This window comes from Chiloscyllium punctatum, chromosome 43 (genome assembly GCF_047496795.1).
Source record: "Chiloscyllium punctatum isolate Juve2018m chromosome 43, sChiPun1.3, whole genome shotgun sequence".
NCBI classification, from domain to species: Eukaryota; Metazoa; Chordata; class Chondrichthyes; order Orectolobiformes; family Hemiscylliidae; genus Chiloscyllium; species Chiloscyllium punctatum.
In genome coordinates this window covers 9479538-9623716 of record NC_092781.1, presented here as the reverse complement: position 1 = coordinate 9623716, position 144179 = coordinate 9479538, and positions in this window count along the sequence as shown.

The window sequence follows — 144179 nt, the reverse complement described above, 5'->3', positions numbered from 1 at the left end:
TAGGACGATCCCTGTATGCATGGAATCATTTTCTGCTGTTTCAATTGCCCGCGGATTACCGTGCCTGAACATATTATTTTGAACCACGAGCCTTCCGGGAAGGAACGTTTCCCAATGAAATGAATGGCTTTCCTCGTATCCAAGGTTTTGGGTTTCTGCTGTGAGTCCTGGAACTTATCCCTGAGGGTACGGGTGTTCAATGTATAGTTGGATTATCAGTCTGGAAGTCATTACATATACCATGTCAGCACTGAAGTAAAACATAAATTACAGGTGTTCTGTGCTTCGAGAAATTCGAAAGCAATTGTCATTATCAATCTATCACTTAAAATATAATAAATTTGATTTTCTAAAAATGTTTTCGCATTATTAAGAAAATTAGCCTAAGCAATACATGGGTTGTAAATATATTTATTCAAAATAATGCACACATTTATTCCAGGTATGTAGGACAGGAACCAATTATACATACATTGCTCATAAACGCTTGAAAACTACTTAGAAACAGTGACCAAACAATTTAGAATGACTCGATAGCTACAGGTTAACAGACTTACTCTGTTGGCAGAAGACATAGATCCCCAGAGGGGACCTCGGCTTCGAGATCTGTCAAAAGAATCAACGGAATGCGGTATATACAAAGCAAGATTATCTGTTTAATAAAACGAGGCAACCCGACGCATGCTGTCCAGCAGCACAGGTACTAAAGCTTCTTTGCTCCATGGCGAAATTGTGCAATGACAATTGGACAATAAGAATTTTAATTTTTTTTAAGAAACAGTACAACTTTTCCACAAGAAAAAAACAATCAACTGTAATATTGTAACATGATTGACAGCAGGCTAATACAACGATATTTCCTGAGGAACGGTTCTTGTTTTACTTAAATCACCATCTTAAGCTAGCAGATCGAGGTGAATTTGAACGTTTGACAAGGGAAAATGATTATTTTGTGAAACACTGATATTTTGTCCTCTTCCTCTTGCCAGGGTTGGAGGATTCGTGTTATCAAAAGGTTTACTACAAGTGTCAGAGGAGTTCTGAAGGTAATTTTCACGCAATCTTCCTTGGTTCCACTGTGTGGCCCCTCGAGGGCAATTAATTGTCTAATGTCGGGGACCGCGTCACTCGCCCAGTGATATAGGCCGGGGACGGACGTCTCGGGGAGTCCCTCTGCCAAACTCACAATCGTGGACTCGAATGGGTGCAGGGCCACGACTATGATACACGGGTAATTGTTGAGATGCCTCCTCTTGGACTACGAATTCCAAACATATACGGATTAGTGGTATGTCTTCAATCTGCTGTTTCATCAAGGCCTTATTATTCTGATGGAGTTGATCAGCGGTGGCTTCAACACAGTCCAAATTGATTGTTTTGACTGCTGTCACCTCAGAGGGTGGCAGGCAGCTCAATTGCATAGAATTATATTGAGCATGAACAGCCTTTAAATTCCAAGCTCCATCCCGAAATAGGGCTCATAACATTCTTGAAAACGTTCAAGGAAATCTTCAGCAGACTCCTTATTTTTGGGGTGATGTTCAAGGATGCATGTAAAATCAATAAGTTTTTCTCATGTGCCAGATGCAAAAGAAAGGATATCATCATCTCGTTGCTGACCTTGGACGACAGTATTAGAGAGGGCAGAAATGTTATTGTGACCAATACATTCATTTAAACGGACACATTCAGAGCAGATAAGGACTTGCTGAAGAAGAGCCCAAAGATCCGGGGCAATGTCATCATAACCTTTAAATGAAGTGTTTAGAAAATCAACGAACTGCTGTGGAGTCTTGTGGCGGTCTGGTGCATGACTGAGGATGGACAAAATCTCAATTGATTTCCAGGGACAGTGAAAATGCATAGTGTCATTTTGACAAGGAGTGCCAGCCTGAGTGTTTGGCAGTTCTCTCATAGGGAACATATATAATGTGGGTGCTTCGTCTTTCGAATCATCATAAGAGGTATTTAAATACGTTTCTAATTGCTGAGTGAGTTGTTTATTAGACGATCTGTGCTGTTTCATTCTTTGCTAACTGCGAGTGTTATAAACAACAGTGTCAGTGATCTGGGGACGGGGTGGGGGAATAGGAGATTGTTTGAAAGTCACTGGTGACTTCTCCTTTTGTTTCTGTTGACGGTTTGCGCGAGCACATTCATCTTTGAGGACCTCAATAGATTTCGTGGCACCATCAGCAGTTAATTCAATTCCCAATTTAGTGGCATTGTCCTGCCATGAGCACAAAACTGATTCTTTATGAGATTCATCACAATATTGTCTCCACCGTCCAATTAGTCCCTTTATCTTGTAATTCACGTTCCTTTGCCAAATCATTTGCTTGGCTGACTTGATCAATTGAATACTGTCAAGGCCACCTATCAGCCACTTCTCATCCACCAATTCTTTGTGTAATGTGCCAGAAAGTTTTCGAATGGTTTGGATTTTTCGGCTATCTTCTCAAATATTTTTACGAACGGTGAAGCTAGATCTTCCGACTTATCTACAGATTACCCATCTTTAAAAATCTTAATTTCATAGTTACGACTCAAAAACCTTTATTATCCAACGGCCCGTCGCACACAATGGTTTAAGTGCCGATTTAAATAATGTTCGTCCAACCGAAATAGATATATCACCTCCAAAAGGTTCTCAACACGCTCTCTCTTTGTTTTCAGATCCGTGTCTTGACTCTGTCCTTAGATGTCACTCTCCCCGCCGCCGTTATTTGTTCCTGCCTATAATCTCTCTCTCTCTCTTCTTTTTTGTATGTCTCTCTTTTTTGTGGAGTTCTCAACTCCTTAATGGTCTTCGACCTTTTTCCTCTTTCTCTCTCTCCCTCTCTTTCTCTCACTCTCACTCACTCACGCACGCACTCTCTCGTAAACTTTACATTACTCAAGAGATGAAATAAGGTGCAGTAACTGGAAGAATACAGTACTGTCAGGAATGATCGCAGTAAAATAAAATCATGCTGCGGACGTTAGAAATTTGAAACAAAACAGAAAATGCTCCAGAAAGCTCGCCAGTCTGGCCGCATCTGTGTGGAGAGAAACAGAGTTTATCCTTGGAATCTGATGTTATTCTTAAACAGAACAATGCATAATTATCTGCAGTAAATCCAAGGGGAGTGTGTTAGCATTTGCAGGAGATACAGAAACGGTCCATAAGTGTTTGAACTGTGGCTCCAGATGCAGTGTGTCAGTACAGGGATTTGAAGGCTGCCCCAATTTAGTGTGTCAGTATTTAGTGGGAAATTCCAAAAAAGTAGTTTCTTTTTAAGAAGACCTCTCATGGAAATTGTATGGTTTATTTGGACGTGCCTTGGGGAGCATTTAACAGGAAGCTGCCTAGAGTGTGTCATCATTCAGCCTAGGTCCTGGGTCTGTGTATTGTGTCAGTGTGCAACAAAACTACACAGATCGAGCATCGTGAATCTCCAATGAGTATGTCCATGTGAACATCGGTCAGGGGGTGGTGCGTCACTGCGTTAGAGACGTACACAAAGAGACACAGGGAGTCTCCAGTGACTGTATTACAATTTGAAACAGTGCCAAGACAACATCACGACTTAGCAACTCTGAAGAGAATGTTGATATTTACAGGTAGTGTAACAGAATTTCCAGGGTATCTTTGGGTATGAGTCAGTATTAATAGAAGCCCCTGTAACTGTGACAGTATTTGCTACAGGTTCCCTGGAGTTGTGTACATCTTTCGACAGTGTGAACATGAATGCAGTGTTATTTACAAGGTGATTACCAGGATTATCCAAGGTCTCTCTCTCACACACACGCACTGTGTCTCTCACCACGCTCTTTGTTTCAAAGACACAACTCAGTCTCTTTCTTCACATACACACTATCACGGTCTTCCTTACACACTGTCTCTCTCTCTCACACACACACGCTGTGTCACATGGATTCAGTCCCTCTGTCTCAAACATACACACAATCACACGCAAATACACACACAAACTCACTCACTCTCTCATAAACACGCTCGCTCTCTCCCTCCCGCACGCACTCCACAACATACTCTTTCCCACGCACACGCCCTCCGGCGCAGCCACTCCACTCCCGCATGCATCTAGGCTCCCGTGCAACCTCTTCCCCCACGCAGCCAATTTCCTGTCTCGCCTCTCTCATGCACAGAATCTCTCCTGCACAGTTCTAAATCCATACAGAAACAAAGCTGCAATTTCAAACCATCAACAACACTTTTAATTCAGAAGAGGGAGCACTTTTTTTTCTGGAGCTGCACACATTATTTTCACACTAATCAATACAAGATGTAAGTGGGACTGAAATTAACAAGCAAAATTGGCGAGATTACTTTTAATGGGTTTTTGAGAACGGATATTAATCAATTTCACAGATATTCTTCACCGGATTACATGCACCTGTTTGTATGACTGAACGTTTGTGAATTGCACAAAAGACCATGGGTATATTAAACAAATTGCTTCCTCTGTCCCAATTGAGCGAGGGAGGTAACATCACTGCCCAATTGTCCCATTGATATTTCATCAGCAAAAGCTGGGAAGCATCTGATTAAAATAAACTGTGCTAAATATTAAACTTGTGGATGCCATTTAATGCGCACATGGTCTGTCTGTGTCTGTGCTCTTTCTTCTGTGTGTCTATGTCGATGAATGTGTGTCTCTGTAACTTTGTGTTTATATAATTGTGTCGAATTATCGGTTTCATCATCGCTATGTATGTGTATCAGTGTATCCGAGTGTGTGTATTAGTGTGTTTCTCTTTGTATGAATACTGTACCTGTGTCTTTGTACAGTGTGCTCTCTGTTATTTTGCACGTGAATCTTATGTAATAGAATCAAACCATTCCGCCTCTTTCTTTCTTCCTACTCCTCTTGTGCTTAAAGTGATGGAATAGTCACGTTGATGTGAAATTCCATTTCTGTGCTTCTGTATCTCTGTGTCTGTGCGTCTATCTCTGTTCGCAATTGGACTAACTGAGGGAAGTTTGAGTGAATGAGTGAGTGAGTGAAGGAAGGAAGAAAGAATGTACCAAGTTTCTTTCCCTCCCTATTGTGTCTATGGTTATTCAATGCCAGAGTCTGTTGGCTCCCATACGTCCTAACAATATCTACGGAATTTTTGTTTGGCATAAGGATCACAGCCCGTGAATCTCTCCAGTTGCATCATGTTGTTCTTCAAACAATGTCTTTGAAGACATAGACCAGTTTTGTCCCTTCGATATTGCCTCTCAGATATAAAAGGGAAATGAATAAACTCATTCCTGGTACCAAACGTCTCTACTTTTGATGAGTTTTTGCACTTACAAACTGACAGTTACAAATTGCAAAACGAAGCGTTACAAATTGCAAAACGTGCAATGCAGTTCATCATGTCTCACGACAAAACTGTTCATTCGAAGATGCCTAGACAGAATTGGAATGAAAATACATCATTAAATTTGTATTATATCGGGAAAACTGCGGTAAGTCACATCATTTCTACATTACAGAAGGAAACTTTACATTTCTGAACATAATCATGTTTTACTATGAGAAACCTCAGTACAATTCCAATCCTCACCATACCAACACCCTGTATGTATGTCTGTGCATGTGTGTCTGAGCATGTGTGTGTACCTGAATGTATGTCTCTGTCTCTTGATTCTGATCTGAGCTTCAATGTCTCTGAACGCCTTACCGTTTATTCCCTTGTGAGTTGTGTGTGGAGGCCAGAGGAGTATGGCATGTATCACTTTAAACACAAAGTAGCAACGAGAGAGAGAACCATCAAATTTATGTCTTAACTTTCGTTACATTTTCCTTTCTCCCTCACTTTCTCACGCCTTGCTTCCTTTTCCGTTTCTATGCCTCTTCCAATTTCTATCCTTCTACGTCCCCTCTCTCTGTCTCTCCAAATCTCTTCCATTAACTGTTAATCAGTCTTTCATCTCTCTCACTCCCTCTCTCCCTCTCTCCCTCTCTCCCACTTTCTCTAACTCTCTCCTTATCTTTCCCTTCCTCTCTCTCCCTGTCCCTTTGTCCCACAATGTGTCTCTCTCCTTCCCTCTCGCATTTTCTCTCTCTCCCGAGGCTGGTGCACTATTTCGAAAGGTCATGTCAGATGTTTTTTTCTCGTGGATCCCGACCTTTCTGGCCCGGTGTTTCAGCATGGAAGTGAGAAAGGAAATACAAAAAGTGAAGTGGGACTATGATCAAGATTTGGCTGCTAACACTAAAAGATATTGGCATTTGTGAGCAGGTCATTGTTGTGAATGTGTTGAAAGAGTGTACTATCGAGTTACCTTACATAATTTCACTGACACTTCAAGTATATCTGACAAGATGCAAATGGTATTGAATGGACCTTTGCTGCCTTTTGTGCTCAGAGCATTGCTGGGAAATTGGACACCTTTCTGGGAAAATTCCAGGGCTGTAGATAGCCTGTCAAGGCTGGGATTCTTGCATAGTTAGCACTGGAACACGAACCTTCATTTTTGTTTGCCTGAATTCACAGGGCCTACACCATTTGCAACATTCAGTTCATTCAACCGTTTCTTCATTTTACTGGAAGTGAAGCAATTCGTTTAAGACTGCCATCATGATGCTGCCGTTCTCAGAAAGAGACACGAAGGGAACATGCAAAATGTACACCTGTGTTATCGACCTGTCCTGCACGCCGGTCACTGCACCTAGGTAACTGCAACAACAATAAATCAAAATAACAAGATGGTTCATTAACGTGATACGTTTTCTTGAGGATGCATACAAGTACTTCTGCCCGTGGAATAGAGTCCTTTGGTCGCCTAACATCGCGTTTGGGAATATTTATGGAGCTGACTCCTACTGTTTTTGCTTCAGTTGTCTATGTCCATTCAAAACTCCCCTGGCAGGAAGGCAGACCTCAGACATGGTCTGCTGCATGGGTGATACCTCAGCTCTAACAATTACAATCTTTTTCAATGCTTTGTCCTTCAGTTTTTCTTACGTTTAACACGACCAGATTTATACACACAATTCTTTCTGGAGCAATGGCCTGTGTGTTTATATCTACACATTTCCCATTTCGTGGTCTGTAATTTCATCCAGCACTGTTCCAAAGGCAGTGAGTGGCCTTCAGACCTACAACCAAACTGTTCCACTGACAAAGGCCATCATACACTCTCTTTCCTTCCTCTAACATTGGCCTGCTGCATCAAAACTGCAGTGCTCCCTGGACAACAGGCGTTGTCCTCACACACAGTATGATCTCTCGCAGTGTCCTTTATCCCCAGACAAAACAATCCACTAGCAAAGAAAAGTGAGAGAAGATTGCTGGAAAATCTTCAGAAAATGAGAGTTAGAGACGGTGGGAGGGCGAAAGAGTGCACGAACATACGGCAGTTCATAAGAATTGTTGTCAATACTCCAAATGTGGCCTTACCAGTGTCTATTTCAGCCATAGTATGAGGTCCCACCTCCTGTACTCAGTGCTCTTACCTTTGAAGACAAGCATGATTATTGCCTTCTACACTGCTCTGTCGAGCTGCGATTCCACTTGGAAGGAACTATGCACTTTTAACCCATACGTCTCTCTATTTGATAATGCCCTCCAGGGCCCTACCGTTTATAACGTAAATCCTGCCCTGTGTTTGTCGAACAAAATGAATCAACTGACATTTATCTGCATGAAGCTTCATCTGCCATTTCTCAGCCCACTGTCCCTGTTGATGAAGATCTTGTCCTCTTAGATAATCTTCTTCACTGTCTACAATATCACCAATTTTAGTGTCATCTAAATCTTAATATCCATGCTTGCTATAATTCCCGTCCAAATCATTTATAAAAACAACAAACAGCAGTGGACCTAGCACAACAAATCTCTATCCCCACGCTCTGCTGCCTATAGTTAAGCCAATTTTGTCTTTAATTGACCAGCTCCTCATGACCTCCTGTGACCTAGCCTTATGAAACAGTCTGCCATGTGGACCGCTGTTGGGCCTGAATCATGTTTTTCGGAATTAACATATGCTACTTTACCTTCATCTATCGTCTTCATCAACTCTTGAAAATCTTTCATAACGGTTGTGAAACAACGTCTCGCACACACAAACGGTCCTTAATATCCCTAAACAGTCTTTGAGTTTCCAAATGCATTTAAATCCTGTCTCTCAAAATGTCCTCCAACCCACTGAGCTAACACTGACATCAGTCTCGTCGGTATGTAGTTCAATGGCTTTTCCTTGCTGCTTGTATAAAACTAATGTCACAACATTAGCTGCCTTCCAGTTCTCCATCACCTCACCCGTGACTGTCAATGATACAAATAAAAATGGAAAATCTGCAGATTCTGTAAATCAGTATCAAAAACAGAAATTGCTGGGAAAGCTGAGTAGGTTGGGCAGCATCTGTGCAGAAAAATCAGAATAAATGACTCGGGTCCAGTGACCCTCCCTGAGGAATCTGAGGAATGATCCTAATATGTCAGCGAGTGGCACCGCAATTTCTTCCCCAGCTTCCCACAATGACCTGGAATACACTTAAACAAGTCCTGGCTGTTTTGCTATGGTTAGACTTTTTAAGACCTCGACCACTTCCTCTTTCGTAATGTGACCTCGTTTCAAATCATCACTGCATGTATTTAGTTCCACGTGTCCCATGTCATTCCATGTCTTTCTACACAGTATTTACTGACACGTTATGTTCGTGTAGGATTTCCCATCGAATAGCAACAGGCTGGAAGGGAGCGGAGTGGAGAATGTTGAGTCCTTCTGAAGAGTGAAACCAGAATGATCAGGCGCTTATGGACTGTGTTGTTGAACTGTTAACTTTGTTTCTTGATTTGTACTGTATATTTTTCAGAAGGACGAAACTGTTTTTCATTTTAATTTTGTTTCTTTAGTCTTATTCTGTACCTGGCCGGGAGACGGGGTCGGCAGTTGGAGGGGAATGGTACCGTTGTACATAAGATTGCGCCACATTTGGCTACTTATACAATTTTCACTGTCCTCATATGAATATATGTGACAAAACAATTGATAAATCCACTTGATCTCCTGTGCTTCCCCACAGAGGTAGCCCTTTTGTTTTTAGAGGATTTTATTCTCTCCCTAGTTTCTCTTTTGCCCTTGGTGCACTTGTAGAATCTCTTTCGATTCCTCTTATCCCGACTTGCCAAATAGATCTCATGTCTCCATTTTATCCTCCTGATTTCTTTCAGAAGTGTACACCTACATCCCATATGCTCCTCAAGGGATTCACTTGATCCCGGTTGCTGAGACATTCCATTTTCTTGACCAGAGCCTCACCATATATTGTCATGTCCTGTTCCTGCTCCTGCTAGCATTCTCTTCACACGAACAGGAACATGCTATCTTTAAAGTCTCGTTATCTCGCTTTTGAAAGACGATCACTTACAATATGTACTTTGTACTTCAAACAGTTTCTCCCACTCATCTTTTGAAAGTTCCTGCCTAATACCATCAAAATTGACCTTGCCCCAATTTATAACTTTAAGTTGTGGACCACGCCTACCCTCTTCAATAAATATTTTCAACTAAGGAAATTATTGTAATTGAACCCGAAGTGCTCCCATTCGAAAAGCTCAGTCACTTGCCCTGCCTTATTTCCCAAGAGGAGAAACATTTGCGGTCGACATCAGATCAACCATGATTTTATTGAATGGCAAGGCAGGCTTGAATGTCGAATGTCTGCATATGTCTACATGTTGTTCTTCTGTGCACATTTCTTTAACAATGTGTTTGTATGTGTGCTTTTGTGCATTTATGTACGTATGTCGGCATCTGCATCTCTTAGCATTTGGTTTTATGCATCTCTAAATATTTGGTCTGCACTGTGTTCTAGTCTGGAGCGATTGCTGTGTTGGACTGAGTAGAGATTGCTTTAAACAGAGCTCTGTTCTTAGTGGTTATCACCTCTGGGTTTAGGGCGTCTGGCTGTTTCTGTCAGGTGAATTGAAAATATGACATAACTACACATTCCAGCTGATCTGACAATGCCTTTAATTTATGTTTTTATCCTGTGATTGGATCCACCGTCTTTCACTCCATTAAAGTTGAAGTGCGACCATGCACAGTACATCGTGTTGGTGAATACCCACTGTCCTGGCAGCAGCCACAGTACGGTCATTCAGAAGCAGTCAGTTATTTCCATCGTCTTCGGGTCTCCACGTTGAATGAAAGGATGTCTTCTCAGATACAGACCGCTGCTTTGAAAGACGGCTCAAAATACCCTCCCTCTCACCACTCTCCACTGCCAGCTAACAACACCAATATATCCCGTGTGTTGTGAGAGCCTTGGGGCAACTGGGAAAGTCAGGACGATGAAGCATTACTTCTGAAGTCTGAACAGGTAAGAGTGACCCCTTCAGTACACATTATATCACGAAGTCCTGTCATGTCTCTTCATTTATGTAATATATGCCATTTTATTCTTCCCGAAAACAACAAAGGTTCACAACAACTCACGTTAAACTTCCATCTGCCAAGTTGTTGTGCATTTCTTATCGACGACATACTCTCTATATCCTCTTGATAACTTATCTTCCTGCCCGTTTAAGTGTCATTCACAAATTTAGTCAGATTAAGTGCTCAAAGAGCTGAGAACCCAGCGCTGGTCACTGTGTCACAACATTTAATAATTCCTATTGAACGAAAAGAGACTAATTTAACCCTGCGTCCGGCTCAGTAACCATTCCTCCCCATTTTCTTGTGCAGCAGCTTTGAAATATTAAATGTTCCAGTCCATTTCCGGTGTAACAAACATCAGAGCTTTAAAGATCTGTTTTAACTGCAGAGTAACTGCCTTGAATGGCTGAACAGTCTCATTTAATTACTGCTCAACTGAATGGGATGGGCTGAATAGACTGCTGCAGCATATGTGTAGTTGTGAATAGTGCTGAACATTTTGGAACCATTAGTGCACAGCCCCCTTCTAACTTTATGATGGAGGGAAGGCCATGGATGCTGCAGCTGCTCATAGTCCACAGTGACGCATGAATACCCAACTTTCATTTTCGTGGACCTTTACAAGTATGACTTACTTCGCGGGATGTAGTGCCACATAGCATAATGGGCAGTATCTTCAATATGAGGGTGAGACTTTCCCTCCGCCAGAACTGTATGCTGCGTGCTCCTACAGACATTGTTCGAGACAGGTACACCTGAGACAAGTCATTTAATGAGCATGTTTTCCTCTTGTTGTTTCTCATTTCACTGCCCACTGACTGGGTGCTGTATGTCTGAGGCCTCTCCCTGCTGCGTCAATGGTAGGCCTGTAGAGATACTCCTGATGATGGATAACGAACTTCCACACCAAGAATACGTTCTGTGTCTTTGTCACCTGCAGTCCTTCCTCTGATTTATTTTCAATATCGATGGGAACTGACTTATCACCGAGGGGTAATGTAGAGGGCAGTAGGTGGAAATCATCAGGCGATTTCCCTGAGATTCTTTCACGTGTTACTATGAGATTTCCTGGGTTCTGGATTCAAAGTTTGGGAATTTCAGGATCACTTATTGCCTGACATTATTCCATGGTGCCCCCACCACTGGTTGTTCGGTCCTGCCGGTGTGACAAGATATACCCTGGGATGATTGTCGGGGCTTCATTCAACATTTCACATGACGTCTGATTCTGTCTGTGTGACGGTGACAGACTGTTTCCTGACAACCGATATGAGGAATAAAGTTCACAATGGAGCAGGGAATAATGGATTTAAAAAGCTGAATGAAAGGAACTCTATCTCAATGTGTGATGTATTCTCAAAACAGTTTGAGGAATTCATTGCATGCGTTGAGGGAAATGGATATGATTTAATTCTCTCTGAAATACATTCCTGCACGCTGACCTGTGTTAGGAACTGAATAGCCAGAGTATTTGAAAGCTGAGAGGGTTATAAAAAAGTGAAGGAAAACACAATCAATAGACAGGAGTGCTCCCTCCCTGTAGGAGAACACTTCAGCAGTCCGGGTCATTCCAAATTGGGCCATTAGGTAATCATCCTCCAAGGTGGACGCCGGGACAGTGAACAACGTAAAGTTGCTGAGCAGAGGCTGATAGACATGTTCAGTGCCCATGGGTATGGCCTCAACCGGGACTTTAGGTTCATGTCACACTGCAGCTGACCCCATTGCATTATATGCAGACACAGACAGACTGATACACACAGACAGACACAAAGACACAGATACTCCTGCACAGACAGACAGACACATTCCTACAAATGCACACTCACACAGACGTTTTCTTAAACCCTCACACATCCTCTCCCACACACACGCTCGCACAGACATATATCCCTTTATACTTACACTCACACACATACACACATACATTCGCAGTCACTTATAAGCCCCATCCTCACATGCATGCCCACATGTACACTACACGTGTAAGTTTGTGTGGGGTGAATTTGTACTTGCAGAATTACATGTTATTTTGCTCAAATACTGCATGAATCCATGTAGGATTCTTTAAATCCGTGATTTAGATTAAAATCAGCTTGACAATTGTGGCACAGACAGCGTCACACAGGGAGTCGAGCACCTTCAATGCATTCTCTGAGCAGATGGCATAATTGTTCAAGTATATTTGAGAAAGCAACATTTAAAAAAAAAGACTTGCGAATTAAATATAAACGAACTGAAACCAAAATAGTCATTCTAAAAGTCAAGAGACTTAACGAACAATGCAGGTCTTTTTCAATATGTAATTTTAGTTACATCACACTGTTAACTTTTGGTACAAATTCTGTCTTACAATCTCATTCTCCACAACCACCTGATGACAGATCAGCGCTCTGAAAGTTAGTGCGTCAAACAAACCTGTTGGACTATAACATAGTCTAAATTTCATGCATAGTCCTTCACACACAATCTCACTCTCTCTCACGCAGTTTCACTCTCACACAAGGTGTGACTCTCACTCTAGCTACAATCTCATCTGACTTCACACGGTCTCACTCACATACATCTCTCACTCACAGTCTCAGTCACACAGTCTCACAGAATCTCAGACACGTACAGCCTCTCTGACTTCACGCAGTTTCACTGAGACTCACGTTCTGACTATCAGTCTCAGTCACACGCATGGTCGGACTCACATTGTCTCACAGAAGCTCAGACACGTACAGCCTCTGAGTTCAAGCAGTTTCACTCATACACACGATCTGACTCTCAGTCTCAGTCAAACGCATGGTCTGACTCTCAGTCAGTCTCAATCACACGCACGGTCAGACTTGACACTGTCTCAGTCATGCACATGGCCTCACTTTACATATTCTCAGTCACATGCATAGTCTTGACACTAAGTCGCAGTCCCACTTATATTCATGGCCTGACTCAATCTGAGTCACACGCATGGGCTGACTTGACACAGTCGTAGTCCCCTGCATGGTCTTACTCTTTTCATCACATACACGGTGTGGCCTGACACAGTTTCTGTCACACGTATGGTCTGACTCTCCGACTTGGTGAGACTGAGAGTTTGATGCGTTAGACCTTTATAGTGACTGAGTTTAAACGGGAAAAGTAACCATATTCAATGCGGGAATGGTGTTCTGAAACGTTTAATGGCCAAGCCAAAAGCGCCAGTTGAAGTATTCACCACCCCACCAACGATTGCACAAATGCTGCGTTCACAGAATCCTGACAGAATGCAAGCATGCCATATGGCCCATGCTGACCGTCCAAAGATCATCTCGCCACACCCACCACCTTCATTCCACATGGTCATTAATATTGCATGGCCAATTCACCTAACTTGCATGTTTTTGTACTGTGGGAGGAAATTGGAACATCTGTTTTTACCGCACACAGGCAGTGAACCGTTGCTGGAACTGAACCCAGGACCCTGGACTTGAGGAATTAGTGCTAACCACTGATTAAGAGCTCTGCCCTAGTTTGTCTCCAATGAGCTATGGTGGGAACCAGGGAAATTCAATTGTAATTGAATTGAGACATAAATGATACGTTTTTCCAACTAATTAAAACATATTTTTGATGTTCATGAAAGACCATAAGACCATAAGACATAGGAGCGGAAGTATGGCCATTCGGCCCATCGAGTCCTCTCTGCCATTTGATCATGGCTGATGGGCATTTCAACTCCACTTACCCGCATTCTCCCCGTAGTCCTTAATTCCTTGTGATATCAAGAATTTATCAATTTCTGCGTTGAAGGCATTTAGCGTCCCATCCTCCACTGCACTCTGCGGCAATGAATTCCACAGACCCACCAGTCTCTGGCTGAAGAAATGTCTCTGCATTTCTTTCTGAATTGACCCACTCTAATTCTAAGGCTGTGTCCACGGGTCCTGGTCTCCTCACCAAACGGAACCAATTTCCTCTCGTCCACCCTCTCCAAGCCATGTTGTACCTTGTAAGTTTCTATTACATCTCCCCTTAATCTTCCAAATTCCAATGAAAACAATCCCAGGATCCTCAGCCGTTCCTCGTATGTTAGACCTACCATTCCAGGGATCATTCGTGTGAATCTCCGCTGGACATGCTCCATCGCCAGTATGTCCTTCCTGAGGTGTGGGGACCACAACTGGACACAGTACTCCAAATGGGGCCTAACCAGAGCTTTATAAAGTCTCAGTAGCACAACTGTGATTTTATATTCTCTTGAGATAAATGACAACATTGCATTCGCCTTCTTAATCACGGACTCAACCTGCATGTTTACCTTTCGAGAATCCTCAGCTAGCACTCCCAGATCTCTCTGTACTTTGGCTTTACGAATTTTCTCACCTTTTAGAAAGTAGTTCATGCTTGTATTCTTTTTTCCAAAGTGCAAGACCTCGTATTTGCTCATATTGAATTCCATCAGCCATTTCCTGGACCACTCTTCCAAACTGTCTCCTTCTGCAGCCTCCCCACTTGCTCAGTACTACCTGCCTGTCCGCCTAACTTTGTATCATTGCAAACTTTGCTAGAATGCCCCCTGTCCCTTCATCCAGATCATTAATATATAATGTGAACAACTGCAGCCCCAACACTGAACTCTGCGGTACACCGCTTGTCACCAGCTGCCATTCTGAAAAAGAACCTTTTATCCCAACTCTCTGCCTTCTGTCAGGCAGCCAATCCTTAATCCATACAAGTAGCTCGCCTCGAATACCATGGGCCCTCACCTTGCTCAGCAGCCTCCCGTGTGGCACCTGATCAAAGGCCTTTTGAAAGTCTAGGTAGATTACATCCACTGGGTTTTTCCGATCTAACCCACTTGTTACCTGTTCAAAGAACTCCAACAGGTTTGTCAGGCACGACATCCCCTTCCTAAATCCATGTTGACTTGTTCAATTCCGACCCTGCTCTTCCAAGAATTTAGAAAGCTCATCTTCAATGATGGATTGTAGAATTTGAACACCAACCGAGGTTTGGCTAATTGGCCTACAAGTTTCCATCTTTTGTATTGCTCCTTTCTTGAACAAAGGGGTTACAGCAGCGATCTTCCAATCATCTGGCACTTTCCCTGACTCCAGTGACTTTTGAAAGATCTCAACCAGTGCCTCCGCTATTTCCCCAGAACTCTAGGATCGGGCCCAGGAGGTTTATCAATTTTAGGACCGTTTAGCTTTTCTACCACTTTCTATTTTGTAATGGCAGCCATACTCTACTCAGCACCCTGACTCCCTTTAATTGTTGGGATATTACTCACGTCTTCCACTGTGAAGACTGATGCAAAGTACTTATTAAGTTCTCCTGCTATTTCTTTATCTCCCATTACTCGGTTTCAAGCATCAGTTTGAAGTGGCACAATGTCGACTTTTGCCTGTCGTTTATTTCTTATGTATTGAAAGAAACTGTTACTATCATTTCTAATATAACTGGCTAGCCGACCTCCGTATTTGATCCTCTGCTTCCTTATTTCTCTCTTTGTTATCCTCCGTTTGTTTTTGTAGCCTTCCCAATCTTCAGATTTCCCAGTGCTCTTGGCCACTTTATCGGATCTCTTTTCCTTGGATAGAATTCCTGACTTCCTTTGTCAACCACTGATAAAACTACAGAGTGACAGCAACAAGTTTCATCCCACCATCAAACTCACCATCGACTACTCTCGACTGTGTGTCTCGTTCTTGGACACGTGCGCCTCCATCAAGGACGGACACCGCAGCACCACACTCTACCACAAACCCACAGACAACCTCACAATGCTGCACCTCTCCAGCTTCCACACAAAACATATTAAAACAGCGATCCCCTATGGACAAGCCCAACACATACACCGGATCTGCTCAGATGAGGAGGCACGTGACGGACACATGGAAGTACTCAAGGACGCCATCACAAGACCGGGTTATGATGCTCAACTCATCGACCGCCAGTTCCGACGTGCCACAGCAAGGAACTGTGATGACCTCCTCAGGAGACAGTGACGTGCTGCAATTGAGAGGGTACCCTTCGTGGTTCAGTACTTCACAGGGGCTGAAAAATTACGACATGTTCTTCGTGACCTGCAACACATTATCAATGAGATTTCGTACCTCACCAAGACCTTCCCCACACCTCCACTACTTGCCTTTAAACAAGCGCCAAACCTCAAACCGATCATTGTTCATAGCAAACTGCCCGGCTCCCAGGACAACTCCAAACAACCCTGTCACGGTGGACGCTGCAATACATGTCAGAGCGTGGACATAGCTACCACTATTTCGCGTGGGAACACCTCCCACCTTGTACATGGCAGGCACTCATGTGACTCAGCCAACGCTGTCTAATTTATACGTTGCAGGCAAGGGTGTCCAGAGGCATGGTACATTGGGGTAAACGAGCAAAGGCACCGCACAACAATCAACACACAGGAGGGTTCCCTCCCAATTGGGGAAGGCTTCAGTGGTCCAGGACATGCAGTCTTGGACCATCGGGTGACCATCCTCCAAGGTGGACTTCGGGACAGACAGCAGAGGAAAGTTGCCGAGCAGAGGCTGATAGCTAAGTTCGGTACCCATAGGGAGGGCCTCAACCAGGACTTTGGGTTCATGTCACATTTCAGGTGATCACCATTGCACTACACACACACACACACGCATATTCCTACACGCACACACTCTCACATAAACACGGACACAGGCTCACACAGACGCGCAAAGACACCCATACACACCCTTATAAATACACACACTCCCACACATGCAGCCCCGCACAGACTTAAGACACTCTGCACTCACTACACACTCAGACACACATACTTTCTCACACTCACAACCCCCACCCCAGACTGACACACAGACAGACAGACAAAAACCCACATGCACGCATATATTTTGTGTGGTGAATTTGTACCTGCAGAGTTACATTGCACTTTGCTCAAAAACTGCATACATTCATGTAGAACTCTGAGCTCAAAAACTGCATGAATTTATGTAAAACTCTGTTATCGTACTTTTTAGATGAGAATCAATCGAAACATCAGGTCATAGACAGAGCACACATGGGGCTAACACCTTCAACATATTGTCTAGCTATAACCATTGTTAACAGCTCACCCAAGAATGCAACTTTTAAAAAAGGTTTTTGTGATTTACACATGAAAGAAGTGAAACTATCACTGTATTCTAACAGATGAAAGGCTTTACAGACAATCAATTTTTCTATGTATAATTTCAGTTACACCACACTGCAAATTTTTGCTTTTCATTCTGTGTTATGATCGAGCCCTCCACAATCACCTGATGAAGGAGAGTCTCTCCGAAAGGTCGTGTGTTTCCAATTAAACCTGCTGGACTATAATCTGGTGTGTGATTTTTAACTTTGTACACCCCAGTCCAACACCGGCATCTCCAAATTTTGTCAGCCATGGTTGTCTAATCCCTCGCCGGATAATCTCTCTTCTTGGGGATGAACCTCTGTACAGTGTCCTCAATTTTACCCACAAACTCCTGCTATTTTTGCTCTACTGTCTTCCCTGCTAGGCTCTGCTTCCAGTCTATTTTCGTCAGTTCCTCTCTCATGCCCTCATGATTACCTTTATTTAACTGTAACACCATTACATCCGATTTTGTCTTGTCTCTTTCAAACTGCAGACTGAACTCTACAATATTATGATCGCTGCTCCTAAGTGTTCCCTTACTTTAAGATTTTTTATAAAGTCTAGTTCATTACAAAGCACTAGGTCCAGAATAGCCTGCTCCCTTGTGGGCTTCATGACAAGCTGTTCCAAAGAGCCATCCTGTAAGCATTCCATGAATTCCCTTTCTTTGGATCCACTGGCAACATTATTTACCCAGTCCACCTGCATATTGAAGTCTCCCATGATCACTGTAACCTTGCCTTTCTGACATGCCTTCTCTATTTCCCGGTACATGTTGCGCCCGTGGTCCTGTCCACAGTTAGGAGGTCGGTACATAACTCCCACTATGTTTTTTTTTGCCTTTGATGTTCCTCAATTCCACCCACACAGACTCCACATCATCCGACGCTATATCGTTCAGTTCATAGATTTAATTTTGTTCTAAACGAACAAGGCAACTCCGCCCCCTCTGCCCACCTCCCTGTCGTTTCGATAAGTTTAAAATCCTTGAATGTTTAACTGCCAGTCCTGACCCCCCTGTAACCAAGTCTCTGTGATGCCGACCACACCATAATCATTCAGGATGATCTGTGCCATTAGTTCATCTGCTTTGTTACGAATGCTACGAGCATTCAGGTAAAGTGCTTTCATGCTAACTTTACATTAGAGATATTTGAAGTCATAAGATGTCCTAAGATATCCGTCCTTTTTGCTGCATTCCCAGTCTGTCTCAAGTTTAAATCTGCCTGCACATATACTATCCTGCCGCTTATCCTTCCATTTAACTCCATACTCCATGTCGCTTTCACTTTCCCTTCCCTACAACTCAGAAGTTTAAAGTCCTACTGACCACCCTATTTATCCGCTTCGCTAGAATATTGGTACCTGATCGGTTCAGGTGGAGACCATCCCAACGGTACAGATCGCCCCGTTTCCAAAACTGATGCCAAAGCCCCATGAAGAGGGATCACTCTTTCCCACACCAATCCCTTAGCTACGTGTTTACTTCCCTAATTTTCTTATCCCTGTTCCAATTGGCACGTGGGTCGGGCAGTAATCCGGAAATTTTGACCCTTGAGGACCTGTACTTCAATTTCCTTCCTCGTGGTCGATAATCCCCAAACATGTCCTCCACTCTAGCTTTGCCTATGTTGTTAGTCCCAACGTGGACCACAACAACTGGATCCTCCCCCTCCCGGGATATCCTTTCAAGGTCAGAGATGCCCCACACGTGGCACCGGATAGGCAACACACCATGCGAGACTCCCAATCTGGCTTGCAAAGGATACTATCTGTCCCCCTAATTATAGAATCCCCTATAACAAATACTTGTCTTTTTGCTCCCCCCTCTTGAATGGCCTTCTGCACCATGGTGCCGTGGTTATCTGGCTCATCCTGTCCAGAGCCCTTTTCCTCATCCGTACAGGGAGCAAGGATCTCATACCTGTTGGACAAGGTCAAGGGCTGAGGCTCCTGCACTCCTGAACTCAGATTCCCACTACCTGCCTCACTTACAGTCACATTCTGATGCCCCTGATAACTAATTGAATGTGAATTACTTAATCTCCCAGGTGTGACTGCCTCCTGAAACACAGTGTACAGGTAACGCTCCCCTTCCCGGATGTGCCGCAGTGTTTGAAGCTCAGATTCCAGATCATCAACTCTGATCCGGAATTCTTTCAGCAACCAACACTTGCTGCAGATGTTGTCACTGCCATTCACAAAGGGATCAGCCAGCTCCCACATCATACATCTACAGCACACCACCTGCCCAGCCATCTCTGCTTAGGTAATTACTTTATTACTTTGTACAGGTTTGAGTGAAAAAAACTTTCTGATACTGCTCTGCTATAGTCTTTTTTCTAAAAACCAATTAATAGATAAACAAGAAAAGTATTTTTTAACCAGTCACTGATAATGAAATAGAAAATCTTTACCTTAAAAAACAGAGTACTTAATAAGGGAGTTAGAGGAGGAGGGCGGGTGGGAGACACTACAGTTGTAGAGTCTCGGGTTTAGCCATCTTCCTGATTTAAATACTCACTGCTTTCCTTCCCGGCTGCCCCTCTGGTCATCGTCACTTCGCCCTACTGCCCCCGCTCTTTCTGTGAAGAAAAAAAAACATCGCTGCCCGCTACCAATAAGTAATTTTAAAACAAACTGTCTTACCTTAGCTGTAGCCTTCCGGGTTAGTTTAAACTCAGCTGCTGTTCGCACTCAAAATGGAAAGAGTAGTGAATGATGTCAATTCTCCAGCCTTCCATAAAAAAAATCACTTACGTGCAAGATGTTTCAAAAGCAGAAATAAACACCACTCAAACGAAAAAAAATGATACACAACTTGTCTCAAGTAAAATTACTGTTATGCAAATAGTCCCACAACTTAAATAGAATGCTGCTGAGGTCATTTATTCATATATTGCATGCTTTTCAATACTGAGCGGTGGTTTTGCATCCAATATAGCTACTCATTACAATTTAAACTTACATAGAAGTGGAGATCCTCATTTCTCGAATATGAGCATTTTTTTTTATCGGTTACGACACGGCAGTGAACAGTTCTGCTAATTAAATCAAAAACCCAGAAAAGCTGACTTCCCATCGTAATCTGTTCAAGGAGGAGTGACAGAGAACTCCCAAATTCCACGATTTAAAGGAAATAATTTCACTTTATTCTTTGACTGTGAAAACGAACGTTGAGCAACTGCTATTTTTAAAAAAAACTATTTCAAATGTAGTACTTGTTATCTGCCTTCTCCTTTAATACAATATAGTATTTCAATTAACTCATGTTAAAATTTCATCCACTTAAATCCAAAATTGGACAGCCGCTGTTGTCATCGGTGTCTGCCTTCCTCTAATTGAAGATTTACCTGTTCGTCTTTACATGAAAACATACCTTTTGCAGAGAGTGTTTGGAATGGAAGTTTCTCTCGGTGCCAGTTAGTATCTGTCTAAATTTCAAAATTTTTTTTTACAACACAAACTTCAGATCATCTCATTGATTCGTGGTTGGCAAAACAATAAATTCAAACTTGATTGTTTTTTCGTATCCTGGGACATAATGTAAACTGCTTGGCTAATTTCGATTTGGTTTCAACCAAAACTCGGATATCCATTTGAAAGATAAATGCTACATATTTTCAGTGTTTCAGTGCACTCTGTCACTGCTCGCTAACCATAAGACGGGTGCTTGAAAGTGCTCAGTGCAAAACAGTGTTTTACTCTATTTTAAATCTGTGCACACGCCTTTCAGCTTCATAATATCCTCACACTCACTCTGTAAGTGACACACAGATCCCCTCACACTCAGGCAGTAACTGGCACCCTGTTCCCTTCACAGTCATTCTGTCACAGTCATCTTTAATCACCCCCACTCACCCTGTCAGTTTCATCCTGACCCAGTCATGGTAATTCCATCACCATCACCCTGACCCACCCACACACACTCGTTCACCATGACCCTGACTCCTCCCATTCAAAGCATCAGTAGCACTAAGACCCCATCACATTCACTCCCTCACCCCCACCCTGACTCCCTCACACTCACTCACTCAGCGTCACTCAGACCCACACACCTTTAGACAACTTCTGTCCCAATCCTGAGCTCACTGTCACCGTTCTTCCCTCACCTGTACTCCCCCCGCGCTCTCACACAACCTTCCAACTGACCCTCTCACTCCTGCACTGACACACTCACTCCCCCACGCACTCCCTCACCATTGCACGAATTCACCTGCACTGGCCTGCACCACTACGCTTACTTCATGCACACCTCCCCACTGTCACAAACATTCCCCTTGCACGCACTCCCGCTGTCCCACACTTTCCCCTGAAACTTCGGCAATGGCATGCTCATTCCCCCAATGTCACAATTACGCTGACACACAGTCACCGACCGAGACACTCACTCCCACGTACACTGTCCAGCATCACGCTAACTTGCCCATACATTTCCCACTATTTCCCTCAATGCCTCATATACTTTCTCACCATCACATTGACTCCCCCGCACACTTCCACGCCATAAAGCTCACACCCACACCCACCTCCTCACCGTCACGCTCACTCCCCCGCTCACTTGCCCACCACCATCCACACTTCCGCCCACACCCGCCCACTGTCCCACATATCCCCAACCATATCTCTTATTCTGCTGCATCTTCCCCAACCTCACACTGACTCCTCCGCACAGTCATACACCGTCGTGTTCAATCACATGCCCTCTGCCAAACCGTCATGTTCACTCCACCGAACACTACCACACCAACACGCTAGCTGCCTTGCACACACCTGCACTCCCATGAGTACACTGCTGCAGCCTCCGCCAAGACCACAGTCACTCTCCTGCACAATCCCCCGCTGTCACAATCAATCCCCTGAACACTCCCCACCATCACAGTCCTTCCCCTGCACACTTGCTCACCGTCACCTTTACTCACCCGCTAACAAACCCACCATCAAGCTCACTCCCCGTCACACACACACAACACCAGGCTCACTCCCAAACACACTTACCCAAAATCATTCTCATGCCCGTACACAGACCCCACCATCACGCTCACTCACCCGTGCACTCCCTCACTGTCATATTTGCTTCCCCCACACTTCTCCCCTGTCACAAAATCTTCCCATCTCGCTCACTAACTGTTGCACTCACTCCACGGCTCATACACCCACAATCATTTTCACTCTGCCACACAATTCCTCACTATTATTCTCACTCGTCCGTACATGCCTCACAATTAGACTTAATCCTGTTCACTCCCTCACCATCATGCAAAACTGCCCTTTACACTACCCCACCATCACGCACTCTCTCCACTATCACACGTACTCCTGTGCCCACACTCATCCTCACACTCACTTTCTGCAAATTCCGCCACCATCAGGCACAATTCCCTGCACACTCCAACACCATCATATTCACTCATCGGGACGCTCCCCGACATTCACATTCACACCCCTGCTAATGTCTAGTGACATTCACGAGCTCACACATTCCTCCACCATCACTCTCATTTAGCCGCACACTGACCCGTCACGCTCACTCTCTTGATCACACTCTACTTCCGTCAATCTCACTCCCCCGCAGACTCTTACACCGTCACATTCATGTCCCCGCACAACCCCCACCGCCACGCTCATTCATGCAGGTGCTTCCCACCATTACGCTCACTCCTTTGCACTCTTCCACAGCATCATGCTCACTGCCCCGCCCTCTCCAACAACATCACAGTCAGTCCCCTGCATACTCATGCACCATCACACTCACTCTTCTGCACACTTCCCCACCGTCACAATCACTCCATCTGGCACTCTCTCACCGTCACGCTCCCTCCACCGTGCACACACACACTATCACATTTCCCCACCCGCACACTCCATAAACGTCGCCATCTATCCCCTGCACACCCTCGCACTGTCATGCTCACTCACCTTCTCATTCTCCCATCGTCACTCTCACTACTCCGCAAACACAACCACTACCACTCCCCCGTGCACACCTGCACCATTACACACACGGCCCTGGGCTCTTCCTCACCGCCACGCTCATTCTCCCGGACACTTGCTCACCGTTACGCTCACATCCCCGCACACTCGTCCACTATCACGCTCACTGACCTGCACATAACCCTGCTCACTTCCCTACCATCTCAATCCATCTGTCACACACTTCCCCACCCTCCAGCTCACTCTCCAACACATTAGCACAATTTCATGCGTACTTCAGTGCGCACACCCCAGCATCACGCTCCATCCCACTCACACTTTTCGCACCATCCACTCGCTCGCCAACAATTTCCCCCACTAATATGCTCACTCGCCTGCGCACTCCCACAGCGTCACATTTACTGCTCCATACATGCACAGCACCATGACGCTCACTTCCCCATACACTCCACCAACATCCTCCATACTATGCTGCACACTCCCCCACTGTCACACTCAACCCCACGCTCTCCCCCACACACTCACTTCACGGTCATGCTCACATGCCTTCACACTCCACCACTGTCCCACGCAATCTGCCGCACTGTCCACCAGTATCAGTGCCATTCCTCACACACTCCTCTGCGTATTCCCCATCCGTCACCATCACTCCCTCACACACCCATTGTGCACTCTGCACCACGATTTGACTGTCTCTACCACACGCTGTCCAACTAACGTATGCAATCTCCCACACATACCCCACCTTCACATTTACTCCCCCTACACATCCCAATTGTTAATATGAATTGTGGCGCACTCCTCCCCACTCATACTGAATTCTCAACACACTCTTATATCGTCATGTTCACTCACCGTCAAGCTTACTCCCCCAGACACTCCCCGACCATCCATCTGACTGCCCCACACACTCCAACACTCTCAGCCACACTCCACTACACACTCCTCCACCATGAAACACACTTCCCTATACAGGTATCCACCATCATGTACACGACCTCGTATACGCTCACCCCTTCCTGCTCAATTACCAGACGCTCTCCAACCATCACACGGAACCCCCACATACTCCCTTAACGTCACCATTTCTTCCCTGTGTACTCCATGATGGTTGCACTCACTCTCTCGCACACTCACACGCCATCATTCACTCGTCCGCATACTAGCCGACCGTCACATTCAATCCCCTGCACACATCATTACTGTCATGCTCAATTCCCTGCACATGTTCACTTTGTCCCCGCACATCCTCACCATCAATTTCACTCACCCGCACGCGCTCACTGTCATATTGACAACCGCACACACTTCCCCAATGTCAACTTCAATCTCCTGCACCCTCTTACCCTGTCACAGTCATTCATCCACATGCTCACCATAATAACATTCGCTCACCCGCCCACTCGCCCATCATGACGCACACTAAACTGCGTGCTGCTGACCATCACGCTCACTCTCTGCACACATCTCCAGTGTCACACTCACTCCCCTCTTCAAACTCCCACGATCCCAATCAATCCTCCATTCACTCCACACTACACAAACCACCACTAACCCATCATGCAAGCTCCTCTGCTCGATCCTCCACCATCACGTTCACTCCCCTGCTTACTCCCCTAAAATCGTGCACACTCCTTACTCACTCAACCACTAAGACGCACACACTTTTGCACAGCAGCCCGCTATCACGTTCCCTCTCCCATACTCTCCCACAAAATTGCGCACATTGCCCGCACACGCTCCCACCATCACACTCACTCGCCTGCACACATTCCCACCTTCCTGGTTACTCCACCACACAGTACCCATTGTCACGCACACTCCATCATAGTCAACCTCATTCCAATGCACCTTCCTTCACCACAACACACATACCCATGATTAGAATCAGGCCACCACACGCTTTCCCAGTGTCACATGCACTACCGACCACTCCAACACTGCCGTGTTCACTCCCTCGTACAATGCCACACTATCATATTCACGCCCCCATACCTCCCCATAGCCTTGCTCACTTCCTCACCCACATACCCACCATACACTCACTCCGCCGCATTCCCCCCTCCAGCATCATGTTCGGTGCCTCATACACACCCGCACTATCATGATCTGTTCCCTAACGACAGCCCCACTCCCTCCTCCACCATCACACTCACTTGCTCACACTACTCCTATGCCATGCTCACTTCCCTGCTCTCTCGTCTACAAACTCTGCTCACTAATTCTCCCACTATCACACTCACACTGTCGCGCACACCCACACCATCTTTGTCACTCCACCATTGCGGTAGACTACCATTACGGTCTCTCTACTGCATTCTCCCCCAGAGTTCCATACGCAATACTGTATAATTCCCCAATGCCATACTCACTCCACTGCACACTCCGACAATGTTATGCTCACTACTTCGCACAACCTGCTACAATGACACTCAAGACCCCCGCACACTTGCACAGCATTTCGCTCTTTCCCTGTGAACCATCTCACAAAATTACAGTCAGTGTCCTGCGCACTCTCCCCATTGCGCTCACACCTACACAAAACCGCGCACACTAAACCAAAGTCTCAAGCACTGCACCATGATCTCCCCCAGAGTGATGGTCTCTCCCCCAGACACGCCTACAACGTCTTGTTCACTTTCCTGCAGTTTCCCACCATCCAGCTCACTCGCCCGCAAAGTCTTGCAATGTGACACTCCATACCCTGCACATTTCCCCCGCGGTCACACTCACTCCCCCTCACACTCCATTAACGTCATGATCACTTTGCTATATACCCTCCCACATCACCTTCACTCACTCACACACTCTCCCACACACGCCCACAGCGTCAGCCTCACATTCACTTCACAATCCCCCTCTTAATCCCCCATCATAACGGTCTCTCCCACACGCTGTCACACCATCACACTCAATCGCTCACACACTCATCCACTTTTGCACTTCCTCTGTTGCAACCTCCACTACTGTTAAATTCAATCCTAGGCGCACTTATCCGACATGAAGCTCATTCACCCATTCACGCCTCCACAATCACATTAACTACTCCACACACTCCCACAACATCATGCTTACTGCAATGCACACTCACCCACAGTCATAGTCAGTACCCGGACAGTCCCTACCATCCATCTCACTCAGGTGCACAACACTCCATCGTCACGTTCGCTCCCACATACCATCATAAACAATACCTCGCACACTCCCCCATCATCATGCTCACTCGTGCACACACGCCCCCACCTTTTGAATCACTCACCACAAACTGCACGAACATCATGCTCGCTCCCTCGCACACTCCCCCAGCTTCTTGGTCACTCACAGTAAACCCCACCACCATCACACGGACTCCCCGTGCACTTCCCGTCATCACACTCACTGCCGTGTACACTACCTCACTGTTACATTCACTCCCCCACATACTGCCACACCCTGAAGTTCAATCTCTGGTCATCGACACTCACGTTCACTCCCCCACACAATCCGCCATGGGCACGATCATTCCCGCACACACTTCCCAAGCATCACGCCAACTCCCTCACAGATTCCCCTCCATCTCCCTCACTGCCCCAGACACTCCACCAGCATCGCTCTCACTGCCCGAGCACACCCACACATTCATACTAACTCCCCTATACACTCACCCACAGGCACTGCAATTCCCGCGCGTACTCCCCAACTATCCCGCTCAGTGACCCCCTCACACCCCCAACGTCCCAATCACTCCCCACACTCCTCGACCATAATACTTGCTCGCCTTAACACTGCCTCAACGTTACACTCACTCCAGCGATCATTCCTACACCATCATTTCCACTGCTTTGTTGACTACACCACAATTATGCCCTCTCCCCACGATCATGAACACTCCACCACTCGTCCCTTACCGTCACACTCACCTCCTGCACATTCACCCACTCCTCGCACACGCCTCCACTGCCACTGTAATTCCCTCACACAGACCCGCACCATCGTACTCACACTCATGCAATGGCCCCAACAGCCACACGTACACCCCCACAAACACCTACACTGTTACTCTCAGTCACCGCACATACCCGCGCCATTAAGGTTCATTCCCCTGCACATACCTTCTTCGTCACGCTCACATACCTGTAACAATCCCCCAGCGTCACAAACACTTCACTGCACACTGACGCACCGACAAACTCATTAACTTGCACACATCCCCACTGCCATTGTCACTTCCCTACACACTCCTGCACTGTTGCTCTCACTCCTCTGCACTCACCGAGCATGATGATCACTGCATTGTACATTTTCCAACCGTCATGCTCACTACCCAGCAAAGAAGACTGCATACGCCCCCACCATCACGCTTACTCCCCCACATACTCACAAACTGTTATGCTCACTCTCCCACACGCTCACTCTTTTTGTCATTTAATTCCCCTCACAACCCAACCATGCCGTTCACACCCTGTACTCTCCACCACCGCCATTCTCACTCCAATTACCACTTCTGACCATCACAGTCATGTCTCCACATATTCCCCCAGAGCCACATTTACTCCCCAACACACTTCCCCGTCGTTATGCTCACTATGCATCATTCTTCTCCAGAATCAAGGTCACACACCCTCTTCCTCCTCTACCATCACACTCACTCTCCTGCACATCCCCTCACTGTCACACTCGTTCCCCCACACACTGACACATTTTCACTTATTCCTCCACATATACCCGCACTATCTCACTCAAACACCTGCAAAAAGCACTCTATCATGCTCATTTCCGTGCAGAACTCCACCAACTGTTTTACCCCTTGCACACTTCCTCACCAACATGCTCATTCCCCTGCTCTCTCCACACCGATAGCCAAAACTACAGTTCACTCAACCATCCTCACACTCACTGTCCCCCAAACATTCCCACCGCCCTGCTTACACCACTGCACAGTACCCACCACCAACACAAACTCCCCACATTCCCCCAACATCCCATTCTCACTGCCGGACCCTCCCCCACCTTCAGTCTCACTCCCACAGACACAGCCACGCACATTCCCTCACTGTCACGCTCACTCGAGCGCAAACTCAGCCCGGTGCACTGACTCCTTCCGCACAGTCCCACACCATCACACTCATTCCCCCACAAATTCCCAAACCATCATGCTCACTCCCCACACATCCCCCTATGGTCATACTAACTCCCACCACAATCCCACACTATCATGCTTGTTCACCTATGTCCTCATCCATAGTTACACACACTCCACCGCATACTCGTCCACCATCATGCACCTTCTCCAACTCACTGCTCCATTATCACGCTCAGTTCCATGTACAGTCCCCTACATTCACACTCACTCAGCACACACTTCACCAACGTCACGCTCACTCGCTCGCGCACATCCCCACGTTCTCGCTCACTGGCCAGACACTGCCCCAACATGACGCTCACTTCCGCATACACAACCTCAGACCACACTCAATCCTGCATACACTGCCTCACCATCATGTTCACTCCACAACACAATTCCCCCTCGACACGCTCATTCCAGCGCAGAGACACCCACCATAGTTCTGTCCACCCCACACATTCCCCACTGTTGCCTTCACTACCACATACACTCCCTCACCACCACGCTCACTACCAAGCACATTTCCACTCCATCATGCTCCCTACCACCCACTTACCCCACCATTACCCACTTTCCCATGCACACTTCCCTGTGCACTCCCACTCAACCTCCACAACCGTCACACTCATTCCCTCTCACATGACTACACAGTGACGCTTATTCACCTGCACACTCCACCACTGTGATGCTGACTCCTCGGGCCTTCTAAGCCATCATCACACACACTTCTGCGCTCATTCCCCACCATCACACTTAGCTCTGAACACCTCCCCACCATCACGCTCACTCCCCCGCTCACTCCACCACCACCAAGCTCACACCCCCAAACACACGCACACATTCATGCTCACTCTCCTGCACACTTCCCCGCCAACATTCTCACTCGCACGTACTCTCCCTACCCATCATGCTCAACAAATGCACAAGCCCATCCACTGTCATAAACATTCCCCAGCATACTGCAAGACCATCGCACTCAGTCACGCATACATTCCCCCACTGTCCCATTCACTTGCCCACAACACTGCCTCACTGAAATCCTCCTCCACCGTCATGCACACTCCTCTTTCATCACAACCACACCCCCACGTACTCCCCCACTGTCATATACACTCCCTTTACATGCTACACTACCACTGTCATTCCCTCAAACAGATCCGCACCATCACATTTATGCTCCTGCAATGGCCCCCACAACCACGCGTAAACCCCACACACTCCCACACTGTCATTCTCGGTCCCATCACATCCCCCCACTGTTAGGTTCAGTTGCCTGCACGCTCTCAAACCAAGCTCTCAACCTCTCACACACCTTCACCACCAGTTTCACTCTCCTGAACACTTCTGCACTGTTATACTCACTCCTCTGCACACAACAACACAAACACCGCCACCATTACACTCACGTTGCTGCACCTTCCCACACAGTCGTGCTCATCCCACGTAAACTCCTCCAACATCAGGCTGACTACCCCTGACATTCCCCCACCATCACGCTGACTCCCCTGCCCTCAAAAATGCACAATCCCTCACTGTCACTCTCACACCGATTAACACGCCCACCCCATCACACTAAATGCCCTGCACACTGCCGTGCCATCACGCTCACAGCCCCACAATCAACTGCACGCAATCCACCAGCGTCATTCTCACTCGCCCGCACTCTCCCAAATTATTACACTCGCTCCTCCAAACAGTCCTCAAACATCACGATCACTCACTTGCACAGTCCCCGACAGTCACCTTCGATCCCCCGTACATCATTCCAGTCAGTCCCTGCTCATTCCCACTCCATCATGCACACTGACCTGCACACTCGTTAATCATCACACTCGCTCGCCACCATCGCGCACCCATAAATGTACATGCCTCCAGAGTCATTATCACTCCATCACACACTGCTTCACAGACACACTCACACCTCCACACACTCCACTCTGTCACGTTCCCTCCACTGCACGCTCCCAAACCAACATGCTACCTCACTCAAATACTCCTCCAACATCTCAGTCACTCCACTACACACTCACCCGCTGACATGCTCACAATTCTGCACACTCTCCCATCATCACGTTCACTACCACTCATTACACCCACCACCACTCTCACTCTGTGGCATACTCCACCACCATCAAGCTCACACTCACATACCCAACTCAATGTCATATGTACAATACCACACAGTCCGCCACTGTCAGGCTCAGTCTTCTGCACATTTCCACACTGTAATGCCCACTTGCCACGCACTCCACCATCGTCACCCTCACTCCCACCACCCTTAGATACCAACATACTGACTCGCCACGCAGTGCACCACCATCATGCTCACTCCCCAGCACAAATCACCACCGTCACACTAACTAACCTGCACACTCCCCACCATCACGCTGACTCTGCTGGATACCACCCCACCGACATGCTAACTCCTCTGCACAATCACCAACCGTTACACTCACATCCTCGCACACTGCTCCACCAGCACTCTCACTACCCCGCACTGTTCCCCACCAAAATACTCACTCCCCTGTGCACTCGACCACCGTCTCACTGACACATGCGCACACACCTTCACCAACATGCTCACTCCCCTGCAACTCCCCTTTCATCAAGCTCACTGCACATTGCACTTGTCCACCTTCATGCTCACACCCCTGCACACTATGCCACCCTCATTCTCACTTCTATGAAGACGTCCACACAACCACAATCACTTCCCCAAATAATCCCCAACTGCAGCCCTTACTCTCCTGAACACTCTACCTCCATCACACTGACTCCTCCACACACTCACACACCATCTGCTCACTCCCCTGCATATTTCGACACCGTCATGCAACATTCTGAACACAGCCACATCATCCTGCTCACTCACCTCATACTCTCACCTATGGAATAATAGAGTGCAGAACAGTCCCTTTGGCCCTCGATGTTGCGCCGTCCTATGAACTAATTTCAGCTCATCCTCCTACAGGATCCCATCATCTTCCATGTACTTTTCCGAGGATTGTTTAAATCTCCCTAATGAGGTTGAGTTAAGTACATTCGCAGGCAGGGCAGTCCATGTCCTTACCACTCTCTGAGGAAAGAACCTGCCTCTGACATCTGTCTAAAATCTATTACACCTCAATTTGTAGTTATGCCCCCTCGTACAAACTGACCTCAGGATCCGAGGAAAAAGACTTCCACGGTCTACCCTATCCAATCCTCTGATCATCTTGTATGTCTCTATCAAGTTCCCTCTTGCCTTTTCCTTTCCAACGCGAATAGACCCAGGTATCTCAGCCTTTTCGCATAAGAGCTTCTCTCCAGACAAGGCAACATCCTGGCAAATCTTCACTGCACCTTTTCCAAGTCTTCCACAATCTTCCTGTAATGGGGCGACGCGAACTGTACATAATCTTCCAAATGAGGCCACACTAGCGCTTGTTTAGTTACAGCATGACATAGGGCTCTGTAATTCATTCCCTCTACCAATAAAACCTAACAAACCGTATGCCTTCTTAATAGCACTACCAACTGGAGTGGTAACTTTCACGGATCTATATACATCTACACTATCAAGAATCTTTCCATTGACCCAGTAAGTTGCCTTGCTGTTATCCTTATCAAAGTGAATCACCTCACAGTTAGGTGCTTTGTATTCCGTTTGCCATGTCTCAGTCCAATTCCTCAGTTTATCCGGGTCCCGCTGCAACTTGCAACATTCTTCTACACTGTGCACTACTCCACCGACTTTACTGTCATCTGCAAACGTACTAACGCATCCACATATGGCTGCCTCAAAGTCATTTATAAAAGTGACAAATAGCAGTGGTCCCAAAACAGATCCTTGTGGCAAACCAGGAGTAACCGGATTTGAGGCTGAATATTTTCCATCAACTCCCACTCGCTGCCTTCTTTCAGAAAGCCAGTTTCTAATTCAAACTGCTTAATCCCCCTCAATCCCATGTCTCTCCATTTTCTACAACAGTCTACCATGTGGAAACTTATCAAAGGCTTTACTGAATCCATGTACACCACATCAACTGCTCTACCCTAATCTCTCTGCTTGGTCACCTTCTCAAAATAACTCAAGGAATTTTGTGAGATTTGACCTTGCTTTGGCGAAACCATATCTGAAATCAAATTGTTGCTTGCTAGATACTTATAAACCTATCTCTTATAATACTATGCAAAAATTTTCCTACAACAGAAGTGAGACTCACTGGTCTATAATTTCCTGCATCATCTCTACTGCCCTTCTTGAACAAGTGCACAACATTTGCCATCCTCCAATCCTCTGGTACTAAACCTGTAGATAATGTTGACTCAAAAATCAAAGCAAAAGTCTGCGCAATTTCAGCCTTATTTATCCTCGGATAAATACCATCTGGCCCAGTGGACTTGTCTACTTTCTCTCCTTCTCGAATTCATAACACCTCTTCCTTACTGACCTCGATCCTTTCTAGTCTAACATCTCGTATTTCATTCATCTCATGTACAATATTGTCCTTTTCCAGGCTGAAAACCGATGAGACATATTCGTTAAGCACCTCTCCGATCTCCACAGAGTCCACACACAACTTCCGACTTCTGTCTTCGAGTCGCCCTATTCCTACCCTCGTCATCTTTTTATTCCTATGGATAGCTTTAAGGTTCTCATTTATCCGCTGCCCTGTTGAAGACTGCTCATGTCCTTGGTTTGCTCTTCTTAACTCTTTCTTTAAATGCATCCTAGTTCATCAGTAACTCTCCATCGCCTCATCTGAGCCATCTTGTATCATCGTCGCGCAAGCCTCCTTCTTCCACTTAGAAACAGATGCACTTTCTGTAGTAAACCACGGTTCCCTTACCTTATCACTTCCTCCCTGCCTGACAGGGACATACCTATCAAGGAAACGAAATATCTGCTCGTCAAACAAGCTCCACATTTCGACTGTCCCCATCCCCTGCATTTTGCTCCCACATTCTATGCATCCTATTTCTTACCACCATCACAATGCCTCCCCACTCATGATCCCACCGTCACGCTCACTCCTTCACACACAGTCCACTTCCATCACCCTCACGCCCCCGCACTGACACGCACAATGTACCTCACCGCCCCGCACAAACCATCACTGCTGGACTGTCTCCACTGCACAGTTCTGCATGGTTCGACTGACTTCCATGCACACTGCTCCACTGTCCAGCTCACTCTCCGCATACCAACCCACCTGCATATTCCCCCGCTGTCTCAATCACTCCTCCACATACTCCCCCACTGTCACATTCATTTCCAGGCACACTTCACCAATATCACCCCTGACACTCACATCACTGGCATACTTACACTGCTCCACATTCCGCCACCATTAGGGTCACTACCCTGTGCATTTCCACACTTTTATGCACACTTGCCAATCTGTCCTCCACCAGCAGCCTCACTCCTTCGAACACTCCCCCACCATCACGCTCACTCTCCCCTCACACTATTCCAGCAACACACTGACTCGCCACACAGTTCACCACCATCACACTCACTCACCCGCACACTCTCCCATGATCACGCTCACTGCTCCGCACACTCGCCCACAGTCACGCTCACTTCACAGCACACTGCTCCACCGTCACGCTCATTTCCCCACACACTCCCTCATTGTCATGCTCACTTCCAACAACACTCCCACACTGTCACATTCACTCTTGCCCACAGTACCATACCGTCATGCTCACTCCTGCATACATTCCCACAATTTCACACTCACATCCCTGCACAGTTCCCACCATCACTCTCACTCTCCCACATACTCATTCACTGTAATGATGAATCTCCCACATACACCCCACCATAATGCTGGCTCACCCACACGCTACTCAACCATCATGGTCATATCCCGCACAATATGCTACTGTCAGAATCACTGGACCGCACACTACCCGATCATCACACTAACTGCCCACCGTCACACTCACTACACCCTGCCCTCTGCTTTACCATCACTCTCTATTTCCCGGACACTCTTTCATTGTTAGGCTCACTCCCACAAACACACTGCCAATCTCACACTCACTCCTCTGCAAACCCCGTCACTGTAATGACCACTCCCCACACACACAGCTACCGTCATGTTGACTCACACTCACGCATCCTAACCATTATGCTTACTACAACGCACAATCCTCCACCATCACGCTCACAATTTCTGCAGACTGCGCCACCGTCACAATCACTCCACTAATCACTCCCCCACTGTCAAACTCATTCCCCTGATCACCTCCCCACCATCTGTCACAATTCCCCCCTCAGTCATCAATCATCAAGCTCACTGCTCAGCACACTAACCCATCGTCATGGTCACTCCGTGAAACTCAGCCATAATGCCCCAACATCACGCTGACACCACTGCACCCTCCGGCACCATCAGGTTCACTCCCCTGCACGCTGTAACACCCTCATGCACACTTGCCACACACTCAGCAACATCGTTCTCATTCGCCCCACACTCCCTTACCATCCTGTTCACTCCCCCTCCCACTCGCCGTCCGTCACACTGACTCACAGCACATATCCTATCATTGCGCTCACTCTCCCCACTCTCTACTACACCGTCACACTATGCACCTAAAAACTTTCTCGTCGTCTCAACCACTGCACTGCACATGCGCCCAACATCACGCTCACTTAGCCCCACACTCCGCCACTGCCAAGCTCCCTGTCTGCGTACAATTTCTCACCATTAGGCTTACTTCACTGTGCACTTCCACACCATCACGCACACTCGCTACACACTCCTCCAACGATACACTCACTCCCCCACAGTCATGCTCACTCTCCCTGCACAATAACCTACAAATGCTATCACTCCCTGCACACTACCCATTTGGAATACAAACTCCCCCACACAATTCTCCACCGTTGTGCACACTCCCCAGTGCAAACCCTCACCATCATGCTCTTTCCCTGTACGCGCTTCCAGCATCACTCACCCACACGTTCCCATAAAATCAAGCTCACTCCCCTGCAAACTCCATCACCGTCATGGTCACTTCCCCATACTCTATTCCATCGTCATACTCACTCCTCTGCGCTCTCCCCCCACCGTCACACTCACTTCCATGCACACTCCTCCCCTGTCCCACTCACACCCTGCACACTACTTCAACATCACGATCACTTCCCTGAACTCCCACCTACCGTTTCACTCACTCACCCAGTCACACCTCCACTGTAATCTTCACTCTCCCGCACACTACACCACCATCTTGCTCACTCCCCCGCACAAACCACGACTGTCACTCTCACCTTCCTGCACTTTGCTCCATTCTCACGCTTAATCCCAGGCAAACCCTCACGCCATCACTCTCACTCTGCTGCATACCATCAAAAAATCATGACACTAACCTACCCTGAGGCTCACTCTCCTGTACACTTCCACTGTCATGCACACTCACCATACTTTCCACAATGGTAACACTTTCCACTTTCACAAAGCCCCACCCATATGCCCTCTCCCCCACTCTTTACCCACAGTCACGCTTATTCACCCAGCACACTGACCTACCACGATGCTCACTTTGCGAGACAATTCCCCACTTTCGTGCATACTCTGTGCACAATGCCCCACTATCACACTCACTCGCTGTACATATCCCTTGCTGTCACACAAACCGCTGTGCTCACAAACCCAACTTCGCACTCACACCCCGACTCACACTCCCCCAGCACTAACACTACCCTAAAGACACCACGTCCATCAGACTCCCATTCTTACCATCGCACTCACTCCCTTGCAAACTCAGCCATCGTCACTCTTATTCCCCCGCACACTCACACACTGCCATGGTCACTGTCCACACATACAATTCCATCGTCACACTATCTGCCAAGGATACTCCTCTACTGCCATGCTCAGAGTCCCCGCATTCTCTCCCACCATCACAGTCACTCTCCCACACTCTCCCCACCATCTCGCTCTCTCTGCTGCACACTCTGTCACCATTAGGTGCACTCTCCTACACGGTTCCACACCATCATGCACAGTTACCTCACACTCCACCACCATTACCATCCGTCTGCCGCTCACTCTCCTCCCTTTATGGTCACTCTCCCTGCACGATAACGCCCATCACACTCACTTCCCTGGACGCGCCTCGACCATTACGCTCAGGATTGTGCATACGTCCTCACCGTCATGCTCGTCCCCACGAACACACGCCCACATCTCGCTCGCACTTCGTACACACCCTCTGCAGTCAAACTCACTCCCCCGCACAGTCCCCCATAATCACACCCCCTCTCCTGCACACTCACTCACTGCAATGTTCACTCTGCCATGCACACCCCACCGTCATGCTGAGTCACGCACACACAACCCCACGGTCATGCTCACTCCCACACATACTCCCCTCTGTCACCCTCACTCCCCGACACACGTCCCCATTACATGTACACTCCCCGCACACTGCCCCACATTGACACTCACTCAGCTGCAGGCACCCCCCTCCATCACCATCACTCATCCAAACACTCCCTCACCATCAAGCTCACGTCCCTGCAAACTCCCCTACTGTCGCACTCAGTACCCTACTCACTGTGCACCAATAGACACACTTACCCGCTCAATCCCCCACCATCATGCTCACTCCTTCTATCACTCGCACGGTCGCAGTCTCTACCCCGCTCACTGTACCTCGATCACACACACTCCCCGCTCACTCTTCCACGGTCGCAAACACTCCCTGCTCACCCCCTCCCTATCAGTGACGGTTGCTCATAATCTCTTTCAGCATCATGCTCACTCCCTCCCCCGTGATCAGGCCGACTCTGCTGCTCCCGTCCCCAACATTATGCACAATCCTCTGCACACTCATCCACCTGCACGCACACTCCCGCACTCACTCCCAGACCATCACACGCATCGCCCTGCTCACTTCCTCATCACCATGCGCAATCTCCCGCTCAATCCTCCACCTTCATGCTTCTTCCTCTTCACTCTCCACCACTGTCATCCTTACTCACACACACATTATCCTATGATCACGCACACTCCCCTGTTTACTGCCACACCGTCATGCTTACTCCCCTGCACAATCCCCGAGTGTCACACACACTCCCACATTCACTCCCAGACCTTCACACTCATTCCCCTGCTATCATCCCCACAATTATTCACATGCCGCTGCTCAATCATCCGTGATCGCACCCACTTCACTGCACTCTTCACCACTGTCACACTCCCTCCATCACGAACCCCCTATGATAGCGCACACTTCCCTCTCATTTCCACACCATCACACTCACTAACCCGCACACTCCCCCAGCATCACACATTCTCCACTGCCCAACCCTCTAAGTTAGTCACACTCCCAGGATCACATCCACACCATCTCTCACACTCCCCCGCACACTACCCTTCTGTTACAATGATTAACCTACACACTGCCCCACCATAATTCTCACTCGCCCACAAACTCTGCCATAATTATGCTGACTCCCTTGCACACTCCCTCACTGTCATGCTGACTGTCCCAGAACATCAGGCTCACTCACGTGCATGCTTCCACATCATTATGCACAGTGACTGCACTCTCCCCCACCGTCACTCTCACTCCCACATTCACTTGCCCAGTATCATGCTCACTCCCCTGCACAATTCATCATTGTCACGCTCACTCCCGGGCACTCTCTGGTACTGTTTTGCTCACTCCCTCGCACACTCCGCCAACATCAAGGTGATTTACCCACACACTCCATCACTCACATGCTCACTCTCCCACATACTGCCACACCGTCTTTCTCAATTACACACACTCGCACACTCTTAGATTCCCTTCCCTACCCACTACCCCACCATCACTCTCACCACCCCATTCTCACCCCTCCATCATACTCACCCCCTCCCACAGTCACTGCCCTAACCTCTGGCCTGCGAAACACTCAAGTGAATCCTCTAAAAATGGCTTTTGGCCCGATGCCCACACAATCTGTGCCACGTGTAATATCCTGTTGGTCCACCCCCACTCTTTAGCACCAGGCACAGCCTATGGTGCCATCGCCACATTTTCCCCAGATTAATAGGATGTGTTCTCACACGAACTGAGCCCTCTAAGAACGGTATTTGGGCCAATCCTCAGACATTTATCCAAGCAACTGCCTGATGCTCCACAACACTCCCTCTGCTCCCCAATCAACGGTCGAAGGTCCACACCACCACCAGCCCCCGACTCTATTTCTTCGCACTGGATGGTGAGAGAGGATTTGAGGCATGGAAGTGGGGAGAGATGGAGATTAGGATGTAAAGATTACAATGCAGATAAAGCGTGAAGGATTATGGTGAAGCCGGAGAAAGTGAAATTGAATGTGCGAACGGAAATAGGAGAGAGAGAGACATACGGAATGTGTGAGCATGGGAGGAAGCCATGGAGGGGGACGTACAAAGGGCGAGAGCTGAATTTAGACGAAGGTTATGTCGGGGTGGGTGACCCAGAGGTGAAGGTAAGCATAGAGTGACTAACACTAATCACCTGAGATCTGCCCCTGTCCCTTCCCCTTCCCTGAGGACCAGGACATGAGGCGGAGTCCGTTTTCTCCAGCTCAGCTCCTTCTACACAAACGTAAACAATATCATCCACACTGCTGCTTGACCCTTTTTAGAGAATAGTTTTATTGTTTACAAAATGAAGTGATCCAAACAGTCAGTTGGATGGTGCTTTTTCTCACTTGTCCCTGATTTGTGAGAAGCATTAAATATGTCACTGTATTTCCCTATGGCATAAGATTGTACAAAAAAGCACGACTCTCAGTCTGTTACCACAGTAACAGGCTATTTCATTGCTGAAAAGTCAACTGAAATGAGAAAACGATTAATGTATTCATTTTCGAGTGAATGTAACTGATTTTTGAAATTGGTTAAAGGGATGTTTCAGCACATTCTTCAGCTGCCTTTTGAACTTTGTCTGTGTCACAGCATAAATCGCGGTATTTGTGCAGCAACTGAGGAGTTGCAGTTTGAAGCCCAATTCCCTCACAAAAGCATGTAGAAACATAGATGTAGTCCCAATATGATCCATGCGGTACCATATGGAATACAACATGAACGTTGCCCATAACAGTATGAAATTGACTGAGATCGCAAAGAGTAAAATGACAGATTTTTTTCGGTTTCTCATTTCTGTGTCACATTGAGCGTTTACTTTGTTGTGAGTGCGGAGTCTCCTGCGGGCTCTGCTTGTCACTAAAATGTGTCTGACGGTGAGAACATTGAACATCAGAATCAGGAAAAATGGGAGGGCCGGGGTTAGAATGTGGTGGACGAACTCGATTGTGATCCAGACAGGGGAGTAGCGAACATCCTTTGTTACATCACAAAACCAGGGGGCGTTTCCCAGCCAATACCGATCTCTGAGCATAAAATACCAGAAAATGTTCTTTAAACAGCTCAGCAGAGTCACTGCTCCAAGAACCATAGCCGCCGTTTTCTCACTGCAATATTTACTTTTCAGCTTCTGGCAACAAATGGCCACAAACCGATCAAAGGTGAAAATGACGGTGAACCAGACAGAACAGTCAGTGGCTGCATAAAGCAGGACAGCGTGGATATTACACACAGGGATGGAATATAGGAAATAAAACTGTTCATAATAAACAATTGGGATGTGTCTCAATATCAGGTCTAAAATAATGACCAATAGATCCGCCAATACCATGGCCACCAGGTAACGTCTGACACACGGGGACAATCCACAATCTTTATAAAGGAGGAGGTAGATCGTCACTACGTTAACTGTGAGGGAGGAAACAAACAAATTATATATTAGCCTTGACACCAAGTTTGTGTGACGATCCAGTGACATTTTCAAACGTGTCACTGCATTTATTAAAAGGATTGGAACAGAAATAACAAATGGGAACGTCTGACTTTGTGACAAAGTTGTGTCATAAAACACAAGAAGCCCTCTCTCCCCAAACACACAGGGACACACTCATAATAACATATGCTTTGTGGAACATTTCCTCGCACTCGATCACTCGAGAGTGGACAGAGATAATATATTCACAGTTCCTAATACGGAGGATGAAAACCTTGCCGTCCTGTAGGGTTCCCTCCCTGTTCATAGAGGACAGGTAGGGATTCGAAATTTCCGACTTTTAGTCTAAAATGTGCTCGGCCCTCTGTCGTGAAGAAACTCAAACGCAGGAAAACATATTCAACCATTTAACTGCCTCAGGGGACTTCCAAACAGTATCTGCTCCTCCCTGGAACCGGATCTCTTCCCTCAGGATCTTAACTTTTGTTCAAATCAATGACGTCCGCCCGTTTATAATTACTCTCAGTGAAAGAATATTCCAAGTGTCACAAATGCAAAAAGCTGTTCCTTCTTTCATGGTTACGCTGTCATGATTTTTTTTTAAAGGGGTAATTAACTAGGCCAGGCTCTGACCAGAATGTTTTTCAACAGAGATGAAAAGGATTTTGAGAGAACTGTTGTTTATATGCAAACAGATGAAATTGAGTGGGAGCAGCAGCCGAGTAAAAGCGAACCCGGGAGACTACAGCTAAGGTAAGACAGTTTGTTTTAAAATTACTTTCCTGAAGCGGGCAGCGGTGTATTTTTTCTCTCTCTCTTCACAGAAAGAGCGGGAGCAGCAGAGGAAGTGACGGCAAGCAGAGAGGCTGCCGGGAAGGAGAACAGTGATTATAAATACTCACCCTTTAGCACCAACGGTCATTTGCGAGGGAGCAGCGGCCGAGTAAAAGCGAACCCGGGAGACTTTTCACCGCAGAGAGCGGCGCGAGCTGGGCGGAAGTGAGGTTGGAGCGCAGAGGTGGTTGGGAAGGTAAGTGATTAGTATTTGAGTGGATGTGTTCAAGCAGGCAGTGCAGGATTCCCCAGTGGTCGTTCCCCTAAATAATGAGTATACAGCTTTGGAAGCTGTTGGGGGGGAACAGCCTTGCAGGTGTAAGCTGCAGTGAAGTGGTATTTGGCATGAGGTCTGGCTCTGAGACTCAGAAGGGAAAGGGGGAGAGGAGGAGAGCGCTGGTTATAGGAGACTCTCTAGTTAGAGGGACGGACAGGCGGTTCTGTGGACATGGGCGAGACTCTCGGATGGTTTGTTGCCTCCCGGGTGCCACAGTCCGAGACGTCTCTGACTGTGGCTTCAGAATCCTGAAGGGGAGGGTGTGCAGCCAGAAGTCGTGGTACACATTGGCACCAACGACATAGGTAGGAAGAGGGGTGGGGAGGTCATTCAAGGTCTCAAGGAGTTAGGCTGGAAGCTAAAAGCTCGGACAGACAGAGTCGTCATCTCTGGGTTGTTGCCGGTGCCAGGTGACAGTGAGGCAAGGAAGAGGGAGAGAGTGCAGTTGAACACGTGGCTGCCAAGGATGGTGTAGGAGGGGGGCCTTCAGGTATTTGGACAATTGGACTGCATTCTGGGGAAGGTGGGACCTTTACAAACAGGACGGGTTGCACCTGAAACAGAAGGGCAACAATGTCCTGGGGGGTAGGTTTGCTCGCACTCTTCAGGGGGGTTTAAACTAATTTGGCAGGGGGATCGGATCCGGAATTGTAGTCTAGCAAGTAAGCTAGCTCTGTGTCAGGATGTCCAAGACTGTAGGGAGGCTGTGGAGAAGGTAGCACTGACAAGGAATACTTGCGGACACAGAGATGGGCTAAAGTGGGTATACCTCAACGCAAGGAGTATCAGAAATAAGGTGGGTGAACTTAAGGCGTGGATCGGTACCTGGGGCGACGACGTTGTGGCCATCACGGAAACGTGGATAGGTGAGGGACAGGAATGGCTGTTGGAGGTTCCTGGTTACAGATGTTTCAGTAAGATTAGGGAGGGTGGTAAAAAAGGAGGGGGGGGGGGTGGCATTATGAATTAGAAATGGTATAACGGCAGCAGAAAGGAAGTTTGAGGGGGATCTGCCCTTGGAGGTAGTATGGGCTGAAGTCAGAAAGAGGAAAGGTGCAGTCACCTTGTTGGGTGTTTACTATAGGCCTCCAAATAGCAGCAGAGATGTGGCGAAACAGATTGGGAAACAGATTTTGGGGAGGTGCAGAAGCCACAGGGTCGTAGTCAAGGGTGACTTCAACTTCAAAAAATATTGAATGGAAGCTCTTTAGATCAAGTAGATTGGATGGGGCGGTGTTTGTGCAGTGTGTCCAGGAAGCTTTTCTAACGCAGTATGTAGATTGTCCAACCAGAGGGGAGGCCATATTGGATTTGGTACTCGGTAATGAACCGGGACAAGTGATGGGCTTGTTAGTGGGTGACCATTTTGGTGATGGTGACCACAAATCTGTGACTTGCACCTTGGTTATGGAGAGAGATAGGTGCGCACAACAAGGTAGATTTTACAATTGGGGGAAGGAAAATTACGATGCTGTAAGACAGGATTTGAGGAGCATAAGTTGGGAGAATAGGCTGTCAGGGAAGGATGTGGTGGAAATGTGGAACTTTTTCAAGGAGCAGATACGACGTGTCCTTGATATGTATGTACCTATCAGGCAGGAAAGAAATGGTCGTGTGAGGGAGCCTTGGTTGACGAGGGAGGTTGAATGTCTAGTAAAGAGGAAGAAGGAGGCAGACATAAGGTTGAGGAAACAGGGTTCAGACAGAGCAGTGGAGGGATACAGGATAGCCAGAAGGGACCTGAAGAAAGGGATTAGGAGAGCTAAGAGAGGGCATGAAAAATCCTTGGCGGATAGGATCAAGGATAACCCCAAGGCATTTTATGCGTATGTGAGAAACCTGAGAATGACGAGAACGAGGGTAGGTCCGATCAAGGACAGTAGTGGGAGACTGTGTATTGAGTCGGAAGAGATGGGAGAGGTCTTGAACAAGTACTTCTCTTCAGTATTTAGGAACGAGATGGAACGTATTGTTGAAGAGGAGAGTGTGAAACGGACTGGTAAGCTCGAAGAGATACTTGTTAGGAAGGAAGATGTGTTGGACATTTTGAACAACGTGAGGATAGACAAGTCCCCCGGGCCTGACGGGATATATCCTAGAATTACGTGGGAAGCAAGAGAGGAAATTGCAGTACCATTCGCAATGATCTTCTCGTCTTCACTGTCAACGGGGTGGTACCAGGGGACTGGAGAGTAGCAAATGTTGTGCCCCTGTTCAAAAAAGGGAATAGGGATAACCCCGGGAATTACAAGCCAGTTAGTCTTACTTCTGTGGTAAGCAAAGTAGTGGAAAGGGTACTGAGGGATAGGATTTACGAGTATCTGGAAAGACACTGAATGATTAGGGACAGCCAGCACGGATTTGTGAAGGGTAGGTCTTGCCTTACAAGTCTTATTGAATTCTTCGAGGAGGTGACCAAGCATGTGGATGAGGGTAGAGCAGTGGATGTAGTCTACATGGATTTTAGTAAGGCACTTGATAAGGTTTCCCATGGTAGGCTTATGCGGAATGTCAGGAGGCATGGGATAGAGGGAAATTTAGCCAATTGGATAGAAAACTGGCTAACCGGTCGAAGTCAGAGGGTGGTGGTAGATGGTAAATATTCAGCCTGGAGCCCAGTTACAAGTGGAGTTCCGCAGGGATCAGTTCTGGGTCCTCTGCTGTTTGTAATTTTTATTAATGACTTAGATGAGGGAGTCGAAGGGTGGGTCAGTAAATTTGCAGATGATACGAAGATAGGTGGAGTTGTGGACAGTGAGGAGGGCATTTGTCGTTTGCAAAGGGACTTAGATATGATGCAGACCTGGGCTGAGGAGTGGCCGATAGAGTTTAACCCTGCCAAGTGATTTTGTCCATTTTTGAAGAACAAATAAGAATGCGGAATACAGGGTTCATGGTAGAGTTCTTAGTCAGGTGGAGGAACAGAGGGATCTTGTGGTCAATGTACACAGATCTTTGAAAGTTGCCACTGAGGTGGATAGAGTTTGTAAGAAGGCCTATGGAGTATTATCGTTCATTAGCAGAGGGATTGAATTCAAGAGTCGTGAAGTGATGCTGCAGCTGTACAGGACTTTGGTTAGGCCACATTTGGAGTACTGTGTGCAGTTCTGGTCGCCTCACTTTAGGAAAGATGTGGAAGCTTTGGAGAGGGTGCAGAAAAGATTTACCAGGATGTTGCCTGGAATGGAGAGTAGGTCGTACGTGGATAGGTTGAGAGTTCTCGGCCTTTTCTCGTTGGAACGGCGAAGGATGATGGGTGACTTGATAGAGGTTTATAAGATGGTCAGGGGAATAGATAGAGTAGACAGTCAGAAACTATTTCCCCGGGTACAACAGTGTTACAAGGGGACATAAATTTAATGTGAAGGGTGGAAGATTTCGCGGAGATGTCAGGGGTAGGTTCTTTTCCCAGAGAGTGGTGGGGGCATGGAATGCGCTGCCCGTGGGAGTGGTAGAGTCAGAATCATTGGCGACCTTTAAGCGGCATTTGGATAGGTACATGGATGGGTGCTTAATCTAGGATAGAAGTTCGGCACAACATCGTGGGCCGAAGGGCCTGTTCTGTGCTGTATTGTTCTATGTTCTATATTCTATGTTCTTTGAAACCTCAGGCCAAAGTGATCATGTTTTAGAAGTGAACTGTAGAATGAAAGGGGAGTGGTCAGCTCCCCAACTGAGGAGTTTAGTTCAGTTCAGTACTGGTTTCGAGTTCAATAGTGAGTTGTTGGAACCATCCCCGCCCCCCTTCTAACTTCAACCTGCAAATATTTATACTGCTTTTCAGAGGGGTTTGCTTATTGGGACTGTTTGTAAATTTGAAACAGCATACTTTATATCTAGTTTGCATCTACTGAGTTTTGTGGTGCTTCTTTATTCTGTTCTTCAGTTTCTGTTCCAGTGCATAATTTTGTCAATGCATTTTTTGTGGTTCAAAACTGGTAGTCAACCTCGCTAACTTAATCCGGGTAATTTTCACTGAATATTTAACGAAACAGATTGCAAATTATTGTCTGTGCTGCCGACTGAAGAATGTTTTGAGTGGTTTGGCCTCGTCCATAAAAGGTTGGGGGTTCTTTGCGGGATTTCAAATAGCGAGTGGCAGGTGCGAGTGTCTTTATTTCTGAGGTTGGTTTGGTTGGGTGGACAAAGCTTGGGATAGTAATCACTCTTTCGATCGCCAATTATTTTCTGGATGTGGATGCGTTGACTTTGGACGATTTGCAAGAAGTGAATAAGACAAAGATGCAGGATTTTGCAGAGAAGCAGGAATTGGAATTGCCTGCTTCTCTGAAAAAAGTAGCGTTAATTGCAGCAGAAGGTCAGCTTTTAGACGTGCTGGAAAATCCATCGGAACCCACAGAGATGACAGGAGTTCGATTACAAATGAAGCAGCTTGAATTTGAGGCGAGAGCGAAGAAATGAACAGCAGAAATGATGTAGTTTGATTTCCGGTTAAATACAGAAGACAGCGAAAAAAACACTGCAGCAGAAGAGAGGCAAAAAGAAATAGCAGAGGAAGAAAAAGAGACAGCCTTTGAACTTCAACAACCAACACTTGAAAAGGAAATCCAGCTTAAAAGATTGGACTTAAAGGCTGAGGTGAGTTTTAGAGAGGATGAGCAGCCCAATGGTCGTCATAAACCGAGAGAAAAACTGTTTAAGTATATTCAAACATTGCCTGAATTTGACGAGAAGGATGTGGATGACGTTTTCATCTCGTTGGAAAAAGTGGCTAAACAAATGCAGTGACCAGTGGCAATGTGGGTTTTGTTGATCAAAACGAAACTTGCAGGTTGGGCTGGTAATATATTAGCATCACTTCCAGAGGAGACATTTGGGGAATATGAGGAATTGGTAAAATCCATTTTAAGTGCATATGACCTTGTACCAGAAACCTTAAGACAAAGTTGTCGGAATCTAAGGAGGGATGCTGGTCAAATCTATACTGAGTTTGAAAGGGTCAACGAGACGTTTCGCCAGAGGGATAAGAGCTTTCCAAATCGACCAACCCTATGATGGCCTTGGAGAGGTAATTACTTTGGAGGAAGTCAGAAAATCACTGTCTGATGTCGTCAAACTCATGAGGAAGTGCTGAGAGTAAAAGCAGCAAAATTAGCTGAAGGGGCTGATGATTCTGAGCTGGTCCATAAAACAGGGCGAGGCTTCGAGAATGAATTTCAGAACATTACGGAGAGAAATTGGGGCAAAGAGAGATTTTCACGTGGAAAGGGAAAGGTAGATCTCAGTGAAGATCATACGGATAACTTACCACAGGGTAAGAAAAGAAACCTTTGAGGAAGACAAGGGCGTTAAAAAGATCCGTTGATTTCATTGTATTAAAGTGGGAAACACGAAATTGGTGGTGCACTAGGAGAAAGCCAGATGTACAAAAGCCTGGAATTTTTCTTGGGATTATTAACATAAAGCACAAGTTTAGTCAGACAATTGCCTCAAAGTGTACAGGATTTGCAGACGTTGATGAAGGAGAAAATGCCAGGTTTGTTGAAAACAAATACATGCAAGAGCAAAGTTTACTCACATAGGCCAGCAGCAGCAGGTAAAGAGGTTACAATATTAGGGGACACAGGAATCTCTCGGTCTTTAATGCTCAAGGATGGGGAGATATGTACTCCTGAGGGACCTTTGACCAAGAAGGTGCTTGGGACAGGAATTCATCGTGAGACAAACTGTATTCTATTTTGTAAAGTGAAGCTGGAGATTTCAGAGAAGAGTCGAGTACTGGACAAAGTCTCAGTTCCAGTAACATGATTTGTCCTTTGAAATGATAAAGCTGATTCGCCGGTAGGCATGCTGACTACTCTAGTTGAAAAGCCAGTCGAGACGTAGGGATCTGAAGACATGAAGAATGTTTATCCAGGAAATTTGCCTGATTTTATGATCACAAGTTCACACAGGCACAAGCTGATGCAGAAGGGATCAAAAGACGTAAATAAAGAAGCTGACAAGGTGTTATCCGAGAATTGTTTTGATCAGATAAATGGAACAGAACAGGAGCAAATAGATCCAACGTGCCAGTGTCCTTAGCTTTGCTCTGCTTATTGAAATACAGCAGAAAGATAAGTAGTTCATACAGTTATATGAAAAGTAATTTACAGAGAAGAAAAGTGAATGTATTCCTGTCTGCTATTTACTTAACAAATTATGTCTTAATGAGGAAGTGAATATTATTATACATGCAAGCAGATGAGAAATGGACAAAAACTAATCAAATTATTTTGCTGGCAGGGTATTGAACGGATGCGCTGCCAATGGCTCATGAGCTACCACTTGGAGGTCATTCAGGGGTGAGGAAAACAAAAGCTAATATATGACACATGTTTACTTGCCGAGACTGCACAACAATGTTTTTGATTTTTGTCAGACGTGCCATACATGCCAGTTAATCGGAAAACCGGAGGCAGTAATAAAATCTGCACCTTAAACACATATTTCAGAATCTGAGGAACCTTTCGCAAGTGTCTTGATTAATTGTGAAGTTTCCCCGACTTCAAAATCAAAAAATAGGAATTTGTCTTTTTTTAACAATAATGGCTGCGTTGACTAGATTTTCCGAGTCAATCCTAAAATGCAACATCACGGCAAAAAGGTTTGTAGAAGAATTATTTACATTTTTTACTTGATATGGACTGTCAATAGAGATTCAGACAAATCAAGGATCAAAGTTCACATCCAAACTATTCAAGGAGGCTATGATTAAATTGGGAATAAAGCAATTCAAATCTATTGCGCTTCATCCAGAATCGCAGGGAGGGCTAGAGAGATGGCATCAAACATGAAAGACCATGTTAAGGGCTTATGGTCAGAATTAACCAGCGGATTAGGATAAGGGAGCTACGTTTGTACTTTTGCAATCAGAGACATACCGAATAAATCGACCAAATTCAATCCATTTGATTGAATGTTTGGGTATAAAGTAATAGGATAGTTAAAATAGATTAAGGACAAATTACCCAGTCAGAAATTAGAGACTACCCATTTGGACTATGTATCAAATTTTGGTGAACTATGAAATAGAGGTGACGAGTTGTCTGGACAACATTGAAAAGTATCACAGCACACTATGAAACAGGAAGCGGATAAGAAATCACAAATTCGCAATTTTGCAATTGCGGATAAAGTATTGTTATCTCTTCCAGTAACAACTGAGCTGTTGAAAGCAAGGTTTAGTGGATCGTACCAAATCGAGAAGAAATTGCGTGAGGCAAAATACTTGGTAACAACACCAGATAGGAAAAAAATCTCACAGACTGTATTTTGAAAGGGAAGGAAAGCATGTTAAGAAGGTTTCAGCACAGAAGGAAGAACCACGTTCAGACGATTCTGAATTGGACATTCCTCAAATCAAATTGAATAATGAGGAATTTGTCAAAAAGTCTGATAAATTATTGACTTACCTTCCTCAAGGAAATCGAAATGACCCGAAAGCGTTACTCCTATTACGTGGGGAGATATTCGGAAATAAACTGAGAAGTACGAACCTAATTGTGCATCATGTGGAGATAGGAGATGGTGCACCGCTTAAGAAACATCTTTATAGGCATAACCCTATAGGCACAGGTTCAGAAGGAGATAGAGTGCATGCTCCAAGATGGCATAATTGAAGTGAGCTCCAGTGACTAGAGCTCACCCATTGTCATCGTGCCAAAACCAGATCGTACCCTACAATTATTTATGGACTAACACAATGTCAAAGACTGCTGCAAAGACTGAAGCATATCTAATTCCACTGTTGTGGGACTGTGTCGAAAATGTGGGACAAGCAACTTGCATTTCTAAGTTGGATTGGCCCAGATGCTGCTGGCAAGTACTTCTGTCAGAGAGAGCAAATGCGATTTAAGCTTTCGTAGCGTCAAATGATTATATCAGTTCAAAGTCATGCCTTTTTGTATGAAAAGCGCTCCAGCCATATTTCAGAGACTGACTAATACGTTTCTTGCTGGATTGCCAAACTGTGCGGTGTGTATTGATGATCTCGTGATTTTTAGTTACTCATGGAAGGAATGTTTACAGCATTTATTGGATTTGTTCAAACGACTTCAGAAGGCAGACTTGATGGTAAGGCGAGCTAAAAGCGAATTTGCCAAAGCCCAGGTCGCATTACTAGGCCACATTATTGGAGAAGTGGCCCCACCAGGCACGAAAATGAAAGTAATTGGTGAACTTCCCACAGCGTAGACGAAAAGAGCTAAACAATGGTTCCCGGGGTTTAGTGAATTTTACCAAACGTTTGTGCTGAATCGTAAGCAGTGTGACTGCTCCACTCACTGGATTGATTAAAAAATGGGCAAACCTTTTCAGCGGACAGAGGACTGTAAAACGGCATTTGACAGCCTAATAACTCTGTCAACCACTGCCCCAGTATTAACCACCCGGATTACCCAAAGCCTTTAAAGGTGGCGATCGATGTCAGTGATGCGGGTGTCAGTGTGGTGCTCCTGCAGGAGGATGTATAAGCGAAAGAAAGGCCCATCGTGTATTTTTCCAGGAATTTGAGAGCTCATCAACAGAAATATTCAACAGTGGAGAAAAGATGTTAAGCTTGGTCGTGGAAATGCATCATTTCAGTGTTTGTATTTCCAACAATGTACCTGAGACAATCGTATGCACTGATCATAACCCATTGACGTTTGTGGAAAATTTTAAGAACAAAAACGCCAGGCTGCTCAGATGGAACTTATTGCAGTTATTCAATTTGACAATAGTGCATGTGGCAGGTCGCAAAAACTGACTTCCAATGCCTTATCGATATTTAAATGACATCCGGAGGCATTTGCTATTGGCTGTACCATTGCCTTAATTTGCATGTGGTTGTGCATGTTTGCATGGTTATAGTTAGTATGGTGCAGATGCCTGTTAGACGACTAACCGGTGTTTGAAAGGTTAAACATGAGGACATCTTTTTGTATTGATCGTTCTTTTTTTAAGGGGACTGGTGTCACAAAGTTAATTCGTATTTTTCGAAATGACATTCCTGGGCTCAAAGATATTCTGTCCTTGATTTCTTTCAGTGGCGTAATAAACCAAGCCGTGCTCTGATTTTTACTGTTTTGATACAGAGATGAAAAGGAGTCTGAAAGGCCTGTTGCTTTTATGTATTCAGATTAAACTTCGAGCCAAAGTGGTCATGATTTAGAAGTGACCTCTGGCATGAAAGTAGAGTGTTCAGTTCTCCCGCTGAGTACTTTAATTTTGTCCAGTACTGCTGGGGAGTTCAATAGTGAGCTGCGTGGAAAATCTCTCTCTCTCGCTCTGTCTTCTAACTTCAACCTGTTACATTTGTACTGGTTTTTACAATCGTTTACTTATTGTGACTGACGTGTATATTCGGAACATCATACCTACGTCTAGATTGGGTAGATTGTTTGATTTCTGGAGGGGTTCTTAAATTCTTTTCTATGTGTTTCGTTGTGTAATTTTGTCTGTTTTAAACCTGATCGGAAACACGTTAACATCATCCATGTAATTTTCACTGCACACTTACCAAAACTAATTGCGCAGTTATGGTATGGAATGCCTACTGAAGAATGTTTTGAGTTTTCTGGCCTAGTCCACAACACAGGAAATGTCAATTACCGAAAGTTCTGGATAATGTCTGTGATAGAAACTTTCAGAGAATACCAGATATACAATATTCTGGGGAATGTCAGTTTCAGAGTGTTCCGGGAAGTATGGATGATAGAATGTTTCGGTGAATATCAGTTATAGAATGTTCCAGGGAATGTCAAGTACAGAATGTGACAGTGTCATGGAGATCCACATCACAAAGGCCTTTTTGCCCATGAAGTTTATTAAGAACCACTCAGCCGCACTGTGGGAATCTCTCCCAAAACTCAACTGGTGATTTGCAAGAAAAAAACATTATGGTTTAGACAATATCTCGATAAATCGTTCTTTAATCCGCTTTTACAATCATACAGATGGCATCCCTTATTCCAAGATTTCTCCCCACCTACTTTTCATTTGTTTTATAACACTCAAAAATATAAAATGTTCTGGATATTCGGTTCCCAATATTAGTCCCTCTGTAGCAATGTCTGTCTAATTCCATTAAATCATATACATTTCCCCTCAAAGTATGCAGTGAATTCCTTAATCTGTTTTGAGAATACAAAATGCATTTCGATATAGTAGTTTCATTCAGCTTTATAAACCATTTCCCCCTGCTCCAATGCTCCGTTGACTCGTCACATTCACCTGTCAGGAAACAGTCTGAGATTGTCTTACTCAAATAATTACATCTGATGTGCAATGTTTCATGAAGCGTAGGCAGTTCCTGTCCCACCGGTAGGAGAGTCCGACCTGTGATGAGTGCAAAATAGTTTACATTCAAGGAGGTACTCCGAAGTTCCCCAACATTGATTCCAGAAACGGGGAAATCTAATGGTAACAGGTCAGGGATGGTCTACGAAATCTCCTGATGTTGGACATCCCCTGCCCTCCACACGATTCCACCTTGATGAATCAGTCCTGGTCGAGTTTGAAAACAAATCAGCGGAAACTTTGAGGGTGACAAAGACACAGAAAGTACTCAGGGTGTTGCACACCAAGAGTGTCTCCACAGGCACACCATTGAATGAGTAGAGCAAGGCCTAAAATACAGCGCAGCCAGACTGCGGGAAGTGATGAGTTATACACGAGCGAAGCATTCTCATTAAGATGTTTCATTCCCAAACAGTATCTGTAGTAGCACCCAGCATGCAGTCCTGGTTAACGGAAAGTCTCTGCTTCACATTCAAGATAAATCCTACTGTGTTATGTGGCCCTAACTCCTGCGCAATAGGGCATATTTCCAAAGGACCGTGCAAGTGAGACACTGTGGGCTATCAAAAGCTGCAATATCAATGGCCTTCCCGCCATCATAAAGTCAGAAGTGAACTGTTCACTGATGTTTCTAAGATGTTTTGAAACATTTGCAGTTACACCGCTACTGAAAAAAGGCTATTCAGCCCATCAATAATTTTAAAGTAAGAACACAATGAGGACATTCAGCCTTTGAAGGATGTTACTCAGCGGTTGGAGCAGATCTTTTAATCTTTCATGAATGTTATACAGGAAATGGAAGGGAATATTGAGCCTTTCAAAGCTGCTACATCAGTATGCGGGTGGATAGGTTCCGGAGCCAGAAGCTGGTATAAATTAGTGATGTATTAGTATCTATCAGTTCCACAGAAATTACTAAATACAGTGACACAGTGATCAGTGCTGAGTCCACAACTATTTCCTCATTTTCTAAATGGTTTTTAATTAATGGAACAATACGTTCGAATTAAATTCGTCAATCACGCTACATTAGGTAGAAAGCGAAGTTTGCAACAGGACAAACAGAGTTCGGAATTCGATAGGCAATGGGCAGCAACTTGGCAGATGGGATATAACGTCGGTAACTGTAAACCTGTGAATTCTTCAGGACAAAAAATAGGCCTGTGCATTATATCAACGGAGAAATTCTGGGATTGATTGATACAGTGTACACTGAAACTTTCACTCTGATGTTCAAACATCGGAAGTGCTGCTCCAACTGCCTGAGAGGTCGTTCCCTGATGTTCCCAGTGACCCCATTGCTCTGAGTGCACACGGGATATTTGCTGTGTCTCGTTGGCCTTGGAGAAAGGCGTGGAGGAGGATGTATTGAACCGTGTATCAAGGTTGGGGCTTCAGTCTTTATCTGAGACGTCATTCTTTCTTTTCACAAGGAGAACCAAAGATGACGGGGATGGCTGATTGCTTCTGAGTGAAGAGGCTGTGGCTGCTGGAAAGGCAGTGGATATTCACCAACATGATGTACTGTGCATGGTCACACTGCATCGTAAATGGAGAGAGAGACAGAGTGTCCTATCACAAGAATGAGAACACAAAATAAAGGCATTGCCAGAACATCTGAATTTGATTCGTTAAACAATGTTTTATCCAAGCCCTTTCAGTGAGGTTGAAATGAATTTTCTTCGACTATCTTTAACTTTCACTGTGCTTTGATGTATTCTTCCAAATTATGATGAGAATGTATTATAAAGACCTGAAACAATCCCAATAGCAGCATACCGGTCAGGAAAGGGCATATTCATCTGCTTCTGTCAATATGTCAGGGGCAACATTACAAAGAATTGGATAAAACCGCTCTGAGTCTCCAAAGGCATTCTTTGCTGATAGAAACAGTCGTCAAGTATCATAAACATGGCAGTACATTCGGCATATTCCGGCGGGAGAACCTCTGCACCGCCAGTACTTTTTCAGTTTCTCATTTTGTTTTGGTTTCTGTGAACATTTTTCAAAACTTTTACATTATTAAAGTTTTTCTGAGAGGAATAGAGGTGGGGTGTCCTGGAGGTGAGTCCCAAACTGGAGTCTGGCGTGGGAGAGAAGGCACCAAGATTGGAAGCCCAGCTTAGTCTGCAAACTGAGCAAGGCACGATCTGGAGACTCGGCCTGATGTGTTCCGAAGACTCTGCTGTGGTCTGGTGACTTAGACCATTGCAGTCTGTGGACTGGGCCTAATGCGGTCTGGAGACTCCGCCTGGTGTTGTCTTGAGCCTGGGCCAGGTGCAGTCTGGAGACTTAACTTGGTGCAGACTGGAGCGTCAGCCCAATACCTTCTAGACACTGTTCCCATTGCGGTCTGGATACTTGGCCCATTGCAGTGTGCAGACTCGGTCCGATGCAGTCTGGAGACTCCAAGATGTGCAGTCTGGAGACTCCAAGATGTGCAGTCTGAAAACTCCACACAATAGCATCTGGATGCACTGCCTAGTGCGATCTGAAGACTTCGCCCATTGCAGCCTGGAGAATCCACCCAGTGCGGTCCAGCAACTTTGCTTAATGCAGTGTGCAGACCTGACCCGTTGCAGTCTGGAGACTTGGCTTGGAGCACCGGGATACTGGGCCTGCTGCAGTCTTGAGACTGTGCCTGCTGTGGACCTGAGACGGCTTCCAGTGCAGTCTGGACACTGGGACGGGTGTGGTGTGGAGACTGGGTCCGGGGCAGAATGGAAACTAGGCTCAGTGCTCTCTGGATACAAAACCTGCTGCATTGTGGACCATCAGACTGATGCAGTTTGTAGACTTCTCTCTGTGCAGTCTGGAGACTCGGCTCAGTCTGGAGACTCAGCCCGGTTTTATCTGGCGACTTGGTCGGGTGCAGTCATGAGATTCAGCCCGGTATGGTCTGGACACTCGGCCCAACGTAGTTTGGTGACTTGGCCCAGGGCTGTCTGGAGATGGATCCCAGAATTTTCGGGAGACTGGGCCCGGCACGGGCCGGAGAATGGGCCAGGGGTAGCTTGGAGACTGTGCTCAGTGCGGTCTGGAGATTCAGGCCGGTGCAGTCTGGAGACTCGGTGCTCGCAGAGACTGGGTGTATGGACTCTCAATCGAGTCTTTTCTATTTTACGTTTTTATTCTTGTACCGTACTTCCATTTTTCTATCTTGCATTTTTGTATCAAATGCTTAAGAATCTGCACCTCGGTTACAGAGTCTGCATCGCGTAAATTCAGGTCATATGACCCAACATTTCCACACTGATCCTCCAAAGTGTAACCCACAGGGACCCGTTCCCCAATTTTATTAACCTACATTAACCCCTGCTTAATGCACCTCACACATTCATGAACAATATGGACGATTTAGCATTGCCAAGTCACCTTATATACACATCTGCAGATTGTTGAAGAAAACTGGAGCACCCTGACAAAACACACGCAGACACGGACAGAATGGGCTGAAGCCACATGTGCAATCGTACGAACCACTGAGTGACCGCGCTGCCTGAATCTTGGATCTAATAATGCGAAATGAGCAATGACATTAGAAACTTTTCAATGAACTCCTCAGATTGTACACGACAACAAACTGAATTCAAATGTGAGAGTGTCACTGTCGTTGATGCCTTTTCAAACAAAGCTGCTGCTTGTGCCCTGGCGCGGAGTGGCCATCAGAGTGTGGTATTACACCACTTTAAACACAGGAGGGTGAGACAGACAGAGAGGGAGAGAGAGTGAAGAGGAACATTTTGATCCCCATTCAATGAATTCACTTACAAAACAACAGAATCCCAAATGGTCAGAGATGCAGATGCAGAGATGTACACATTAATACACTGTAGCACAAAGATACAGGAAAACATAGAAACAAATGCGTATACTCACAACAATAAATTGAGACACAAGCAATTTTTCGTACCCTGAAGTCTGCATTCTCATTCAATATGACCGTGGATCCTTCTGAACTAGACCTCCACGCTATTTCCCCATGGGACATAAGGCAGGCATGTGACTGAGCTCTGAGAGGGAGAGAACGATGGGACCAGTGAACGTAATACTATTAGTTTCAGAATAGTTCTGGAAATAATAGGCCTGTTAAGGAAGTTAACGCTATGAACTGGGGAAAATATAATTTTGGTAGTACTGGATTAGGCAGGAACTTTAAAAAAGATGTGGAGAAGCCATTCGAAGCTAGGGATTTGCGAGAAAATGGCAGTCTTTCAAAAGTGAGACAACGAGAGTTCAGGGACATGTGGTTAGTGTGAAGGGCAATGCTTGCAAAAGTAGTGAGCAGTGCATGATCGAGGGCTATTGAGGTTCTGGTCAAGAAATATGAAGGAGCTTTATGTCAGGTATCGGGAGGTGGGATCAAATGAATACTTTGAAGAGCATGCAAGAGTACATTTAGGAGGGCCATCAAGTGAGCAAAATGAATGCAAAAATGTTGCTCCTTTAACAAGGCAAAAGTATCCTTTACTTTTTTTTTCCAGATGTTCGTAAAAGGCACACACTCCGAATCATCTGGGCTGTTAGGGTTTTACGGCCAGTTTAATTGTAGGTTACAGATACTGTCTCAGGTGCAAGACTTTCGAGTTAAAAAAAAAGCAATTGCACAATAAGAGGGGATTTGCGGGTTCTCCCGTCTCAGCTTCTCTCTGGTTTGGTTTGGTGTACGGAGATTTGGAACATAAGGACATACCAGACATAAGAAATATGAGCAGTAGTATGCCATCCAGCACTTCGAGCCTACTCCGCCATTCAATAAGAGCATGGCTGATCATTTCGTTGACTCAGGTGGACTTACCCATACACTCGCCATACCCCTTCGTCCATTTAGTTTTCAAAAAAACAAAACTTTAGCTTTAAAAATTTTTTTTGACGTAGCGTCAACCACTTCCCTTGGCAAGGTATTCCATAGATTAACAACATGCTTTGAAGTAATTCATTCTGAATTCAGTCCTAAATCTCCCGCGTCTAATTTTGTGGCTATGCCCACTTGTCCTTCTTTCACCTGCCAGTGTATACTTCATCTCTACTGCTACCTTATCCATTCCCTGCATAATTACATATGTTTTTATGAGATCCCCCTCACTCTCTGAGTGTCAATGAATATAATCCCAATCTACGCAATGTCTCCTCATAAGCCAACCCATCAACTCCGGAATCAACCTTACGAAAAACCTCTGCACCCCGTCCACTGCTGGTACAACCTTTCTGAAATGAGGAAACGAAAGCTGCACGCATTTGCATTCCTAATCACTTGTTGTACCTGCAGACCAACCTTCTGTCATTCGTGCACAAGCACACCCAGGTCTCTCTGCATGGAGCATGCGAAAACTTTTTCCCATTCAAGAATAAACATTTTTACTCTTTCTCCTACCAAAATGCTCATTTATGTAAAGTCAGGGCACAATGTCCAGCGAAGAGTGGAAAATTGGAAGTTGGGTGATTGGACAAACTCTCGGCTGCAGGAATACATTTTTGTCTTGGCTAAAGATGTTGCTGATTGACTGGTAGGAGTGCTGCCTACTGTGGTTTGAAAGCGAGTGGGAAACCAAGAAACTGAGTTATTGCAGAACACACATCATATAATTTATCCTGACTCTGTTACAACGAGGTCACAACGTCATGAGTTGAAACTGGAAACATTAATACTATAGTTAATAAGGTTGAAGTGGAATCAGCACAGACCCTATTTAATCAGATGGTTGCGACAAACCAGAAGCAGAATAATGATAAAATCGACATTTTTTTTATCTCAGATAATTTAATTGAGTTACAGCAGAGAGCTCAAATTTAAAGCAATTTTATCACAGCGCATACACGATTAAAAGAACCTGACTGCATCACTGACTGTTATTATCTCAGAAATGATGTATTAAACAGGAAATGGAGACCATCACACATTCACGCAGATGAGAAACTGGCAAATTTTCATCAAATCTTATTGCCAGTGGGGTATAGACAGGCGGTGTTGTGGATGGCCATGGTCTAGCACTGGGGAATCATTTAGGGGTGAGATAACCTCAAGCTAGTATACACTGACATTTTACTGGCCTGGTCTGTCGAAGGATTTAGTTGAATTTTGATGGGAATGTCAAACATTTCAAGTATTTGGAAAAACACCTGCAGTCATGAAACCCGCGTGTTAAATACCTATTCCTAAATTAGGGAAATTTTACAAGAGTCTTAACTGATTGCGTAGGGCTACTAACTCAACAGAAAAGTAGGGATCATTATATATTAACAATAACGGATGCGTCACGAGATTTCCAGAGGCAGTTCCATTGCACAGTAACATAGCAAAGAAATACTAAACGTTTTCATTAAATATGGAATACTACGAATGATCCAATAGACGAATGGTCAAATTTTACATCGAAAATTCTCAAGGAAGAAAACAGCTGAAATCCACTGTGCAACATCCAGTTTCGCAGCGAGCATTAGGAATGTAGCATCAGATATTGAAGACCATAGTGAGGGCTGATATCCAGACAATTGACATAAGGGAATTCCGTTTGTGCTATTTTTGCGATCAGTGAAGCAACAGAAGAATCAACAAAATTCAGTCCATTTAATTTTTGGGCATGAAGGCAGAAGATCTCTAAAACTGATTGAGGAGAAATTGGTAGGTCACATAGTTGGACTATATTTCAAACGTTCAGTAACAATTAAATAGAGTGGGGGAGTTGACGAGACAACATTTGAAAGAATCGCAGCATACAATGGAACACAAACAGACAAAAAAAATCAGAAACTGCAAACTTGTTTTTGGAGATAAGGTGTTCATGGAATTTCCAGTGATCGGCGAACCTTTAAAATCAAGGTTTAGTGGATCTTATCATGTCAAAAGTAAAATTAAGTGAGATGAACTCCAGACAGAAAGGAATCTCACAGAGTGCATCATGAGAATATATTCAAAGTGTATTTTGACAGGGAAGGAAAAGAAGAGGAGAATGTGTTATTGATTACAACACGGGGGGGGGGGGGGGGAGGGGAATCCGAGTTCAGAGATTTCTAACCTGTTAAGTAATGTTCAAACATTCTATTTTTAATGCAGACACCTTGTCACTCTTTCTTTAAAGCTGCTTCAGAGCAAGGTTATGAATTAGCACTTCTGATCACGCAACACCAAGTCTGAAATTACCTGATCATTAGTTTGGTTCATAACACGCTTCAACCTACCTCAGATACAGTTATGGAATTTCTTTGTTGCAGCATTAGTACTCCCTTGGTTAAGGGAATTGAAATGGAACTTGGATCATTCATTGTTACCGCAGCACCCACAATGACTGCAGATCTCATTTCCAGAGCATAAGATATATAAAATCTGTGAGACAGTTTTGTGTCAGATATGCAACTCACTAAAGTTTCGTTCTCCTTGCTCTTTATAAGCTCCATCCAAACTGATTTGGTGGAAATTAAAGGACGTGGTCTGTGTTGTTATTACTGATAGACGTGGACAAGACATTATGTGAGGCTCCCTTTGACGCTGAGATGATCGGCAGACATGTCCAGCAATGCAGGAGAAGCATTAATATTTTTCCCTGTTCTGCCAGGACAAGTGTCACTGTATTCTCTCTACTCCCTCACACTCGCTGTATATCAGGACAGCAGCAAAAGTCAATAAAGGCTCATGCCCTACCACTCTCACTATTGAATGAAACACCCTTTCTCATTCAGTCTCTCCGTCGCCTACATAACAGCCTCACACTGATAACACTGTATTAATTCAACACTGTGCACTGACTCACTCTGGACACCTCAAAATCCCCCCTCCCCCATCTGCACAGGAACTAAATGCAGGGCCACCACTCCCATCCTGCCTCCCTTTCTCACATGACGGGGAAACTGTCTTTAATAGGACAGAATGGGAAAAGCCGGGTTTTGGACTGCTGAACACCTGTTGCCTAACCCCCGGCCCCCGCCATGTGAGGAGGGACATTACATGAGTCGGACAGGATGAGGAGATTTTGAATTATCCACATCCCACTAGCCAAGTAAGAAGCAATGTTCCGAGAAAGGCAGTTCTCACTTTAAACCCATTGTCTCTTCCAACGTCAGTTCTCCCACGTCTAAAACAACACATACCTAATTTATAACATAGAACATAGAACAATCCAGTGCAGAACAGGCCCTTCTGCACTGGAAACAGTGTTGCGTCGACCTGGGAACTATTCTCAGCTCGTTTCCCTACCCTATCCCAAAATCATCCATTTGCTTATCTAAGGATTGTTTAAATCTCCATAATGTGGCTGTGTTGACTACATTAATAGGTATTGCCTTCCTCTGCGCAAAGGACCTGCCTCTGACATCTGTATTAAATCTATCGCCCCTCAATTGTATTTATGCCCTTGTACACGCTGGCGTCATCATCCCATGAAAAATACTTTCACTGTCTACCCGATCTAATCCTCTGAATATCTTGTAAGTCTCTTTCAAATCCCCTCTTCGCCTCCTTCCTGCCAATGAGAACAGGTTCAAGTCTCTCAGCCTTTCCTCATAAGACCTTCCCTCCAGACCAGGCAACATCCTGGTAAATCTCCTTTACACCTTTGCCAATGCTTCCACATCCTTCCCGAAATATGGGGACTAGAACTGTACACAATATTCCAAGTGTGGCCGCATCCGCGTTTTGTATAGTTGCAGCATGATATTGCGTTTCCGGAACTTAATCCCTCCACGAATGATGCCTAACAAATCGTATGACTTATTAACAGCACTAGCCACCTGGGTGGCAACTTTCGGGGGTCTATGTACATGAACTCCAAGATCCCTCTGCACATCAACACGACCAAGAATCTTTCCATTGACCCAGTACTCTGCCTTCTTTTTATTCTTCCCAAAGTGCATCACGCCACATTTAGCTGCATTGAACTCCATTTGCTACCTCTCAGCCAAATTCTGCCATTTATCCAAGGCCCCGTGCAACCTACAACATTCTTTCACACTGTCAACTACTCCACCGACTTTAATGTAATCTGCAAATTTACTAATCCATCCACCTATGCCTGCGTCTAAGTCATTTATGAAAATGACAAGCAGTTTTCCCAAAAACAGATCCTTGTGACACACCACGAGTTACGGGACTCCAGGCTGAATATTTTCCATCAACAACCACTCGTTGCCTTCTTTCAGAAAGCCAGTTTCTTATCCAAACTGCTAAATCACCCTCAATTCCATGCCTCTGCATTTTCTCCAACAGCCTACCATGTGGAACCATATCAAAGGCTTTAATGAAGTCCATGTAAACCATGACAACTGCCGTACCATCATCTGCATGCTTGCTCACCTTCTCAAGTCTCCCAATGAGGTTTGTGAGACACGACCTGCCCTTGACGAAACCATGATGACTACCTGAAATCAAATTTTGTTGGTCAGATGATTATAAATCTTATCTCTTATAATCATTTCCAAAACTTTTCCTGTAACAGAAGTAAGACTCATATTTCTATAATACCTGGGTCACCTCTGCTGCCTTTCTAGAACAACGGCACAACATTTGCAATGCTCCAATCCTCTGGTACTGAACCTGTAGACAATGACGACTCAAATATCAAAGCTAAAGGCTCTTCTCTCTCCTCCCTAGCTTCCCAGGCAATCCTCTGATACATCCAACGCTGCCGTGGGGAATCTTCTCTGCTTTCACGCCTTCTACAATTGATAACACCTTTTCATAACTAACCTCGCTCTTTTCTAGTCTAATATCTCTTACCTCATTCTTCCCCTTTACAATATTCTACTTTTCCTGAGTGAAAACCGATGAGAAGTGTTCATTTAGCACCTCTCCAATCTCCACAGAGTCCGCACTCAACTTCTCACTTCTGTATTTGTGTGGCCTTATTCCTACATTCCTCACATACCTATAGTAAGATTTAGAGTTCTCCATTATTTTATTTGATAATGACTGCTCGTGTCCTCTCTTTGCTCTACTTAACTCTGTTCTTCATAGCTTTCTGTAACTCTCCATTGCTTTGTCTGAACCATCTTGCGTCATTAACAAATAAACCTCCTTTTTCTTCGTAACAAGAGATGCAATTTCTGTTGTAAACCATGGTTCCCTTACCTTATCACTTCCTCCCTGCCTGACAGGGATATATCTATCAAGGACACGCAATATCAGATCCTTAAACCAGCTCCACATTTCCATTGTCTGCATCCCTGACATTTTGCAACCCCATTCTCCACATCCTAATTCCTGTCTAATCGCATGATAATTGCTTCTGATCCATCGCTAACTCTTGACCTGTGGCAGGTACCTACCCCTTTCCATCGCTAAACTAAACGCAAATGGATTATGGTCACACTCTCCAATGTGTTCACCTGCAACTAAATCATACACCAGAAACAATGTGGCCTCCCCTTTTATCGGCCCTTCGACGTACTGTATCAGAAAACCTTCCTGTATACATTTTAAAAAAAACGGATCAATCCGACGTACTAGGTTATATCATTTCCAGTTAATGTTGGGGAAGCTATAGTCCCCCATAATGACCATCCTGGTCCTTTCACTCCCAACCAGAATGATTTTGCTAATCCTCTCTTCCACCTCCCTGGAACTCTGCGGAGGCCTATAAAAAAACTTCAAGAAGTGTGACCTCTCCTTTCCTATTTCTAGCCTCAGCCCAGACTATCTCAGTAGTCAGGTCCTCATCAAAATGTCTCTCAGCCACCATTCTACTGTCCTTGACTAACAAGGCCACACCTTCCCCTCTTTTACCACCTTGCCTGTTCTTAATGAAAGTTCTAAACTCTGGAAACTGCAAGACCAATTCCTCAGCCTGCTCTATCCATGCCTTAACAGGGATTTAACAGAGATGCAGACACAGAAACATCATTAAATACCCCAATGTACTATCACGTATCACAAGTACATGAGATAGGCACACATGTACATCGAGGCACACAGAGACATATTCCAGTCACAAACAAATAGACACAAAGAGGAATGGAAAGGTTCAGCCTGATACACAGACGGCAGACAAACAAATACACAGGCACACAAACACATGGAAACACACAGATGCACGTTTGCAGCTACACAGACACTGCTATCTTTACGACAGAGATAGATGAGATTTTTTTTAATCAGGATCTCAAGTGTTACAGAAAGAAGGCAGGAGAATGATGTCGAGAAACACAGAAGATATTATTGAATGGCATGTCAGAATCAATGTGGCGAATGTCCTCATTCTGTTCCCTTTTTATTCTCATATTATGTTATGCTAGCTGACATTCTCTTTCCGAGACAGGAGCAGAGGCTGAGTTTGACAATATTTGATTAGAGAGAGTTGGTGGCAACGTGGGAAAGATATGGAGGGCGGAATGTTCATTCCATATTACTGTTTCCTTATGTCACAAATGAGATGGTAATTTGATGTTAGTTTAACACAGATTTAAAATAATGGATCCCGTATTGAAGTAAGGATAATCCCTTGTTCTTTAGTGTTGTGCTATCCGTTATGTGCCCATTCCCCAGAAGCAGTGAAAACATGGTTATTGAAGATATTCAAGGCTGAGATCAAATGATCTTTGCTGAACTGAAGAGTCAATGTTTATTGGGAACAGACAGGAGAAGGATGGTCATACCAATCGGATCAGCCATGCACATCATTACTCGTGTTGCCAAATGGCCAACTGCTGCCCCCGCCCTCATCTCATGTGTAGTTTACTCAGTCCAACCCTGGTTGCTGTTACAGAGGTAGGGGACCACACATTCAGCCAGTCATGACCTTCCAATGAGTCTGGAGAAGACCATTCTGCCCGTCTAAGGAGTGACACAGTAATAGAGAATGAAGTATTTTTCTAACTGATGACATTACACAGCACAGGAGCAAACTGCCTGACTGCTGCACAGGAACAGGGAAGCCGACACTAACAGGAATCTGAGAGTAGCGATAAATGTTTATTTTTCAGGTTAAAAAGTTGTAACAAGTCTTATGAAGTTGAAGGCGTATACTGTACCTTTATGAGAGAGTGAATGTTGTTCTGAACTGAGAGCTAACAAGCACCTGGGTATTGGACGAGATGGCAGTCCCGTAGTGCAATGGAAAATTGAAAATATGTAACATTTGGCTGTGAAATTGATATGTGAGTTGGTTGTTGTTGCGAAAATTCGAATTTAACCAATCAGATTCCATTATGCCCCCAGGATGCTAAAATCCATTCGAGTTTGAATTTATGGTTTTGCTAAAATCGAACCATTGAGACGATCGAATGTAGGGGATCTGGAAATGTGGACAGTTTGAAAATTGGAAATGGAGGAACTGAATGAACATAGATCCAAGAAATCAGGAAATACTCTCTATCAAAGGTACCTTTCCAGGTGAAACATACTCACAGTAAAAATAACGAAGAGATGATGTGGTGGAGGCTGGTACAACTGCAACATTTAAGAGGCATTTGGATGGGTATATGAATAGGAAGGTTTGGAGGGATATGGGACGGGTGCTGGCAGGTGGGATCAGATTGTGTTGCCTACCTGGTCGGCATGGACTGGTAGGGCTGAAGGGTCTGTTTCCATGTTGTACAGTTCTATGACTCGATGACTCTAAGACACCCGAGCGAATTCAGAAGCCGGAGGAGTGAAGTCATAGAAGACGTCAGCAGCTGTGGGATTATGGCATTTAGTTGATGTAACTTTAAGGAGTGGCTTCTTGGAACAGCATGTTGTTCTAGAGTTGAAGACAGGTAGTAAGAATTTAAGAGAAAGGGGGGCTTAGAATTCTGAAAACCTAAATGTGACATTTAGAGTTAAAAATGATGTTATTTTCTTCAAATATTGGAATTTGGGAAAATTCCGTCACTCATATTTTCACAGATTACCAGGCGAGATGAGCTTTATGGGCGTTTGTTTTATGTAGCAGAGGGGTTCTCTGCCATGTCATAACACTCGTGTGGTGTCTCAGAAATCAGTGAGGGATCATCAATGATCAATAATCGGTATCAAAGATTTGAATAAACGTCCTGAACGGATAGAAGCTCAGTTAGTTCGTACAGCAACATGATCATTCTCTAATGTGTCAAATGGAGATAGTGATTCGACAATGTGACATAGACAGGGAAAGTTCGTGAACCGAAGCCTCAGCAGAAATAACATAACATGAGTTTTCTATTTTCGTTGGTAGGATAAAACAACAGTAAATAGTTAAAATGGAGAGCGATTACAGAGCTCGGTGATACAGACGGTTTTTGTGTTCCTAGTACATGAATCATATGAAGTTATATCACTGATGCAGCAAGTGATTTGAAAGGGAGGGGCAATTAAACTGATCCTGGCATAGGCTATTATGTTTAATTGTTGGAATAGTTTCCTGCATATGTACAATGTATCTGATACACTGAGAGCAATTTTGATCCCGAAAACGAAAGAAAAATCACACAGTATATTTAGACAATTTTCAAACATGTTTCCCTTCAGACCCTTTGGCATCATGGTAGCCCACAAACCCACCAACACATGAAAACAGCAGCGAATGAACTTGAAATACCCTATACAGACAATGAGGGAAACTAATCTCATTTACAAAATATCATTCAAGGTTTGTAACCAACACTACATTCGACAAACAGGCAGAAAAATAGCCACCAGGATACACGAACAGCAAGTAGCCTGAAAAAGACACATATGGATGAGGAAGGACATCACTTGGATTGAGATCACACAGCATAGTAGGACAAGCCAAACAAAGACACGCGCGAGAATTCCTAGAAGCATGGAATTCCAACTGGAACTCTATCAACAAACACATCAACTTAGATCCCATCTACCACCTCCTGAGAAAAGGAACAGAAAATGACTTCCCCACAGGAAATAACATCACCACAGGAAATGACATCACCAACCCAAAGAAACCCGAACGTATAAATAGAAATCTGGAATTTTCAGCATTGCTTCGCCTAAGGCCCACTGAAGATGCTACCGAGTAAGATCATGAAACATCTGGAAATGAACCTTGCAGCTCAGCGAGCAAACCTACATCCAAAAAATCAACCCGAACCACAAATCCTCTCAAAACCATGCAGCACTTCTATCCTGTTAAACAACAACAGGATGAGGACATTCAGCCATCTCAAAGATGTAATACCAGCATTGGAAGAGGCCGCAAAGTGACTGGAAATTGTCACCCGAGGACAAGCCCATGCAGTCCATGAGTGTGTTGCACACGAACAGGAGAAGGGCATTGAACCGTTTGAGAAGTTTATACGTGAACACGTCAGCCCATTGAAATGTTGCACCGCAGCAGAAAGGTTCTATGGGTTCCCAAAGCTCTCCACAGCAACACGAAGAGAACATTCAGATCTTGAGCGGCTTTTTCAGAAACAGAAACAGGACGTTCAGCCTATTGAAACTATAATGTAGGAACACTCGGAGGATATTCAGACCATGGAGTGTGTAAACCAGGACAAGAATGAATCCATTCATGCCCGTTATACAGCAACTGGAGCAGATCTTTGGACGTTTTATGCCGAATACACAGCAACTGAAAGAGAACTTAGAGTTTAGAGAAAGGGAAGAACTTAGAATAACTAGTTTCAATCAGAAATGAAAATTAGTGAGTAAAATATTCAAATTGAAGCTATTGTTGGAATTAATAACAGGGGATTATCAAAGAAAAACCGCAATCCCTGACAGTCAACATGATTTTATCAAGAATAAATCGTGTTTGAATTATTTACTAGAGATTTTTTTTAATTTAGCAAACAAGGTGGATAAAAGTGATCCAATAGATGTATTATATCTGGACTTCCAGAAGGCATTGCATAACGTGCCTCACAAAAGATTAACATGCAATAGCAATACAAACGCCCACAGACCTTGGAAAAATTTGTTTGTAGAAAAGATTGGCGAACCAAGAAAGACATGATGTGTAGGCGCCGGTGTTGGATTGGCTTGGACACGGTCAAAATTTACATAACATCAGTTTATAGTCCAATGCCTTATCTTGAAAACATTACTTCTTGGAGCGCTGCATCTGCAGCAGATGTAAGTAGGGAACCTGAGTTACAAAGGTTACAAGGAAAAGATCAAAGGGTCAGACAACGTACGTGCATGAATTGAATACATTTCACATGGCTCTTAAATCTTTAATCAGTTAGAATGTAGGTGCAGGTTTTGATTGATTATTCTGCAAATCTCAGAATATATGTCAGGTTACTGTCTGGAGATAAACTAAGGTATTATCGATGTCAGTGTGGACAGCTCTAGTCAGACAATGTCTTTTAGGTGTGAGGTTTGTTTGGAGTCTGCCTGTGTCTTAACCTGCAATCACACTGGTTTTATTTCCAAAGAAAGTTTTTTTTAAAGATTACTTACAGTGTGGAAATAGGCCCTTCGGCCAACATGTCCACACCGACCCGCTGAAGCGCACCCAAACAGACCCACCCCCCTGCACCTAACACGACGGGCAATTTAATTTGGCGAATTCACCTGACCTGCACATTTTTGGACTGTGGGAGGAACCCACGCAGACACGGGGAGAATGTGCAAACTCCATACAGTCAGTCGCCTGATGCGGGAATTGAACCCGGGTCCCTGGCGCTGTGAGGTAACAGTGCTAACCACTGTACCACTGTGCCGCCCCTTTATAAGATACCGCATTACTTGACTGTCCATAAATTGTATGTTTTTTGAAAATAATAGAATCCGTCCACAAATAGAAATCTGCAAATGCAAATTCACACCACAGATTCAAATGTGTATGGTTGTGTGCTTGTGAAAGAGAGTGTGAGCGGGAGTTTTTGTATAAGGGGGAGAGTGAGGTTTTATGAGTCTACGTTAAGAGACAGACAGATACAGCAGATCCCTCTCCCACACGCTATCACTCCATGGTTTCAGATCGTCACCTCTCTGCAGCCTCTACTCCGTTTGGTGTTCATTTTGCAGACCCAGACACTGTAACTACAGTCCCTGTGTTCCTTCCAGAATTGAGTGACCATATCGTCAGGTCTCCGTGAATGTCTGAGGCAGCTCGGAGCACAGCTTACAACCAACCATCCCCAGAACCTTCACTAAATTTTCAATAACAGGAGTCAGTCAGAAACTCCTCAGCTGCAGGTTAGATGCCTCCTCCTTTGCAATAACACTCGAGGTGTTTCCTCGTGTTACTGACCATACGATCAGCTGGGAGGGCCAAACACAGGCGTCCAGTGGACAGGCATAGATCAAACTTCAAAGATGTGGGTCAAAGCGACTGAATCCCCTTGCCCACATGGGACCCACTGGGATGTGACCAACAGCCTGACACATATTGTTTCTGAGCTTTACGGTGCCAGTACGCTCGCGAGCCAAAAACCAAGGCCAGGGAATCATACAGAGGGACAGAGAGAGTTATATTAAAGTTTGGGTGAAGATTTGTAGCTCAGGTGTTCGTTGTTGTGGTTCTGTCGCCGAGCAAGGAATTTGTGTTGCAGACGTTTCGTGCCCTGTCTAGTTGACATCTTCAGTGCTTGGGAGCCTCCTGTGAAGTGCTTCTGTGATGTTTCCTCCGGCATTTATCATGCTTTGCATCTGCTGCGTCCGGTTGTCAGTTCCAGCTGTCCACTGCAGTGGCCGGTATATTGGCTCCATATCGATGTGCTTATTGATTGAATCTGTGGATGAGTGCCATGCCTCTAGGAATTCCCTGGCTGTTCTCTGTTTGGCTTGTCCTATAATAGAAGTGTTGTCCCAGTCGAACTCATGTTGCTTCTCATCTGACTGTGTGGCTACTAAGGATAGCTGGTCGTGTGGTTTCGTGGCTAGTTGGTGTTCATGGATCCGGGTCGTTAGCTGTCTTCCTGTTTGTCCTATGTAGTGTTTTGTGCAGTCCTTGCATGGGATTTTGTACACTGTATTGTTTTTGCTCATGCTGGGTATTGGGTCCTTCTTCCTGATGAGTTGTTGTCTGGACTAGCCACACTAACATACATCAAAAACATTTCTGAACTGACAACCAGACTACTGTGACCACTTGGACTCATAACATCACACAAACCAACAGCCACACTCAGACAACAACTCACGAGGATGAATGACGGGTTAACCAGCATGAGCAAAACCAATGTAGTGCACAAAATCCCATGCAAGTAATGCACAAAACACTACATAGGACAAACAGGACAACACTACTATTATAGGACAAGCCAAACAGAGGAATTCCTAGAGGCGTGGCACTCATCCACAGATTCAATCAATACACACGTCGACCTGGACCCAATATACTGGCCACTGCAGCAGACAGCTGGAACTGACAACTGGAAGCGACCGATACAAGTCATTATAAATGCTGGAGGAAACATCGCAGAATCGCTTCACAGGAAACTCCCAAGCACTGAGGATGTCACCGAGACAGGGGACGAAACGCCTGCAACATATATTCCAAGCTCGGCAAACGGAATCACAACAACAGAATTACATTAAGATAGAAACAGACAATTCATTAAAAGAGACAATTTTGTGGAAACGTGGGAGAAAGAAAAGACAGGTGAATGAGACTAACTGGATGAATTTCCATTTTGAGAGTGCAAAGCAAAATAATGAGAACATTGAAGAAAGGCATTGACAGATCAGGTGGCATGGTCTGTTATATCAAATTCTGAATCTGCCTCAAAGAACCAGTCCAAGCACTGTAAACTAGGGCAAGGCAACAGATAAGTGTGGAGAGCTGTGCAGACGGTGCTAGTGTATTGCTCAGTCTACCAGGCGATCTGACCACCATGGGGAGTATTGCAAACCTTTTCCAATATATTGCTGCGAAACTTGGTCTAGATTTCGGCCGAGCACTGGACGAATTGCAGCCCATACTGCGAGTGATTTTAATTGGGTCTTCCACAAATTTATTTCTGTATCTCCATATACACCCACACAAGGCAAGGAGTTTTATTTGTGTGTGTGTGTGTGTGTGTGTGTGTGTGTGTGTGTGTGTGTGTGTGTGTGTGTGTGTGTGTGTGTGTGTGTGTTTGTTGCGTGTGTGTGTGTGTGTGTGTGTGTGTGTCTGTGTGTCTGTGTGTGTGTGTGTGTGTGTGTTTGTTGCGTGTGTGTGTATCTGGGGCGGTCGGAGATGTGAAAATCATTGTCTGAGAGATTAAGCATATGGAGGAAATTAATTTTGATATGAACAACTGGCAGCAGTTTGTTTAATGCACAGGAGAAGCACTGAGGGCAAGATATGATGACGTGATTGAAAAAAATAATATAATGGCATTTACAGTGTGAATAACAATTTCGATTAGTGCCGACAGAAATGATGGATGGATCGGATGTTGTTTTGTGTTCAGACACGATTCATCCCGCGTACACTCAGATTTTCTGATGCAGGTTTGCTGCTGGTATTATCAGCAACAGATTATAGACAGCACTGAGTCTGTATTTCATCGCTCAAGTCTTAACTACCAGATGGGATGAGACAGTGAAGTATATTCTGGATTTGTTCGGAATTACAATTAGGAATGTTCAGGGTGTGGTGTCAGGAATCTTTTCATGGCCAGAATGATCACGACAGTTGCGATTTGAATGTTTCAGCCTCAGATGTTGGCCAATGACGGTATGGAGTCAGAGGAAGGAAATAGAATTCCTAACCAGAACAGAAGTGAGTGGCCTCCATTCTCCCAATATTTGAATAACAAGGTCAGTTATACAATGAACCGTGGTTCACAGCTGAATCAGCATCGAGACCCAAAGGGACACTGCTAGAAGGAAGGAGGGAGAAGACCACATGAACAAGTTCACTGATGCAGTTAGCAGCGGTTTGTGGAATGAATATCTGAATTGAGTCTCTTAGCAGGTACAATAATAGCAGCAAGGAGAGCAGACAAAATGAACATAACAATATTGAAGTCAAAACGATGAATATAATTAATAAATGGAACGTGAGACTTACCAGGAATGCCAACAATAGCCAGGATTGGATAATAAATATACCGAATAATGCGAAGTACATAGTCAATCAGCGCAAAAAATGGCAAATATTCATGATATGTAGAAAGAACCCAAATATCCCAGGATATATCCCTGTCCATTTTTGGAACATCCCAGTATAATGTTATCATATTCTGATCCATTGTTTGAACATTCCAGTATAATGTTCTCAGATTCTGATCTCTCTTCACCGTCCCTCCGGAGCTGCTGATCCCTGGTAGTGCTTCACGGGCTCCCCCTCGTTCTTTGGGATGACACATTGAATGGAGCATATTTATTATAAAAAGATGTAAACCCTCCACTGTGATAATTAGAATCCATGGAGACTCTCATTAATCACAGTCACTAAACAAATAAGCTGAGTTAACCCATTCATTGCGTCAATTTTCATGCCAAAATAAAAGGGAACATTTACTCACAGTGTATGGATGGCATGGATGAGGGTGTCTGAACTGTGGATCATAAATCTTTCAATATTTTAAATCCTCCTTTCTTGCATGTGGGACTGGTACCAAGCCGCTGCAAGGTTGTACATATTCCACCCTGTTACTATGAGGCTCGCTGGTGGGGAAAATAGTAGAGATCATAAGCCAGGGTAATCATATTTATTGATCATTAAGTTTATGTAATGTTGCTCCTGTTGTTAAGTGCCCTGTTTTCAATCCTGTCATAGGATTTAGATTTGAATCAGCGAATTGAGATTCCTGGAGAGGTTGCGATCTGCCTCGTCTCTCTGTTATAGAGGGATAGGATGAGACCATTCAACCTCTTAAGTCTGTTACAGAGCGACAGGAGGTGGCCATTCAGCCTCTCCTGCCTGTTGCACGAGGTAATTCTGCTTCTTGAGCCTGTTTGCAGTAACTATTAATTCTAAAATAGATATGAAGAAGAGTTGTTCTGATATCAAGTTCAAAATTGTATCAAGCCAATTATGACCGTTTTAAGCAAGCACTTTGAAAAGCTGCTCAAGACAGACTATTCACAGAAAAGTGGGATGCCTTTACAAATGAGATTACTGACTCTAGCAGCAATATGTTCCTGTTCATGAATAGGGCAAGGCTGGCAGGTGGAAGGAATGCTGAATGTCTAGTGACGATGATGCCCTGATCGAGAAACAAAAGAAAGCAGGTGATAGGGTTGGCCATCAGAGATCATGTGAGTCAATCGAGGAGTACAGGCACAGCAGGTTGATGCTCAAGAGATAAATCAGGAAGGCAAAATGGGGACATAAGAAAGTTTAAGGAAATAGGCTCAGTGAGAAACCAAAGGGTTTCAGCAAATACAGTAACTGGGGAAAGAACAGGTCCCCTTAAAGAACAGCAAGGCCGCCTATGTGTGGAAACACAGATGTTGGGTGAGATACTCTATGAATAGTTCATATCAGTATTTCCTGTGAAGAAGGATATTGATTCTAGTGATCTTGTGGAAATAAATGGTTATATCTTGAGAAGTGTGAATACCAATGATGAGGAAGAGTAAAGGTTTTAAAATGCTTAAAGAGAGATAATTCGCTGGAACCAGTTCAGTTGTAACCCAGAGCTCTGTGGAAAGATAAGGAAGTGATTTTTTTGTACCCCTTAATGAGATATTTGTATCATGCATAGCCACGGATGAGGTTCCAGAAGTTTGGAGGTTGGTTAATGCAGTATCATTATTGAGGAAATGTGGTAAGGAAAACCCAGAGAACGACACACTTGTGATCGTGTAGTCAGTATTTGGTACGTAATTGGAGGGGACTCTGAGGGACAGGATGTACTTGTATTTGAAAAGGCAAGGTCTGATTGGGGCAGTTAACATGCTTTTGTGCGTGGGAAATCGTGTCTCATTAACTTTATTGAATGTTTTGAGTAAATTATGAAGAAGATTGATGACGGTTCTGCAGTGGAGGTTGGCGACATGGATTTCAGTAAATTGTTTGACAATTTTCCACATGGTAGACTGTTAGCAAAGTTAGACCATATGGAATCCAGGGAGAACTGGAGGTAGTTCGTTCGAAGGTATAAGACGGAGGAGTTGGTGAAGGATTGTTTTTTGAACTGGAGTCTTGTGACCAGCAGTGTGCCTCATGGATCCAATGGATTGAGTAATTTATGAAAATGATTTTCATTTGAATACAGCAGGAATGGGTAGTGACTTTGCAGATAACATCAGAATTGGTGGTGCAGTGGACAACAAAAACGATTACCTCAGAGTCCAACGGGACCTTAATCAGTTGGGCTGAAGGGCCGAGACGTGGCAGATGGAGTTTATTTTAGTCAAGGATAAGGTGTAGGATTTTTAAAGGCAAATTTGCGCAGCATGTCTTTGCAGGGTCGTGGAAAGTGTTGTCAAAAACAAACATTCAACTGGAATTTACAAAATCCCTGCAATATGGAAACAGGCCATGTGGCCCATCGATATGACACTGACCCTCCGAAGAGCAACCCAGCAGACACACCTGTACCCTATCCCTACAGCACTGCATTTCTATAGATTAGCAGCACTTCCCTGGATACTGAAATGCAATTGACCATTGCCAATTTCACTGCCAACCAGTGCGTTTTACAACTGTAGGATGGAAAACCGAGCACCTGGAAGAAACATACGCAGACAAAGGGACAATGTGAAAAGTCGATATGGCATCCGGGGGGAATCAAAAACACAGTCCTACGCACAGTGCTAATATCTGAGCCACTGTGGAAAAGCAATGACCAGCTGAGAGTGACTCTACCCTCCCACTTTCTACGAATCTGTCGCATCCGTTCAGATGATGCTGAATTCCTGTAGGGTACGCCTGATATTACCTCCTTTTCAGACACCCAAGGATTCACACACAGCCCCACACCTCGTTTGGACAGGACCTTCAGTTGTGTCTGACTTCTCCTGCACTTGCGCCCTCACCTTTTCCTTTCCTTTCCAGAACATGCCATCCATTAATATTGTATGAACAATGCTTGCTGACCTAAAATAAAATAACCAAATGCAAGCACTGGAGCTTGGAAGAAAAAAAAACTGTTCTGATTAAGAGTTCCCGGATTTGAAATGTCATACCCGTTTTCTTTGACAGATGTGACCACACTTGTTGATTTTTAACAGCAATTTCTGGAACATCTAATTTCCTGTTTATAACATACACAAACGTTTCCCTGCAGTACTGTCTTCGATTTCCAACTCCCACCGTATGTGCTTGGGAGAAGATTTGTAGCTCCGGTGCTTGTTGTTGTGGTTCTGTTCGCCGACCTGGGAATTTGTCTTGCAAACTTTTCGTCCCCTGTCTATGTGACATCCTCAGTGTTTGGGAGCCTACTGTGAAACGCCTCTGTGCTGTTTCCGCTGGCATTTATCGTGGCCTGTCTCTGCCACTTCCGGTTGTCAGTTCGAGCTGTCCGCTGTAGTGGCCGGTATATTGGGTCCAGGTCGATGTGTTTCTTGATAGAGTCTGTGGATGAGTGCCGTGCCTCTAGGAATTCCCTGGCTGTTCTCTGTTTGGCTTGCCCTATAATGGGAGTGTTGTCCCAGTCGAATTCATGCTGCTTGTCGTCTGTCAGTGTGGTTACTAAGGATTCCTGGTCGTGTCGTTTCGTGGCTAGTTGGTGTTCATGGATACGGATCGTTACTTGTCTTCCTGTTTGTCCGATGTAGTGTTTTGTGCAGTCCGTGCATGGGATTTTGCTACACTACATTAGTTTTGCTCATGTTGGGTATCGGGTCCTTCGTTCTGGTGAGTTGTTGTCTGAGCGTGGCTGTTAGTTTGTGCGCTGTTATGAGTCCGAGTGGTCGCAGTAGTCTGGCTGTCAGTTCAGAAATGCTCCTGATGTATGGTAGTGCAGCTAGTCCTTTCGGTTGCGGCATGTCCTCGTTCCGTTGTCTCTCCCTTCGGCATCTGTTGATGAAATTGCGAGGGTATCCGTTTTTGGCGAATAGCAACACACACAAACGAAGTTGCATCAAGACACTATTCAAAAGGGCCACAACACACTGCAGCACACCAGAACTGTTAAAAGAGGAAGAGGAACACCTATACTAGGTATTCGCCAAAAACGGATACCCCCGCAATTCCATCAACAGATGCCTAAGGGGGAGACAACGGAACGAGGACATGCCGCAACCCAAAGGAATAGCCGCACTACCATACATCAGGAGCATTTCTGAACTGACAGCCAGACTACTGCGACCACTCGGACTCAAAACAGCACACAAACCAACAGCCACGCTCAGACAACAACTCACGAGAAGGAAGGACCCGATACCCAACATGAGCAAAACTAATGTAGTGTAGCAAAATCCCATGCAAGGACTGCACAAAACACTACATCGGACAAACAGGAAGATATTTAACGATCCGTATACATGAACACCAACTAGCCACGAAACATCACGACCAGCTATCCTTAGTAGCCACACACACAGACGACAAGCAACAGAAATTCGACTGGGACAACACAACCATTATAGGTCAAGCCAAACAGAGAACAGTCAGGGAATTCCTAGAGGAATGGCACTCATCCACATACTCTATCAAGAAACACATCGACCTGGACCCAATATACCGGCCACTACAGCGGACAGCTCGAACTGACAACCGGAAGCGGCAGAGACAGGCCACTAGAAATGCCGGAGGAAACAGCACAGAAGCGCTTCACAGGAGGCTCCTAAGCACTGCGGATGTCACCTAGACATGGGACGAAAGAGGTTGCAAGACAAATTCTTAGCCCGGCGAACAGAACCACAACAACGTGCTTGTCCTTGCTGTTTCTAAGCTCCAGCGAAACACTTTTTGTGTAATCTGAGTGCCATGGGCTGTCGTGAGATTAATAGTAGATTCGGCGAGATTTTTTCTGCGAATGTTCATGATGTTAAGAAAAAATCGCTGCCTCTTGCTTATTCTTCTCAAGGGGGATGACAAGATTCTTCCATGGCCTCGCTTCATGCTGATGGAGTGAAGAAGGAAGACAATCTCCTTCTAATGCTGCACATACTTCCCGGTGAATGAGATTGGTTTAATCTGGGGGGAAGACTCAGCTCAGGGTGGTGTGGTCTGGTGTCATGGCCTCCACTGCTGGTCCTGCGGGAATAGGAATCATGTTTATGAACCTCCCCATCCAGAAGGAGCTCAATGCCCATGTTCACAATGTGGGTTTGGGAAGGGAAGTTACTTGTCCCTGCCTGCCAAGTACAGCCTCAATATGAGGAGCTGGGCAGGGTAGCTCTGCATGGAGTTTGCTTGTCCCACTGTAGTGTGCACTTTCAAAGATGGCACTGGTTCCTGGGATGCTGGTTAATTCTAGGATCTTAGCTGAGTGCAGAATTGCTCAGGGAATGTTGTGCAATAAGAAATGGGGAAAAACCAAGACTTTAGCTCACTGACATGAATCGAAAACCTATTAATGTGTGGAATTGGTGAAATCCTCATAGCCTCTTGGCGGGATTGTTTCCCCAAACTCAACTGGCACTTTGCATAAAAAAGTTTAAGCAAATATCTAAGAACATAAGAACCAGGAGCAGGAGTTGGCCATGGGTGCTTTTGGATTCAGTACGTTCAGGGCTGACCATTTCATGGACTCATCACCACCTACCGCCCTCAGATCATTCGCCTTGATTCCTTTCCCATTCACAACTTCATCTTTCTTGGTCGTTAAAACATTCAACAAGGTAACCTCAACTGCTTCACTCAGCAGGGAATCCCATTGATGAACAACCCTCTCAGTGAAGAGATTCCTCCTCAACTCAGTCATAAATCAGCTCTCCTTTATTTTCAGGTTATTCCCCCAGGTTTAGCTTCACGCTACATTGGAAAGAACCTGTCTGATTCGATCTCAGATTTTTCCCCTTCATACTTTTATATGTTTCTATAAAATCCGCCACCCTAACAATTATTCTAAATTCCCTTCAGTCTCATTCGTCTGCATCACAAATTAGCCGTCCAGCAAACTGACAGGTAGCATATGAAACTTCTATGGACAGAGACAGTCGAAGACAAAGGACAATATAATCATTGTTAACCAAGGAAAAAGGTCAAATCTGGCCTACAGTAGTGCTCACGAATTTTTTATTGATTAGTGTTCTTGACAGCCGAAGTGAACAATGGGTGGTTCATTTTCTTATAGAAACCTTTGCTTTTAACAGAATCAATCATTAATAAACGTTATGAAATATCTGCTAAAGAGTCTGCCAGGTGCACCGACTGACCTCACACGGGATCGACTCTCGCATCTTCATTTTGATTATATTTAAGACAGAAAGCTGTAATTCAGATGTTTGATTACATTCAATCTTTGGCATGTGGCTGAGTGACAAAATTCTTCCAATTTCTATTTCTTTGTCATTTCCAATCGATGATGCCACATTCCAGTGCGCAGCCTCGGACAAGACCTCCTTTTCTGTCAACGAGAAATACTCCCAACTCCAGTGTTTAGGATCTTTCGCTGTGAATGTCCCACTCACGCACTTCTGCTCTCACTCCTTCCCCTCCTTCCAAGAACAATGACAGAGATACCCGTTTTCCCACTTCGCATTTCGTTAGTATCCACATTCACAGAATCATTCTCCTCCACTTTCACATCCTCCAGTCGGAGAGCGTCACCAAATATATCTTCCCTTCCATTCCACTGTCAGCATTTCACCGGGACCGTTCCCCCTGTTACACCCTCCATCATCCCGAACATTTCCCAAATCCCTCATGGCACCTTCCCATGCAATTGCGGACGATGCAACACTTGTCCATTCATCTCTTCCTTCCTCTCTGTCCAAACACGCCTTCCAGGTGACGCAATTTTCACTTGTACTCTTTCAATGCTCACAATACAGTCTCCTTTACATTGGTGAGGCCAAACAGAAACTGTTTTCAGAAGCACCTTCTTTCTGTCACCTTCACCCTAACCTTCTCATCGCTTCCTATTTCAATAGACAACTTTACTGTCATGCTAACACTTCGGTCCTGGGCTGCTGTGATGTCCCAGTGTAGCACAACTCAAGCTCGAGTAAAACCTTTTTTTACACTTTGGAAAGTGACAGCCTTTAGGAGTTCATATTTAATTCCATGACTTCACAGCCAGACCACGTTATTGTGGATTAGTGGTGCTGAAAGAGCACAGCAGTTCAGGCAGCATTCAAGGTGCAGCGAAATCGACGTTTCGGGAAAATTCCCTTTTTAACTCCTGATTTTAGCCAGACCACGTTATGTCTGTTCTCCATTTTCCATCCACTCTCCCTCCTGTTGTTCCATGAACTAATGTGCTTATACCTTCTTTATCTTGTACTCAATAGGGAGAAACCCTTCCCAATTCACAAGTCAATTTACACTCATTTTGCATTTTTCTGTCTTTCACCAAAATGAAAAGCCCGTTTTCCTTTTGCACTGCATCACCACACCCTGTGTTTCCCGTCCCCCCTCCTCCACTGCTGTCAAGGGACTAAAAAGCCCAGTTACGAATCCTTTTCAGTTTTGAAGAAATGTCACACTGAAAATGAAATGGTTCTCTGTTTCTCTGTCTCTGCAAACTCTGTCGGATCTATTTTGTTTCTCCAGACGTCACCAGATACAGAATATTGTCTTCGAAAACATTGAAGAACTTTGGATCCTGAAAATCTGAAACATAAATGAAAATTGTTGTAAAACCTGGGAGCTTTTAAGAAGGGTCACTAGACCCTAAAAATTAACTCAGCTTTCACTCCACAGATACTGCCAGAACTGCTTAGTTTCTCTAACGATTTCTCTTCTCGAACAAGTTATAAAGACGTTTTGCCAAAACTGTTCAAATGACCTTTTCAACACAGAATTCCATACAGCAGCAAGTAATTGATGACATATGGTGCACAATTTCATTACTTCAGAAACTGTACAAGGTTGATATTAGTGGCATGACAGAACTCTTAATAATGGTCAGGGAGACAAACAGAGGAAAATTGATGCACATTAAACACAGAACATGACATTAGTATAAGGGAAATATTTGTCAATGATTTATTGAAGCATGTGACAAATTCGAGGCTTGAAAACACAGAGAGACCCTCAGCAGAATGAGAAAAAAAATGGAAGTTTTGCCACATCAGAAAGTAGGATAGATCTCGAGAATGGGGTTATGGGTGAATGGGTCTTGGTGTGTATTGTGGGGCAGGCAACAGAATTGTATTGCATATATTGCAGCACAAACTAGGTATTCATGTGGTGCTGTAGACGACAGCTGCTTCAGGAGCAGCATTATATTCAACCACATTGTGCAACATTTTGTCCAGCAGATTCTCTCATTCTGTCATTACCACCAAGCTGATCTATGTCTCGGTGATGAGTATGAATGAACCTGACAGGATCAGAACCATGTGCACCTAAAACTGATGTAAACGCGTTAAAACTACCGCACTTGATGGCTTACATTCCAAAAAGCTGAACTAACATCTGGTAGAGAGGGTGAAATGATCACAAGACCAACAGAACAGATCGAAGCTCGCATGTCCTGCCTCATCCAATCATAAATGATGATGGATGATGCAACAACTCACTGGAGGAGATGGTTCCACCAGAGACCAAGTCAAAATAATGGAGCAGCTCTCTACATCTGTGCAAAAACAAGTATTTACTGCTTGCGCTTCCTCAGTCAGAAGTTTTGTGTCTGTGATCTACCTGACATTATGCATAATACCCACAGAATCATAGATGTCCATTTTCAACCAATTCGATTCACTGCAAATGACGTGAAGAAAAACGTTTTTGCAGTAGATACGGCAAAGGCAATGGGCCCTGACATCATTCCTACATTAAGACTGAATTCTTATGCTGCACAACTTTGTGGAAGCTGTTTCTTTCCAGCTCCAATTCTTTCGTCTACCTGGCAATGTAGAAAATTACTCAACTATGTCCAGTCCGTGAAGAAAATAATAATTACAATCTGACCAACTATCACAAACTCAGTCTCATCACGACAGTCAGATTGGTGGAAGTTCTTTTTGATCGAACTGTCAAGCAGCACGGAAATAACGTGCTCAGTGTGGTTCACAATTGATCTCCATGTGGAGATGGTCCTGTCTTGGAAAAGTTAGTGGATGACTGATCCACACCAGGCTAACGATCTGGCAGCTGGTGGGAGTTAAAAGGAACTAAAAATAATTCGAGATCTAAAATCTGTCGTATGTAATAGTGACCTTGAAGACAACGTGGAATTTAAACTCGAATTTGCGTCACCAATGTACTTTCAGGAAACAAATCTCCCGTGCCTTTCTGGTCTGGCTTAAAAGTCACTCCAGAAACACATATGCTCGAATCTTTAGTAGTCTCTGAAACAACGAAGCAAGACACACAATTGTACCAAACAGCGCTGAGGTCTTAAAAGATAAAACTGGACTGAACGCCCAGTACTGCCTCGGTATCGGAAAACCGAACGGGAAACACATTTCTTTTGACACAGCAGAGGCCTCCTTCCTGACATCTGAACACTCGTGACAATATTGACAGAGCTTTCGCAGAGATTGCATTGGGAAATGAGGAGGTCATTCAACCAATATATTTTCTCCAAACCTAATTCATGGCCGAATATCACTTCAATGCAGTTTTTCCACACACTGTATATATCACGAATCCTGACTGACCAACGAAAAAATGTAAAGTTCGAACTGCATTTGTCGTTCAGTCTATCGATTTCTATTCTCGTCAATATAATAATGGACGATCTTCTATCGCTACACCATTCAGCTGCTCTCTCCCTCTTTAATGTCTAGAAATCCTTATTTATACTCAGTGCATTGGCTTCCACAGTAGAATATCGGACGTAGAACATAGAACATTACAGCCGAGTACAGGCCCTTCGACACCTTATCTAAGTAAGACAAGAACCCATGGTGTAAGAGGCAATGTGCAAGAGTGGATAGAAGCTTGGCTGTGTGGCTGGAAGAAGAGAGTTGGGATAAAAGGACCCTTCGCAGGATGGCAGCTGGTGACAAGTGGTGTTCTGTAAGGCTCAGTGTTGGGGAAACAACTATTCACTTTATTCATTAACGATCTAGAAGAAGGAACTGAGGGCATTCTCGTTAAATTTGCATACGATGCAAAGATATGCAGAGGGAGAGGTAGGATTGAGGAGGCGTGGGGGTCTGCAGAAGAATTTGGTCCAGGTAGGAGAGTGGACAGAGAAGTGGCCTTGTCATGTGCAAGAGAATTCTCCAGGTTCATCAGTCTCTAATTCGACACATTTATCCTCATCTCAGTGCAGAATGGCCTGTCGATACCGAATACCGTGGCCTCTTTTTTCAGACGTTCCAGCCAGAGAAATTATCATCTCTCCATCAAGTGTGCCTTGCCCTGTCAGTGTTTCATATAGTTCATTGCTAACTCCAAACATTTTCCGAAATCACATGGAAGACAGTCCCAATGGACACAAACTCTTCTCCCACAACAAACCTGTCATCGCAGAGGTCAGGCTGGTTATCCTTTGCTTCGGTCTATCAATATCAGGTTTATTCTGTAATAGGTAAGCAGATCCAAACTACACAAAATACTTTACAGTGTTCGAGATGAGGTCTGGCCATCGTCCTATACAGCTGATGTAAGACACCCTTACTCCTCGACTCGAATTCCCCTGCAATGAAGGTCAACACATCATTTATCTCCCTACACGTTTTCTCTTCCTGCAATATTACTTCCATTGACTGGTGTTCAAGGAGACCCAGATCTATTTCAATGGTACAGCTCCCCAGTTGGTGGGTCTGTGTACACTGGTCAGCATGCCAATGCCAAGTCCCGTATTGGCGTCTGGCTTCAGAACACACTGTCCTGTATGGACCTCAGAGGTCTGCGCTGAATGAAACAATTGAAGGAGAATAAAGCGTTTTATTTATCAACATTAATCAAGCAATTCCTTTTTCAATGTAGACTATTGTTCTCTGTTTCTCACCGAATTGCATATTTTTCACATTACTCTTCATCTGCCATGTAATTATTCATTCACTCCACTTGTCTCACTTGTTTTGGAGGGTTTTAATTCTGTCCTCCTCACCTACTCACAACCTGTCATTGTTCTCCGTCAGCAACAGGCTTGGAAAAATTACATTTCAATCCTTCAAATAAAGATTTGATATGCATTCGGGTAGCTGGGGCCCAAGCACCGATCCTTGCGATACGCCATGAACCAACCAATCAAAAAGCACATGGTTTCTTTTTAGCTCTCCCTTTCTTAGAATATGCCAATATATTAACCCCAATTCCATAAAATTTGAATTTTCACAAAAAACTTGGGGCTTCGCTGTTGCTTTTTCTGAATATCTAAATGCATTGAATCGGTTGCTTCTCCATCCATTATCTCCCCGTCAGTTTCTTATGCATGTTCCCATTTCAAAAGTTTTTGTTGCCTTTCAGTTCTTGACTAATTTTATTCTATTATTTTTTTCTCAACAGATTTAGAATTTCAAGAATTACAGCGAAGTTTTATTTTTGTTGGGTTTTCTTCCATGAAGGAAGAACTTAAGTAGTTGCTTCATTATTCTGCCGTTTCCTGTTCTCCATTCTCTGGTTTCGGACTGAGGAAGATTCACTTCATTTTTCTAAACATTTCCAAATAAATATTTTTTAGAAACTGCTATCTTTCACTCATGTAGCCTTGTTAATATCGTTTTCAGTAATCCAGAAATAAGCGTCTTTAGCTGTTTTTATGATTCAATTTTCACAAACATTCAGCCAGAGAAAGCGAGGCTCTGAGCCATCAGAAATACAGCACGGTCTACATTAGTCCCAACCTTCTTGATCAGGCCCATAGTGGTGAATGTTATGACTCTTCAAAAGGTTGTGCAAGTCCTTTGTAATGGTTGTGAGCTTACTCATCACAACAACCCTCTCAGGAAGTACGTTCTGGACCCTCAAACCACTTGGGTGGAAAACAATCCTGAAATCCACTCTGAAACTCAATCCATTCAGTTTAAAAGTGTGCTCCCTTGTTCTTGCCCCTTTGAAGAAATTGCAAAGTTTCTGTGTAGCCACCTTACGGTTTCCCTCGTAATCTTATAATGTAAAATACAGATCCCTCAGCCTTGTATTCTGGAAAACAAACACCCGAACTTATTGAGCCTCTCTTGATACCTGATGTACTTGTTCCGAGGGAACATGCTCGCGAATATGCTCTGCTCCTCCTCCAGTACAATCAGATCCTTCCTGTAATGTTGCTACCAGAAATCCACACAGTATTCCATCTGTGGCCGAAACAAATTTTCCAAACTAATAGTTCTTATAATCTATGTGTCAGTCAATAACGCAATGCCCATGGTCCTTTATACCTTCTGAACTAAGGTACTACACTGTCCAGTCACATTCAAGGATCTGTGGCGAATCTCCCCCGAGCTTCCTTCGGTGCTGCCCTTCATTGAATAAACCCTTCTCTGATTATTCTTTCAAAATACATCTCCTCACATTTATCAGGTTTGCATTCCAACTGCCATTCATCAGCCCCACTGACCATTCCATTCATTTCTTCCCTTAACAGAAGACTGTCCTCCTCACGACCAGCCAACCAGTCAATCACTCTATCCAGCATAGACTTGCTTATCATACTCCCCACACACCAACCACTAGAAATTCACATCTACATTATTTATGAATATCACAAATAACAATACATAGCACTGATCACTGTGGTACACCACCTGACACAGATCTACAGTCACACAAACAACACTCTACCACCAACTTTTGTCGCCTGTCAAGAAGACAATTTTCTTTCAAACTTTCCAAATTACTCTTGATTACATGAGATTTTACTTTCTTTGTCAGTTTCCCATGTGGGGCTTTGTCAAATACAATGATGAAGAAAATCTATATAAAATACCTCATCAAGGAGAGAATAATTAAAATTCGTTCGGCATGACTTCTTTCTGATGAAGTCATGTGGACTAGGCCTGGTTAAACCTTCCCTCTCTAAATTGAAATCAATTTTTCTACTTCCCTATTTTCTTCAATAGTTTCCTTAAAACTGATCTGATTCTCATCGGTCCTTATTTGCCAGGTCTTTCTCCACCACCCTTGCAGTAAAGTGGAACCATAATAGCTGCTCTATAGTCCTCTGGCTCCTCCCATGTGGCCAGTTTCTACTTAAACATTTGGATCAGGGCCTTTCCTCTCTTTTCTTCCACAGCCAAACCATAAATTCCTGCTTGCATTTTCTCTCAATCTGTGAAAGAGTTTCACAGTCCATCTTCTCAAATTCTGTACATGCCTCCTCCTTCTCCCAAGGGAAATAGATGTGAAGCTCCGATGCAACAAACCATCAATGTTCTCCAGCTTCACACACAGATTGCCCCCTTGGTTTCTAATGGGCACTACTTCTTCACTGTTTGTTCTGTTCTGCTCGAGTAATTGTAGATTATCTTGAGATTCTCCCTAATCATGCCGAACAGCACCTCTCCTTGCCCCTGTGTTCGTCAATCCCCTTTGTGTGAATTTTTAAAATTTTACTGGGATCAAATCTCATTCTTGAATCACTGGAAAACATAGGCCAAGTTTCCTGCTTTTCCAGAATGCACAGGGCAAAAAAAAAACATTTTTGATTCCCAATGCATTCAGTAAGTCTATTATTGCTTCGTCCAAAATTCTGCTATGACGTACAATTAGTTTGACATACATAGCAAAGCTCAATCAAGCCGTATTTTCTAACACTACCGTTACTGGTATGAATGTTTTTTTGGTCTTTTGTTCCAAAATCCCATGGTCACCTGGCATTCAATGGCGATTAGCTGGATCTTTATCCATGAAGACCGGCAAAAATTAACTATTTAGTTGAACTGTACTGTCTCTGTTTTCCACAATAAATCTTCCTGACCCCACACTCACCGTTCCAGAATTCACCTTGCTTGTATTTTCCTTTCAAACATCTATAGAAACATTTCGACCGTCTTTATGCTTCGAATTACGTTACCATCTTGATCTCTTTCTGATTTCTTTATCCGTTTTTTGGTCCTTTTTGCACTGTCCTAAATGTCACTGAATCCATAGATTACCATATTTAGCAAAGATGCTTCCTTTGATGTAATATCATCTTGAACTCCTGTTAACTATCGTTGTGTCACGTTTCCCTTTTGCTATTTGCACCTTGGAGGGATAAAATGTATATCAGACACCTTATAGTGTTTGTGCAAATAATAGACATTGTCTATTCTTCCATAACATCTGTTTCACCATCTTTTCCAATTCACTGGTCAACTTGTCCCCATACCTTCATTGCTTCCATGATTCAGCTTCATAAACATAATTTCAAACATCCTTTTTAAAAAAAAATCAATGTATTAGGATCCCTATTCACAAAAGCTCCTTTTCAACAAGTATTTCAGTTAACACTTCCGATCATGCAATGCCAATTCCAAAGCAAACTCATCTCTAACTCAGTGCTCAACATACCATAAAAGCAAACCATCCCATATATGATGTTGAAATGGATTTTCCCTGCGTAAGCACTCACTTCTGTTAACACTTTTTAGATGTAAACCTAATTTGTCCTTCAACTGGAATTAGTACTGCTGATCGCCTCTCGTTGATGTTGCTAAGCTCGATCCTACTAGATTCAGTAGTATCTGAGCGACGTTGGCTCTGCGGCGATGAATGGAGATTATGTTGAGCTGTTTGGCGAGATCTATTTTGACCAAATTTATGTTCACCTCGCTGCATCTTATCTGTTCTTCTCAAGTGCCATTTGGATATTTTCAGGAGATTGCACAACTTTTGTTGGAGAAGAGACGTACACCGATGTTTCAACATTACCGTGAATTACTGCAGACAGCTGAGAGTGCTCTAACCTGGGTGGGAACAGTACAGCAGGTTGGGAACGTGTTCCTGCCGCTGTATATGATCTTAGTGAGATCACATCTCGAGTAATGTGTATAGATTTAGTCTCCTTCGTGAAGAAAGGATATTGTGTGTTATGAAGTTGAAAGCATGTATTGTGCCGTTAAGAGGGAGTGAATGCTTTTTTGCGCTGAGAGCTGACAACCACCTATCATATGACTAGCTAGAAGTATGAGAGTGCACTGGAAAATTGAAAATATGCAACATTTAGGTCTGAATTGGGTACCTGAGTTGGTTGCTGTTTTGACATCAATTAGATTTTAACCAATATCTTTAATTATATTTCAGGATATGAAAACCAAATCGAGTTTGAATTTATTATTTTGCCTACATCGAACCAATGAGACGATCTAATTTACACGCTATATTGAGGCAGACAGTGTAGAAGTCAGACAGAGTAACTGCCATCGAGAGAGAGCAATTGCCATCGACAGAATGGCTGTCATCGATTGAGAGAGAGAGACTCAAAACATTGAAACACTCTTTATCAACAGTGCCTTTTCATCGGAACCTTCTGGAGATCTTGAACCGGAAGTAGAAAGACAGACGATGAGAGCCGCTATGCGGTTTTGAAATTGTTGAGGTAAGTTTATAAGTATTTTATTGGCACAGCATATTATTCAAGAATTGGAGGCTGATAATAAGCAGTTAAGAGGAAGTGGGGTTTAGTGTTGTGAATAGCTGTTCTTTAATGTTGACTTTTAGTATTAAAATATAAAGTGATATTAGTTCCTTTAAGTAGTGGAATTTGTGAGCTCTTTTACTCTCATGTTTTTAACAGATTCCGAGGAGAGGCAAGGTTTTCTGTGTGTTTACTTTCATTAGAAAAAGTGTTTACCACGCTGTCGTAAACATTTGGGGGCGCAGTTCCTTGGTTTGGTTAGGTTTGAACAGGTTTGAACAGATTTGGTTAGGAAAGCTCCCAGCAGATTAAAGCACTTGCCGATTAGTGTCCTAGATTTTTAAATAACATTTATGTGAGACAATTCTTAAAATTTCGGTTAGTTGTGGTTGGACAGGTTAAAAGTAAAAGAAACGGCAATCAACATTGCTTACGTTTTCTGGAGTTTGATGATCCCAACTTTGCCATGAAAGCTTAGAAAAATAGAGAAATGCCATCCATTTAGAATTAACACATTGAGTCAAGAATTGGAAAATGGTAAAGTTCAAATTGTAAGGAATTTAGTCAAGAACGTATGTGTGTCAGAGAAACAGCCAAGCGCAGTATAGCTTAAAAAAAACCTCAAATTACAATTGAGGAAAATGGAGGTGGAAGATAAAGAAGTGAAGAGAGAGATGGAAACAAAGATAGAAGAAAAGTGCAGAGAGAGAAAGATTAAGAGAGAGAGAAGAAAGAGAGAATGATCAGCATACCATTGCAAATTCTTCAGTAAAGTCTACGTGACAACATCCATAGCCTGAATGCAATAATAATCGTTGCAACGTCTTTGGTTTCTTGTATTTGAGAATCTTTAATCGGTGGCATAAAGTCAGAGCAAGGGCTGACGCATTCAAAGTGGAGATAGAGAGGTATTTCATCACTCAGAGATAGTGAACCTATGGACTTATTTCCAGAAGAGGGCTGTCGAGGCAGGATCATTAAATATATTTACGGCAGAGATGATCATATTTTAAATCAATAGGGAATCGTGCGTTTCGTTTAAAAAGCAGCAAAGTAGAGTTGTGGACGATTGGATCAGCCATGATTTCGTTTAATGATGGAAATATCCGATGAGCCAAATTCCACTCCATTTATTGGACTGAACAAAATCAGTTTCTAATGCAAAGAAAATCCATGAGACAATTCTTCCCTGCACACAAAGCTCCATTGCAATGTGATTTTCCGATATTTGTCACTGCACAGCATTTGATCAGGAACAGGCCCTTCTCTTGATGGTTGCGTGACATGCTATTACAGAAAATCATTTCTCTGCAATGCCGAATTCCATCCATTGAAGCACTGACAATCGTGAGTCATCCAGTCGGGATGGAGACCACTATGACACAAAGTACTACCCTTGCTATAAGTAAATTCAATTTGCTGAAACTAACGATATTTATATCGCCATCCCTTTTTGTTATCCATAAATACATTCCTGCAATCGATTGCTCCACCTTGCTATTTCTCACCTCCACCCAAAGCGACTCTAAATTCCCATACACAGATTTAATCGGCCGTCTCACTTATTCACTATCCAAATCCTTTCTTCACAACATAATTTGAATTTATTCGCCTTTTTGCCTATTCTGCCGAATTCCCAGCATCCTTTCAATATTCACTTCCCAGCCATGGTCATTCTATAGCGACATCTCCATTGTAACAGCCCGATCATATCTATTCTCTTCAGTTAATGTTGTCATTCCATCTACCTTGTCGCAAATGCCGGGTGTGTTTCAGTGGATTTCGCGAGGCATTTGTGGTTCGATGATGTTACAGGATTGAGGATAGTTACAGACGCTAGAGCGTGTTAGCGGGAGAAAGGGTTTTATGTTTTGTAGAAACTGACAAAGATAGAGCAGCCTGCATTAGATTGTACAGGTCGGGGTGGCTGTAGGGCTGTGATTCTTTCAAAGGACCAACTTAAGCATGGCGTGAAAACATTCAGTGGTTTCGACGATGCGGTAATTTTCCAACATTTGTGGGGTCTGACGAACATTACCTGGATAGGGAGTTTGGCATAGACTGAAGTATGTTACAGGTATCACGAGGAGTCATAGACCTCAGAGTATGTTTGGGATAAGAAAAGTTGTATGGATTGTGGAATTTCATTGGGATACGGAGTGTGTATGGACTGCAGAATATTACAGGGATAGGGAGGGTGTTATGGACTGAATAATTTCACAGAAATAGGGAGGATGTTGTGGATGAGGACATGAGACTATTCCATTCGATTGTTATGTTACAGACACTTACGTTGCAAATTGTCCATGTTGCGATTCGTAAAAAATGTGATAGCAGATGCGTTATCACAGATGCAATTGATAAAGTATAGATAAGGTCGAATATATGCCAATTATATGATTTTAAAATAGACTTTGCTTAATGTCCTATGTATTTCATAGTAAGGAGGTTGAGAATTAGAAAACAAATGCATGAAACCATCTTTTCGTAATGATGGTTCATTTGTTTTCTGAAGGAGGGAGCTGTTATAAAATTAAAGGAGTGTGTTGTACCTTGAAGAGAGAGCGAATTCTGTTTTGCACTGAGAGCTTGCAAGCACCTGTCAAGTGACTAGCCAGCAGTCTTAGACTGTACTGTGTTATGGAACAGGCCAGACCACTCAAAAGATTCTTCAGCAGGCAGCCCTAGATCTAACTGAGCAATTTGTTTCAGTAATTGTAAAGAGAAAATTACCTGGATTAAGATAGCTACGTTGACTAATAGATTTTTAACCAGACAAACAAATTATTCACAAAATTATGATGTGGAACTCGAAGCACAGTATAAAGAATCCCTCCACAACACAACATATCCAATTAGACTTTATTTAGCTATTCCGAATACACCCAGTAATCCCAATAAGCAAATGTCCTTTGAAAACCAGTATAAATGGAAGACATGCTTTCACGTTGACGTTGAAGGGCAGAAAAGAGAGAGAATTTCCACACAGCTCCCTGTTGAACATCCCAGTTCAAGACTGAATGAAAACTGCTCATTTAGAAAGCTGACCACTCCCCTGTAATTATACAGGTCACTTTTTTAGATTAGATTAGATTACTTACAGTGTGGAAACAGGCCCTTCGGCCCAACAAGTCCACACCGCCCCGCCGAAGCGTAACCCACCCATACCCCTACATCTACATCTACATCTACCGCTTACCTAACACTACGGGCAATTTAGCATGACCAATTCACCTAACCTGCACATCTTTTGGACTGTGGGAGGAAACCGGAGCACCCGGAGGAAACCCACGTAGACACGGGGAGAATGTGCAAACTCCACACAGTCAGTCGCCTGAGGCGGGAATTGAACCCAGGTCTCTTGCGCTGTGAGGCAGCAGTGCTAACCACTGTGCCACCGTGCCGCCCAAAACCATAACCACTTTGGCCTGAGATCTCAACTGTTTATGTCTGAACAGAAGGCCACTCCAAATGCTTTCCATCTCTCGACCAAACCAGAGAGATCAGAGTTCGGCTGGATTTATTGCCTCACTGAAAATAGTGAAGGAAGAGTCTCCTTGAGCCAAGGAACAGCTTTTAGTAAAAAATAGACTAGCTTTGTGATAACTAGAAAATTGAAAATATATGAAATTTATTTGTGAAATAGATACCTGAATTTGTTTCTGTTTTGACAATAATTCGAGTTCAACCAATCAGTTTAAATTATGCCTCAATGAAGTTTTTTTTTGTTTTATGTTTTCGCTTACCTTGAACCAATGAGACAATCCAATATTTGGAGAGTAAAGAGACAAAAAATGTGTAAGTTAGACCGACAGTGACTACCATCGACAGAGTAACTGCCAGTAAAACACTCTCTATCAAAGGTCCCTTTTATTTTCATATGAAACATCATGGCAGTAAAAAGAAAGAAGACGACACAAGGAGATCTGCAGCAAGGAGAAACAGACACTCATGACGACAGCCGCTGTATGGTTTTGAATTTAAGGTGATGTAATTTTAATACATGGCTTTTATTGGAACATTGTATGGAGGCAGATAACAAGTAGTTAAGAGAAAAGGGGCTTGCAGTTGTTCACCTTCACTTTCATATTGAAGGATTAAACCCCAAAGAATTCATTAAGATTTGTGAGGCATGACCTGCCCCTCACGAAGCCATGCTGACTGCCTTTAATCACGCTATGCTTTTCCAAATATTCATAAATCCTATCCCTTAGAATTGATTTCAAAACCTTGCTGACTACAGAAGGATACTGATCTGTAATTGCCAGAGATTTCCAGATTCCCTTCCTGAAAAGAGGGACAACATTCGCCATTTCCAATCCTTTGGGACAATTCCCGTGGAGAGGGAGGAAGCAAAGATCTTCTCCAATGGCTTAGCAACCTCCTTTCTCACTTCCCAGACCAATCTAGAATAAATCTGGTCTGGCCCTGTGGAGTTATCAATCTCAATGTTTGAAAAACTCTCTAGCACATCAACTTCATCAATCCTGATGTGTTAAAGCCTGTTTCCCAGCTCCTCAAAGTTCTCATTCTAAACAAGATCAATTTCCTACATAAGAACCCAAGCAAAAAACTCATTTACGGCTTCGTCTGTCTACTCAGACTCCATGCACAAGTTCCCAACACAATCCCTGACCGGCCCTCCCTCCGCCCTGATCATTCTCTTATTCCTCACGTATGAATAAAATTCATTTGCGTTCTCCCTAATTCTTCATGTCAAGCCTTCTTCGTACATTCCTCCTGGCTCCCCTTAGTTCATTTTTGAGCTCTGTGTAATCCGTGAAAGCTGTTCTAGATCCTTGCTTCCTCCCCTTTACATAAGCAGCCTTTTTCCTTTTGACGAGAAGCTCCTCTGCTTTCGTCATCGAAGGCTGCTTAACCTTACCCCTTCTTGCCTGTCTCAGAGGAACACGTTTATACATCACTCGCAATAAGTGCTCCTTAAACAGTCTCCACATGTCTGTTGTGGCCTTTTTGTGGAACAATTGCTCCCAATCTGTACTTCCCACCTCCTGTCTGCTTGCCTCATAATTTCCTTTTCCCCAATTAAATATCTTCCCTTGGTAACTGCTCCTTTCCCTCTCCAAGGCTATGGTAAATGGGAGGCAGTTGTCGTCACTGTCACCAAAGTGTTCTCCCAACGCGAGCTCCGACACCCGTCCTGGGCTCATTGCTGAGTACCAAATCCAAAATGGCGTCTCCTCTTGGCGTCCTGTCTGCATGCTGAGTAAGGAAACCCGCCTGAGCACGCCTGACAAAAAAGGGCTCCATCGAAACCATCTGCATGAAGGACGTTCCAGTGAATATTGGAAAAGTTGAAGTCACACATCGCAACAACCCTGCTGCATCTGCATTTTTCCAAAACCTGCCGGCCGATGAGTCAGCATTTTAAAATTATACAATGAGAATTCAGGAACGTGTGTACCCTGAAGAATGAGTTGCAAAGGCAACAAGTCCAGCGAATATTAATCAAGCGCTATAATCAGATTGATAAAGAAATTACAATTCAATAACAGCTGGCAAAATCCTTCAATAATATGGAGAGTGCAGGAGGGTCCTTACACATGAAGAGTCAAACAATGTGCACGATATATATCTGGAAGATACTGTTAAGGAATAAGCACAATGTATTTTAGAAAAATAGTTAGATTAAGAGGATTCCGAGCGAAAGAGTGTGGCCTGTTAGAAACCAAAGGGTCAACGTGTGCATGAAACCAGAGGAAGTAGATGAGATGTTAAATTAATACTTCTCATCTGTATTGGCACAGGAGAAATACATTGTAGCTGCCGATTTCAGTTGCGTTGATGAGGTTCTAGAACATGGGAAGACCAAAAAGGAGGCGATATTATATGTTTTCACCGGCGCAAAGGTGTATAACTCACCATAGCCCAATGAAATTTGTCCGAGGCTGTTATTGGAACGGGGCGAGGGGGACAAGGGAGCAGTTTGCTGGTGTCCTGGCGAATATATTTTATACTTTGCTGGCCACCTGTGAAATTTCAAATTAATGGATCACGGCTACTGTGGTTCCTTTGTTCAAGAAGGGCAGCAGGGATAGACCAGGTAATTACAAAGCAGATAGTCCGACAAATTGGGAGATTAATCATTGGAAACCATTCTGAGGGACAGGATGAATCAATACTTCAAAACACGGGTATCGATTAGGAATAGTCAGTACGGTTTTGATAAAAATAAATCCTCTCTGACGAATTCAGTTTTGTTTCTCTTTTGAAATTACGATTAAAAATATTGATGAGTGCCATCCAGATGATGTGATTTAAGTGGACTTTATTAAGGCTTTGACAAGTTTCATCATGGAAGGCTGGTTCAGAAGTCCAATGTCATTGAAGGTATCTTGGGGAACAGGATTCAAAATAGGTGAAGGGCTCTTTTTTATGTATGAAAGACTTTGCCCAGCGGGTGTAACAGGGAAATCTGTGCCGGAACCTTACTGTTTACGATGTACATTAATAACTTGGAAGCGAAAACTGAACGTACCATCAATACGTTTGCAGATGACACGAAATTAGGGGTTGTTGCCCATATTGTGTGCCATCGGTAACATGCACTGTCGAAATCCACAAAGGCTTATTGCACAGCGCCTTCCAAACTCATCTCAACGGGCAAAGGCAGCAGGTGAATGCAGAGTCTGCAAGTTCCCTCAATATTAACCTCAGATGTGATGTGCAATCATGATTGAACTAAATTTCTCAACTGCTCGGATCAAAAATCAGTCCAGATTCAGATGCAGCAAGACTTGAAAGCCAGACATGCTTGGGATGACAATTGACAAGTAACATTTTTGCTAGAAAATGTGCAGCAGTCGCCGTCTCAAATAATAACGACTCTGGTCCGTTGAGATTCAACAACATTGCCATCAATAAATTGCTCACTAACATCATCGTGAGAATTACTGTTGACAATAAACTGATTTGGACTCACCAAATAAATGCAATGCTTTGAGAAGCAAATCAAATACAAAGTATCCTGCAGTAAATAAATCATCTCGCGATTCCCTGAAGCCTGTCCTCCATCTCCAAGCCAGGAGTATGATGGAACACTCTCAACGTGCCTGAATGGGTGCAACTCTAACAACACTCAACAAGCTTGACATCATCCATGACGAAGCAACCCAGTTAATGATATCACATGCACAAACACGGATTCACTTCACCACGATACAAAGTAGCAGCAGATTGCACTACTTATAATATGTACTGCTCTTAATTACCAATACTCTAAAAATGTCACATTCCAAAATCGAGATATCTAACAACGAGAAGGACAAGTACAGTTGATGCACCGGATCGTTATGACTTTGAATCAGGGATAAAATCATAGCAGCAGTAAAGAGACAGGGCTAGGCGACCCAAGCAGTTTTGCAACATCCAGTTAGGAATAGAGGAGGACAACGAAAGACAACTCATTGAAGGTAGTGACTCCACAAACATCTCCTTTCTCATTGATGGGGAAAAGCAAACCAGTAAAACAAACAGTAAAATTGCTGAGGGGCTGGTTCATCTCAGGCTCCTCCAGATATCAGTCAGCAAATTAAATTCATCATCTTTAACATGGATAAACGATTTGTGATACTGGATACTACAAAGGACTTTAGCAGTATCCCACCAACCTTATGTACTTCAAACTTTCCTGCACATCTACATAAGCTGTTCCAGTATCGCTGCAACGTTGGCATTGATTTGAGACGGTGGGAAATTGGCCAGAGCTGCCGTGTACAGTAAAAGCTGCCAAAATCCAAACCGGCCAATTACAAACTCATCATGAAGAGAATGACGGAAGGGCACGCCGACAGTGATATCAGATATCACTCAGTTTATGTTCTACAAGGCCCACACAGCTTCTGACATTATTCCAGCCTTTTTTCAAACAGGGAAAATGAATTGAATATGCGAAGCAATGTGAGAGTAACGGCCCTTCATTTCATGGTCACACGACACCAAATGTAACATCAATGAAACAGATCAAAATTGGAGTCATAATATTGGAAAATGTGAAGTTATTCAATTTGGAGTAAAGAACGAAAACTTGCAGTAATATTTAATTGGAGCAAAAAGCATTGGGCAGCTGAAACACGAAGGCAGTTCGGTTCTTCAACATGAATCTTCGAAAGCTAGCACACAGGTGCAGCACGTTATCAGGAAGACAAATTAAATATAGGCTATTATTTCAAGAGTTTGGAGTATAAAAGTAGCAAAGTCTTACTTTGACTGTACAACTGATGGTAAAACCACAACTGGAGTACTGTAGGCTGTTTTCTTTCCCTTTATTGAAGGAAGGCTGTCATTTCGGGTGGACCCAGTTCAGAGTAGGTTCACCAGGATTATCGCTAGTATGGAGAGATTGTCTCATGAGAAAAAGTAAACAGATTGAGAATCTTCGCACTGGCAGATTATATAACAAATTCGAAGGACTATTAAGGAACTTCACATGGCAAATGCTTAGAGCGTGTTTCCCCTGACGTGAGATTTGTGAACAAGACAACATCGATAAAGAAATGCGAATTTCAGACTGAGATGAGGAGCAATTATTTCTCTCAGAGAGAACGGAGTGTTTGGATCACCTTGGTGCAGAGAGCTATGGGGGACGAGCCCTTGCCCACACTAAAGGTGAGACAGATTGTTGAGCAGTAGGGATAATCAAAGTTTCAGAGAGAGAGAAGGAAAGTGGATGTGAGGAATAATTGACTCAGCGATGATCCTATTGGTTCATTTTATTTATTTATTCATGGGTTGTGGGCATCACTGGCTGGCCAACATTTATTGCCCGTCGCTACTTGCACTTGAGAAGGTGATTTTGAGCTGTGTTATCGAAACACTGCAGTCCACCAACTGTGGGATGAGCAACAATGCACTGAGGGAATGAATAGCGTGACTTTGACTCAGCGATAGTCAAGGAACGGCGATATATTTCCAAGTCAGGATGGCAAGTGGCGTCGGGATGTTCACATGTAAACGCTGCCCTTGAACATAGAGATGGGTTTGGGATCTGCTCAGGATCTTTGATTCTTGCCATTGGTACACACTGCTGCTCCTGAGGAAAGGCGGTGGAGAGAAGGGATGCTTGTGAATATGATGACAAATCAAATGGCCGGTTTGTCCTGGATGAGGTTGAGCTTCTCGAGTGTTGTTGGAGCTGCACCAATCCAGGCATGTCCAGAGTATTTCATCACACTCCTGACATGAGCTTTGTACATAATGAACAGGATTTAGGGAGTCACGAGGTGAATTACTCGCGGCAGTATGTCTACCCTCTGACTTGGTGTTGTGGCTAATGTGTGTACGTGATGAGTCCAGTTGAATTTCTCGTCACTGGTAAATCCGAGGATTTTGATAGTGGGGGGCTTCACATATCGTTGAAATGCAACGGTCTTTCGTTCGATTGTCTCTTAAATATTAGCAATGTCAGGTACTACTATTAGTTTACACTTATCAGCTTAAGATTGGATATTCTCTGTATACTGTTGTATGTGAATAGAAAAAAAGACATTAGGAGCAGATAATCCTATACCTGTCCCTGGATCTTACGAAGGTATTGGAATCAGTGGGGAGCTCTCCATTGATTTGAGTCTTATTTGGTCCACAGGAAGATGATGAAGTTATTAGAAGTCAGTTTTTCTCAGCTTCAATACTTCTCTGCAGGTGTTCTTTCAGGAATTTCCAATGCTCGAACCTCTTCATCTGCTTCATTAATACACTTCTCTCCTTCATTAGATCAAGGCGAGGCATCTTTGCTGATGACAGCATAATGTTGAGCCGCGTTTGTGACTCACCAGAAGTTGAAGCAGTCCTTATCCTAATACAATAATATCTCCTAGACAAGGTGCAAGCTTGAGCGAACAAGTGACACGTGACATTGTTATCACACGCATGTCAGACAATGGCCATCCTGAACAGTGGGAAATCTCACCATCACAATTTGACATCCAATGGCATTGATATTGTTCAATCCTTTGTTATTAAAATCCGATGTCCCCCACCCGCCACCCCTCCCTCGCCCCCACCTCCAGAACCATGTAGGGTCAGTGGTTACAACAGAAGATAATAAGTTAGGAATCCTGCAGCTGTTAACTTTTCTCCTGTATCGCCAAAGCCTGTTGACCATTTACAAGTCTCAAGTCAGGAATATCATGGATCACTCCGCTCTTCTGTGAATAAGTACAGCTCCAACAGCACTCAAATAGTGGAACACAATCAAAGACGAAATAGCCCACTTGATTACTCCTAATTTCACAATTACTCACACCCTCCACCACTGGCGCTCAGCAGCTAGTGTAAGTACCATGACACTGCTTAGACATTACCTTCTACACTCCTTTCCACTTCCATGTGGAATTGGAGGAATAGTATTTTCGTAGGAAATATCATAATTCCGTTGATACTTACTTTTTTTTAGAAAAAAGATAAAGATAGTGGGAGAGCTGGACTTTTATTTTGCGTAAGTCCAATTTCACTAAGGTGAGAAGAGATTTACTTAACGTGAACTAGAAGCAACCACCAGAAGATAAATCAGAATCAGAGTAATGGTAGGTATTCTGAGGTAAAGTTAAAGTATTTCCGAGACAACATGCCCATGCAGAGGAAAGTGGCTCAGGCTGCTAAATCCAGAGCTGCCCGGAGGTCTTGGAGTACATAGACCGAACAGAAAAGCTTATGTCAGACAGTGAGAACTCAACACTGCAGAAAGCCAAGAGGAGTGTGTAATGTAAAGGAAAGCAATCCAAAATGAGATTAGAAAGGGAAAAGCATGTGTGAATTTTTCTGGCAAGTGATGTTCAGAAGGTTTTCATAACAATACAGAGAGAGAAAATAAGCAAAGGAAGGACAAAAAAAGACTGACAACAGATGGGGAATGGGGAATCTGGTTCTTTACTTGAACTGAAAGTGAACGGGGCCGTCTAACCGTGGTTTATAATGAAACACCTGGGAGAAGGTTGCGAGAAATACATCAGACCCTTCCCAATGTTGCAAACAAATAATCACATTTCGGATTGAGTTCTGATCATTTAGACATAGTGGTAAGAATGGCAAAATTCGGGAACCTGTCACGACAAGATAAATTTTGAGCTTAGTCGGAAAGTGAAAGGAAACATGTGTACGATTGTGGAAACTGAAGGCAGACAAGGCTCTCAAAAATATGAAGAGAGCAGCAAGATTTTAAATAAGGATCTTGGAGGTCTAATAGAGGCCATGAGATGTATTTGCCTGCCTGACTTAAGGAAAATCCCATTATTTTACAGAATATAAGGAAGGAGAGGGTAGCTAGGGAAAAGTTACGTCCACTCAAAGACAAAGGAGGGATACTTTATGTGCAGCTTGATGAAGTGTGTAATATCCTTCATGAATACAAGCATCATTATTCACAAATGAAAAGAGCATAGTGGATGGTTAGTCCAGAAATGGGTATGTTGATTTTGGACAGCATTTCAGTAAAGAGAAATTAGGGGGAAATCAAGTAGCATTACTTACCACGTGATGGGATCAATCCGAGAATCTGAGAGTAAATTCCTGGCGCCTTGCACAAAATATGTGCCTTCTCTTTAGTGACATAATAGATAAAATAAAATTAGAGTACACCCAACATTAATCCTTTAGGAAGGGCAACAGGGCTAACCCAGGAAATTACAGATCTGTGAACTTTGCACCAGTCGTTGGGAAATTACTGGAGAAGGGCATGTAGGTTAGGATTTACTCACTTTAGGTTAGAAATCTGGACTTACTGGTGATAGGCAGCGTGACTGTGTGCGCGGGATGTCGTGTCTCACAAACTTGATTGAATACTTTGAATAAGTAACAAAGACGATTGATAAGTGCATGAAGCTGGCTGTTGTCCGTTTAACAAGGTTCCTCATGGCAGACCGATTGAGAATGATAATTCAAATGGGATGTGTGGTGAGCTAGTAAGATGGATCCAGATCTGAGAAGGTTAGATTATGCTGGAAGAGTCATTTATGACTAGATATCTGTGAATAGTGGTGTTCTGCAGAGATCAACGCTGTGACTGCTATTGTTTGTCTAATTGATAATTGATCCAGAGGAAAATGTCGGTAGCCTAGTTAATAAATTTCTGGACAAATTAGAGATCTAATACAGTGGATCGTGAGGGTGATTGACAGAGGATACAACAGAATATAGGCAGGCTGAAAACTTACTCGGAGAAAAGACAGATGTAATTACATCTGGAAAATTGCGTGGTGATGCATTTTGGAAGGCCTAATGCAAGGGAAAAGACCACCACAAATGGGAAGAAAAAACATCTTAGTAACATCATCATCCGAAGAGATCTCAGTGTACAGGTCTACAGCTCTCCGAAAGGGGCAAAACAAGTGGATTATGTGATTAAAAAGCGTATCACATATCTTCATGCATCAATTGGGGCATAGAATATAAAAATAATCATTTTGAACACGTTTGCAAACGTATTTCTGCCACATCCGGAAAATTGTATACAGTACTGGGTGAGACATCAGCAGAGGGATGTGGAGGATTAGGAGAGGGTACAGAAAATGTTCATCAGGATGGTACCTGACTTGGAGGGTATTATCACTGAGGAGAGATTGGACAAACTTGGCTTGTTTTCATTTGAACATCAGAGACTGAGGGGCAAATTAAGAGAGGTTTACAAAATTATGACAGAGATTGTTAGACTGGGGAGTCTGAGTTTTGCTCCCAGGGTAGAAATATCAATTACTAGGGGGCATAATTTTAAGATAAAAGGGGGAACGTTTGAAGGAGAAGTGAGAAGTATTATTTTTTCGATAACAGAACGTCTAAGTGCTGGAACGTTCTGACAGACAAAGTGCCAAAAGGAGTTAAAATAAGAACGTTTAAGAAGCATCTTGAGATTGAGGTGAGTATTCACGGAATACAGTGATATATATTATGTAGAGTCAAAACGTGTTTTAGTTGCGAAAAATGGCATGTGTTGGCGTAGGCTTGCTGGGCTGTCGGGCCTGTTATTGAGTTATATGTTCTTCGATACAAGATTCTCTCAAGCAAGAGGTGAAATGTTGATCAAGTGAATATTGATTATCAACAACCACATTAACATACATCTTTCCGCAGCAATATTCAGCTTCACATCTCCCTTCCCACTGTGGCCAAACTCGCCGCTGTGAATTTGACAAAAAAGTCACAGCTGGTAACTGGTGACTCCATCGTGTCCATCGCTCCTGCAGACATTTATCTTGGACACTGACGAATCAGGAAATGGGTCATGGACGCTAGACCCAACACTGCTGTCATCTGTCACATGGCATCCTTAATGCCCAGCAAATCTCCGACCCACTGACAGTAAGTGCCTGTATTTCAATACTGCAGCTCAGGATGCACTGACAACTCTCATTGCAATGCTGCTGGAAGGACACTGTTCTCAGAGAGACGCAGCGAGCTCATGACCTGCCCGTTTGGGCTGTTCACTGTCTGCTTGTGCACACATCACTTTGAAATGTCTTCAATGCTCGCCGAATTATTTCTTGACTTTTCCTGCCTTCAGTCGTATTTTGCCACAGCCAGAGCTACTGGGCTTGCACGACTGCTGTGTTGTATTATTGTTTTGCACAGACACAAAACCGGGGAGATTCATATCATTGTTCACAGTCAGTCATGGTGCCGAGCACAGTGAGTCAAGGGGAACCTCAGAAAGCTTGGACATGGTCAGTCATCCTTTCAGGATTGTTACGTTCAGGACCGTTCCCCTGTTCGGGGGGAGGAGCTGAATTTTGCGATTTCCTGTTCCGCTATATACTCCGTCTGCCCTCTCGTGGTTTCTTCTGCATTGAGAGAATGACCAAGTGATTTTCAGGGAAATGGAAGTGGTTGATACAGCTGTTAGTGTTGGTACTGCTTCGGGAAAGGTGGCAATGTATTCCGAGTGGATTTCGGAAATGGGCAGAGGTAACAGAGAGAACGTGAGACGGTGCTATATTCAGTGACAGTGTGAGAAGTTGGGCCTTGGTGGTAGGTGCGTGCAGGAACAGAGATAGTGTGAGGGAGAGGTGACAAAGTGAGGATGGAAACAATTAACCTGTTTTAGGGGAGAAGGTCATTGACCTCCTTTCTAAACTGCTAGGCCCTCACCCTGAAGGCCTACACCTCACTGACTCAAAGGTCAACATTGGACCAATCTGACATGGTCTGTAATCATGGCCTTCCTTGCCATTCCTGAAAGAAAGTAATATCCGTCTTCTGCACCATGACATCCACCAGAAACTCAAGGACTTGTTCACAACGTGAGGCCCCAATATTAACCCCTTTTCCTTGTCCAGGACAATAACAGATTGACAATCCAATATGTAAAGTCTTTTTAAAGAAAAAGCTGCCAAGTAAGGCAGGTCAATTCTGGGATATCCAGGCAATTGGCAGTTATTATAACGAAAGGAAAAAATCATCGGGGTACTGTCAGATGAGAGGAAGATCAGGCAGGAAGGGAAGCTAGTTAATGACCATGAAAATTTACCAAAATGGGACTTGACCACATCATCAGATTACCTCGGCCCCTGCTGTCTATACCAAAACAGGGAGGTGTTCCACATGTGGTATGCAATATTGGGAGCTGGAAACCTATGGAGACGGGAAATGTAAAGGAAATTCACATTCTTAACATGAGCTAATATAATATGCCAGGATGATAGAAGAAGTCAGGGAAAATCCCTGCCTGATACAATCTGACTATTAATATCTAATCCTCACTGTACAGAGGGGCAGTGCCGGAGGAATGAAGAACTGCAAACAACGCAGCTTTGTTTAATGTGGAGCAAGGGTCTGACTGAATATTTCGAGGCTGAAATTCTGAGATACTGGAAAAAATAACTGTCACTGAGGAAGTCTCAGGGACTTGATTAATGTGCGAATGTTGTCAGGGACATGTTTAGAGTTTTAGATAAAATCTCGTTCAAATTCGAGATCTCAGTTACCAGCGGAGAATATAATTGGATGAGATATTAGAGAAGTGGTGAGGAAAGTTGTTGTTTCACCCAGGATATATTTGGGATCTGGAATTCATGCATGCAAGCAGAGTAGAGGCAGGAACTCTCATATCATTTGTAATAGGTGGCTAGATAGGCACCTGAAATCCAATAGTCTCCGGGGCATAAGAACAACGTCTTTTAAAAAAAAAACACTATTTACCCCATGCAGGCAGTGTACAGAGTGATCCCTGTAGTTATTTTCTGAAGTTTTAAAACGTTACTAATGATAGGATCAATATGCAGTGATGAGAGGAGATGGCAGAAAGGAGCAGTGTGCAAATTGATTAGCATCACAATAATACTGATCCTATCCTTTATACACAATGCTACTTCGCTTTGTTGGCCTATTTATCCTTCCTGGATAAATGTTTTTAATCCTTCATTATCCAGTTCCTAGTCTTGGTTACACTAAAGTCACACCTCCAGAATACAGCCATACATAACCTGGTTCATACTAATTGTTCTGCCATTTAATTTGCCTTGTTGAAAAGTTAGGAAGGAATGCAGAGTGAGCAACAAGTTCCAGAGATCAGGATGGCGGTGGAATCCAACGGAGTTTACAGAAATAGGAAGGCGTGCGCCTCCTGGGGTTTATAACAGTTTTATGGATTGTCGTAGCGGTGGAAGGAGATAACAATGACAAGGATAGTTATAGACTTTGATTGATGTGCAAGCGGAACTGGAACCGCCAGATCAATATTTTGGCTGCAAGAGCCTTGTAGAGAGAAACCCTCCAGGAAACCTGATGGAAATGCAATCTGGACAATTTACCACATGGTTAAAAAGAGTCGAGATTAGATTGGTGCTGGAAAAGCACAACAGGTCAGGCAGGATCCGTGGAGCAGGAAAATCGAGGTTTCAGTCAAAAGCCCTTCATCAGGAATAGAGCATGATTTAGTTTTCTGTATCTGTCTGCACCAGAAATAAAACGAGGTCAGTGATAGGGGAGTCAGGAACATTAAGTAGATGAAGCCCACATTGCGACAGCGAAAGTGCATTGTCTTTCAACACAGATTACGGTCACAGATGCAGATTCAGTCCACACCAGTTGAAACCACGTTTACTTCATTGGAGATTGAAGTTTTAGACGCGACCTGATAGAAGTTTATGGAATAATGAGACAGATGGATAAAGTTAGTAATATTTATCTTTTCACCACGATGCTATAGGTTTTACAGGTGTAGCCACATTTTTCAGGTTAGAGGAGATAGATATTTTTCTTTCAATGATGTGAGGGTGAAATTGTGACACTGACCGTTGTATGTGTTTGGAATGAACTTCCAGCGGAAGTGGTGGATGAGGATATAAATGCATCGTTTAAAAGACATTTATATGAATACATGAATAGAAAAGGTTTGAAGTGGCATGGGCGAGGAACAGGCAGGTGGGACGAGTTTAGTGGTTTTTTTTGTTGGTATTAACCGGAAGATCCGTTTCCCTGCTGTGTGATTATTTGATGATGAAGTGGTGTTGTTCCAGTATTTAAGTAGGGCTGCAATGGAAGGCTGGAGAACTAAACATCAATTCGTCAGATGTCACTTATGGATTAACTGTGGAAGAGACACTGTCAGAGAGGGGTTGCATGCATTTTGAACGGCAAGGATTGGTTAAGGATAATCACCACGGCTCTGTGAGTACAAAGTCATGCCTGACAAACTTGATTGAGTTTGGTGAAGAGGTGACCACACGTTGCATACACTGACTTCAGCAATGCCTTTGAAAGAGTTTAGCATGCTATACTGATTAGTAAGGTTAGATCATATGGGATCGGGGAAATGGCCAAATGGGTGCAAAACTGGCTTAACAGAAGGTGACCGAAGATGATTGTTGATTGTTGTTGTTGTGACCAGTGGTGTGCCATAAAGATCGGTTTGGGGTCCATTGTTGTGCATAAACTATTTTTTTTGAGAATGTAGGACTCATTATTCGTACGTTTATGGATAACAAAATTAATGCTACCGTGGTCAGTGAGTAAGATTAGCGAAGGGGGTCTTAATCAACTGCGTCAGTGGACCAAAAAATGAAAAATGAAGTTTAATTCATTTGGTTGGGTTTTGTTAAGACAAACCAAGGAGGACTAAAGTAGTTAATGTTAGGACCCTTGGCACTGTTGTCGAATAGACAGAGACCAAAGGGTGCAGGGTCATTCATCCTTGGCCGTGGCATCACAGGTGGACAGGGTGACGAAAGTGGCATTTGGAACACTTGACTTCAATGGCCAGAGCATTGAGAACACGACTTCGAGATCTTTGTACCATTGACCTAATTATTTTCTTTGTGCATAGAAAGATACAGGTTGACATTCTAAACATTTAAAGAATAATGTGGCCCATAGGTAAGGTGAATTGCAAAGGCTAAGTATGTCCAACACTAGAAGGTATCAACGTGAGGTGAAAGAATAAAGATTTAAAGAGGGAGCTGAGTGGCAACACTTTCCCCAGAGGATGGTGCATATATGGAACGGAATGCTGGACTCCATGGTAGAAACAAGTACATTTTCAACGTATGAAAGACACTTGGACAGTTACATGGAGAGGACAACTGAATACAGAACAGAAAGGTCCCTGTCAGCATTATTACCACCCTGTTGTGGGAGGGGCCTGCTTTCGCCTCTATTTTCCTCATCATCTCTAAAACAACATCGTCCTTGATTAGTAACTGTGCACTCCCTACTCTGATTTAGTACAAGATAAATGACAGTAGAGGTGGCGATTGAGCCTGGGGTTTTTGCTACTCCTCAAGTACTCTACCTGTGTCAGTTGTTGTTAGCTGAAGTTTGGAGCCCTCTCAGTGCTCTCTACTCTGTGCACTGTGAGTGATCCTACATCGCTGTAGCATTGATTGAAGGACCCAGAACTCCCTGCCCTTTGTCTCTCTGGCTGGCCAATTTGTGTCAAAGTTATAAGTGCTCAGGGATGTTCAGAGGCGGCGATGTACTAGTAGTATTATCGTTGGACTGATGATCGAGATTACCAGGTAATGTTCTGGGCTTCCAGGTTCGATTCCTGCCATGGTAGATGGTGGAGTTTAAATTTAACAAACATCTGGAATTAAGGGTATAGTAACGACCATGAATCTATTGTCGAATGTTGGAAATACCCATATGGTTCACGAATGACCTTCAGGGAAGGAAATTGCTATCCTTACCTGACTGGTGTACGTGTGGCTTCAGACTCAAAGCAATTTGTTTGACTTTTAAATGCCCTCTGGAAATTAGGATTGACAATTACTGCTGGTCTCGCCAGCGACGTCCTTTTCTATGAGTGAATAAAAAAGGTGATAGACGAGATACTTGGCAGATGGGAAGTCTGTTGAGTCAGCAACTGCCAGACAAACTTTGAAGAACGAGAATTGGACAGAATAAATAAACAGAGTGACGGTGACAAATGCAGAATAGTACTAACTCCCACACTGATCTGGAAAAACGTAGTCTCTACTCCTGGGCCTGTGCTGCGACATCTCTCTGGAATGGAGAACTCTTTTGGCTCTGCTTCTGAAACAGCTGCACAGTGTGCCAACAGAGGCAACTGGTGGATGCACACAGTGAGGGACACCACACGGAGCGATATTCATGGATATCACGATAGTTCAGGAGGATTTCAGGATCAAACGTTTGTGTAGGAAGAAGGGTTTTGTTTCGTTGTTTCACTGTAATAAGAGATCAGTGATGGGAAACCTGTGCGCAGGCGACGTTAAGGCCAAGTGATATTAGTGCTGGATGATTTATCCAAAAATTCCGCTAATGTTCGAATTCCACCAGAGCAAGTTTTTGAATTTGAATGAAATGCTCTTGAGGCAATATGTAATTAACAATCTATAAATACGAATTCAATAATTGCTGATGTTAAGAAAAGTCCAGCTGATACATTCATGTACTTAGGGAAGGTCATCTCCCATGCTGACCTGGGGTTGATGTCATAGTGTGTCTCTAAACTCACTGCAATGTGGCTGACGCTGAATTATTGTCTGAAATGGCCGAAGCAGCCAATGAGAGCAAGGGCATCTAAAGGTTGACAAGAATTGCTGACCAGTCAGAGACATCCACATTCGCAAAAGTAAAAAAAAATTCTTTAAAAACCTCTTGCACAGTACACCAATCAACTGTGCTGATGCCAGTGTCCTGGCCAATCATGCCGATAAGTTTATGGACAAAGCTTTGAACTGACAGAGAGGATGCCGGGACAGTGTTCAGGTGAAAGGAATTCTCCAAATCCAAATAGAAAATTTAAAGCATCAGAACAGCATGGGGATGGGGCTAAAGACAAACACAAACGAAAAGGAATGGACAGAGTGAATGTAAAAAATGTACAACAGCGAATGAGTTTGTGACAGTAAATTGTGAAAGTCAAGTTTAATGTTACTTTTCGGAATGGTCAAAGTCTCAGCAAAAAGTAAATGGACTTATGAGACAGACATAAATGTGATTTAGTCACTAGAGACACATGGCTTCAGTGTGAAAAATGTTAGAATATTAATATTCAACAGTACACACACTTGTAGAGACTCAGGAAGAACAGCATATCAGGATTGGGAGACCCTGAAAGTAATGGTGAACAAACGTGTCACAGAGAAACCAATGGGACTCAGACTGTGAAGCTGATGTAGTCGGATTGCAAATTCTGGGCACTAACTGCCAAAACCACGAGCAGGAGAACAGTTTTAGGCCAGCGAACAACACTTCGCTGTTCATCAGTGCATTAAAAGGAATTCATTGAAATTTTCTAACAAAAGCATTGTGATCATTTTGAGAGACTTTGATCTTCGAATAACCTGGGACAATTAAACTAGCAAGAGGGAAATTAGAATAGGAACTCAGCGAATTTTTTTCTTTTAGTGTTTCTTTGAAAAACACATGACGCAATTGGCTAGAGAATTAATTGTTGCAGATCGTGTGTGATGAAGCTAAGTGAATGAGTAATGTCACATTGAAATATCCTCAGGGAATTTGTGATAAAGTGAAATTTTAACGAATTATACAGTTTTACAGTTAATCACAGAACGGACCAGCTAAAATTAGAAATACACAATAGCCAATTGCATGAGTTGGAGAGCCGAATTGCCCAAGTTAAACAAGTTAAACATTGAAATATGAGACTTTTACAACAATAGAAAACATTTAAACGAATGGTGTACAACACGCAGCAAAGGACATTCCAATGAAACAGGCAAAGACTCCGCAAGAAATTCCCACCTGTCCTTCATTCAAGAAAGACTGGATCATATTGGATTGTGAAGCTGAGAAGATCACCAATAAATATTAACAGTTCTGAAGCGGGAGAATACTTTAGGGAAGTTTTAAAGAATTATACAGCATGTCCGAGCAGGAGAAGGGCGATGGGAAGGGATCCATTTTCGGGGTTTGATGAGATGATCCGAACAGGGAGAGTGAGGATGCTGGCAAGCGGAGAGAGTGTAACAGAGTGTGGCCAGAGCATAAACGATGGTACAAAACCAGGTGCGATTTGCTGCAACTGGAGATGTTTGCAGTTGTAGGGAAAGAAAGTCTTCGTTGCTCCACAGCCATTTGCAGAGAGGGCAGCTCAGGGTCAGCCATATGGTTGTGGGTGTCGAGTCATATCTGAGCCAGAGAAGGCAAGAATGTGAAAGGACATAAGTCACCTAGATGAGTTCAACAATGATCAGCAATGTTTTTATGATGACCTTAACAATGTATTGTACAGCCACAACATCACATCCCTTGTCCAACTCTCGAGGTCTGACCAAAGAAGGAAATTATCACAAATGCCTGCTTCACCAACCGTCTGTCTGTGACGTTAATTTCAAAGAACAGTGTACCTGCATCCGTACGTCTGAGTTTGACAACGCTCAACAGATCTCTACGATTAGCTGTGGCCTGTGACGAGCAGTGTGACACAGTTATCGATGTTGGGTCCACTGTCGTGCATCATTTACATAAACAGTTCGGCTGAGAATATAGGAATCATTCTCAGTAAGTTTGTGTGCACCGAAATTAACGTCATAAGAGGCAGTGAATACAGTTATCGGAGAGGATATTGACCAACTGGGCTATTGGCCAAGAATGAAAGATGAGGTGGAGATCAGGTGTTTGTTTTTGCGAATAAAAACCAGGGAGGACAAACACAGTTATCTGTTAGGCACAGGGCTGAGAGACGAGGAGGTGCAGTTGCATTTATCCTTGGCAGTGTCGTCACACACGAACAGGATGGTGAAAGCAGCATTTTGGCACACTTTCCTTCATGTGTCAGACTATTTAGTATAGGAGTTCGGAGATATTTATAACATTGTCCTCAGTATATCGTTGGACATAGGAGTCTATGGGATGATCTTATAAAGGTGCATAAAACCGTGCGGGGCACAAGTAACGTGAATAGCTAAGGGCAGGCGAACCCAAACCTAAAGGGTTTAAACGTGAGGTTAGACATCAAATATTTAAAGAGGGACCTGAGGGCAACAATTTCCACTGAGGATGGTGCATATCTGGAACGAACTGCCAGAGGAAATGGTGGAAACAAGTACAATTGCAAAACGAAAAAGACATTTGGGCAGGTGTATGGAGAGGAGAAGATTTGAAGGGACGTATATTGAGTCAGGCACTGTCAGCGTACCTACTCGATAAAGAGAAACAGATAGAATCTGAATTTAAGTGACGCAGTGAGTGTTACACTGAGCAAATGGTACTGAGTCCCAGAGAGATCTGGAAAGTCGCAGTCTCCACCTTAGCCTGCAATGCTTCATCTCTCTGGAATGGAGAATTCAGTTGGCTCAGGATCTGGAGTAGCAGCAAAATGTACAGAGTCGGAGGAAATTAGACCCACATGGTAGGGGATACCACATGGAGAGATACTCAGTGATAGCGCCAGAGTTCAGGAACATATCAGGCTCAAACAATGGTCAGGAAGAAGGCACTTGATTCATGGTACACTTTTGTCACTGTCAGAAATGAGTTAGTTATTAGTGTTCAGACGATGGCCCAGTGTTCTTCTTATTAGACTGTACAGCGAGGGATACACGCCAGCTTAATAAATTTCAGTGAAGTAAATCTGTTATAAGCAGCTGGTCTGGCTTGCATATTATCCAAACCCAGAACAATATGTATGTAACTTAACTGATCTCTGAAATGGTCTAGCAAGCCAGTCAGTTAAAGGGCAGCGAAAGCAAGAAAAACTGATCAGCGAGAAACACCAACATCGCACGCGTGAATTAAAAATACCTCTGCTGTGACTAGTATGCTGGCCAATCAAGCAGATAGGTTTATGGATAGTTCTTTAAAATCTCAGAGATGATGCAGGGGCAGGGTTCAGACGAAAGGAGCTTTCCAAATTCAAAGACAAAAGGTGAAACATTGGAAAAAGCATTGGGGATGTGTCTGAAGACAAATAGAAAGGAACAGGGAGGGACAGAGTCTAACACAAACTGCGTATCAACGAATAGATTTGTGACAGGAAATTGTGAGAAAATGCAAATTATAATATTAATTTTTTTAGAGTGGACAAATTATCTCCAATACGGCAGATAAACGCAGAGAGAAATGAGATTTCGGCATTAGACTGACGTGGTTGCAGGATGAATAAAAAAGGAATTTGATATTCAACTGTATACAGAATTCCGGAGTCTCAGAAAGAATGAGAAAGCAGGGTCGGTACCCCTGACAGTTATGGATAACAAAGGAATTACGGAGAAATCATTTGATCTGAGATTATTTAGTTGAATTCGGCTGAATGCAAATTCTGCATACAAAGTCTTAAAACCACAAGCAGGTGAACGTTGTTTCGGCAGACTAGCATCATTTCATTGCTCATTGTTTCATGAAACAGGAATTCATTGTATTTTGTAACAAAGCCACTGCGTTATTTTGGGTGAACTGAATCTGGGGCAGGCACACTGGCAAGAGTTATATTCAAAGAGGAGTTCGAAGAATGTATTTTTTGTCAGTTGTTTTTTAATACCATGCTGTGTAAACGTATAGGGACGTAGCTATTTCAGATCTTCAGTGATGAATGTGAGAGCATGAGTGCTATCACACTGAACGATCCTCCAGGAAATTGTAATAATTTGGAACTCCAAGAGAATATGACGTTTAATAATGACCAGTAAGTACACCGACAATCAGAAAAAAAGCTGATTACATGAATTTGAGTGGAGAATTCTTCAAGGTAAAGAGAGGAAACAGACTGACAGGTAAAGCTGCAAATGACCAGTGGAAAATATTGGAGGAGCTGTATGAAATATTCAACAAAAAGACGAAACCTCAGCAAGAAAGGGAGAAGGCAATTCTGGATCTGGTGTTATGCAACGAACCGAATTTGATCAGGGACCTCGAAGTACAGCTGCCATAAGGAGGTAGTGAGTATAATATGATAAGTTTTAATCTGCACATTGAGAGGAAGAAGGGAGAATCAGAAGTGTCAGTATTGGCGTTGAACAAAGGGAGTGATGGGGCTACTGGGGAGGAGCTGGCTAATGTTCAATGGTTCAGGACACTAGCAGGAATGGCAGTGGAACAACAATGGCAGGTATTTCTGTATATAATGCAGAAGGTGCAGGATCAGTTCATTACAAAGAAGAAGGATAATACTAAGGGGAGGCAGGGACAGCCATGGCTGACGAGGGAAGTTAAGGACTGTATAAAAATAAAATAGAAAAAGTATAACTTAGCAAAGACGAATGGGAAGCTGGAGGACTGGGAAACCTTTAAAGTGCAAGAGAGGGTAACTATAAAGGCAATATATGGAGAAAAATTAAGTACAAAGGCAAACTGGCCAAAAATATAAAGGAGCATAGTAAAAGCTTTTTTAGGTGTGTGAAATAAAACGTTAAGACTAATGTTGGGCCCTTGAAGACAGAAAAGGGTGAATTTATTATGGGAAACAAGAAAATGGTCGAAGAGTTCAATAGGTACTTTGGATCTGTCTTCAATGCCGAAGACACAAGCAACCTCCCAGATGTATAAGTGACTGAAGTCCCGATGAACTGAAGGAAAGTTTTATTAGGCAGGAATAGTGATGGATAGACAGTTAGGTCTGAAGGCTGGTAAGCCCCCAGGACCTGATTGCCTGCATCCTATGATACTTAAGGGGGTGGTTCTAGAAATCGTAGATGCATTGGTAATTATTTTCCAATGTTCCATAGATTCAGGATCAATTCCTGGGGATTGGAGGGTGGCTAATATTGTCTCACTTTTCAAGAAATGAGAGATAGAGAAAAAAACGAATTATACACCGGTTAGCCTGACGTCAGTGGTGGGAACGACTCTGGGGTCAATTATAAAAGATGAAATTACGACTCATTTGGATTACAGCAACAGGATAGGTAAGAGTCAGCGTGGATTTACAAAGGGGAAATCGTGCTTGACTAATGTTCTGGATTATTTTGAGAAAGCAACTATGACGATGGACAAGGGAGAGCCAGTAGATGTCTTGTACCTGGACTTTCAAAAAGCCTTTGATAAAGTCCCACGTAGGAGATTACTGAGCAAAATTAGGGCACAAGGTATTGGGGGCCAAAGACTGACTTGTATTGAAAATTGTTTGGCTGACAGGAAGCAAAGTGTACTGATAAATGGGTCGCTTTCTGAATGGCAGTCGGTGACCAGTGGGGGACCACAAAGTTCGGTGCTGGGACCGCAGCTGTTTACAATATACATAAATGGTATATAAGAATGTATTAAAAGTAATATGAGCAAATTTGTGAATGACACAAAGCTGGATGGCAGGGCGAAATGTGAGGAGAATATTATGAGAATACAGGATGATTGAACAGGCTAGGTGATAGGACAGATGCATGACAGATGCAGTTTAATGTGGATAAATGTGTGCTTATCCACTTTGGTGGTAAGAAAAGGAAGGTAGATTACTATCTAAATTGAGTCAAGTTAGGTGAAGGGGAAGTACAACGAGATCTAGGTGTTCTTGTACATCAATCAATGAAAGCAAGCATGCAGATACAGCAGACAGTACAGAAAGCTAATAGCATGCTGGCCTTCATAACAAGAGGAATTGAGTATAGGAGCAAAGGGGACTTTCTTCAGCTGTACAGGGCCCCGGTGAGACCATACCTAAAGTAATGTGTGAAGCTTTGGTCTCCACATTTGAGGAAGGACATTCTGAATATTTGGGGAGTGCAGGGTAGGTTCACGAGGTCAATTCCCGGAATGACGGGACTACCATATGTTGAAAGATTGCAGCGACTGGGCTTAAATGCACTTGAATTTTGAAGAATGAGAGGATATCTGATTGAGACGTATAAGATTATTAAAGGATTGGACACTCTGGATGCATGAAGTGTGTTTCAGCTGATCGACAGTCCAGACAAGAGGACACACTATATAAATAAGGGGTAGGCCATTCAGAACAGAGTTCAGGAGAAACGTCTTCACCCAGAGAGTGGTGGATATAAGGAATGCTCTGCCCCAGAAGGCAGTGGAGGCCAATTCCCTGGATACTTTCAAGAAAGAGATGGATAGAGCTCTGAAAGATAGTGGAATAAGGCAGGAACGAGATACTGATTGTGGATAATCAGCCATGATCAAAATAAATGGTGTTGCTGGCTCGAAAGGCGGAATGGCCTACTTCTACACATATTGCCTATTCCCAATTGTGCATTACACAGGATGGAAAGGATCCGATTTGATTAAGTGATGCTTAGAAGTAAAAAAAAAACAATTTTGACGAAAACAATGCTTCAGAAACATGGATGTATTTGTTAAAGGGATCACAAAATGGTCTCCCAGCACGGGAAGAGCAGTGGGAAGGGGAATCATTGTCAGGGTTGAATGAGATGACAGGAAGATGGAGATTTAAAAGTGATGGAGGTGTTAAGAGTGTGACAGAGAGTGGCAATGACTTGGAGAATGTTACAGAGGCAGAACGAATTGCTGCAGTTGGAGGATTTCGAGCGGTAGAGATGGAAGTATGGATTTTAATTGAAGCATTCGTAGGCTGAGGATGTCAGTGGTTGGACCACCAAGCATTGCCCACTGCTAATTTCCTGGAGACTGATCAGAGTCAGCCGCATTGTTGTGGGTCTGGAATTACTTGAGACGCAAGTTTCAGATGTCTTTCCCGAAAGGACAGGCATGAATTAGTTAAGTTTTATTCCAGATGACCAACAATTATTTTGTGGTTGATTCGCTGATTTCTTGTACAGCCATGACATGACTAACCAACCCCGACTCTCAATAAACTGACGAAAGAAGGCAAGCAGCAAAACATCTGCTTCCCCAAACTGTCGACCTGTAATGCAAGTTTCAAAGAACTGATTCCCTGCATCCCTCGGTTTCTCTGTTTGACAGCACAATCCAGGGCAATAATATTAACGGTACAAGTTCTGCTCTGATTTTCTTAACAAAATGCAACATCGTTCGTTTCTCTACCTGCTATTCCTCAACACTGAACCAGCTATAACGTTGATGCCATCGTACTCTTAGATAACCCAATTCACTCTCCACTTTCCCACCAACTTCAATGTCACGCACATGACTCCTCTACTCTCATACAAAGTATTTATATAAAAAGATGCACAAAATGGACCGAACACCAAACCACACGACGGATTGTTGTTAGAAGTCTGCAGTTTGAACAGCAACCCTCTCTGAACACACTCCATCTCCTGCCGATAATCCAATTTTGAATCCAGTTGTTGAGCACTCCCTGGTCCTGTCTGATTTTAACTTCATAACTAGTCTGCAGCTATCAACAAACAAAGAAATAGCTACTGCCTGGATGAATAGTATGGCATTGACCATGGGGAATTTTAGTCTACATGCAAGTTGGTTGAACCTGCTCAGCCAGAGTAGCCTTGAAGAGGAATTTGTAGAGTGTTTCTGTGATAGTTTGCTTCAATAGTATATAAGACACCCAACAAGGGAGCAAGCTATCCTCGATCTAATCCAGTGTAATGTGACAGGAATAATTAATGACCTCTTAGATGGAAATTTTCATGGAAGGAGTGATCACAGTATGGTTCAATTCAGAATGAAGATAGAGTGTGTGGAGACAAAATACAATACCAAAGGTCACTGCTTAAACAAGGAAGACTAGAATAGAATGAGGGAGGACTTGGCCAAAGTAGACTGGAAACGAAGAATTTAATGTTGATCTGCTGACGAGCAGTGGAGGATATTCAAACATTTCATTTCAAAGTGCTCAGCAAAAGCATATTTCAATGAAAGGGAACGACCGTAATAAAAGTGTTAATCTGCAATGGTGTTTTAGGAAATATGGAAGGGCATCAAATTGAAATGGAAGCCATATAAAGTTTCAAAAAAACAGCAGGAAGCCAGAAGATCGGCAAAATTTCAAAGGTCAACAGAAAGCCTCGAAAAGAGCTACAAAGAATAGCAAGATTGAACACGAGATACACGAGCACAGATGAGAAAGACAGTTAGCAAATGTTTCTACAAATATATAAAACGCAAAGTAGTGGCTAAAGTAAACGTTGGTTCTTTAGAGGATGAAGAGGAGCATTTAGTTATCGAACATGATGAAATGGCTGAGGATATTTTGTATCGCTCTTCACATGAGCAGTATTTGACAAGGAGAAGAAGGTAGATGAGAATCTGGAAAAATCATTATGACGGAAGAGGTAGTGTTGGGCAATCTAATGCACCTGAGGATGGAGAAGTCGCCTGGGCCTGACAGAATGCATTCCATGTTCCGAAAAAAGATGGTGGCAGAAATAGCAAGTGTAGTGTCAGTAATTTTCCAAAATTCGCTGGGCTCTGGGGCAGTCCCACTAGACTGGAAAACAACAAATGTGACGCCGTTGTTTAAAAAGGGAGGGAGACGAAAGATCGAGACGTACAGACTGGTTACCTGAACCTCTGTCGTCGGGAACATGCTTGAGTCTGCTATCAAGGAAAATATAGCTGGGCATCTCGATATATATTGTCCCTTTGGACAGATGCAGCATGGGTTCATGAAAGACAGGTCATGCTAAGCAAATATTTTGGAATGCTATGAAGATATTACGAGCAAGGTGGACAATGGGGAGGCAGTGGATGTGGTGTATCTCGATTTCCACAAGGACTTCGATCTGGTGCTGTATAACATGCTGCTGCATAAGTTAAGGATACGTGGCTTCACGGGTGAAGTATTGTGATAGACAGAGGATTGGTTGACTGACAGGAAGCAGGGAGTGTGGTGAAATGAGTGCTATTCTGGTGACTTGTGGTGCGCCTCAGTGATTGGTGTTGGGGCCATAATTATTTCCAATATATCTGGATGATTTGGAGTTGGGTACCAAGTGTCAAAGTTTGCAGATGACACGAAGGTAAGTATCACAGCAAAACGTGCAGAGGACTATGAAACTTTGCACAGGAACATAGATTAAATGAGCAAAGGTCTGGCAGATGGAGGACAACGTTATTAGCTGTGATGTCATACATTTCGAAAGGACTAAGTTAAAAATCATACAACATCAATTTATCATCCACCAGGTTTATTTGGACGGACTAGTTTTCGGAGCGCCATTCCTTCATCAGGTAGCGCTTCGAAAGCTCGTAAATCCAAATAAAACATTTGGATGATAATCTAGTGCTGTGTAATTTTCAACTTTGTCGACTCCAGTCCAACATTGGTCGACTTCATTTTTTTTGTAGGAGTAACAGTACAAAGGATTATTACTTGAATGGTAAAAATTAGCAGCATGATGCTGTGCAGAGGCGCCTGGGTGAATTGAGAAGGAACGTCTTCACCCAGAGGTCTTTTAATCAATGGAATTCATAGCCCAGTGAAGCAGTTGACACTCCCTCAGTAAACGCTTATTAACTAAGGTAGAATTTTCTTTAGTAATAAGGGAATTAAGGGATACAGTGTGTGCACGATTATGAGGATCTGAGTCCACGACAAGATAAATCCTTACCTTATTCAATGGCAGAGCAGACTTGAAGGACTGGATGGCCTACCCCTTCTCGTCGCTCTGATGTTCTTTCAGTCTGCTATGCAAAACCTTGTCAAATGCCTTGCTGAGGTTCATGCAGATAACGTCTACTGCTCGATCTTTATCTATCATTTATCTACATTCCCAAAAACTCAGTCAAATTTGTCATAAATGATTTTTGATATACAAAGTCATGCTGACTATTGCGCATCAGACCTTGCCATGACAATCTTTTCTCTCAAAATCTTCTTCAACAACTGACACATCACTTCAAACAGACTCCCTGGTGTAGTGGTTGTCGATGATACAAATATCTCTATGAAGGGCCCCGTAATTTCTTCCTGAGCTTCTCACATCACATCCTGAGCTTCATGCGTCATATCTGCTCATGAAATTTATCCCCAAACCGCCACTCGTCTCCCCCAGCCTGATCAATTCTGCCACTTATGGTCACATAAAAACATAAAATCCATCAGATTTACAAATATTCCCTTTTTGTAAACTCATGTGTCTCCCACTGTTTCGAAGTGTGTAGATATTTATTTTTGTCATATCGTTTGTAATGCACTCTAGCTGTTCCTCACTTACTGTCAGGCTAGCACAGTTTGGTTTCAGATTGACTGCATAAAGGATTTTGGGAAACTTTATGTATCGAGGTGAAACAGGCAGCTGCAAGGTTTGTGAAGGTTTGTAGCTCACGTTGGTGTTTCATTACCTGGCTAGGTAACACCATCAATGGCGACCTCCAAGTGAAGCGAAGCTATTGTCTCATGCTTTCTATTTATATGTTTGCCCTGGTATGGGTTCCTGGACTTTGTGATGATGTCATTTCCTGTTCGTTTTCTGAGGGCTTAATAGATGGTATCGAGATCTATGTGTTTGTTAATGGCGTGGTGGTTGGAGTACCAGGCCGCTAGGAATTCTCTGGCATGTCTTTGCTTAGCCTGTCTCAGGACAGATGTGTTGTCCCATTCGAATTGGTGTTTTTTTCATCCGTGTGCAGGGCTACGTGGGAGAGAGAGTCGTGTCTTTTTGTGGCGAGCTGCTGCTCGTGAATCCTGGCAGCTAACTTTCTTCCTGTTTGTCCTACATCCTGTTTGTGGCAGTCCTTGAATGGAATTTTGTAGATGACGTTAGTTTTGTCTTTGGGTTGTACTGTGTCCTTTAAGTTTATTAGTTTTTGCTTGAGAGTGTTGGTGGGTTTGAGTGATACTACGATACCGAGCGGCCGTAGTAGTCCAGCTGTCATTTCAGAGACTTCTTTGATGTATGATAATGTGGGTAGGGTTTCTGGTTGTGTTTGGTCTGCTTGTCGTGGTTTGTTCTTGGGGAATCTGCGGACTGCATTTTTTGAGTATCCATTCTTCTTGCATACGTTCTATAGGTAGTTCTCCTCTGCTTTCCGAAGTTCGTCTGTGCTGCAGTGTGTGTTGACGAGTTGGAATAGTGTTCCGATACAGCTTCGTTTGTGTGTGTTGGGATGGTTGTTGATTTGGTAAGTATTTGGTCAGTGTTTGTCGGTTTTCTGTATCCGCAGGTTTGTAGTTCTCCATTGTCCTTTCTTTCGAAAGAAAGTCAAAAGAAAGGACAATGGGGAAGTACAAACCTGCATATACAGAAAACCAACAAACACTCACCAAATACCAAACTACACCAGCAACCGTCCCAACACACACAAACAAAGCTGTCAGAACACTATTCCAACGAGCCACCACACACTGCAGCACAGACGAACTTCGGACAACAGAGGAAAAACACATATACAACGTATTCAAGCAGAACAGATACTCAAAAAATACAGTCCGCAGATTCCTCAAGAACAAACCACGGAAAGCAGACCAAACGCAACCAGAAAGCCTAACCACATTACCATGCATCGAAGTAGTTTCAGAAATGACAGCCAGACTACTAAGACCCCTCGGAATCCTAGTAGCACACAAACCCACCAACATTCTCAAACTAAAACTAACAAAATTAAAAGACCTAGTACAACCCAAGGACAAAACTAACGTCATCTACAAAATTCCATGCAAGCGCTGCCACAAACACTACGTAGGACAAACAGGAAGAAAGTTAGCTGCCAGGATTCACGAACACCAGCCAGCCACAAAAAGACACGATCCTCTCTCCCTCGTAGCCCTGCACACGGATGAAAAAAAAACACCAATTCAACTGGGACAACACATCGATCCTGGGACAGGCGAGGCAAAGACATGGCAGAGAATTCCTTGAGGTCTGGCACTCCAACCACAACATCATAAAAAAAACACATAGATTTCGATACCATCTATCAACCCCTCAGAAAACGAGCAGGAAATGACATCACCACAAACACCAGGAACCCCATCCAGGGCAAACATACAAATAGAAAGCATGAGAAAACAGCTTCGCTTCACTTGGAGGTCGCCACTGACGATGTTACCGAACCAGGAAGTGAATTGTCTGGATATCAAACCTGCAGCTCAGCGAGCAATACTCTATGCTGAAAAAGCCAGCTTACAGCATTAGCAGGTATTAGAGAAGGCAAACCAGATTCTGTGATTCGTTTCAATATGAATGGAGTCTAAAAACAGAAAGGTGTTGCGAAAAGTATACAAGGTACGAGTGGGTGAAACCGAACATAGTATGCGCAAAGCGAGTGCCCTCAGTAAATATATTATTGTATTGGAGGGAGATCAGAGAAGGATCACTCGGCTGATCATGGGGCTGGAGGTATTTACTACTCATAAGGGTTTGAATAAATTGAGCTTTAAGGCACAAGAGTTCAGAAGAATTACGTGAATTTTATTAAACATTCAAGATCCTGAGTACCTGTTTCCATGGTAGATGTTGGGAAGTTAGAAAGTGGAGCAGTGCAGAACAACAAGAGGCTATTGGGCCCACCATTCCTGTGCTGACAATGATGCTCTTCTAAATCAATACCCTCTGACTGCACATGTCGGCGCATAGCCCTTTATTCTCTACCTGCTCATGTTTCTGTCTTAATGCCATTTCAACGCTTTGCTGAAATTTCTGCTTCTACGCCATTCTGGGCAGCTTCCACCCTCTTTGTATAAAAAAATAAGCTTCCCTCGTTCATCTTATTTAAAATTTCCCATTTTCACCCAAGACTGATTCGCCCTAATATTTTCCATTTCCACTTTAGAAAAGAGATTCCGACTATCCACGGTATCCTCGCCTCTCCTCATATTATGTATCTGTACCCCGTCACCCATTCAGCCTCTGACACAATCCACGACCAAAATAATCCAACTTTTCCAACCTCTCTTTATCGTTAACAAATTCTCATCTCAGCAGCAACTCTCTTATCGTTATCACATTCTCATCCAGGCAACATTTTCGTTAGCCTCTTTTGCACAGTCTCCAAAGCATCCACATCTTTCCAATCATGTGGCGATGAGAACCACACATGACATTCCAAACTCAACCAATATTCAGTTACCACATGATATACACACGTCGATATTTAATTATACGATCAATGAAGGCAAGCATGTCATAAACTTCTATATCATGACATCCTGCTGTGTTGTTATTTTCAGGAAGCTATGGATCTGCATCCAAGATCCCTCTCTACATCAAAGTTACCAAGTGTCCGTTCGTTTATAGTGTATTTTTGTCTTCCATTTGACTTCCCAAAATGAATCACCTCACACCTGTCCCAATGAAAAGCGATTTTCAACGTCTCCACCCATCGTTCCAACTGACCTATCCACTGCCGAATTCTTTAACACAATTTCTCACTATCTATCATTAGCCCAGCTAGCCCATGTCAATAATGCATTTCCACCGCGGGCGGCACGGTGGCACAGTGGCACAGTGATTAGCACTGCTGCCTCACAGCGCCAGCGACCTGGGTTCAACTCCCACCTCAGGCGACTGTATAATTTGCACATTCCCGCCATGTCTGCTTCGGTTTCCTCCCACAGTCCAAAGATGTGCACGCCAGGTGAATTGGCCATGCTAAATTGTCCGTAGTGTTAGGTGAGGGGTATGTGTGGGTTGCGCTTCGGTGAGGACTTGTTGTTCCAAAGGGCTTGTTTACACATTGTAAAGTAATCTAATCTAAATGTTGTCTGCAAAATTACTAATCAAAGCGCTGGCGTTTTCATCTTAATCACTGATATAATTACAAACAGAGATCGCAGCACTGATGAATGTGAAACATTACTGGCACAGACATTCAATCAGAAATGCACCCATCCACATATCTCTGTCCACTATTACAAAGGAAAATTTGTATACAAATTGCCAACCACCATGATTCCATGGATTTTGATTTGATTTTCCGGACAAACCGACCATTGTCATGGTTTACTAATGTCAATGTGGGCAACATCTATAGACATACGCTGAAAACTTACCTTTTGCACTTCCTATTGTTTTACCTTGTATGAAAATCTGTAAGCAGAAGCCATCAAAACCCAACAAGAGCACACTCATTCAAGATGAAGATGCGGAGGAATTTATTCTCTCAGAAGGTGCCGAACCTGAGGAATTGCTTAGGGAGAGAGCTGGATTTGTGGTGCTGGAAGATCACAGCAGTTCAGGAATCATCCAAGGAGCAACGAAATCGACGTTTCGGGCGAAAGCCCTTCATCAGGAATATAGGCAGTAAGCCTGAAGCATGGAGAGATAAGCTAGAGGAGGGTGAGGGTGGGGAGAACGTATCATAGAGTACAATAGTTGAGTGGGGGAGGGATGAAGGTGATAGGTCAGGGAGGAGAGGGTGGGGTGGATAGGTGGAAAAGGAGATGGGCAGGTAGGACAAGTCCAGACAAGTCATGAGGACAGTGCTGAGCTGGAGGTTTGGAACTAGGGTGAGGTGAGAAAGGGGAAATGAGGAAACTGTTGAAGTCCACATTGATGCCCTGGGGTTGAAGTGTTCCGAAGCGGAAGATGAGGCGTTCTTCCGCCAGGCATCTGGTGGTGAGGGAGCGGCAGTGAAGGAGGCCCAGGACTTCCATGTCCTCGGCAGAGTGGAAGGCGGAATTGAATTGTTTGGCCATGGGGCAGTTTCGTTGATTGGTGCAGATGTCCCGGACATGTTCCCTAAAGCGCTCTGCTAGGAGGCGCCCAGTCTCCCCAATGTAGAGGAGACCACAACGGGAGCAACGGATACAATAAATGATATTGTTGGATGTGCAAGTAAAACTTTGATGGATGTGGAAGGCTCCTTTAGGGCCTTGGACAGAGGTGAGCGAGGACGTATGCGCACAGGTTTTACAGTTCCTGCGGTGGCAGGGGTAAGTGCCAGAATGGGAGGGTGGTTCGTAGGGGGGCGTGGACCGGACCAGGTAGTCACAGAGGGAACGGTCTTTGCGGAAGGAGTAAAGGGGTGGGGAGGGAAATGTATCCCTGGTGGTGGGGTCTTTTTGGAGGTGGCGAAAATGTCGGCGGATGATTTGGTTTATGTGAAGGTTAGTAGAGTGGAAGGTGAGCACCAGGGGCGTTCTGTCCTTGTTACGGTTGGAGAGGTGGGGTCTGAGGGCGGAGGTGCGGGATATGGACAAGATGTGTTGGAGGCCATCTTTAACCACGTGAGAAGGGAAATTGCGGTGTCTAAAGAAGGAGGCCATCTGGTGTGTTCTGTGGTGGAACTGGTCCTCCTGGGAGCAGATACGGCGGAGGCAGAGGAATTGGGAAGACTTCTTTCCTTGGTATCTGCTCCCTACCTGCCTATCTCATTTTCCACCTATCCACTCCACCCTCTCCTCCCTGACGTATCACCTTCATCCCCTCCCCCACTCACCTATTGTACTCTATGATCCTTTCCCCACCCCCACCCTCCTCTAGCTTATCTCTCCACGCTTCAGGCTCACTGCCTTTATTCCTGATGAAGGTCTTTTGCCCGAAACCTCGATTTCTCTGCTTCTTGGATGCTGCCTGTACTGCTGTGCTCTTCCAGCACCACTCGTCGAGAATCTGATTCCAAGCATCTGCAGTCGTTGTTTTTACCCTTATGGAGTGAGCTGTCGAAGCAGGGTTATTAAATCTAGTTATAGCAGAGATTATCAGATTTTGACTCGTCAGGAAACCAGGGTTACCTGGAAAGCGTTTTTGCAAAGGCCGGAAGTGTTTCACTGATAGTGTGTTTCTCAGGAATGTTGGAGATTATAGAGTCTGTGAAGCTTGAAGTGCTCGAGGTTATTACAGGGTTAACGTTAGATAACAGGTGTAAAGAATGTTGGCGTGTGTAAGAGTTTTATAGTTTGTAACAAGTTACAGATATGAAGGGCATGGATTAGGTTCCAGATGAAAGGATGGGTGTAGGGCAGTGGATCATTATAAGGTATTGCAGGGTGTGGAAACATTTTCAGGAATCGAGAATGCGGCAGGTTTAATAACAGTTGTGGCCTCTGGAGAATACTCCCGGGATATGGAGGGTAGTTTGGATTGGAGAATATTACGGGGATATGGAGGAAGTATTGGCTGAAGAATGTTACAGGAATAGGTCGGGTGGTATGGACTCAGGAATGCTCCACGGTTGGTAGGATTGCATACACTGAAATACTTTCAAGGGATATGGAGGTTGATATGGACAGAAGAATGATACAGGGATAGAGAGTAAGTGTGGACTGCAAAATGTTACAGTGATTTGGAGATTGATTTCGACTGGAGAATGCAAGAGATAGAGATGATTTTATGCACTGCAAGTTATTTCAGACGGCGCAAGTGCTGTGCATGCTGGAACGTGTGAGAGGGAAGCGGAGCCTGGTTGAGACTGGTCGAGGTTACAGTCATACCGAGGGGTGTATGAGGCTAGAGTGTCCTCTGAACATAGGATGGGCTACAGGGAAAGAAGCCAGATACAGATGCAATGACGATACAGTCACCTCAAAGAAGTCACACCAATACGGAATTTGATACCAAATTAGCGAGTTTACATAGATAGGGAGAATTGTACGAAGTTGAAGAGATTACATTTCAAATGTTGTTTGTACTGGAGGGGTTGACACTGACAGGGTTGGATTTAGAGACTGAACAATATAAGAAAATAAGGAGGGTTGCAATGGTGAGAACAGATTTTAGCAAGTTCTAGGACATAGTCCTGAAGGAGATTGTATGTATCGTGATGGCTGTAGGGTGTGGAGAGGGCTATACCAAAAATGAATGACTGGAGAGATATACACAGTTGTGGGGAATACTAATGGTAGGTAGAATTCACAGAGATGGGGATGATTGCTGGAGCTGCAGAACACGATAGAAATGAGGAGGGTGTATCAAGTTGATGGTATACAAAACCAGGAAAATGTTTGGGGATAGGAGCAGTACAACATGATCGGAAGGATCACAGAGATAGGAGGTGTTATAGAATTGGCGCGGCTTGAAATCACTGCAGGCTGTAAAGATAGCGAGAAAGTTGGAAGGTCTGGTGGAGATTCCACAGATCAGGAAGGTTGTCGAGGCTTGATTATATTGTACGTGCAAGTAAGGCTTTGGGTGTGAAGGAAGGAACAGAGATAGAGAGAACCGTCGGGGACCACAGAGATGTGGAGTGTTGTCGGCTCCGGTGCAATTTTCACGTGCAGGGATACTTGTTGCAGCTGTTAGACCGTCCAGAGCTTGGGGGCTTCAATGAACTGGAGAAGTTTACGGAGACAGGGAGAAATGTAACGACAGAGATTACAGAAATGGCGAGGGTTGTAGGACAATCTAGAAATTTGGAGCACTGTGGATGCTGGAGGTGTTCACACAGGCAAGTAGGATATAGGAATGTGAGGAGTTTATAAAGGAAGGGAGGTTGTGGCATGACCAGTAATTAGTGGTTTGGAATACTGCCCAGACTTAGGTAATTTCAGATTTAGGGAGTGATAGAGCATCGGAAAATGGTTACAGAAAATATTTGGATATCAAATATCATTTCAGAACTATGCTGTTGAGGGTCATCAGAGCAGAGATGTTCTCTTTAAAATGGGCAGAACGTCAGGGGAATTGAGAGTTTGGATGTAGAAAGGATGCTTCCTTCCCCTTCTGGGACAAGACTTAAAATGAGACTCCGTTTGACAAATTTGGAGAATGAGAGTTGTCTTTTTTCAGGCTCACTTATGAGAGGAAGATAACGATATGGCACAAGGCCAAACATGGCAGTAAGATCGCAAGCTCCCTGTTATTTCCTAAATGAGCTGCTCTCATCCAACTTGGTGCCAAGTCCCATATACAAACAGTATGAAGTTTCCCAGCTACTGGTAACCAGGGCCCAGTGAACTCACCCTTTCGAGTCGTAGAGTCAAAGAGATGTACAACATGGAAACAGACCCTTCGGTCCAATCCGTCCGTGCCGACCAGATAGCCCAACCCAATCTATTTCCACTTGGCAGCAACCAGCCCATAACCCTCCAAACCCTGCTGTTTCATTTAGCCATCCAAGTTTCTCTTAAATGTTGCAATTGTACCAGCCTCCACCACTTCCTCTGGCAGCTTAATACATGCCCGTACCACTTTCTGTGTGAAAAAGTTGCCCTTTAGGTCTGTTTATATCTTTCCCCTCTCATCCTAAAACTATGCACTCTAATTCTGGACCGCCAGACACCAGCGAAAAGTTTTTGCCTATTTACGCTATCCATACCCCTCATAATTTTGTAAAAATCTAACGGGTCACCACTCAGCATCCGACACTGCAGGGAAAACAGCCCCAGCCTGTTCAGCCTCTCCCTATAGCTCACATCCTCCAACCCTGGCAACATTCTTGCAAATCTTTTCTGAACCCTCTCAGGTTTCTCAACATTTTTCCGATAGGAAGGAGACGAGAATTGCATGCAATGTTCCAAAGCAATGTCTTGTACAGCCGCAACATAACCTTCCAACTGCTGTACTCAATACTCTGACCAATAAAGGAAAGCATACCAAACGCCTTCCTCACTATCCCATCTATCTGCGACTCCACTTTCAAGGAGCTCTGATACTGCACTCCAAGGTCTCTTTGTTCAGCAATACACCACGGAACTTACCATTAAGTGCATAAGTCGTGCTAAGATTTGCTTCCCCAAACTGCAGCATCTCACAATTGTCTGAATCAAACTCGACTTGCCACTTCTCAGCCCATTAGCGCATCTGGTCAAGATCCTGTTGCTATCTGTAGTAGCCCTCTTCCGGTCCACTACACCTTCAATTTTGGTGTCACCTTCAAACTTCTTAACTGTACCGCTCATGCTCAAATCCAAATCATTTACGTAAGTGACAAAACGTAGAGGACACAACACCAATCCTCGTGGCACTCCACTGATCGCAGACCTCCAGCCTGGCAAACAACGCTGCACAACCACCCTCCGTCTTCTACCTTTCAGCCAGTTCTGCATACAAATGTTTAGTTCTCCCTGTATTCCATTCGATCTAACCTTGCTAATCCCTCTCCCGGGGGAACGTTGTCGAACGCCTTACTGAATGAACCGGTAGATGAGATATTTACACGGTTATAGATTTCCAGAAATACTGTGTCCTAGCAGACATTAACCGGTAAATTCACACTCTATCAAGGAAAGAACATCTGCACTTAGATTCCCAACTTATACAATCAACAGAATGATCGCCTGCAGAGAATAACGGAATCCACGAGACTCTATTGCGTGGGTCAGGGGCAACGATAAAGGTTTAATTCTTTCAAAATGGTACGTCCCCAATTCTGCATCTCACGACACTGCCTCTTCAAAGTAATGGAAAAAATAAAGAATATTACAAACGAAGTCTTTCATGAGGGGAGCTCTGGTCAATTATACAGATCTAGAGGTCAGTGGATGCATGGAGAGTGCTTTCCAACATGGTAGCACAAGGTCAGTACCAGGCACACAGACAGAATGAGTAAATATATTCACACCTGAACTCACGACTCCCAGTCTGGGAATATAAAGCCGTGCACACACTTTCTGGTAAAAATCTCCAAGATCAAGTCATCAAGATCGTCCCAATAGTCCAATACAAAACGTCTGTCATTCATATTGTAACATCCTTCAAGTTCCATAATCACTCTACCTTGGTCCCCTCGTGCATTTTATATGATTTCTGCCATCCCTAAACTCCTGCTGGATCCACATCCTCTTAGCACGTGTACCATTCTCCAGTTTCTGCCGCCTTTACTACCTCTGTAACGTGATCCGGACTCTAGGTCCTCCTCTGACATTTTCCCCAGAAGTGCACTGGAGGATGGTGGAGGTTACAGATGTCGAGAGGCGTAACAGGACTGGAGGATTTCGCAGGTATTAGGAGGATTTCGTTGGGTAAAAGTGGCTTTAGTAATTTTCAGGGTTCATTTTTTTAAAAGTAGGTTACAGAGTTAAGAAGTATTGTAGAGACTTGAAGAGGTTTCACAGTTTATGATTGCTGTAGGGACGGAGGAAATTAACAAGATAAGGAAAGTTTATGATCAAAGGATTCGGCAGGGAGCCTTTACGGGATTAAATGTAGGATTCTTGGCATTGTGAAGGAACAGAGTGACCTTGGGGTACACGGTCCATAGATCCCTCAATTGTGCTACCCAAATTGATAGAGTTGTAAGAAGGCATGTGGTAAGTTGGTTTTCATTCGCAGGGAAATTGCGTTTAAAATCCACGAGTTTCTGCTGCAGCTCTATAAAGTCATGGTTAGAACCATACTTGGAATGCTGTGTTGAGTTCTGGTCGCCTCATTATGGGAAGAATGTGGAAGCATTAGAGTAGGTGCAGAGGAGATTTACTCGGTTGCTGACTGGACTGGAGGGCAGGTCTTACGATGAAACATTGAGGGAAGTAGGCTTTTCTCATTGGAGCGAAGAGGTATGAGAGGTGATTTGAACGTTATGTACAACATGATAAGATGTATAGATAGAATTGATACACTGAGACTTTTTCTCAGGGCGGTAATGGCCATCACAACGGGGCATACGTTTAAAGTGATTGGATGAATCTTTTGGGGATGTGTCAAAGGTCGGTTCTTGACATGGAGTGGTAGGTGCGGAGAATGCACTGCCAGCAGTGCTAGTAAAGTCAGATACGTTAGGGTAATTTGAACGACTCTTGAATAGGCACATGGATTATGGTAACATGTATAGTACGTAGTTTAGATTGATCTTAGAGTAGGATAAAATATGGGGACCACATCGAGGGCTGGAAGACCTGCACTGCGCCGTACTGCTCTACGTTCAAAATATGGAGGGTTACAATGGCAGGAACAGGTTTCGGGAAGCTGGAGAGAATGTGGTCTGAAGGAAAAGACACACTTCAGAAGGGTTGCTCGGAGTGTCAGAAGTAATAGAAATAGCAATGATCTGATCTGGTGCAGACCTCCCAGACATTGAAGGTTGTGGGGATTGGAGGTGGTTTCAAAGTGAGGGAGGACTATAGAGCAACAGGACGTGACAGAAATGTGGAGAACTGTAGGGACTACTGGACTTCTTGGAGATGGCGAGTTGGGAGGAATGGAACAGTTTACAGGCACAAGGTTGTTGGTGGGATGGGGTGTTTTACACAATCAGTAGTGTTTATGTGAAGCGAGCACATTACAGAGATAAAGTGGTTTGTATAGACTGGCGGAACAAATAGAAATATGCAGTAGAGTACTAACTGAAGATATTTATACATACAGGAAGGCTTAGATTTAGGAGGTTGTTTAGATATGGAGGCTGTGGTATCTGAAAGAATTTCCACGAGATAAGGGCAGCAAATTTGGTTGGAGATAGCTTCACAGATAAGGGATCATGAGTAACCTCCTCCAGTTTGGCCAAAGTGGGAAGAGGTATAGTGACGGTGAGGTTTACACGGATAGGGAAATAAGAGTTCTAGAATATTCTGGAGATGTGCAGATGGATGGAGAGATTAGAGGAAATTGCAATGACAGGGCGGATGATCGCGACGACAGGATTTCACACAGGTTGTAAGTCTTATCAGTACTGGATCACGAGAGTCACAGCCATTGGAGCGATTTCCACAGATCGGGAGTGTTGCATGGACCTGAGAGGATTACACAAGTCGGGAGGATTGTCGGGTTTCCATAGATTGATAGTTTCTTTAGGACTGGAAGAGCTTATGTAGATAGAGATACTTAAACACAATATATGCCTTCTTTTACCTGGCCAGAGCCTCAACATCCCTTGTCAGCCATTGAGCCCTGAACATGCCAGATATTCCCTTCACTCTCACAGAAGAATACAGCCGTGGATTCTTGATATCACACTTTTAAAAGCCTCCCACTTGCCAGTCGTTCCTTTTCCTTCAAACAGACTCGCCAAATCGACCTCTGCTAGATCCTGCCTAATACCCACAATATTGGCCCTGTTCCATTTTAGCACCATAACCTGTGGACCGTCCCTATCTTTTACCATCGTTATGTTAAAACTAAGACACTAATGGTCACTGGACGCAACGTGCTGTCATTTCAGACACTTGCCCAAACTGGTCTTCTAAGACGAGGTCCAGTGCTGCAACCGTTCAAATAGGTTCTTTTATGTAGAAAACTTTCTTGGACACATTTAACACATTGCAACCCATCCGGACATTTTAGATTCTGGGAGTTGAATCAATCCAAGGGAAATTGAAATCTCCCACCAATACTACACAATTATTCCGATAGGTAATTGCAGTGTTTCGACACATGTGTTCATCCAGTATCACTGGCTATTTGGGGGTCTCCAATCTACTCTCAACAGAGTGACTACCCCAATGCTCTTTCTAAGTTCTAACCATATGGCCTCAATTGATTGTAGTGTCCTCTTTCAGCACTGATATTACGTCTCCCGGACCAAAAGGGAAATACCCGCCCTTACTTACTTTTACTTCTGTCACGCCTGTGGCTTCGGTATCCTGAAACATTTAGTGACCATTCCTGCCCTGCTGTCAGCCATTTTTCTGTTATGTCAATGATATCCCAATCCCCAGAACCAATCCATGCTGTGAGCTCAAATACCTTACCAGTTTGGCTTGGGCGTTAAAGTAAATGCACTTTAAATTCATTTCCCTCCCTTTACTGTGCTCCTTGATAGCCAGAAGAGTATATGTCATCCGCATGGCTAATGCATTTTTCTCTGACCTCCCAATGATCCCTTTCATTTTCGGAGTCCCACTCCCCAATCCCGACAAAGCAGTTTGAAACTTCTCAGGGAGCACGAGCAAATCTCCACACCAGGATGCTGGTGCGCCTCTGGTTTATCCCCCTTGTAGAATTCACCTGTATCCCAGACGAGTCCCAATGATCCAAGAACTGAAAGCCCTGCTCCCACATCAGCTCCTCACTCACCTATCTTTCTATTTCTATCGTAACTGGCATGTGGCGTCGGCAATAATCCGGAGAACACGGCCTTTGTGTCGTTGCTTTTTAACTTCTTAGCTAAGAACCTATACTCATTTCACAGGATCCCATCCGTTTTTCTATCTTTTTCAATTGCACTGATGTGCAAAACAACCTCTGACGTTTGCCCTCACCCTGCAGAACGTTCTGCATTCGCTCAGAGACATCCTTGACCCTCGCACCGGGGAGGCAAAACGTCATCCTGGTGTCGCTTCTGTAGCCACAGAATCTCTTATCTGACCCACTTACAACTGAGTCTCTTATCAATGTCGTTATCATGAGACAGGAATTGGCAAACATCGGTTGGTCATCATAATTTGGAGATGCTGGTGTTGGACTGGGGTGTACAAAGTTAAAAATCACGCAACAACAAGTTATAGTCCAACAGGTTTAATTGGAAGCACTAGCTTTTGGAGCGCTGCTCATTCATCACGTGGTTGATAACCACTAACCCGACATACTCAGTATGTTGACAGACCGACGAGGGGAGAGGTCATTTTGGATTTGATGCTAGGCAATGAGACACGGCAGGTGTCAGATCTCACGTTTGGAGAAAACTTTGGTGATAGTGATCACAACTGCCTAACATTTAAAATAGCCTTAGAGAGAAAAAGCGGCAGTTACCGAGGGAAGGCATTTAATTGGAGAAAAGCAAATTGTGACACTCTCAGACAGGAGTTGGGATGTACAAACTGGGAGCAATTGTTCCACAGAAAGGGCTCAGCAGATATATGGAGACTGCTTAAGAAGCAGTTGTGGCAAGAAATGTCCGCATTTATTCCTCTGATACAGGTAAGAAGCAGTCAGATTAAGGAACCTTGAATGACAACAACAGAGGAGCTTCTCCTCAAAAGGAAGAAGGCAGCTTACGTAAGGTGAAGGAAGCAAGGATCCAGCACAGCTTTAGAGGATTACAGGCTTGATAGATAGGAGCTCAGAAATGGACTGTGTAGAGCTAGGAGGGGGCACGAGAAAGGCTTAGGAAATAGGATTAGGAGAACCCAAAGGCACTTTACTCATTTGTGAGGAATAAAAGAATGATCAGGAAGAATGTAGGGCCGGTCAGGGATAGCATCGGGAAATTGTGCGTGGAAACTGGGCAGATAAGGAAAGCCATAAATTAATATATTGCTTCGGTTTTCTCTATGGAAAGGGACCTTGTTGTGAATAAGAACTTTGAGGAGGTGGGATAAAGGCTTGACCAGATCAAGATATATGAAGTTGGAAAACATTAAGATTAATAAGTCCCCCAGGGACAGACCAGAATTATCCTAGGCTGCTCCAGGAAGCGAGAAAGGAGGTTGCTAAGCCGCTGGCGAAGATCTTTGCCTCCTCACTCTGCAGGGGGTCGTACCAGACGATTGGAAGGAGGCGTATGTTGTTCCTCTTTTCAAGAAAGGTAATAGGGAACGATAAGTCATGATTTTAAGATATTAGGGGAAAGGTATGGAGGACACGTCAGAGGTAGGTTCTTTACTCAGAGAGTTGTGAACGAAGAGAATGCGTTGCCAGCTGTGGTGGTGGAAGCAGGGTCATTCGGGACATTTAAGCGACTGTTGGGAGTTCGATATTGGGAGAGACAATAGAAACAGATGGATGATTATGCCTATAGGCAGTTAGCAACGTAAGGAATGCTGTCGGCACTGGATGAAGATACGATGATAAGGGTGGATTCTAGTGCGTAAGGAGACATGCACATAGAACTGAACATTCACATTAGCACACAAAAGCCACACTCGTGCACGAGCGCGCGCGCGCGCACACACACACACACACACACACACACACACAGACACACACACAGACACACACACACACACACACACACACACACACACACACACACACACACACACACACACACACACAAACACTCACACACACACTCAGGCACACAGACAAACACATAATTACATCCACAATCTGCAGGAGAAAGATCAACTCCACATTTCTGCCATTTGTGTGTGGAAATACTATCGAAAACTCCACTAGCTAAAATATGAGCTCTGATGAACACTTATCTCGAATTGAAACATTAGCTTGCTTTCTGTCCATTTTTTGTTGACTCCATAAGATCAAAACCTGCTCTCCACAAAACATGGATTATTTGCAATCCATTTGATTACAACCATCACCTCTCACACAAAATACAACGTGAAGCCCATAGGTCGGCACGGTGAATCAGTGGATAACACTGCTGCCATGTTTGATTCCTGCCTTAGTCGATTGTCTGTGTGGAGTTTGCACATTCTCCCCTTGTATACGTGGGTTTTTACCGGGTGCTCTCGTTTCCTCCCAAAATCCAAAGATGTGCAGGTCAGGTGAATTCGCCATGCCAAACTGCCCATAGTCTTCGGTGCGATATTCAGAGGGAAATACAGGATAGGTGAATGGGACTGGTTGGGTTTCTCTTCGACGCCTCGATGTGGACTTGTTGGGCCGAAGACCCTGCATCGATCTTGTAGGGAATCTAATCTCATGAGACCATAAATCCTAGGGGCAAAAATTGGCCATTGAGTCTGTTCCACCATTCAATCGTGGCTGATAAATTTCTCAACACCATTCTCCATATTTCTCCCAATAACTCTTGATTCCCTTGACAAAGCAAACCTTTATCCTAAGTCTCAAATCTACTCAGTCACCTGGACTTCAGTTCCTTCTGTGGCAATGAATTCCGTAGATTCACCACTCTCCTGTTGAAGCAATTTCTCCTTATATCTATGTAAAAGATCTTCCCTTTATTCTGTGGATCTGCCTAGTCTCTCTTACCAATGCAAATATCTTTCGAACATCTACACTGTCCAGGCCATTCAGTATTCTGTATGTTTGAATTAGATCCCCCGACATCTTTCTAAACTCCTTCGAGTATAGATCCAGAGTCATCAAACGTTCCTCAAATGCTAAGCTTTTCATTCTGAGTACCATTCTCATGAACCTCCACTGAACGTAATCCAGGGCCATAAGTCCTTCATGAAATGTGGGGCTCAAATATTCACACAATACACCAAATGTGGTCTGACCAGATCCTTATTCAGCTTCAGAGGAACATCACTGCTTTTATATTGCAGTATTCTCAACATAAATGCCAACTTTTCAGTTACTTTCCTAACTACTGACTCAACCTGCAAGTTTACCTTGAGAGAATCCCAGACTGGAACTTGCAAATCTCTATGCACTTCAGACTCACGAATTTTCTACCCATTTAGAAAGTAGTGCAAATCTCCGCTCTTCCTGCCAAAGTGCATGACCTCACAGAATAAATTAAAACTCACCACAGGTCATTGACTAATTGGAAATCACAGTTTATATCGCAGCACTTCACAATGAATTACTTATTTCAGTTGATGTCAAATGAAAGATCGAAAATAAGGCAAAAACTGTGTATTCTGAACCCCTGAAACACAAACACACATTGCTGGAAAAAGGAACAAGTCTGGCAGCATCTGCGGAAGCAATTCGGTTCTTCAGAAATGAAATAAACTGACAGGCAGACACGCACACGATTCATGGATAACACTCAGCTCCACACGAATAAATTACTGTGAAATTCACAGGAATAAACCAGCTAGGGAGCATAATTAACCAGAATCCACAATGTAAAACCCAAAACTTCAGACAGAAATGAGCACAGTTCACAAAATGAAAACCAGCTCCCCATACCGAACTCGCCACTCACCGTCTATAGGATCAAACCGTTCCACACAGAAAACTGCATAGTCACAGTCCACGGGATTATTCACAGACAGTTTGAACAGTCGCAGGCCGCAGGTTCAGAACACGCTCAACTGATCCTACAAACCACCCATAATCCAAAGCAACAACAACACACAATTTACCATGGGCAGTTTACACTATTAAAAATAGCTCCCCACACAAACCGACTATTCACACCGTGCTCACGACATGTAACCATACACTCCAGAGGATACATTCATTCTGACACAGATAACCGAACATTTACAGTCCACAGAATAATACTCTGATCCTCAATGAGAAAGGGCAACTCCCCAACCACAGATAAAAAAAAGCAAGATCCCCCCAGACAACTGACCGGAGTTCGAAGCTTTTAAATCAGCTCACCGTACATTACACATCCAGACTTAACTAGTAGCGATAGTGTAATCAACAAATCCCTCAGCAAGATTGCAGGGACTGAAACCATAAGGTCTGGCTCAATAATGTTGCCATCTCTGTCATTTCTCGATCATTTCTCTTCATAACATCCTTTCCACCTGCGGCCAGCCTATAACTACACTTAGCATGCCATTGTACCACTCTTGTTCAATAATTGTAAGCAATTTGATTCTGTCCTTGGACCATCAGTCATCCTCAACCCTGATCACGCCTTATATGATGTTACGAGAAATTAATACTGCAAACTCTTTGTTCTTATCTGTCTTTGCTGAATACTTTACAACTAGGAATGCTTCACACCCAGTTTTGCCATTCCTTGAGGCAGCTCTTTTTTTTACTGCATCATAGTTCCACATAAAAACGTGTATCGGTAACTCCTAAATTTCATTTACTGTACTCCATGCATTCACACACACGCAATGTTATGAGGATTTAGTATTTGTTTCTTTCTCTCTTACCCCAGTGACAATATTAACTTGTCATTCTAAGCTCGTGATGTCCTCAACTGTTCCCTTTTCGATTAACATATCCCTGCCAGGTTAGTTAAGACCCCCCAATAGCAATAGCCAAACACCCCATAAGAAACTCAGTTCCAGCTCTGTTCACGTGCTGAGCCATTCAGCTTGGATAGTTTCCATCTTTTTCAGGACGAAGCTGAATGGTCCAGAATTCAAAATCCTGTTCTACTGTAGTCTCTTTCATCATACTTGCATTTGCCTTATCCTCCTTCTTCTGTACTTACTTGCATGTGGCACCAGGAGTATTCCAGAGGTTACACCATTGGAGCTCCGGCGTGCTCACGCTCTCCCGACTTCCTTAAATTCCGATCAAAGAATAATATACCCTACCCACCGGAATCCTTGCTACCAAAATAGACAACGGCGTCTGCCTGTTCACCATCTCCAAGATGAAGGTTCTTCCAACTCTCTGCAACAAGCTTGACCCAACCTTGCCGGAGAAACATGGACTTTTCAGTCACTACCAACATCTTCCTCTCATTAATGCATCCGCTGTGACGATTGCTCCTCCTTCCTTCTTCTTCCACTCCTTACAGACAGGCTGATATTGGTGCTGCAAACATGATTCTGACTGTGCATCCCTGAGCAGCCAGTACTTTCATCAACTTCCAAACTGGAAAACTGATTTGTGACTGACATCACTAGCGATTCCTGCATTCCCTCACGGTTTCTCTTAGACTGACTGGTTCCCCATTCCCTTCCTTCTTTCAGGCTGTTATGACGGTCGTGTGAATACCCTCTCTGAGTGTGCTATATAAGTAACTCTGAGCACTACCGATGGAACACAGAGTCTCCAGTCACTGTCTGAGCTGCATGACCATTGTCTAGGAGGCTGGCAGGGCCAATGACCTTCCAAAATTACAAACCACGCCTTGCATTTGACGGATCTGTGCTACCATGTATTGCCTTGCAATGTACTTCGTCTGAATTATTTAATTACTTAGTATAAATCTAACATGAGGGAAATCACCTTAATTGATGCGCAGTATATATTGTTTACATGGATTGTATCAAGGTATTTGACAAGGTACCACATGGCCGATCGTTGTGCAAGGTTAAATCTCACGATATCCAGGGAAAGCCAGTCAACTGGAGGCAAAATTAGCTTGACAGTAGAAGGAAGACAGTGGTGATAGAGGGCTGTTCTGCAGAAGGAAGCTTGTTACAAGCCAATGTCTTAGGGATCGGTGCTGGTTCCACTGCTTTATAATTCATATAATTTATCTGAATGAAAAATTTAGGAGCTATGATCTATATTTTTGACAGCACGATTGTTCGTACAGTAGAAAGTGAAGAAGGATTTCTGGAAATGCTGTGAGGTCTTGATCAACTCGGCCAGTGGACTGAGGAATGGTAGATGGATTTTGATTTAAATAAATGCGAGGTGTTGCGTCTTGGTGTAGCAAACCATGGTAGGACTTCCACAGTCAACGAGAGTGTCTGCCAATTTTTATGTAACAGAGAGATCTTGTGGTGCAACATATTAGTTTCTTGAAAATAGAGCCACGCGTACAACGTTAATCAAGAAGGTTTTCTCCATGGGAATCTTTATTGGTCACAGCATTGAAGCGGGAGATGGGACCACATACTACAGTTGCACAAGAAGACGCTCTATTGTAAAAATAATATTATTAATCTCCAAAGAGTGGAGAAAAGATCGATGAGGACACTACCAGAACTGGACTGTTTATGTCATAAGGAAAAGATCGATAGGCTGAGACTCCATTCCTCGGATCGTAAGAGACTGAGAGTGACTTAACAAAGGTGTATATAATCATTAGAGGCAGAGGTAAAGTAGATTGTGGACAGGTGTTACCGATGATAGGCGAGTTTAAAACTAGAGGGCATAAGTTATAGGTGAAAGAGGAATATACAAAATGGTCTGGAGGGGTACTTGTTTCACATAGAGTTTGGTGAGCGTCCAGAACGGGCTCCCAGAAGTTGTGGTGGAGGTGGGTATAATTTCGCCAATTAAGGAACGCTTAGACAGGAAAGAGTTTGGACTGTTTCAGGGGGATTTGGACCAAACATATGCAAATGGGACCAGTTTAACTATGGAAAGTTTGCAACATGGAAAAGTTGGGCGAATTGTCTGTTTTCATGACGTAGATCTCAATGGCACTGGGACTCATTCCTTGGCCCGCCTGTGGGTTATTGATATTATTGGATAATAGAACAGAGCGGCATAATACAGCAACTTTGGCCCACGAAGTTGTGCTGAACATTTACCTTCATCTTACATCGACGTAATCTGCACACCGCTCAATTTATTGCCATCCATGGTCATCTCCGGCAGTCGCTTGAATATCCCAAACGTGTCTGAGTCTGCTACCACCACTGGCAGTGCATTCCACAACCTACTGCCTAAAAAAACCTAATTCTGACATCTCCACATACCTTCGTCAAATCAGCTGAAAATTATCACCTCGCGTGACAGCCATTTCTGTCCTGGGGAAACGACTCTGCCAATCTACTCTATCTATGCCTCTCAATCACTTGTCAGAAAGTTATGACTGCTGATGCTGGAGACCAGCGTCAAAACCTGTTTTCCTGGAAAAGCACCGCCTGTCAGGCAGAAATCGAAGAGCAGGAGCAGGAGAGTCGACTTTTCGAGAATAAGTAGATTCCTTCCTGACGATGAGTTAATGCTCGAAATGTCGACTGTGCTATTCATCGGATGCTGCCTGATAGTCTCTGCTTTTCCAGCACCAAATATTTTGCTATTCATTACCTTCTGACTTTCTATCATGTCATCTCTTTTCCTTCTTTTCTTCAGTGTGAAAATCCCTCGGCCACTCAACCTCTCTTCTTAAGACATGTCCTCCAATCCAGGAAGCACCTTCGTAAATCTCCTCTTCACCCTATCTAAAGCATCTACAACTTTCCCATAATGAGCTGACTAGAACGGGACACAATATTCCAAAACTTTACAGAACTGCAACTAAACCTCGCAGCTCTTAAACTCAATAACCTGTTAATGAAAGGCAAAACACCATACGCGTTCTGAACAACCCTATCAACTTGGGTAGCAATTTGGAATGACCTATGTATATGGTCGCAAAATCCCTCATTTCCTCCACTCTGCCAAGAAACCTTTCTTTAACCCGGTATTTTGCATTCGAATTCGACCATGCAAAACGAATCACTTCTCATTTATCCAGGCTGAAATCCATTTGCCACTTCTCAGCCCTGCTCTGCATCTAGTCAATTTCGTGTTGTAGCCTGCAACTGAACGCGACACTATTTACAACACCACCGACCATTGTCTCATCTGCCAACGAACTAATCCACCTTCTACTTATTCATCAAAGTCACTTGTGAAAACTAAAAAGAACTGAGGCCCAAGAACAGGTCCACTTGGGGGGCACCCCACTGATTACCAATCTCCAGGCAGAATACTTTCAAATCAGGAGTACTCGCTGTCTTCTTTCAGCCAGCTAATCCAGACAGTCAAATTTCCCTGTATCCCATCCCTCCTAACTGTCTGACTGATCCTATCATGGAGAAAAGTATCAAGTACCTTACGGAAATTCTCATACACCACATCCACTGCTCGTCCTTCATCCAAAAGCCTTGTCACATTCTCAAAACACTCAATAACGTTTGTGAGGCATGACCTGCTGCTCACAAAGTCATACTGACCTTCTTTAATCAAACTGTTATTCTAAATAGTCATAAGCCCTGTCTCTCATTTCCAGATCCTTGCTTGCCACAGACGTCAGACCGACTGGTCTTTAATTCCCACGTATTTCCCTACTCCCTTTCTTGAACAGAGGAACAACATTCGCCTTCAGTCAATCATCTAGTACTACTCCAGTAGAGAGTGAGGATGCAAAGATCATCAACAGAGGCGGAGAAATATCATTTCGCACTTCCCGTCATAATGTTTGATATATCTGATCTGGCCCTGGGGACTTATGTATTTTGATGCATTTCAGATTTTCCAGGGCATTCACTTGCTTAATATCAGTCTGTTCAAGCCTATTAACCTGGTCCACCGTCTCCTCAATGTAAACAGGTTACTTCACTCTTGTGAATACTGAACCAAACATCTCATTTAGGGCCCCTCCTACCTCTTCAGACTCCATCCATAAGTGTGCTTCACTATCTCTGAACCATTTCTCTAATTATTCTCTTGGTCCTCACGTAGGTGTAGAACAAATTTGAACTTTCCATAATCCTTCCCGCCAAGGCTTTTTTTTAGTTCTTTTCAAGCTACACTGCAATTCCTAAAGCTGTGCCAGACCCTTGCTTCTTCAAAATTAATTAAGCCTCCTTCCTCCCCTCGAAGAAAAGCTCCTCTTCTCTTATCATCCAACACTCCTCCACCTTACCATTCCTTGCCAGCCTCATTGGGCCAACGCTGTGCAACATTCGCAGCAAATCTTCCTTAAACCGCCTCAACGTTTCTGTTGTACATTTTCTGGAGAACAATTGCTCCCAGTTTATAGTGAACAACGCTTTTTGAATAGCAATATAACTTCCCCTCCCACAATAAATACCTTCTGATATTGTCTGCTACTATCCCTCTCCATGGATATGGTAAATGTGAGACAGTTGTGTTTACTGTCACAGAAATGCTCTCCCACCGAGAGATCTGACACCTGTCCTGGCCCGTGACCTTGCACCAAATCTAATATGGTCTGCCTCCTAGTGGCCTATCTACACATTGAGTCCGCAATCCTTCCTGGACACACGTGACAAAATCAGCTCCATCAGGCCATCTGCAGGAAGGAGCTTCCAGTCAATATTGGGGAAGTTGAAGTCACGGTTCCAACAACAGCTACATCCGCACCGTTCCAAGATCTGCGATCCAATCTGTTCTTGCATCTTCCTGATGCGATTAGGAGTGTTGACCAAAAACATCCAATGAAGTGATCGCTCATTTCCTGTTACTCACTTCCACCCATACTGAGTCAATAGACAACCCCTCCAGAAAGACCTCATTTTCTGTGATGCACGATTTAATCAGTAATGCTACCCCCCTCCTATTTTACCTCGTCCCTTTTTTTTATAAAACTCAACCCTGGATCATCCAGCAACCATTCCCATCTCTCTGAAATCCATTTTCCGTTATGGCCACCATATCGTAGTTCCAAGTATCCATGCTCAAAGTTCATCACTCTTATTCCGACACTGTTTGCATTGACATAGTGACACTTTATCCTGTCTCTTTGTGCTGTCAACTGTGCATCATTCCTGTCAGGCTCAGCATTCTATTTCTGCCCGTTCAACAACTGCACTCTCCTCTGATCTGTAGCTTTGGTTCCCAAATTATTTTAAACCCTTCCGAATTGCTCCAGTCAATCTCCGGCCCAAGACATTGTTTCCCTTTGAGTTTAAGTGCAACCCTTCCTTCATGACCAAATGCAAACCTCCCAGAATGTACCTGAATGACATACGTATCTGACGCCCTCACTCTTGCACCAGCCCTGAGGCCATGTTTTAGCTGGACTCGCTCTCCGTTCCTCGCCTCGATTGCCCGTGGCACTGCTATTAATCTTAAGTTTATTACACTGCTCGGTCTACTTTTTAGATTCCAACCTAACTCGATGAAATCACTTTTTCGATCCTCACGTACTTTTTTCCCAGCTACGTCACAGGTGCCTCTCCGCAACACGTATTCTGCCTGCTCACACTCCCCCTTGAGAAGATTGCAGATTAAATCAGAGACATCCTGGACTCTGGCACCTTGAACGCAACAGACCTTCTGGGAGAATGTGAGGTCTGCAGGTCAGAGACTCTGGAGGTCAGAATCGAGAGTGTGTTGCTGGAAAGGCAGCATCATAGGAGCAGGAGAATCGACATCAGGAAGATGAAGGGCTCTCGCCCAAAACGTCGATTCTCCTGCTCCTCGGATGCTGCCTGACCTGTTGTGCTTTTCTGGACCTTCTGGGAGACCTGTTCACAACCAAAGAATACCCTGTCGATTCCTCTAACTATTGATTCTCCTACAACTAGCGCTCTCCTATCCTCCATCTTCCTTTCTGAGCCACGGTGCCTTGCTCAGTGCCAGAGTCCGGGCTACTATGGCTTTCTCCTAGAATACATAATATTGAGGCGAATGGCCACGGTGGATCCCTGCACTGTCTGCTTGTTCCCTTTCAGAAGTTGATCCACCTCCAGCTCCAGTTCCCTAAAGCAGTTTCTGAGGATCTGGGGTTGAGCACACATTCCACAGATGAAGTGCGTGGGGACACGACTAGTAACCCTTACCGCCAACATCCTCCATTCAACTGCTTAACATTCAATCAAATTGTTCTGAATTCCCAAGGACACTATTGAAAAAAAAAACTAACAAGCTATTAATATTTAGAGGAATGGAGAGCAGAACATTTTTGTTGCGTTCAAGAAGGACGGGTGGGAGACACTATCTGAGTCGTGTGTTAGGTGAAGCAACCTCACAAATATATTACGTCACTTAATCAGCCACCCCGTGTCCGCTGCTGCTCTGCGTCCGCTCCTTCTTTGTGATTTTTGACAGGAAATTGTTTTAAGAACATGAATCAAAATCTTCTATTTTGTTTTGACAAAGTACGTTCAGTAAGATAGATGGACTTGTGATGCAGAGATAAATGCGATGGATTCACCAGAGGTACGTAGTTAACGTGTGATTAAAAGGTGGAAATTTCCAACGTGTCCTCACTCAGGTATTAAAGTCTCAGATTTTATAAAGAGAGGGCGAGAAAACCATCAAAAAAATCCCCAATCATTCTGAACAAAGCTAGTGTTTTAGAAACAGACAAATGGTGAACAAAATATAGAAGATGATATAAAAAGATTTTGCAAGAGGACTCCGAGCAGAGGGAGTATAGTCAGAAGAGGTAATATTTTGAGGGTACGTGTGATAATAGGAAATGGGAGATTTCAAGGTGCTGTCGTTGGTGAGAGGGTGACGGAGAGTGACAAGGGCCTGAACGATTTTACTATCCCAGTACGAATTGTTACCGCTGGAGGTGTTTGCAGAGGTAAGGAGGGAACTGTGAAAGATATTTATTCACGAGATGAGCATGTTCTTAGCTGGATTAGCACAGATAGTTAACTGTAAAATGCCTGGAGACAGCTCAATGTCAGCCATATTACGGTGGGACTAGGGTCACATCCAGGTTAGACCAGGTACGAATGTCAGATGTCCTTCGCTAAAAGGAGATAAGTGAACCAGTTGAGCTTTTTTCTGATGATGAACAATGCTTTTATGGTGGCCTTACCAATGTCCTGTACAGCCGCAACATGACATCCCAACTTTGAAACGCAATGGTCTGAGTGATTAAAGCAAGTGTGCCAAATGCCTTCACCACTGCCTGGGACACGACTTCCAAGCAAGTAATTACGTGCACTCCTCGATCTCTTTGACAACAATCGAAAGTACCCTATCATCAACTGTACAAGTTCTGCTCTTGTTTGTCTGACCAAACTGGAAAATCTCGCATTTTTTTCTGAACGAAACTTCATCTGGAATTCCTTAGCTCACTGCCCCAGCTATAAAGGATCCCGTTGCATTGTTCGATAGCCTTCTGTATTGTCCACTTTACCATTTCAGTATCACTCACAAACATCCTAACAGTGACTTCTATATTCTCATGCCAATCATTCATATAAATGACGCACAATAGTGCACCCTGAACTGAACCTCACGTCACACCACTAATCACAGGCCTCCAATCAGAACAACAAACTTCTACCACCACCCTCTGTCTTCTACCGTAATGCCAATTTTAAAATCACTTGGCAAGATCTCCCTGATCCTATCTGTTCAACAATATCAACCAGTCTACCATGTTAAACCGTGCTGAAGGCTTTGCAAAAGACCATGTCGATAGTGATGACCAATCTGCATTTTCAGTCTCTTGGAAATCTCCTCAATAACTCAAGGACAAGCTGACTGTCCCTAATCAGTCATTTCCTTCCTAAATGCATGTTGATCCGGTCTCTCGGAATCTACACCAACAACATGCCCACCCCTGACGTCAGTCTCAGTTTTCTCTAGTTTCCTGAAGTTTCTTTAAACCCCTTAAATGATTGAATAACATTGACCAGCACCTCACCGTGACTAACAATGATACATATATCTCTGTTAGACACCTGCCAAACTTTTCCCGAGCTTCCTACAATGTCCTGGGACACCCTATTAAGTCTTGAGGGTTTATCTACCTTTATGCTTTTTAAGACCTTGAACACTCATGTTCGATAAGATAAACTCTTTTGAAGACGTCATTATTCATTTCCCCATGTTTCCATTTTCTCTACAGTAAATATTGACGTAAAATCTTTGTTTAGGATCTCACTCATCAGCTTTGGTGCGACACATGGGCAATTTCGTTGATTTTTAGGTGGCCCTATTCTCTGCCCAGTGATTCCTTTGTTCTGATTGAAATTTGTGAAAAGGCTTTGCAATTTCAAAAATCCACATCCCTCTACCCCCACTATACACGCCCACGCTGATCTATTTGGCCAGGTATAGCCACAACAACAAATAAGATTTAAGAGCTCATCAAAAATATTTCACTTTGATAAAATCATGTAGCTCGCATTGTTTCCTAGAATCCCGCTATTGCTTATTGTAATTTTCTCCATAATAAACACTAATCCGTTCTCAATTTTCTGTCAGGCTAATGCTGTTTTTGTTTCGGACTAATTGCATAAAGGTTTTTGGATATCCTTGTGCTTCAATCTGGAAAAGATGGCCTACAGTTTCAGCAGGTAATAGCGAATGTAAATCAAATGCTGAAATGTACTAAGAAGGGAAGGATCGTGAAAATAGGGAAGCGTTGCATAGGCAAGATATGAATCATTCCACGTTTAGAATATTATGAACAGTATGACAACACTAAGGAAACATATTATTGAGTTAGAGGCAGCCCAGAGAAGGTTCACTCGATTGATTATGGGAATGGGGGATTTTCTAAAGGAAAGAGGTTGAGAAGACTGAGCTTAAACTCATTGGTTTTTCGAAAAACGAGAAAGAAATTGAATGAAACATCTAAGATTCTGAGGGGCTTTCAAAGGGTCGCTGCTGAGAAGTTAGTAAATAGAACAGTTCAGCACGGCAATAGGCCCTTCAGCCCACCAGGGCTGTGTCGACCGTGATACTATTTTAAACTGTTATCATCTGTCTGCACATGGCCCCTATCCCTCCATTCCCTGCCTGTTTCTTTGTCTGCTTAAATGCTACCGACAAAAACTTACTAATATTTCTGCATCGACCACCTCCTTGGGCAAGATCCATAAAATTTCTCTTTCTCAACATAAAACTGTGCGCAGATGTTTATATTTTATACAAATGTACCTGGTGCCCCTCAGCCTCCGACACCCTTTCATTAACAATGTCAGGCTGCCCAACTTATCCTTATAGCTTATGCACTCTCATTCAGACAACACTCTGATAAACCTGTGACACACCCTGTCCAAAGCCTCCATATCCTTCCCGTAATGCACACAATACTCCCCATGTGGCCGAATTGAACTTTATGCACTTACAACCTAAGTTGCAAACTTTACACTCAATTCAAAGACCATGCTGTCCGCCTTCTTTTCCATCTTATTCCTTTGTGTTACTATTTTCTGGAGCTATGTAATTGCACACAGTATCCCTTTTCATATCAATGCTCCTCAGCGTCCAGTCCTTTACGGTATACTTTCCACTTGCACTTAACCTCCCAAAATACTTCACTTCGCACTTGCCTGGAATAAAATCAAATTTTCACTTCTCCGCCCATCTATCCAGTTGATAGCCATATTGCTGCGACCTTTCATATCCTTCCGAACTAGCCACGGCTCCAATAACTGTCCCTCATCAGAATTTATCTTTCCAAAGATCGTCTGAAATGCCGTGATAAGACCCCGAGCTCCCTCCCCATCATATTTTTCAGTCAGCTGTTCTCACCCAATCTGTTGCAAAGCCACGTATAGAAAGAGCATGAGGTTTCCCACCTACTGGTGTGCCTGTCCCAGTGCACTAATCTCTGACCCAGCTTTTACACTTTTACAGACTGCCCACAAATACTCATTCTCTGTGACATTCAGATGATGACTGAGCCAGCAAGCAAAGAAATTCTGCACTCTGCCGTGGAAGTGGATACAGTTACAAGTGTTGAATGACATATGAACAGGGACATGGATAGGAATGATTAGCAGATTATGGGCCAAATGTGTGTAAATGGGACTCGTCCAGGGACGCATAGGTCAGGGGAATTAACCATATTAAAGGCAGAATTACAGGGATACACTAGTTGGGTGAGTCTGTGTCGGATGCTCTTTGGAGAGTTGGTGTGGATTTGTGGATAGAATCACTTGTTAACGCACTCTTGGGATTCTATTCTATGATCACCAGTTCAGGAAATCTGTTTGGAATGGATAAGTTGGATCGGTTTCCGTGCAGTATGACTCTGCAGTCAGACAGTGTATGACCTGAGCGGGGAAACACAACTCGGTGTATTTCAACATCTTTGTCACATCTGATAGAGTCATAGAGATATATACATGAAAACTGACTGCTCGGTTCAAATTGTCCTTCTTCATTATCCTATCTAGCTGTGACTCCACTTTCAAGGAACTATGAAACTGCACTCCGAGGCCTCTTTATTCAGCAACACTCCCCACGACCTCACCATTAGGTGTCATTAAGTCCCATCCTTATTTGCCTTTCCAAAATGCAGCACCTCACATTTATCTAAATTAAACTCCATCTGCCACTCTTTGTCCCAGTGGCCCATCTGATCAAATTCTTGTACTCTGAGGTAACCACATTCACTTTCCACTACACCTCCAATGTTTGGTGGCATTTGTAAACTTAAGACCAATATCTCCGATGTTCACATCCAAATAATTTATATAAATGACGAAAAACAGTGAAGCCAGTACTGATCCTTGTGTTTTGCCATTGGCACAGGCCTCCAGTCTGAAAATTAATTCTCCACCACCATTCAAGCGAGTTTTGTATCCAAATAATTATCATACTATTCCATGTGGTCTATCCTTGCTAACCAGTCTACCATTAGGAACGTTTTTGAACACCTTATCCCGAAGTGAATAGATCATGTACACTTCTCTGCCCTCATCAATGCACTTTGCTTCTCCAAGAAATTCAATTAAGTTAGCCAGACTCTATTTCGCACGCACAGACCCAATGAGAACTTGCTTTCCCAAATACACACTTTTCCAAATACAATATATCCAAAGTCTGTCACTCAGGATTCCCTCCAACAACTTGTCCACAAGTCATGTCAGGCGCACCAGTTTAAATTCGCATTAAATTATAGAACTTACAGTAGTTGCAATGGCTTGGAGGAAATTTGAATAGGGAATTTAATAATTTCAAAAACAAAAATTGCAATTCTTTTTCTTTCAGGGCATCAACATTTGGGAAGGTGTAAGGCTGTTATGGCTGAATATTTGAAAAAAGAGAGAATATTT